Source organism: Notolabrus celidotus, chromosome 3, assembly GCF_009762535.1.
Source record: "Notolabrus celidotus isolate fNotCel1 chromosome 3, fNotCel1.pri, whole genome shotgun sequence".
Taxonomy (NCBI): Eukaryota; Metazoa; Chordata; class Actinopteri; order Labriformes; family Labridae; genus Notolabrus; species Notolabrus celidotus.
Window position 1 is genome coordinate 33454849 of NC_048274.1, and position 122857 is coordinate 33577705.

Sequence of the window (122857 nt, forward strand, 5' to 3'; positions counted from 1 at the left end):
ATATTTTACTGGCAGAAACCTGAAGCAGGACCGGACATATTGCTGAATAGCTATCTGCCACAACTGGATTAACCAATTGATAATTTTTAGGATTTTTTTAAGGTCAAAATCTCTAGCTTGGCAAATACACAGCTGCTAGAGATGTCCCTGGGAGGGAACCCTAATACTTTAATACCTTTCAGATCCTGTGTCGTTTTTTCTTATACTTCTGCTAAGATGTTAACTTAGTACTTCTCCTTTAACCAGTCTTTTTTACACAAAAGTTTCTGTGATTCTGCTGGAGAAAAGTATGTGAGTACTTGTTTCTGCCTCAGACAGCTAAAGGCCTTTCCCCCCCTGTTGCATAATAGAGGCGCTTTGAATATATTGTTCCTTGAGAGGTGCTTGTAAAGCGAAAGTGGTCTGAGAAAAAAAAAGGTAACCTACTAACACCGTTTTCCAGGTGATGGGTTATCCGCTAAATCCAGGTGAAACACATCACTTCTGGCCATGTACACGAAAATCAGATACCCTTATGGGGCCATATGTGTGTGTGTGTGTGGGTCTGTATGTGTGTAAGTTCCTGTAAGCTAGAGACAGAAAGACAAAGAGGGGGAGTTTAATGGAGTGTCCCAGGGCGAGGCTCCGTTGTTCCCCCTCATCAAGTACGCTGGCAGTGCTTTAGCCCCGTAATGGCTACCGTGTGCCCTGAGCCACTACACGCTCCACAGTTTCCTCTCACTCATTGCTCATTCTTATAGGCCAGGTGCAAACACATTGCATACTGGAGGTTGGAGGGTGAGAGGATGCAACATTCACAGACATGGTGCAAGTGGGTGCTGTGACAGGACACAAAAGACGCAGAGGCTAAAAGGTGAAGTGGAAGAGGGAGAGAGAGAGGAAGGGTTGATATGATGATCATGGAAGGATTATCTTAAAATACAGTGTAATTGCAGAAACAGATGGCTGCCAGTCTCTGTTTATTCTTATTAAAACACCCTTCTAGAATCACACACTCATTCTCTTTCTCGCACACACACATATTTACACTCAAGAACATGTCTGACAGCAACCGTTTAGAGCAGAGGAGTGATATTTGGCCCGGTGGAGAATAGTCCTGGGCAAGCTGAATCCCTCCCTCATTTATCACTGGCAGAAAGCATTACAGACAATCATAACAGTGTCATTCAATGCACACAAGGAGGACATAAACACAAAGCTGAACAGGCTGCCAACCTGCTCCCTCACACACAGACTGTCTGCCTCATTGTTTCTGTTTGTGGTCATTATGTTACTCCATTTTTGTTGCCTTTTAATCAGTTGATGTTCTGTGACTAAAGAGGAGAGCAGAGTTTTTTTAATGCAGGATGCTGTTACTATCTGTTTTGATGACATAATGGCTTCAGAGAAGTCTCAGGTAAAAGAAATTACAGTAACAGTGAAATGGTACTTCAAGGTATTTCCTGCTTTTACTTGGTCTCTACTGCCCCCTATTGACTGTAGGGAGACACATTCAGGATCACAGTGATTTTAGGTGAAACCACAATGGCATATTGTTACTACCACTTGCTATTTAGAACAGTAACATAGGCCAATTTTAATTCTAAGATTTGTATTTATCTTAAAAGAGGAACAATTTTTCGCACTAAGCAAAAAATCAAGTGTTTGCACAAAACAAAGATGTATAGAGAAGGTGAAGAACTGCTTCTAACTCCTTAAATGTGACACATCTGAGTCTGAACGACACCTCTGTGCTTGCTGAGCGCCTTCTTTCATGTCACCTGTACACCATCAGGGGAAATTATCTTGTGTTTTCAACTTATCAGCCTCACCAATCACAGAGCGTCATGAAGGAAATCATGAGAGATGATTGACACAGTGATGTTTTTAATAGATGACAGTGACATTCAAAGCTGTTAACCTTTATCCTCTTTTCTCTCCTATTATTATATCTCCATTAAACTGATCCTCTATAATGAAAATATTAATTGATCTATTTTGAGGGCATTAATTCTTGAATGCCAAAGCGTGTCACTTACAAATGACTCTCATCAGCACATCTTTCTCTACATTTCAGTGTTTTATTTGCACTGACACACACCTGTAATGAGATAGTGATGTAGTATCAAACAGTTTGACTGCATCCTTTCATATCATATGAGTTTAAATGAAGACATACTTCACCCTCTTAAGAATAGAGTGCTGGAAAAGATGCTTGAGTTGGAGGGTTTCTCTGTTGCCTGTACCTCAAATTAAACTAATTTACAATCACAATTTGACTCTTTGTCAATGCAATTACGTAAAATGAACATCTGGAGCTCTGTTCAGCTTTCTCAACTTACTGCCACTGTTTAATTGCTCTTGTTTGAACAGGTAAGGGTGGTGTTCTTCACCATTTCTCTACCTCATAGACCTTTATTTGCTCTTCTCTTTTCACAGGCTTCATTGTCTCCTCTGCTCAGATAAGAAGTCTATTATGAGCTTCCTCTAAAATTTACAAGGGCTGCTGTATGACCATCATCAAACTCAAGGTCTTTTAAAGTGCTACGACTTTACACGCTTCCTTTCTTTCTCTGACACACACACACAGACACAGACACACACACACACACACACACACACACAGACACACGCACAAACGTACACACACACACACACACACACACACACACACACACACACACACACACGCACACACACACACACACACACACACAGTATCATTCTAAGAGTGATCTTTCAGTTTCCTCTCCCTTTAGAACCATCTTATCAGTCCTGACGTTTCAGATTAATGATCAGCCAGAATACAAAGACACACACAGACAGAACCATTTATAAGAGTCCACTTTTCAATCAGGCACTATTCAAAAACACCATTTATTCTTGCAGCACTTTTCTCTAGCATATAATCTCATTGGACAAATTGCAGCTTTTTGAACCTCACTACAATTGAACTCCAAAGTAGTTTCTGTTAAATACCGTTGTCCACACAACATTGACTATTTCAAAACCATAGAATGGGTTTAAAAGGAACTCAATCTGTGCTATATTTTCTTCTTTTGTGGTGTAATTTTGGTTGCTGAGTTTCTCTTTTATTAAGCCAACTCTCTACTACAAGACTAACTTGGAAACTTCTTCTGCTTTAAAGAAAAGCAGCTTTGTTCACGCAGAGGTATTATGCTCTTCTTAATCTTAAACCAATGAGCAAACACTTTTCTGTTAGAGCTTACTTCCTAATCTTGGTATCTGTTTGTCTTTCTTTTTTTATTGACCACACTGGTACGTGTCCTGATATAATCCTGATAATCTCACAGTGGGTTATTGAGCCCACAGATCCGTATGTAAACTGGGTGGAGGGAGGGGCAGAGATGCCCAGCGGCAGCAGCAGTGGCACCCTATGGTACAACAATTTCCTCCTGCTCGATAGGCCTCTACATTCCTGGGGTTCACCCGTCTGCCTATAACGCACATGCATGCATACTGCATATGTGCATGCATGAAACTAATTCAAGCAGATGCACAAAGACTTACAGTACAAATACTTTAAACTCCACAATACAAACACACATGCGCGCACTTTATCTAGACTTGGAACATTGCAGTTAGAATATATTTCGCACACTTGTGCAAAAAGACATGCTACATTTTCTGTAACTGCCACTCCTAATATGTCACATGTGTCATTGTTTATGTAAAGAAGACAGAAAAATACACATTTTTGATTCAGGTCACGAAGGATAACACTCTAGTCTCCTGGTCCATAATGCTTGTATCACTCAGGGTCAGTGTTACAAATACTCTGGGGTATATATTGACTCAAACCTGTCCTGGAATGTTCATGTGAATGTTGTGTGCTGTAGGATCCAACAGTGATTTTACTTTTGGCAAAGACTCAGGGTGTTTTGAGTTGAACAGAGCTTTCATGCTGTGATAGAAAGCATACTAAGATTTGGAATTGCATGTTTGTTTGGGAGTTTGTCCGTTAAACGGAATGAACCAGACTTGTTCACACAGCTTTAGAAGTGATGTGGGTAAGGGAGCATCCAACGCTCCGACAGCTCTTTGAGGAGACAGTAGTCAGACAGCAAAGAGGATTACAGCTGACCCCTCACATGTCCTGTACTCTCAATATGAGCTGCTGCCGTCAGGGCGACGCCACAGGGTCCCAATTAAATATAAGAGGAGAAACTGAACAGATATAAAAACTCATACATCTCCATATCACTGAATCTCCTAATATTCATATTTAGGTTTCGTTTTTACTGTATCCTATGTGTTTTTATGAGGTTGCCTTTTGTCCAAAACAAATCTCCCTCAGGACAAATCAACACATCTTGTAAATGTTCTAATGTCAGCACCTAAGTTAGATAAAGAAATAACTGGAGTCCTTTGTGTTGGTTACTAACGCAAAAACCCAAACAAAGCAGGCTCTGTAACTACATCTGTGTCTCATTCACAGCTCACATTAGTGTGAGAATAGTCCCTCAGGTGAGTTTTCCCAGAAGTCAACAGTGCCATCTATTGGCTACTTGATCTCATTACACTAACACCAGAGCATTGTTAGAGCAAGCTGCAGCAACAAGCTAAAATATCCTCTATGAACATCACATTCCTCTTTGACCAAATCATTAGAGGAGAACGGTGAAACATCTTTGCTGAAATACAACTTCTGTTTGGAATATAATGAATATGATGGAACACTTTGAGCTGGTGATAAACTAAATATCTGAGTCTGTTTCTGTCATGTGAAAATAGAATAAATGCCATTAAAAACACAAGGTAACACATGACAGAAGCTGATGTATACAAAACAAAAAAACCCAGTAAACTCACTTAAAAAAGTCAAGTCATGTCACTTTATTTATATAACACATTTAGAAACAACCAATGTTGACGAAGGTCTTTTACAGGGTAAAAAGTACAACAAGAAAACAACAATAAACAACACAATATATTCATATCAAAATAGTAAAATCTGTGTGGATAATAACAACATATTCCTGATAAAAACAGACACAATAAAGCTACCTTGAAGGAGAGTAAGTCACAATATACAGTGCTGCATCCAGTATGAGATGGCAGGCTGTCATTACTTACTTAGATATTTCATCGCTGCTGGGATAAATACATTTTATTATTTTGTTATTTTCTTTACACAGTGGACTCTCTACCTTTGTCCTGCCAGCCAAAGCTGAAAGTGATGGTTCAATTGGTGGCTGTGGTCATCTTACGTTTCTAGGCAATGAGCTGCCGTTTCATGATGACAGGGCAAATTTGTTTGCTGCTCGTAACAGATTTCTGAATTAGATTTAGAGTTCTGTTGGCCCAGAATACACACTTCCTCTTGGCTCGATTAAAAAAGTCTAATGTAGCGGCATAGACCTGATTGAGACAACCTGCCACCACTGAACTTGAATTGTTTGTCCCTGTATTTTAAATCACCAGGTTGAGACCGTTCTGCCATAAACAAAGTCTAGACCTGATAGAACATAAAGCAATCCTCATAAGAAGCCAAATAGACAAGGATGTTTTAATCTTTATTGTATCTGATAAATACAGCACATAGGGTTTGAAGCCTGGTTCAAATTGTTTTGGTGCATGTGACTTACTGTTACAAGGAAATGAAGAAATAGCAGCAAAACATTATTTTATGAGTATGATATAATGAAATAATGAAAACCTAAAGAAATGCTGGAAAGATTCAGATGTCAGGTCATCAGGCTGAAGAGATATCATAGTAAGTGTAGCATTCACCTGACATTGATTTTTTACTAAACCAGTGGACTTTTCCTCAAAATATCAATACTTTGGCCGAAAATAGTTGTACAGGCCTCACTTCTGTCATGTTTCCTTGACTGGTCAGCTGTCATGGGAGAGTGGCAGAGAATGTGCAGAGGGATCTGTACAAAGGTCCCTGTCATAGTCACACTGGGACATTGCAACAGAAACATACCTTTGACCTCTTGGCTTTAACAAGAGGACTCATGTGAGACAGTTTTATTGACTCACACGAAAACAAGAAAAAGGTACAGTAAGCAGTTTGTATTATCGAGAAGGAAGTGGTTACAAGTGTTAGAGAGGGTTAGAAAAGATACTTCATGCTGTCTGTGTGACACTGCTTCTGCTTCCTTCTTCTGTTGAAGTGAGAATGATGATCCTCTGTTGGCCTCTAGTGGATGACTGTGGAAGGACTCCAGCTCAGTGTCATCAAGGTTAATCTTCCTTGCACAATTACAGTCAACATTTGTTTTTAGGAGAGGTTTGGGTGGCATCAGGGAATTCCTAATGATGTTTTCAAAGCTATTTCAAAACATTGTTTGGTTGGTTGGAGGGTAAATTGTGCATGCATGGTGCACTGTGTCTTTATAGTTCCATGACTGGATCCTTTATGTCAGAGAATGCTGGTGGTCAAATTTTTCTGCAACCTTTGACACTGCAATACAAATTTTCACCAAAACAACTCAATTATGACCTTTCCATCTCGTACACTACAGTACTGACGCAGAGCCATGACTGGTATTGTACATCAAGGAACGAAGGCAGGAATAACTATGCAATAAACTGCTGAAGCACCATGATTCAGATGTGTAAAATCGAAGCATTATGAACCTCTCTCTATGCAAATGATGGAAAATTTTGAGAAATAAATTGACATGCAAATTAGCAGATTTGTTTGCACCACTGAACGCCAAGGTAGAGTCAGCAGGTTGTGCATGAAACAGAATGACCACACAGCTGTAACGCTCTGCTTATTGTGTCCTCACCTATCTTCTCCTCCTCTCCTCCCTCTTAGCTCATTTCTGTCTGTCACAGTGATTCAGTAACCTGTTGCATCTCAGCTGGGATTATAAGCTTTACTGGTCTGTTTGTGTGTTTGCGTGTGTCTGTGCACGACTACTTGTGTGCCAAGCCCTTGATCTTCTCTTCACACTTCAGAGCTGCTGCAGAAATCTGCTCCCGCCCTTCCATCTGCTCCTCTATCATTCTCTGTAGTTTGCATAGGAGAACTCATATTTGGGTCTGACTAATTACACCGAACACTTGAGTATATCACTCATACACACAGGTACTTGGAAAAAAAAAAAGATACATGCACATACACACTGTGAACACAAGCACCTGCCAGGAACAGAGCAGCATGTGGTCCAAATATGAATGAGCCAGAGAAACGCAATAAAGCTTGATAATGTGGAGATGAAAAACAGATAATCCTGTTACAGCACAAAAGAGGAGAGGAAGGCAGAGGAAACTTAGAAGCACAATTGCACTCTAGTGAGAAAACCCACACACATTCACACAAAATTTAATTACATTACTGCACACAGGGACAGACCTGAATAGGTCTCAGAACCCCTGAATAGGAAAGGAAATAATTCACACACACGCATTCACACACATCAGCAGTGGCAGTAAATAATCCCTGGAACAACTGCCGGTGAGAGAGAGATTCATCAGTTAGCCCAAGGCTGGCTGGACAGGAAAGCCGGAGAGACAGATGGACTGGTTAAACCACAGTAAGCGAGGCTGACCTTCCTCAGAGCGGGGAGAGGAGGGGAAAGTGACAGGAGTGTGTAGAGAGGGAAGGGGCGGTGTCAAAGACAGAGACGACGCTCTGGAATAGCTGTCATCAATCTTTAGTATCTCTGCAGACAGAAATCTGTGAGAGTGCGAGCGAGATTGCAGCGTGTGTGAGACAGAGATAGAGGAGGAGGAGGGAGAAAGAAAGCGGGAGCAGATGAGACTGGCTGTATAAGAGCAGAGCAAGTTGTATGAAGAGAAAAAGCATCAACCTGAAGATCAAATACTGTAATGTGAAAGAATAAATAACAGGAGGATGAAGGGGAATGAGGAGAGGTAATAACAGTCTGGCACTGCGAGAAAGTGCCTGCTGATAAATGACCAAATAAACCTGTTATGAGAATCATAGATTGTTAGCGGTTGTAATTTTTCCTCAAGGAAAGAAACATTATTAACATCCATCCATTCAGAGGCCCTTCCTTCCATCTAATTACACAGTATTTCCTTATTAGCGGATACTGTTACCAAATACCAAGAGTAAAGAGGATGCAGGCAGGATCTTCAAGCTTTCATTAACTTAAAATTATTGCTGTGTACGCTTGCATTTTATATAATATTTCTTAATAAGTATAACACCACTGAGATACAAAAATGTATTTGCAAAGTTAGTTCTGGACGAAACAGCTGCATTAAAAGCTACACACAATAGAACAAACAAGAGAAAAACACAACAAGAAAACACACCAAACCATGAGTAAATGTGCATTTATTAGTCAAATATCCTCAAATATAAAACTTTATGACATGACAGCAGTTCAAACAGGATCATAAATTAGCATCAAGCTAATCAGACTGATTTCACTTTGCTGTAGTGGAACTATATCTGCTGTTTTCTCTCCATTGTTTGGTGAAGTTTTAATATTTTTAAAAACATGGCCTAGATATTTTTTTAACATTATCTTGTTAGGGCACCACGAGTGAAGTATGTACATTAAGCCTTTGGTATGCAGGTTTAACCTTTGGTCTGAAGGGTCTGCTCTGAACTTGTTGGTTTGAACTGTTAATGACAGAAAATACAAGAGCAGGAATGGAATGGAGACAACAACAGCACACGTGAAGACTTACTTTAGTCACAGTTTAGATCTTACTGAAGATAAGGGATGTTTTTGCCCTGAGACACATGCTTGCTCCTGCTGTGCTACAGATCTGATTGCTATTGTTGATAATGTAGCTTCTGAGGCTGTATGAGCTGTTTCGTTGCATTTAACTGTCAAACACTTAATATTCCATTAGGGATGCACTATATTGGAACATTAAAGGAAATGTTTCATAAGTGTCTTTGATTCACTGATCGACTAGCCTACTCATGTGCCTACTGACACAGTAGGTGGCTGTTTGTAATGCACCTTTACATTTACAAATAAATAACAAGAGCAGCTGCAGCAGGCTGACGAAGGAGTAAGACGATGTTAGAAAAAAAGAGCAAGGATAGAGTTTTTTATTTAAACTTAAAGACCATACATAAATATATTGATGGGTAACACAGTTAAATTCAGTAGATGCATCAAACAATACAGCCGATGAAGTAGGTGTACTGTAGTATTTAGAGTTCCAGAGTTTCATGTCAAGTATAGAATGAGGAGGGACAGTCAGTTCACACAGGGGAAATGATTACAATATGGCCATCAGGGGCAGGTTGTTATTGGTTATCATTATTAGCCAGATAAAATCCACATCATGTATCCATATATTACATGTACAGTATGATCTGTTGTATATAATATTTTAAGAACTTAAGAACTTCAACCATGTGTGACAGGTTTGAAATGCCCCAGTTCAAAATCTTCAGAAGCAAACAACCACTTTCTAATAATTTAAATACATACTATTACCATGACACTGCATGATCTGGAAGTATGGTTTGACATGTTATGCTAAAGGACTAATGTGTGTTAGACTATCAGCACTATGACTCAATCTGTACACCTCTAAGTATGCAGGAGTCTGCTGACCTCTTTCAGTGAGACTGCAGCTGTCATATTATGTTACAAAAACACATGCATATGGCTATCAAGGTTAAAAAATGTCCAACTTCTTCAGCCTCCTGAGAAGTATACCTTGCCCCTGACCGCAGCTCTCAGTCTGAAGCACACAAACTACTGTATAAACTGGTGAAGTGTCTTTACAGGCTGTAAAATGTCTTACTTGACATTAAAATTTAAGGGCCATCTCTTTACCTAAATAAAATATTTATACACGCTGTTATGAAAATTTTTTTTTACTTCCATGTAGCCTGCTCCAGTTCAACCAGGTTGAATTACAAAACACTGTTTTGAAGTGTACCTAAGATTGAACAAAGACACATATGTATTTATTACTCAACTGCTTTGTTGGAAAAAATACTTGACATTTTGAACCCAGTGATTATAGATTTAATCAGTGTAAGCTAACCTCTGCCTTTTAACAGCTTATATATCTTGATGTGAGCCAATATGATAGATGTAAATGTATCACAATGTATTTTTAAACAGGTCTTACAGTTTTCTTAGTGTCAACTGGCCCCTATCCTTTTTAAAAGGCTTGTTAAGTTACTAACCATAGACCTTTCTTGAGTCCCTGAGCTCCAACTCTTGTAGGTTCCTCTGAGTCGCTGTCATAGGCGGCCTGCTGCTGTGGACGTGCCAGACTCGAGTGACAACAGCTACTACTACTACTACTACTGTGACTACTACTACTACTGTCCATCTCTTCACTATCATCTCTCTCTCTCTCTCTCTCTCTCTCTCTCTCTCTCTCTCTCTCTCTCTCTCTCTCTCTCTCTCTCTCTCTCTATCTCTTAATCTCATCTATCCCACTTTTCCAACTCTAACTTGGTCTCAGCAGATGTATATCTAACATGAGTCTGGTCCTGCTTGTGGTTTCTACCTGTTATAGGAAGATTTTCCTTGGTGCTATAACTTGCTAAATACTGCACCGTGCAATCCTCATGATGGATTAAGATGGTATAAGACTGAGTCCTGTCTGTAAGAGGGGACTGGATCTTATCCTGTCTTGATGTTTGTTCTTCATTAATAATATTATACAGTACGGTCTAGACCTGCTTTGTTTGTAAAAGTGTCTTGAGGTAAGGTTTGTTGTAATTTGGCGCTCTCACTGATTGATTGATTAGTGCCTCTTTTTACATGTCTATAACACATTATTCACATGTTTCATGAATTGGTCAGGTGGCCCACATTTGTATCCAGTTGTTGCAGATTAACACAATAAGTATTGCAAATGTTAGTGACAGGAGATAAAGCTAGAGACAGAGAGACTGTATCCAGTGTGATCTGAAGCTGGAGGCACTGAGCACACATCTGTTCATGAATGGGGTTAATGGATGAACACTTGAGTGGCCTTTTCTAACCCAGCTTCCTCACATAAGTGGATGGATGAAAATTGAGCCCAATCCTACACAAGAGTCCCCTTCCTGGGAAAGCAGCTTTGGTTTTCTGCAGTAAGAGTGACACATTTCATCTCTTCTCTGTGCAGATAATTAAAAGAAAACTGAACATGCAATCCACGCACAGAGATTTGCAACCAGTTTGCAAATTACAGTGCATGTGTTCTGCAAAAGTGCTGCACTTCATGCATTTTTTATATTTGCATGCAGTTTTAGGGCACTTGACATGCTGCTTGTACCGTGCTTTCATTTCTGTGTGTAGAATTGTTGCATATACACATGTAACCTGATCAAAATTCATGAACAGACAACTGAAATGTTTTGATGTCTTTTTTCTAACCCATAGCTGACATCAGATTGTCTTTTTCTTGGGGCTAAGAGCTACAAACGTGATTTAATAGTCGATCTGAAAGCCATCTTGGATCCTCTCTTTCCCCCTGTTCTCTCTTCATATAACATTTCAAAGCAACAATAATCAACATAATGGATCTTGTGTGTTGCTCTCCTGGGCCCCATTAGCAGTGTGTGCAAACATTACAATGTGTGTATCTCGTCATTAACATAGCTCTTTTCAAGACTACCACATTTGGAGAGAACCAGTGATTAATAATCATTGCAAATATTTTCTCTTTTGAAACAGTGACAATGAAAATGAACATGCCAGTAATCACAAGTAGCCAAAAAACATAGAGTAGCATGCATGGTGGATGTATTACTCTCAAAATGAGATAAAACAATTCCTTAGAATTATTTATTCTCTCTTGCTTACTCTAAAGACACAATGTGCTCACGCTGTTGTTTATATCAGAACATATGTGCTGCTTTGACAGAAAACAAAGGCACTCACATCGTAAATTTAGCCACTCTGTGTCAGCGGCATCCAAACAGTGTGCATTGATTTAATTATTTAAGTTTGTAAAGAAGCTCTATTATATTTTTGTCCTGAGGCACACAATGTCTCGCGCCTCAGGGCCTGACCGGAGCTCCCTTCAGCCAGCAGCCATCCATGAAATGAGAAAATCTATAATGCATTTAATTCTGTTCTCTGTAGATCAGGGCTGTGTCTCCCAATGGCACCGCGGGGACCACAAACACTGCATCAACCTTCCTCCAACCCTGCTGCAAAATCCACATACAGTAACTACTACTCACAGTGTCCACCATCCCTGTGTCTTTCTCCCTCATGCACACACCTGCTGTACACACACTTGCAGGAGTCTCTAAGTACTCCCTTCCTTTAACAGCTTTTCTCTGGCACTGCATTCTTTTCTGTTGGCTGGGTTCTTGCTGCAATGATCTCACTCTGGGCCAACACAATACCCTGAGTACTTAGAAGATGAATCCCCTGTGTCTTAATAATCTAAAGTGGATGCAGTCCATCGTATCAATAACAATCAGTATGGCCAGGCACGTGTATAACATGCTGCAAATCTGATTTCACTTTTCTGTCATGTTTTGTCATTGTTGATGTAATAGTTGTGGAGAAGAAACTGCCATGAAAACACTGAAAAATGCCATCTTTCTTGAGGTGTGCTTCAAGGTAAAGTCAGTCGCTCTCAAAGAAGTCTACCCTTTAAAATCATTCAAACACAAAGAAGCTGAAAGAAGCAGATTTCTTGCAAGATGTATCTGACGTTTAATTTTCCGGATGGTTATCTGTGTCACATTATGCTACAGAGTCAGGCTGGGATTTTGCTGCTGATTTACATTGACTCAAACAGCAGTGTACACACAACAGTCACAGGACTTTTAGCTTTCTCTAAAAAGCATTTGCTATAAGAAAACTAGTCTGATGTGACTGGGTAAGTATTTTTCAATCTCACCCCTTAACTCTGCACTCTAAAATGGGAGTTTTTTTCTATTTTTTTCTTGAATTTTCTACTCTTCTTTTTTCAGCTGCATTTTATTTCTAATAGGTATTAATATAATAGGTAGTAATTATTTTTCGCACAAACCTCAACAGCATTTTTTTTCTTGTAAAACCTGGTAGTTTTGTGACCTTACTGTTTTATTTTTCTGCTTTTTTTGAAGCCCTTTGTAACTTGGATTTAATAAAGCTCTCTATAAATAAAAAGCATGTAAGCATCGATCATTGTGTCAAGACCATGGTCACAGAGCGGCTGTAAAGTCTGACACATGGTTTAAAAAAATTGGTCCACACCAAATGCTAAATGGACAGGCCCAGTATTACATAGGCTGCAAGATGAGTGTTCCCCGCCATTGTTGTTGACACTGCTTATGTGTATGTGTCACATTCTCTCTGGGCCTCTGCCTCACAGTTTTCTCCCCTGTTGTCCCGTGTGTCATGGTGGCTGAAGGCAGGCCGGCCCTGACTTATGATGTCACCCTGGCTGTAATAAGTAGGCCAGTACCATGATGGTTAGTTGTGTATCAGCACCATGGCTGTCAGGCCTCTCATCATTTATGTAGAGACAATGAAGGACAGAGTGCGAGAGAGGGAACAAAAGAGAAGGGGATAAACAGTATAATGGTGATTTGCTCCATTAAATCTCATCAGTGAGATGAATGAGGGTAGATAAGGAGCTGAGGGACAGTTGCAGCCGCAGTCGACCTTAGCTGGGTGTAGCTCACTCACTCGCTTTTCTCTGGAAAATGTCACACAGTAACACACATCAGTGTAACTGTATTTAATGCCTTATGTTGAACTTGTGACATTGAGGATGCAAGCCATGAATTTATTCATTATCAGTTAATTAGGGGGGTATTTTTTGACACTATTCTGACTTCCATGAAGACAGAGAAAAACAAGTTATCCTTTACCACACTCCAAGGTGACTTCTCCCAGCTTCTGGTTAGGTCTGGTATTCTTAACCTCAAAGTTATTTAAATTATCTTAATGTAAGACAATGAAAATAAGCAGAGGAACCCCTAAAATAACAGATTATATATGGATAATATCACATCATTTAATTATGTTTATGTTAGTGTACTCTAAATGTCTTGTTAGTGCCTTAAACCAGTGTGTAACAAACAGTTTCGGCTCTACATACCTTGGTAGACTTACTGAAGGTGCATGATCATTTCAGCTGTATAACACATGGACACAGATGTAGTTTTAGTTTTTATGCCAATTCAGTGAAGAGCATACTGTTTCCCAAAATGTCTCACAAAAAAATGTAGAAATTGACCTCATCAGACTTCAATAAAGAAGAAGAGGGGCAGCAATTAAAAATATAAAACAAAACAACATACGAAGAGTTAATTTGTAAAAACAGTTAACTCACTTTTGAAAAATTAAAAAAATGTTTCAAAAAACATGTTTTTTCCAACACTAGCTTTTGGTATGATCAATCAATTGAGGTTGGGTGGCTTTGTCTAAGTCAAAATGTCTTTACTAATCAGAGATATCTTGAAAATGCAATTTTATTAGGAATCTATATAAAAATGAAATTTGTTTTTTATATAAAAACGGAGTTATCTGTTTTAGCAAATGATTAGCTTGTATGCCAATTCAGGGAAGAGCAAACTGTTTCCCAAAATGTCTCACAAAAAATGTAGGAATTGGTCTCATCAGACTTCAATAAAGAAGAAGAGGGGCAGCAATTAAACATGTTAAACAAAACTACACACATTCTGCAAAAGTATGAGCGCTCCCTGCTGCAGACAACACTGTTTTATGACCACTGTTTTCTCCTTCCACTTTCAGTCACTGACAAAATTACTACCCCCTCAGTTTTGGCTGTAGTTTTACCCAGGACTCTACATTTATGATCAATGAAGTGAAATCGTCGACAGAGGGCTGCTGGCTTCACAAATTGGCGCGCCGTCAACATAGAAATGCGAAACTAGATCAGCTGCACGGTGCCCCAGAAAGAAACACAGGAAGATACATGCAACACACTTTCTGGTCGTTTTAAAGAATTGGGTAAGATAGTGAATACATTAATCATTTTCATTCATGCAGAGCACTGAGGTCTGCTGATCAGCTGCGTCTCGTCGTGCCAAAAAGCCGACAAAAGACGGAGGGGGCTTTTTCAGTGGTAGCTCCTAAACTAACCCTAACCCTAACCCTAAACTGTGGAATGAGCTACCCACCCAAGTCAAAATGCCCCCACCCTGGATACTTTTAAAACACGTCTTAAAACTCATGTTTACTCCTTGGCTTTTAATACAGCATGAGAGTTTGTGTCGGTCTCTGTTTGTCTTTTAATGTACAGCATTTTAAATTGTACTATTATTTATATGGTTTTATTTGTTGTGCAGCACTTTGGTAACCTTGTTGTTTTTAAAATGTGCCATATAAATAAAATGGCTTGGATTCAGGAATAAGCTGAAGTGAGCAGTAAGAGGGAGGGAGTGGATGTTACCCAGTCTAGATGTGACGTATCTATGGCCATTCGGTCGTGCCTTGAGAACGTCGGGAGCGCGCATGTCAGGCTCGCTGCAGAGATCCCACTGCCTCGGCTCTCTCACGATTAATCGCAGGGATGGTGCTGACAGTGAGAGGAGACGGACGGACAGTTTTATATGTTTAAATGGATGACCTGGCCAGGTGAAATCACATCTACGCGGGGCCGAACAACCCTACCGTTTTGAGGAGGAAGACGACGCTACAGGGCCGAGGACAACGTTAATGTTACTGATGGAATTCCCAGTCTTTGCTAGATGGAGAAACCGAAAGGGTGGACTCGTTATTAATAATTAAAGAAAACCCATCTGCTGCTGAAATATAAGGAAAATGCATCTGCACCAGGTGCTGACGGGAGCTGTGAACCCTGGAGACTGTTGCTACTCGGTGGGGAGCGTGAATGACATCCCTTTCACGGTGAGGTTTTATTTTGATATTATGAGCTCAGGATGACACCCAGTGAAGCTAAGCTAGCTGGATAGTTAGCTAGCTAGCCTTACATTGGCTGGCTTCAGAGCTAAAAGCCTGGCTAGCCGGGTAGCATGCTAGCCAAACTGCAGCAGCAGTGAGAGATCCACAAACAGTGAGACTACTCAGGGCAGCCTCAACACAAGCCCCTCTTCTATTCACCATAACAGCCAGTCAACACTGACATACTTATTATAACCCCACAGGTAATGTCTCCGTCCATTCTGCACCTTTTATTATTTATTCCTGCAAGACATTTAACGCTAGCCACTCAAATGACCTTTAGCTGCATCTTGTAACGATAGAATTACTGCAAGGGAATCCCTTTGCGCACCCAGAACACTGCTGCCAATGAATGGGACACGCTCAGGTGATATTCTGCAGAGCACGCTTCAGGTAACTATGCACGGAGCATGGTGAAAAAAACTGCGTCCCATTACAGGATGACAGAAGCTGTGTTTAGTCTGTGCAGTTGCAGAAGTAGCTAAGCTTGCTTCCATTTGGCGTTAAATCCTCCTCACGGATCATTAGCTCGCTGTCATCCTAGCATCAGCTGCGCCAGATATGACGTAGAGAGCCATATATGGACACGTGAGCTGGAGGCTGGATGAATGATTGTGTTTTGGGTTGAAAATAACATTGAAACATTCACATGGTGCCATCTGCCTTCTGTTTCAGACTACCCTCGCATGCATTTAAATGATTTTAGTCAGTTAACATTACCTGCCTATTTGGGGTTGAACATTGTATTGGTTTTTATCAGCTCAGAAAACAGAAATACTTTATTTATCCCAGGGGAAATTCGGTTGTTACAGAATGCTCTTATACATAGTGTGAAAAAGTCAAAATATTAATATAAAAAAGGAATAAAATAAGTTATAAATATGAATGAAATAATGTAATTTTGATTAATAATAAGTATACAGAAACGCAGAATAGTTACAGTTCGCTATGTACAAAAGCACTGGGAATGAAGGTATTGTATACAGGATGTTAAAGTGGCAGGGATATTGCAGTGTATTGCACGTTATTGCATAGAGTACATAATATAGCTCAGTCATCAGAAGGAGGAGTCGCATATGTTTAATATATCTAAAGTCAAGTCCTTAATGTCAGCTAAAGATCTTCAGAAACTATTCATGCTTTTATGTCCTCCCGTCTCGATTACTGTAATTCTCTGTACACATGTCTCAGTCAAAAATCAATCCACCGTCTTCAAACAGTTCAAAACGCAGCAGCTCATCTTTTAACAGAAACTTAAAGATGTGCCCACATCACCCCCATTGTAGCTCATCTACACATCCTGCCTGATGATTTTAGGATTGATTTTAAGATTATTTTATTGACTTTTAAAGCCCAACATGGTTTCTAAATACAGGGGTGCGTCCAGAACTTTTTGAACAGGGTGGCCGAGACTCTCACATAGGCAGGGGTGGCCAGTACATTTACAATTAAATAACATTTACGCTTTCTGTCTTCACAACCTACATTCATTAAAGTATTAAACAGTTGTTATATTCCTTTTGACTTATTGAAGTATTATTATTATTATTATTATTATTATTATTATTATTATTATTATTATTATTATATTGATCTCTATACTGGCTTCCTGTCTGTCAGAAAATAGACTTTAAAATCCTGCTGATGGTTTATTAAGCACTGAATGGTTTAGGCCCAAAATACATTGCTGATCTGCTGCTACTGTATGAACCATCTGGACCTCTGAGGTCATCAGGTACCGGTCTAGTTTCAGTCCTGAGAGTCAAAACAAAACAGGGTGTAGCAGCGTTTAGTCGTTATGCACCACTAACTGGAACACACTCCCTGAAAGCTTCAGGTCTGCTCCGACTCTCCCCTCTTTTAAATCAAAGACTTTTTTATTTGTCACTGCCTTCCTACCTTAGCTTAACTCGCTTTAAATGCAAATTTTAAATTTACTTTTAATATATTTCTAATTTTCCTTTTTATTTCTTTCATTTTATTTGTCATTTTAATTGTCCTTTTTTATGCTTGTCTGAATATTTCCAATGCGTTAAATGTTTTAATGCAAAGCACATTGAGTGCGCTCTACAAATAAAGCAAAATAAAACAGACAGGTCATATAATCAAAAGCAAAGGCAGATAATTAGTAAAAACAAGTATATAAAAACAAGTAATCTAAAATAACTTTTTCAAGGAATACAAAATCAGAAAAATAAATGAAATTCAAACAAAGTCAGCAAAAGAAAGTTTGTGTTTCGAAGGGATTCAAAGAGATCACAGTCTCAGGTGACCTGATCTCCTCAGGCTGATCGTGGGACATGAGTCAGTCAGAAAGACTTTAATGTTATTTGTATGCCTGCTGATCAAACGCCATACCCTGAACCAAAGCTAGTGTCTGTTATTTATTGACCCCTTTGGGCTATATATACATTCTTTGTCTGTCTGAGGTCTGGCAGAGCCCCAACATTTCTCTTTGTGACTCAAGTTGACAGGACCAAGAAGCCCAGTCAATATTCCATTTAGTGCAGTGAGGCATGGGAAGAGCCTATTATATTACAGCCTGCTGTGTGACGGCAAATTGAAAAATTGTGTACAATAGTTCATAATGCCAAAAATAATGCAAATCTTTTGCTTACAATGGATCAGTTGGAGGAGATAGCCGAATGAGCAGAGGGCGAAACTCTCTCTTCCTGAGTCAGCTCTCGTATTGAGGCTGAAGATGAATGATGATGACTATTGATAGCTGGACGAGCTTTCACAGAGTCCCATAAAATCAAACTCTTTAAAGCCACTGAGGTACTGTCAGTTGTCATCTTGAAACCTTTTGCTTTTCAGGATTTACATTTATTTTTCATAACCTGCTCACAGTAAAATACATTTTTCATGTCTGCAAACAATTCACACTTTCCTAAACGGACAGAGACGCTTTCTCTGGAACACCTCGAGCTTAGGGATTGTTTTCTACAAAGACGATAAATCTGCTGCTCCCGTGTCACCACATGATGAAAAGTGATGATCCTTAAGATTGATCCAAGATGGGTTATTATTTCATGATTTCCGCCTCAATGATGACTACATCGATTGACACTGTAACGCCTGCAACCAGATGCATGCCGCTTTCTTATCAAAAGCGATATGACTGCATTAGTCAAATTCTTCCAATGCAGAGCTGCTATGTTGCACGCCATCATTCCCTCCAGCTGAGAACATTGCCTAACTGTCATGGCTGCCAAATATGTGCTTGGTGTGTTCGTGCTGCCTGTTAGTGAGGTGGTGCTTTGTTGTTTATTTTTATATTTCTTATTGCACAGAGACAAAGACACCCTCTTCCTCCTCTTTGATGCCTCCTTGTATACGGCACAGCACTTCTTATCCTGCGCACTCTGTTAAAACCAAACGGAGGAGCCATTCCCCTTTCCCCTTTTGCTGACCCCGGTCCAAGGATGTTAAAATGTAAACAGGCAGGCTTCTTACCCAGGGTCATATCTGCTCAACAACATGGGACAGAGCTGGTTCTGGGGCGAGAGCCTTATACGTTGCCACTGGGCCTCAGTTTCTATGCCCGGTCCTCTCTCTCTCTGTGTCTGAGAGGATATTTGAAGAACACTAGACGTCACGTCCAATGCAGTCACACTCACCCTGACCCCTGAGGGCTCCTAGGCCAGACCCTGACACACACACACACTCACGTACAGACACACACAATCGCACTTCCAGACACACACTTGCCTAACCTACAACTACTATGAGTGCGACAGCTCAAATCAGCATGATGCTAGAGCTTCATTCTGCGGGAAGGCATGCTTAACAATGTGCTGCGACATAGTGACAGATACTGAAAGACGTGATGTTTATTCACATGAGTTTGAATGGTGGACAATGGATCTTCCTCGTGGTTTTCCAGCCCAGCAGCTCGTTGGGTGGTGGTTATAGTTTTCTGCTGAAAGCCCACTGTCAGAATGCTAAGAAGTATGAGTAGGAGTGTGAAAGAGCTCGACGGCAGGAACAGAGGAGATCTTTTCATTATTTAGGGAGGAGAAAATGGTGTTCCTTTCAGCATGAAAAAATAATGTTGGTGGATAATTTAGTCCTACAATTGTCATTACATAAACTGCTATCTTAAATAATTGAAGGTACAAATGGTAAGAGTCTGCTGTTAGGCTAAAAACAAATAAAACAAAACTACTGTTTATCCTTTTCTCAGCTTTGTAGTCTGATTTTCATTCTTGATTTCATTTTAAAAACTCATGATCGATGATAATCTTCTCCTGACAGTTTGCTAAAATCAGTTAGAAACGTTACTTCCCTTCTTTCCTGTGTGTGTGTGTGTGTGTGTGTGTGTGTGTGTGTGTGTGTGCGTGTGCGTGTGCGTGCGTGCGTGCGTGCGTGTGTTTGTGTGTGTGTGTTTTTTTTTACCTGTGGTTGATGTTTCATGGAGATACAAGGGGCCCGGTGGGTTTGATATGCAGAGCTGCAGATGTGTGATCCACTAAAAATAGAATACACGTGTAATCTACAAAGCACACAGAGAGAGTGCATACACCCACTACAGTTGCATGTTTCTCTCAATTTGTTGCTTTAATAACAGGAGATAAATATTCTGCAGCTGGATCTTGCTTGTGTTAGGATACAGAAACTGTCACATCATATAAGACGGGATTTTTTAAGGTTACTTAAATTTCAGTTGGGGAATAATGAAGTTTTTTGTATTGCGTAAGTATGAATTTAGCAAAAATTCAAATGTCTGAAACACATGACCGCAGCTCTTTAAAATGTAATTATTAAAATGCCTTTTGGCTGGATGTTGTCAAATGAGTGGACTTGCTGCGTTAGTCTTCTGAATTTGGTTGCAATTGAATAATGCACTCAAGTGGCAATCATGCAACTGAATGGGTCAAGTGGGCCACCTCTGCAAGGTTCTGCCTCAAATCAAGAGGAAACAAGCTTTTCTTTTAGTATAATTCTTTTAAATATTTTTGGGGGCTTTGACATCTTTTATTATAGAGGAGAGGACATTGGCTAGAGCTGGAAACTGGGAGAGAGAGTGGGGGAAAGACATGCAGGAAAAGGGCCGTGGGCTTGAGTCGAACACTACAAGAAAGTAGAACGTACAGAAAATCAAGGCATTCAGGGAAAAAGGTTCAAACATTCCACAGTTAACATGCATCCATAAGAATGAGGAGGTAGAGTTTCTGCTCCAGATCAGAGACAGGAATGGTTCACTTTGCCTCACTGAAACAATCCACTCACATTATTTTCATACACAGACTGAATGTAACCAGCTTGGGAATCTTGAAGCTTTCCCGTGTTTTAAAAAAATGATGATTGCATAAAAAGTAGCTTAATGAGATGAAAACTAAAGATGTTGTGGGATTGTTAAACAACAGAAAGCCAAACAGAGTAGTTGGAACTCGGTGTTGACATCATGTGACTATGGCGCGTGTGTTTCTGATTGCCCTTGCATTAGCTTTAATTAGATTCTAGCAGATTCCCCACTAAAATAGATTGTGAAAGAGGCGTTCATTTCTGAAAACGATCTTCCTGAACCATCTCTTTATCCTGAACTTTGTTCTCCCCAGAGCTTGGTCTAGCAGTAATTTAAAACCCATTGGAAGAATCCATTCCGTTCTTCCTCCAGGGATCCAGGCTGATGTTAGCTCTCCAAGCACCTCTTTACTGCAGCCAGATCAAGTTGTATACTTTGATCAAGTGTGTGTGTTATTTGATGTTATTGATCAGCAGGAGTGGAAATGGATTGAAGCTGGACTTTGTGTAATTTGGTGAATTCCTGATGCTAACACTGCTGTCATGCTGCATAGAATAACACGGTCCATGTGATATGAGTGCAGACAGTGGGTCTACAGGTCTGAGCTGTAAGTTTTGCCAGAGATGATATCCTTATGCTGAGCGACAGAGACACAGAGTTACTACAGGCCACAGTTGATCAATTCATGTTTTAAATATTTGCTGCTAAGGCCTCTGACTGTAGGTCAAAGCTGGCCAGCTTGTACAAACACAACCATGGCACACATCGTAGCAGCTGTGGCACATGCCCGCATGATTGCATTCAGCATGAGGAATGAGCAGCATTAGACGGAAAGGCAGAAGTGATCCCTCACTCTCTTCCTCTTATCTACTTTCATTACCGCAGCACATGACTGCTCTGCGTACTCTTTTCTTTTAAGATATATTGACCCTGAAAGCAGTTTACTACCGGCCTCACTGTGTTTATGCATGGTGCAGACTTACCTTGAGGTGGGCTGGACAAACCGGCAAAGGTCAGTGATTCAATAAGAGATGATTTTGATCCATCAGAAAGGAGAGAAGATGATATTATAATAATAATAATATCCTTTGTCATGCTCTGAATCTCTGAACTTTGTGTGTAAACACAAGAAGAGCTTATTTATGTAACGGGTCACATGACCAGACTAGACCATAGTGAGTTAGGTTCACTCTGCAAAACAATCCAATTGAATTGCTTCTCTTTCCACTGTAAACGTATTGGCCTTGTCGATGTTAATGTGTCACAAGGAGGTAAAATGTATCCACAGACAGTAACAGTCTCAATGTAAGCAGCTTTCATGACTGGCGGAGAGGACGTCGTGCCGCTGCAGGGTTGCACTCATTAAGTCAGCAGCTTTATAAGCTTCAGATACTTGGAAGTTGATCCAAGTACATTCATAGACAGAATCAGCCACTCCTTAATGCTGTATTTTGCTGAGTCAAATATATCCTCCTGAGTCCGAGCTCAACATCATAATGATTAGAATGAGCGCCCAGCAGACCTTCGTGTTTTCATTTCACTCGCTTTAGGCCTTTTTTTTAGCTGACCAATAGTCATTAGATTTTTATCTCTTGTTAAACCGTCTTTCAGAACTTCAGACTGAATTTCTAATATTGTTGCCCTTCAGCAGATCAAAGTAGTGATGCACGCACAACTCTCCAAATCTGGTGCTTTTTAAAGACCAAAGGGTGCTATTTTTGTGATCATTATTGAGATGCTGGCAATGAGAGATGTTATTTTTTTTGACTGTTGAGGACCCAATTCCTCCTTAAGAGACCCCCAAAAGCAAACATATAACATCCCATCCATAAACGTCCCAGTCAGCACAGAAACATAATGACATTTAAGTCCTGATTATGCTGCTAATTCTTCCGCCCTTGTTTATAAAGTTGCGTCAATATTTACCATAGTGCCATGTGTTAGTATTATGCTGCTACTGCTAATGAATCATCCCGTTTGCCGTCCCTCAGTTCTTCGTTGTTCTTTCTGCATGTGTGTGTGCGTGTGTGTGTGTGTGTGTGTGTGTGTGAGTGGATTTGTGGATAATGAAAGAAACACAGGACGCGAACACAAACCTAATCCACAAGACTGAAGCAGTGACGATGTTCATCCTGTTCAAGGCTGATATGCTCCTGCTTACCAGCTTGCAACAAGGTCCTACCAGGGTTCATATTATTAACTCGCTCACAAAGAGAGCCAAATGGACTTCACACTTCATCTTATGTGTGTGTGTGTGTGTGTGTGTGTGTGTGTGTGTGTGTGTGTGTGTGTGTGTGTGTGTGTGTGTGTGTGTGTGTGTGTGTGTGTGTGTGTGTGTGTGTGTGTGTGTGTGTGTGTGTGTGTGTGTGTGTGTGTGTGTGTGTGTGTGTGTGAGTGTGTGTGTATGTGAAGGAGAGAGAGGAAGGTGCAGAGCAGTCCTAGACAGTGCGTGACGGTGACCGCTTTTTAATTCCAGCTGTAATGTGCAGGAGGGAGCGAGTGCCGCAGTAATGCTAAAGCACAGGCAGCACCTCCTTTACTTCCCTTTCTCTCACATACAATGTTGCAGTACGTCGAGTATAATCTCATCACCATCTTCACTGTACCTGACTGTCACTTCATATCATACCACTGGCTATAATGTTGCTCTGTTGTGTGACCCAGTGGTTCCCAGCCTCTCCTCCTGTTCTCCTGAATAATAAAAGACACAAGCCGTCATCCTGACTGCACTGTTGCTTCGGGGCCAGCTTTTGCCTGTCTCCCAGGTGCTGTTCTGCACATGGCTCCAAACCACCACCAGCAACCACTGTATCAGTTTACCTCGCTGCCTATAATCCAAATCTTAACACAGTTCTGCTCGTTAAGCATTTTCACGTCTGCTCTGTACCGCTGCTCTGCATTCTGCACATGATCAGCTGATATTTTTTGAATTCGCTGGATCTGAAAAAAGGGCGTCTTGTGTTATTTTTTAATGTTGCGTTACAAGGTTTCTGCGCTCATCTTACCAGCACAGCCTGCCAGTGCCATGGTGGTTTACGATAACTGCCATGCTGTGCTAATCCTGTTGTAATATCTCACCCTGCTAATGCAATATTCATAAAAGTGCCTCTGAGTCCTGTGATGGTTGCCTATTAGTCATTTATATGACAGTATATTTTATTTAAATTGAGAACATGGAAATTCAGAGCAGTAAGAGCCCAGCTGGCAGAGCTGTAAAGCAGTCTACTGCATGAAATACCATTTAAATAAAGTTTGATAAGAATGTGGACTTTTACAGACAAAAGAGCTTGACTCCATTTGTGAGGAGGTGGACATCTGCAGGAATAATCCGTGCTGTAATGTTAACTCTGCTAAAGATAAGCTCTTGCTGAAATTAGAAGAGAAATGGTTTGAAAATGTTCTGTCCAAACCAAAACTAAGGACATATGTGCAGATCAAACATAACTTCATCTCTGAATTATATATGTAACATCTTGTTTATATCAAGCGGCAAACTCCGGTCTAAAAATATGAAGCCCATGCAGAAGTGTTATAAACTGCAATTCATGGAGATTCCACTTGAGGCTGGCTGCAGAAACACCGGAAACAACATACACACCAATTCAAAAAAGACGATCTTTGCAGCATTAATAAACATGTTTACAGCCTGGTTCAAAAAACGGCTTGGCTCTATGTACTGTAGCTAATTTCTCTATCGGCACACACTGTACTGGGGATGAATCTTCTATAATGTGCAAGTTCAGAAGATATTAAGATTACCAGTTTTGCCCGTTTAAGGACATGACTGACTTGACTCACAGGCGGGAACACTGTAGCTGTTGGCTAGGAGGCTCAAACTCCGCCCCTTTACGTCACACTATGCCTGGTTGAATTCAGCATTTCCAATATGGCTGCTGCTGTCGATTGGCTTCTAAACAGCGCTCAGGAACAGATGGGTGACGTCACAGATACTACGTCCATTAATTAAACAGTCTATGGTTTATATAGAAGCCAAAGATCCTTGGTTACACAGTTAAGACCTGGTATTCTTCCTTTGGCTGTTGTGGTCGGTCAAACAATCCCAGAAGAAAACAGACTTAGTGAGTTGTGGTATTTGAATGAAGTGGAAACTGACTCCCATTTTTCTTTTGTATAGTACAAACCATGATGACCTCAGAGAGTTATTGTTTCACGAAATTGCTTGTAAAAAGCCTGACATATTGAGGTGGACAGTAGGGATGGGACATGATTCTCCAATGCTTGAATATTTGTTTACTAATTAAACGGTCAATGTGAATATTATCTAATTTTGAAAGTACCATTTTCCTTTTTTTCACCGGCGCCTGGTTGTAAGGGTGGCTAGAGAGTGTCTTAAAGCTGTTTGCTAACTGCTACTAAAACAGAAGAAGAAGAATGCTGACTGCAATAAATAGCGAAAGAGGTCGGAAACATTAGCGACAGTCGCTGCAATTACGTGTGTAGTGGTGTGAGATTCAGACACGGAGAACAGAGACTGAGCATGGCTGTAAAACGTAAACATACACACTGCTGTGTCACAGAAACACCGACATGAAGGTTGAGACAGACGCTGCCAGTGCCCGCCTCTCGCTGCACCTCGTCCCCCTCAATTACAAATAACCACCGTATAGATCGCAGTGATTCTTGATTGACGTGTTCAAGCTCAATAATTTGGTCTCAAAGTTGTATACATTTTTATTCTATTTGTTATAATTTCTTCCTGTTTCTTGACAATGAATGAACATGCTGTGCGCTCTGACCCTGGACTGCATGAACTCATGGTGTCGTGTAAGCCCACGCAGGCTGGGCATATGATTATATGACACAATATTGAAATAAAAACTTCAAACTTCCTCTTATTTAAATGTACATATACAGCTGTATTCTGCTTTCATATTTATCATGATATGTTTCAGTGTTTTTTTGTCGCTCCATCTGATTCCCCCGTGTGTTCTTTTCAGGCCTACGGCTCGGGTTGTGACGTGGTGATCTTGGCGAGCGACTTTGACTGTGTGCAGATCATCCCTGGAGCTCAGAATGGGAACATACAGGTGGGCTGTGTGGAGTGCTCCCACCAGCTTGGCAGGGTAAGTGTTGACTGCACAGTCAGACACACTCCCACATGCAGTTTTCATATTTCCATCAAGCCAGAAGACATTATGAATTACCCTGAGCATTAAGACGTACATTTAGCTTTGCTTTTACTGCTGTATTACTGCCTATCCTATACCCCTCTTATTGCTATCCTGCTCGCCTGCACCACTCCCCTCCTACCCCTCTCCTTGGGGAGCGAGTGAAGCACTGATGGGGTGAGTAATGTTTTGATGAACACAGCTCTTTATTTTTAGATTGCTGCATCCTACGGAAACACAGTCTGCATCTTTGAACCTCTTTCTACCAACCCAAACAAACGCCACAAGGTGAGCATGATTGTCAGTCGTGTTTGGAGGTTTGAAGCAGTCTAATAGTGTGATCACACTTGTATTCCAATAACATTGCATGGTGTGTGTTGCTTTTCTGTCGCTAACAGCAGCTTAACTATCAGTGGCAAAAGACAGGACAATTCTTCCTTGATGCCATCACCTACAACCTGGCCTGGGACCCACAAGGTACACCACAGCTCTCTGTTTTTACCTGATTCCCTCTCAGTGCGATGAAATAACTGCACGGTACTCACATATCCTATTACAGCCCCCCACGGTTTGTCTGGAACCACGTGTATTATGTAAGAGTCACAGTGTGCATGTGGCTCTGTGTTCTGTAGTAGTCTACGTGGGACGCGAGGTGTGTAACATTGTGCTTTTTGTATCCTCAGGGAATCGTATCCTAGCAGCAACTGAGCGGCTCCAGCTGTGGGCTCCTCCGCTGACAGATGCCCTGATAGAGGAGGAGGATGGGCAGCTGAATGAGGACAAGCCCCACCCTGTCCTCAACGACTGGAACTGTGTCTGGCAGTGCAAGTACGATTTCGCTTTTTGTGCAAACTGTAAAAGCATCCGGCGTGATTGACGGGCAAAAAATCCTTGCTGTGTCAAGGTTACATACAAGTGATAGGCAGCAAGAACAAAATCCAAAGATGGTTTGGTAAAGAGCCAAGAGCGTTTATTCAGAGAAGCATTTGGCTTTGGAAGTGAATGTCTTCATAGAGCTGTCTGTTTGGAAAGCAAAGACAGAAATATCCTGACAGCAAGCGAGCCAGTAAATTGATTCGACCAAGTGTCAAGCAGACCTGTGTGTTTCACCTTGTTCTTTTCACTCTGGTCTTGTTCCCTTTTCTTGTAAATGTCAATTGATTGTGAGGAGAAAGAATACCCTCCTCATTCTTGTAAATACCAAAGTTTAAAGTCAGTTTTCCCTTTGGAACTTTAGGTTCAATATAACAGCTGTGTATAGTTTTTCTCTTTCTCAAGTGTCCTTTAGAAAGTCACACAGTAGCATTTGCCATTGCTTATATGCTTACATTTTTGTCACGCATAGAAGAGTGAGTCCCAAATTATTAACCTCACCTCTTCCCTTTGAAGGTTGTATGATTACACCCTCTCTGCTAATAAAAAAGGTATAGGCTGTAACTGATTATCCTAACCTTTCTGCACTCAGCCTCCACTGAAAGGCGTTTATGTACTGTTGTAAGCCTTTCCTTTGAGTCTGTGGCTGTGCTTAAAGCTGTGTAAACAGACACAGACATGTCATATCATATTAGTAATTGTCACCTGATGACACATGTATGCTGAGGAAATCCATTAAAAAGGGGAAGCGCCGTCTCTGGAATGACTGGCACTAGCTCATGCACAATGTAACCACATAAACACACTAACAGCTGACTTTCTGCTGAAGAGTTTCCAGTGAAGAAGTGAATGTAGCTGATATCATTGTTTTGTGTTGTGTCTCTCAGGACTGCTGCATCTGTTCACATTGCCAAGTGGTCTCCTGACGGGGAGTATTTTGCAACAGTTGGAAAGGTATCAGACGTTTGAGAAAGAAAAATGTTGAGCTCCTCTTTTTTTGTATGTTCAAGGTCACTGGTGATGCCTGTATATAATGTATTTTTTTGCACATGTTTGCATATACAGGATGACTGTTTACTTAAGGTGTGGTATCCCACCACGGGCTGGCGTTCTGCAGTGGTGGTTCAGGACCCCTCTGATAAAAAGACTCCTCTTGTCCACTTCTCCTTTGTTTACCTGGCCCACCCTCGCTCTGTCACTGGCATGTCCTGGAGGAAGACCAGCAAGTTCATGCCCAAGTAAGAGAGAATACACACAATGACACAGCTATGATTGACAGACTGATTGACAATATGTTTTTAAATATGTCCCCTCAAAATAGACTTTTAAGTCATGTGGTAGCAATCAGGGTTTATCTACTCAGTTGTATTGACATTTTTAGCCTTAATTTTGTTTTCAACTCTTATCTCTACCCCTTTTTTAATGTATTTATTTTAACTATTTATATTCTTCATATTAATTTGACGCTTTAACTTATTTTAATTACACATATTTTATAGCTGTTGGTGTGCATTAGTCTCTATTTTAAAATACATTTTTATTTTTTAATATGTCTTGCCATTATTTTACTTCTGCTTCTTCCTTGTTTTCAATCACTGTAAAGCACTTTGGGTTGCATTTGACTTGTATGAAAGGTGCTATATAAATAAAGCTTGATAGATAGATAGATAGATAGATAGATAGATAGATAGATAGATAGATAGATAGATAGATAGATAGATAGATAGATAGATAGATAGATAGATTGATTGATTGATTGATTGAGTTATTTTGGATGTCAGCAAATACTTTTGAGCTTATATTTGAAGTTATGATATTGAGAATAAAAATGCTTGACTCACAAGCATTTAAATACCTGCCATGCTATACTTCTATTAAAAAGATGTATCTTAGATAATGTACATTTTTCAGGATATGTTTTTTTTTTATTACCCTTAATTCTTACTTTAATGCAGCTCATCAGCCTTCTTTCTCAATTCTGCTACACACATCTTTTATTTTGAAGTATCTGAAGTTTTTGTAAAACAGGAGTCATGTAACAGCTCCTGCTAGTCATTCCATCCCCTTTCTGCACCTATCACTGACCTCAGGCATGGTCCATCCATTACACACACAGATACATGCCCAGCTATAATCAAAACGTTGAAAATAAATGAAGAGTGAACCTTGAAGAGAATGTGTTTGAGTTTGGAAGCCATTTGCCATCATTCACATTTCATGTTCTAACCAGACAACCTGTGATGATTGCAGTATCATAGAATCTGCAGCTAAGAGTCAGTTTCATTGAGGTCTCTATTGTGGCAGCAAGAAGTAAAACATCACCTCTTTTATAGTCTCCTATTCTTGGTTGTAACTTTTAATGCTGTTTTTGTCTTTGTGTAATTTTTGACTCTTCTCTCACCTCTGTGGACGTTTCTTGAAATATCAGCAAATGTTGGTTTTACAATTTATAAACTAAACTTTAACAGATGAGGTGGGCAGTCTGCTCTGTGCACTCTGCTCTATGCTCAGGCTGTTGCTGAGTCCTTGCACACTATCTGACCACCACCAGTACTTTCTGGGTCTGGTTACTTTGCACACATTGTGCTTTTTTCTAGACTTTTGAAACTGGTGGCAGCAGCCAGGGACTCTGAGTTCACCATTTGGCTGTTCCACTGACTGATTTCATTAATTTAACGCAGTCTCTCCTCATATTTCACTTTGCCTTCCCTTTCTCCTCCAGCAAAAGATCTCAGGCTGGGTGGAGCACAGAATACTAAGAAAGCCTCTGTTACACATTTTATTAGATCCATTCTCGTCACATTTTTTTGGCCTAAACAAGAGCCTTTAAATAATTTTCATTTCTGTTTATCAATATGTATTATTGTGAATTAAGGAACAAGGACCACACTGGTTGTTTCCTCTATCACAGTGAGAGTCTCGAGTTATCAAATTTTATTCCTCCCACTTGCACGCCTACTTTATTTTCTTTGTCTCTTTTTTTCATCAGCATAATGAATCGTGTCCAAAGTGGGTGTTGTTTGATGCGTTGGGTTTTTTAGAAAATCCACTGTGACTTCAGAGGTTATGAAGACACATACCCTGCTGTCCCCACAGTTCAACATTTCATGCATCTATGTGGAACAGTTGTGTTTTTAATTAGGCTTTTAAATATGCTATAATGTCTTCAGATTTAAAATTTACATTTTAGAATGAGATGAACTGATTAAAAGTGGAGTCATTACTGAATATGCATCACTGTTTCATTCTGCTGTTCTTAATAGGGGTTCAGTGTGCAATGTGCTGCTGACGTCCTGCGAGGATGGTGTGTGTAGGCTGTGGTCGGAGACCCTGCTACCAGAAGACAGCCTGCTCGGAGGACAGATATCTGAGAACACACACTCTTACAGCTCCAGCCTGCCAGGACTGGCAGGAAATAAGGACAAGATCCAGCATGCTTTGGAGGTACACTCACTTAAATCATCTGATCTTCCCACGAAGAATTCATTAGGGTTTTTTTAAGATACTGTTTTCGATAATGAATTAACACTACACTGTTCTACTCTATTTCTGCACTTTGCCTCTTTAGTCAATCCATCACCTGAAGCATCTTCGTCGCGGCCGTCGACGGTCCTCCGCTCTTGTGGCTCACAGTGAGCTGCTGCCCTCTCAACTCGGCACGCAGGATGCACACACTCACCGCCACATCGCACATCATGCCAATGCGCTGTGTCACTTCCATATCTCAGCCAGTATTAACCCCAACACAGGTATAGTGTTTTCATTGAAACGGCTCTCCAGCATTTTTTATATTTCTTCACAATTAAATGTGATTTCATGATAGAATTGTGTTTGTTGAAACTGTGTCTGCACAAACAACGTGCAGAGGCAGAGTCAGATCTTTTTAATTGCTTTAGTTCCTTTTTTATGAAACATAATGAATTATTAAAATGACTGAAAATGTAACAGTAAGCCATCCAACAGCAGAATTTGTTTTGAATGTGATGCAATTTGTGCAGCAGAGTGATACAGCAGAAATATCTAGTGACTGGAAAAAAATGAATCACATCAAAGAGCATGACATTTAATCCAGCTGTGAGTGTAGTCCAAGCTTTAGTAATATTTCATTTAACCTTTTCCTAGCTTCTGTCAGCCATAAATCCTTCCCTCTCTCTACACCCCTCTTCCTCTTTCAGACATCCCACCAGTTCTGGCTGAGTCTGCAGTGTTCAACCCAGACGATGGCAGCGGTGGTGGAGGCTTTGTGGTCCACTGGCTCAACAACAAAGACCTCAGTTTCACTGCCTCCATGGACCTCTTCATGCTGCAGCTCCGCAAGTTCTCTGAACAGCAACTGGAGCAAAACACAGAGGACCCTCTGGATCCTGAGGGATCCCCAATGAAGTTTGATTTTGGTACGACCCACAACATCCTCAGAACACTTCCGCCTAAAAGCAGCTTCATGTTCTAACAGCACATTGTATACTGCCTTTGCAGACCTGGATGAGATGTCTGACAAAGCTTCCTCAGAGCAAGGGGAGGAGGGGGAGCAGGGGGAGCAGGGAAGCACCAAGGCCTCCTCCCCGGGGTCCAGCTCCAGCATGCCTTTGCCCTCCATGCTGCTGGAGAGGAAGATGGAGACTCTGACTACAGAGTGGAACAAGAGCCCTGACATGCTGTTCACTATTCACCCTGCTGATGGATCCTTCCTGGTCTGGCATGTGAAGTACCTGGACGAATTCAACCAGGGCATCTTCAGACAGGTTCAGGTAAACCAGAAAAAAAAAAAAAAAGAAGAACATGAAGACATTTCTGCTCCCAATTTTCACTGGCCAACAAACATTTTCCAAACTGTTGGTGTTGGTATCACATTCTCACTCAGGCACTCACACACAATAGGAGCAGTGTGGCTGGAGTTAAACTTTTGAGTAAAGTGTATGGTGACTCAGCAGCACTCCTCCAGCGTTATGTAAGATTCCTCGTATTTTATTCTGCTGGAGGAGACACGCTCCTCTGTGCATGTGGGCTTTTCAAACTGTCTGTCGTGTCTTGGTTCATAAAACTACTTCAACCAAAATTTAAGTCTTAATATTGTAAAAGGAAGAGCAATGAGTTTTATCAACATCAAATTTCAATCACATTTAAACTTTATGTGAAAGTTATCACAGACACGTAATGATCCAGGTCTTATGAGAGAAGTACGTCAACTTTTTTGGCCCTTGTCCTTTTATAATGAGTCATTAGGGAAACAGATTCTGGTCTGATACTTGATTCAGGCTCTCATGTTTATGATTTAAAATGATTGATGAGATATGAGTTCAAGGGTGTTGTGACTACCGTGACATGACACAGTTATGTATTTGCAAATCCTTACAACTCGCGTCTTTACATTGACTTAACATGTAATTGACTTGTGCAAGTTATTTTATTTGCGTTTGGTGTAAACGCCCCATTCATTTTTTTTTTTAACCACAGTCCACCGCTCAGTCCACTCATGGTTGGAAGCAATGTTTAAGTTACAGTTGTTCAGCGTATCAGCCCGGCAAAATGAAAACAAGTCTTCGTCTGATATCAATTTGTTCACAGAATTCATTTTAATTACTCAAAGCTGACCTGACACTTTGTTGTTTGCTATCAAACAGTAAAAAGCAAGAATCTACATCCCAGAATATCGACATATTGTTCAAGAATACGGAAGGATAATAGTATCCTTTTGAGTCTGGATTTAGCGAATTTGTCTACTTTTCCATCCTCAGCCTGAAAGTAGTGTGCCCAAATTCTTCTTCCTCTCCTTCCTGTACTCAAATCTTCACTTATATATGCAGCGAGATGCTCACACTGGAGCGCTCAGCTGTGTTAGATGAGAGCAGCGCTGCAGCACAAGCAGGCTGAGGACAAAATGCTGCAGAGGACTTGCACTTGTAGCTGTTACAGATCCTTTAAAATATGCTCGGATTGGCCCAGATAAAATCTGCTGTGGGTATCTTTACAAAGACGTTCACACAGCATTTCTCTTGGCATGGACTGCAGTGACGCAGAACTATGCTCAATCTCATACCTGTAGAGATTAAATCAAGACAAGCTACACTTTGGTTTTGTGTCGTGAGAGCTTTGTAATGCTTTGTGCGCTTCTGAAGCACATATATACTGAAGGAAATATTCTAATTATGCAATACTTTAGTTTCAAGTGGAGTTGTTTTTGTTGCTGCTTATGAACTAAAGCTGACATCACATTGTAATAATTACTAATGAGGTCTCTATAGAGCTGAAGGAGCACAGAGGATAGAAACCTGTAGTTATGTTTTGATTCCCCTCCAACCCTCCCTCCAGGTGTCCTTCTCCTCTCGTATTCCTGTGGCTTTCCCTACTGGTGATGCCAACTCTCTGAGCAAAAATATCCTGATGTACGCCTGCACTCTGACTGACAATGAGAGTACGGGCTCAGGGGATCAGGGGAGGATGGTTGCCCGTGTGTCCCACTCTGCTTCAATCTCAGCAGGCCTGTGTTCACCCGCTCTGGCCTCCTCTCCCAGCCCTCGGCCTGGCATCAGCCCTGCTGTCATGATGGTCTCGAAGCATGTTGACGGATCGCTTAACCAGGTAAAAGATTGTGACAGAGAAAAATTCATAAAATTCCCCACACCTGAATATTTTGTCATAACTGAATACATTTGTGAGTGTTGTATCTGTCTCTCTGAGTGCATCCAGCCGTACTCTTTGGTAATTATTTCTTGGTCCTTCCGTCTGCAGTGGGCAGTAACATTCGCTGAACGTTCCGCCTTCTCCAACGTGCTGACTGTCTCTCACAAGTTCCGATACTGCGGCCACCGCTTCCATCTGAACGACCAAGCCTGTCACACAGTGCTGCCTCTGCTGCTAACATCCTCTCACCATAATGCCCTGCTCACCCCGCCCTCAGCTCCGGGCAGCCTGGAGGGAGAGCAGCCTCCAACCTTTCCCTTACCGAAGGGACTTCCTAGGTATAAAACACAGGAGGAGTAGAAAAGGAATAGAACACAGTAAATATATATATATATAATTATATAACACAAAGACAGACCAAGGATCAGATGGTTTGAAATGCCACAGATGCTGCTCATTGTAACACATTGTGACATGCTTTCAAAACTGATGGTCTTACTGTGCTCTGCATGAAACATGACTTCTGAGACAACATTACTTTTCCATTAGCAGGAAGCAGCTTCGCAACGCAGCAACAAGGACCTTCCACGATCCCAATGCGATCTACAGTGAGCTGATCTTGTGGAGGGTGGACCACATTGGACCCCTGTCCTGCACTGGAGGCGTCTCTGAACTGGCCCGCATCAACTCCCTGCACACCTCTGCCTTCAGCAATGTTGCTTGGCTGCCCACACTCATACCCAGCTCTGTACTCGGTAAACACAATATGTTTAATTATGTATGCACATGTAAACGTAGGCGATTAATGACAGTGCAGAATCCTTCTTGTCATGAGTGAATAGTTCTTCAGAACAGTATGGGAGAAGCGCATAATCTGACCATCTGCCATTGCTCAAAGAGCAGTATAATTTTTGGTTCACTTGTCAGGACAAAGCTCTGCTAAATTAATGCACATTATGTAATGTCATTCGGGCCACAAGAGTGCATCTCCAATGCTGTGCAGTCCAGTCCTACAAACTATCTGTCCCTCAGGAACTTACTGCAACAGTGCCAGCGCCTGCTTCGTGGCATCAGATGGCAAAAACCTGCGTCTCTATCAAGCTGTGGTGGACGCCAGGAAGCTACTGGATGAGCTATCGGATCCTGAAACGTCTGTGAGTGGACGCACACATGACTGCACACCAAAATACAAAGACTACTTTTGCTCAGTGGGATGTAGTAATCTCTCATTTGGGACTCTGTTAGCTGGGTCTTTATGTTTCACACTGTGGGTCTGTGGAGCTTTGGTCACAGAAGACCAGGCATGAAAAATAAAAAATCTGATATCTTATAACCACAATATTGCCTGATATTGCATTCATGTTACAACCCTGATAGTCATCATCTTATTTTTTTTTTTGGCAAAAACTTTTATTTCAAATTTGTATAATCACAAAACAACCACACACGGCCCTGTCAGTCTTACATCTTTGTTCTTTCACATTCACGTTCTTACATATCTTTCTTCCTGATAACAACCAGCTAAATCCCACTGTACTTTCTCAGCAAATCATTAATCCCAATATTTTCTCACCACACTTCTGGTTTCAAATGCAGTACACTAAGTGGATAGTTTACCATTCTCCATGTGTCTCTGTTTAGAAACTGGTGGGCGAAGTGTTCAACATCGTCAGCCAGCAGTCCACTGCCAGACCTGGATGTATCATAGAGTTGGACGTCATTACAAACCAGGTTAGGAGCTCCTCTGTGTTTTTCACGCCTACTATAAGACAGCTAAACTCTGTGCCTGAAATCCCGAAGCATTTGAATCGATCGACATAGTAACCTGTGTGAATGTGCCTCCATGTGCATCCAGTGTGGCGCCAACACCCAGCTGCTGCATGTCTTCCAAGAGGACTTCATTCTAGGTTACAAGCCTCACAATGAACCAGAGGCATATACGCCAGCTTTCCCGTGTGGTGAAGGTAAAGTACATTATTTGATCAAAATTCAAAGCTAACTGCAGAAGTCAACCTAGTAAAAGATAACATCATGATTTCACAATGTGTTGTTTCTTACCGTCACATATTGCACTCAGCCTCTGCAGCACCGTGCACATACATCCCTGTACGAATCATACATTTCTAAGATGACAGCTTGTAATATTTATCATGCTATTTTTCTATATTCATAGAATATGATTCTTATGAATCACAGTTCTGCAGTTCACTGTATTCTATATATTTTTTATACTTACATTAATGGCAATAATACCAAAACAGATTCCCTGTGTGTGTTAACCTACTTGGCAATAAACACGATTGTGATTCTATCCAGATTTTCAGCCGGCCCCATTCTCTGAGAAGTTCTTCCTGGTGGTGATAGAAAAGGATCTGAACAGGAACTCAGTCCTGCAGATGTGGCATCTGCACCTTAAATCAGTGCAGGCCTGTGTTGGTAAGAAGATTTCACACATCTGAGACACTTTTTTTGCATAAATGGAATTTTTCTGGATATTTATAAGCATGCAAGCATGAATTTTTAATGTGAAGCCTACCATTTTGTCTACATCAAAGTGCCTCTACTAAGCTAAAATATGCCTGTATCTCTGTCCCCAGATGAGCCCAGCCCAGATTTCAGCTCTCAGAGCCAGCTCATGGTTCCCAATCAGGCTTTGAATCCAGACTCATCTCCGGAGACGTCACCTGTCAGACCTCTTCCACGGTCTGCCTCCACAGCCAACCTACAATCAGCCAGCAAACTCATCCTCAGCTCCAAGCTGGTGTACAGCAAGCGGCTCGACCTGCCCCACGGGGTGGAGGTTACCAGGGCAACCCCCTCTGCAGGTTGGGATGGGCGAATAGTTCTCACACTTATGACTCATACAGTGGCATTGTTTCTGGTTTCAACAAAAATGCTTGCAATTCCTTTCTTTCCCTGCATGAGTATGCAAACAGTTGTTGTGAAATATTTTAAAGTTAACTGTAAGATGTGTCTCTGTTTGTTTGGTTTCCATCTTTAAGTCAAGTCAGAGAGATTCCAAAATTACTTGGAAATCTGTTTGTCACATGTTGTGTAAAAGTCAAAAAACTGCAGTGATTAATAGAACAAGAAAGAAGGCAACTCCATTAATGGCATGTGTGTGCTTTGCAGTAACCTGGCAGAAGTCTCCTCACTTTCCATGCTGCTTTTTGTTTCTTTTAGGTCACCTTAGTTCCTCCTCCATCTACCCCGTGTGCCTGGCTCCATACCTGATTGTTACTACCTGCTCTGACTCTCGCGTGCGATTCTGGCGCTGTGCTGTGGAGGGTGATGAAGGGTTTAGTGAGGATGACCGAGACAACCGAGCGTACCGCTGGGAGCCGTGGGTCCTGATGAATGAGGAGGAGGACAACAACAGTGCTGTTGGCGTGTCAGGCCGGCCTGTAGCTGTTTCCTGCTCCTACATCGGCAGGCTGGCTGTGGCCTTTAAAAAGCCACGACAAGGACAGGTAGGACATAAGAATTAGAGATGCTGTATACCAAAATCCTATAACCATTTGAGAATATGATTCATTATTATATTATATTTTATTGTGTATTATTACATTATATTTTATTTTATTATATTATATTATATTATATTATATTATATTATATTATATTATATTATATTATATTATATTATATTATATTATATTATATTATATTATATTATGTTATGTTATGTTATGTTATATTTTATTATATATTATATTATATTATATTATATTATATTATATTATATTATATTATATTATATTATTATTACAATCACTCATGTTATTATTACACAGTATGTTTTTTTTACTATTTTTTATATTTGTATACATGCATATCTTTAGATCCATATATATTTAATATATTTCATATTGCACCTCAACTGCCTCAGTGCACACATTGTTTTTTTGGCTTTTTTTTTATATTACCCTGGACTGACCCTATTGCCATCTGTCAATATCACACAATGTTACCATTCCCTTACTATCTGTATAATTACAACTATTTATACCATTTGTGAAATTTGTATATATACCTTCAAATTTATATTACATTTATTTATATATTTTTTATGTATTTATTATATTTAGTTTTCTCTATTTATGCTCTATTATTCTCGTACTACTACTGCTGTCCTTGACTGGCTTTAGATCTTCCATAAGTACACAACAATACCATACATCAGCATATTTATATTTAAGGTACGCACAGAACTGCAAGAAAGAAACTTGATAACATAAACATAATCATTGTGCATGTTGTGTTGAAAATCTGTAATTGCTATCAGTTCCTAATGGTTAAAAGTGAACTACAAAGCCTGACTCTCTTAAGATGTAAGTCTACTCTCTGTAGCTGCTCTGTATTTAAAGGAAGTAGAGCTGAATGCCATTGAACTGAAACTGTGTTGAAGTCTACAAATAGCAGTCTGACTTTCACTGTATTTAATGATGTGATGCAGGATCGACGGCACTAGCGAGGTATTTTTATGAGCCTAGATCATTCGCCTTGTGATTACAGCAGGCCTGCTTTAGTGGCTCCAGAGTTTCCACAAAATGAAAATGTATTTCTGGTGGGAGCTGAGCTGGGTAAGGAGCAGAGGGTAGAACTAGGCACTGTCATGCTCTTTAAGATCATTGTTATACCACATGAATATGATACAGATGCTCCTCTGGAAATATTTAAATTGCTAAGGAATCATGACCAACGAATAAATGAATGACGTAACTTTCAAGCCATCGTTACTAGCTGGGCTTCTTACAGGCTTGTTGATTACTATTTTAAAGCGGGCGTCTGAGATGGGCGGTGCTCTCATAAGACTGTAGATGAACCTTATCAAAGTCAACTTGAATGCATCAGTTAAGACCAATGTGTTCAGAGGTGTTCACGATACTAACCATTCATGAACTTTAGATAGATTCTATTCAGGACTTCGGCCAGCTGCCTCCTCTTTGGAGAGAAGCCAACAACGATCCTTCCTCATGCATATGATCGTGTTTTGACTCAGAGTGGGCACAGAGAGAGGGCTATTCACAGACTGGTCTGTTGCATTGTGTTTTGTGAGAGAGAGTGAGTGCAGGGCAAAGAGGGGCTGAGTTGATCAATGTGCCTTGTGCAGCTATACAATGAAACAAGATTTCGCCCTTTTTTAAATGGCAAAAAAGCACAAAATCAATATGTGGCGGTCAATGCTGTTATTGTGGCGGGCAGCCACAAACAGATCAATGTATGGGAAATACTGTGCTCCCAGTGTCTGCAGTATTTTTAGATTTGATAAGCTCTAAGAAAATACGACTTTTTAAAGAAGTGTTCCTCTCGTCCTCAGCTGCTGGGCTCTGCAGAAGACTTCTCCATGCATGTCTCCATTTATGAGTGCGAGTCCACTGGTGGATCAGAGTGGGTTCTAGAGCAAACTCTCCACCTGGATGACTTTACCAGACCCACCTCAACCCTGGATCCTAGAGTCAGTGTGGACTCCAACCTCTTTGTCTACAGCAGGTCAGGAGGGCTCTGCTCGTGTGTTCTTATCATATTCTGTCGATGTTCTTAAAGGTACAGTTGTTTCAGTTAATCCTTTTTATTATCCCTTTTAGGTCTGACCTCTACATGACCAGGGACCACAGCTCCCCTAACATTAAGCACTATGTCCACCTGGACTGGCTGTCTAAGGAGGACGGCTCTCACATCCTCACTGTGGGAGTGGGCTCCAACATTCTGATGTACGGTCGTATTTCCGGCATGGTCAATGAGCAGACGAGCAGCAAGGAGGGGGTGGCTGTCATTACCCTCCCTCTAGGGGGCAGCATCAAACAGGGCATCCGCTCTCGCTGGATCTTGCTGAGGTCTGTGGACCTGCTGTCCTCTGTGGACGGAACACCATCTCTGCCTGTCTCCCTGTCCTGGGTGAGAGACGGCATCCTGGTGGTGGGCATGGACTGTGAGATGCACGTGTACGCTCAATGGCATCAGGACAAGAAGCCTGGAGAGGGAGACGAGGGCAACCTGTCGTGTGTGGACATTGCTGGAGGTCAGACAGGATCCTCCTCCGTCTTTGAGGGCAGATCAAGGTCTAAGAGTGTGTTTGAAGGAAACACAGCTGTGGATGAGGCTCTTCGAGCTCCTGCAGGACTTCAAGAAGGAGGGCTGTTTGAAGCAGCTCATTCCCTGTCCCCGACTCTTCCTCAGTACCATCCTACTCAGTTGCTGGAGCTCATGGACCTGGGCAAGGTTCGACGGGCCAAGGTGAATTTCTGCCTCATTTAGCTTCTCCAAAACATGCAAAATGTTTACTTTGAGAGCTAGTCTGTCAAGCTCGAAAAAGTAAACCCTTTGAATATTGGGTTTTAGGTCAGGAAGCTGCTCTTTTCAGGTTTAGACCTCTGTTTAATCCATTGCTTCTCTATGTGTCAGGCCATCCTTGCTCACCTGGTGAAGTGCATCGCTGGTGAAGTTGCTGTGGTAAGGGATGTAGAGGCAGGTGAAGGGGGAGCCAGGAGACATCTGTCCCGGACCATCAGTGTTACTGGCAGCACAGCAAAGGACACCATAGTGGCCGGCCGTGACGGGGGCAGGGACTACACCGAGATCAACTCCATCCCTCCATTACCCCTCTACTCCCTCATGCTGGCTGATCTGGACACCTCGTACAAAGGAGCGGAAGAAGCTGCCAAGGGAGGGAAGGCGTCTGATGGTGATGGTGCCCACAAGTCCAAAGAGGATCAGTATACTGACCTTTTCCAGGTTGGTAAGGTTAAAGAGCTGTGGTTAGTTACAGACGATATAGCCCTCTAATACTATTAACTCATTTCCTCCTGTGGTTAAAGGTGCCAACGGTTACCACTGATGACTTTGTGAACTTTGCCACCGACAAACCAGAAAAGAAGTCGCGTGTTATCAACCTCTCTCAATATGGACCGACCTACTTTGGACCCGAGCATGCTCAGGTATTATTTAGAATCCAGGAGGGAATCCAGTGTTTTAAGAAAATGGGAAGATTGTGGTGTTGATATTGATAATTTATGATCAAATCCAAAACAAATGCATGTTTCATTTCCTGATTGCATTCTAAGTTGTTTACAAAGATGAATTGATTGGTAGTAGGTAGGGTTGTGACAAGATCTTGTGCCACAATGTCTTGCAATGTTGAAGCGAGGGCGTCCCTATGTAGAACTGTGGCCAAACATGTAAATGTAATAAGTTAGAATCCAAATACACGTTTAACCTGCTGAAGGATCATTCACATGACACAGCTGTCCCCGTATGTTTTCTGTTACAGAGACTTCAGACTGCAGTTAATTTCATACAACTACAGACATCATAGTTATACAGAGCAACACCAGATTCTACGATCAGATGTTTGTTTTCGTTTCACGTGGTACTAACAATCCAATAATAACCATGTGATATGTTACAAACAACTAGGGATTTAAATTTTAGGTGTTTTCCATGATCAATCTTTGGGAATGTTAACGATCAATTATTGATTAATCATTAAAAAAAATTAAGATGTTTTCCATGTCAAAAACAATGTGTTTGAGTAAGTTCTTTACAATCAATTAATCAATATTAGATTATTGTTGACATCCCTACAAACAACAATAAAAAACATTTTGCCTAGTTATGTATATATAAGTGTAGTGAGGGATAAATACTGTTATTACATGGTAATAATAGGCTGATCTGCACACATCATCTGTTTATATCAGATCATTATTATCTGGACAGGTCTTGAGCGCGGACGTTGACATTTAAAGGTCACATTGTAAAAATCAGAGCACGAGCACAATATCAGGATTTTCTACCTTTCAGTCTTCTGAGTCCCTTGATGCTGTTGTTCATACGTGTGTTGTCATCGTCTATTCAGGTGCTGTCCAGTCACCTCATGCACTCCAGCCTACCAGGACTGACCCGGCTCGAGCAGATGTTCTTGGTGGCTTTGGCTGATACTGTTGCAACCACCAGTGCTGAGGTTGCTAGCTCTACAGATCAGCAATACACAGGTCAGTTAATATGTGCATACTTTTAAATATATGTATTAATGTAGGGTAGTGTCAAATTTTCGATTGGGGTGTGAGATTGTTAGTATTTCAAGAATAACACTTTTATTTTTTTTGCTGTAAATAAATAGTTACACTCAAATATTTCAGTTCTTTTCAAATCTTCCCCTTTTTGATTTTTGTGCTCACGTCCATGCTGCAGACAGTGCAATCCAAGCTCTCCTGTTCAAAATAGCAACCCTGATTTAGTCAAGTTGTTTCAAGTGAAAGGCCCCTCCTGATTGAAGTGTCCTTGAGCAAAGGATGGACCAGCTCCATGCTTTTATTCTTTATTCTGTCCGTATACTCTGATCATTCAAAGCGGAAGACAAGTCACAACAGAATAAATAAAGCATGGCCTTATTTTATATGATGCACCTTGCATGTAACTTCCTGATGCACATACACCTGCAGAATAGACTTGTATTATGATTTGGTATTTCAGCGCGCCTCATCGTCTAGCAGTGGATTTACTGTTACCCTCGTTGAGAGATAATATTGTAATAAAGTCAGCTAAAGGTTGTAGACGAGAAAGCTAAGCATCATCTTCTTGATTGTGTGTTCCTGGATTCATATCTCCAGCCATCAAATCGCAGCATAAACAACAGAGCTGACATTGTCCTCTTGAGCTCTACATAAACAAACACTGCACTTATTCCATTATATTTATACTTTTTTACAATTTTCCATCATATGTATTTAGTCTTTTGCGATGAAGACATTAGCAGGTTGTTCCAGGGCAAAGTAAGCACAGAGAGGGTAAGACGGTTCAAGGACACAGATATGGTCTCTGACAGGATTGCATGAACTCGAGTGATACTTGAGTTTCAAAGGGCTTTGCTGTTTTGCCATCGGCCATGTTAAATAGAGTCGTCACTAGAGTAACTGTGAAAATGCTGATGGCTCCTTGCTGTTGTGTGTGTGTGTGTAGGTGCCGAGGCTCTTGATGAGTGTGGACTGAGGTACCTGCTGGCCATGCGTCTTCACACCTGCTTGCTCACCTCTCTGCCTCCCCTCTATCGTATGCAGCTGCTCCATCAGGGTAAAACACACTGCTCATATACATACATATACAGCTGCTGTGACATAAAAATGTTCTTCATGACGACAAAAACTCCACCATTTATCAGATTGTATCGTTATGAAACTTATATTTCTGCCTTAAATCTTGGGAATGAACTCCAGGTATCTTGCTCTCTCCTTCTCCTTCTTTCTCTCTCTTTCTCTCTCTCTCTCTCTATGGCAGGCCTGTCGACGTGCCACTTTGCATGGGCATTCCATTCAGAGGCAGAAGAGGAGATGCTAAACATGATCCCCGCCATGCAGAGGGGTGACCCGCAGTGGTCTGAGCTCAGAGCTGTGGGAGTGGGATGGTGGATACGTAACATCAACACTCTGCGCAAAATGGTGGAGAAGGTACCTGAACAAAGTCAGACTAGTGTAATAAAGACTGTGGCAGGTAACTAGGAAAGGAAATAAGGATCCTTCCACAGGGCAGCATAGCTAAATGGTATTTTAAAAACAGTTCTTGATTGGGCATGGGTTGGTCAATGAAAACAGGTTCATCAAAGCAGCCTGTCATTAAATACCAGCTTCAATAAAGTAGATACTGTAGTTCCTGTGTCAAAGGGAGGCTCATTCCAGCCTTCTATAGATACCACAGTTGAAGCATCATGTTGTACCAAAGCAGAGACATATGAGATTTAAAAATAAGCATTTGGGTCAAATATCCATGTAACCATCAGAGTTCAGGTCTTAAACCTGCTGTTACTGCAAACTTGAATGGCAGTGGGACATTGTTGTGTCTGCAAACATGCACTCTTTCTGTTCTAACCGGCTTTAAATAGCATTTTCTTCAGAATTACACAGTGGCAAACTCAGGCTGTTTGAGGGACAGGGCTGAAAACCCCAAAAAAGGACATCTCTTTCTAAACCACTGGTACTCAAAGTTTAGGGTTAATTTAAATGTATTGATGGAGTGGTAGCAAGAGGGGGGCCACAGAGTCCTCCCGAGAAAATGTTAAGCATCTAACACTTAAAGCTGGGGTTGGTAGTCAGATTTAAATACACTTGTTGTTATACTGATTAAAATGATCTTTATGTCTCGATGGTAATCAATACATAATATGTTCTTAAAAAAGAGTCCAAAAAATAAATAAAAAGCTGCTATCTACAGATGGAGTAAACCTGGGAAACCACCAACCAATCCCTGCCATCAGGAGCCAAATTATGAAACCAATCAAATCCCGTCCTGCCGTTCTGCCCGCCTCCTGCGCGTACATTACGTGTTTGTTTGTGTTTTTAACTTTCACTGTGATAATGTTTTGGTGTTTTCTTACTGCTGAGTGAGACATGAGTTGACGTGCGAAACACAAACGATGTGCTGAGGACCAGTTTTGAATCAGTCATGATCATATGGTCGTGAATCAGCGGCGCTCGTGCATGTGAGCGGGGGCATCGTTTTGGAGGAGCTCCGAGGGGAGGGAGGGGGTAGACGGAGTCCTGAGGAAATGCTACATTCAAATTCATGCTAGTTTTCCGTGACTACCAACCCTAGCTTTAATTCCTGCATCATGGGGAATATTGTTGTGACCAATTGTGGTGGAAATTGAATTTTGAGAAAGGAAAAACACAAAACTATTGAGATATTTCTTTATTATTGTTTATATTACATGATTAACGTAACATAATTAACTACATGGTCATCATGAGCACTTTTTCACATTAAGTTCATCCAAAAGACCCATTTTTGGTGAAATTTAATAAAAGGCATTAGAGGGCACTTTTAAGTTTTGTACATTGGAGGGGTGACCCTCATTACATGTTTTATAACCAGTGTGACAACAAGTGGTTAATGTTTTCATACTTTTCATCCTTCTGTTGTCCCTTTTATGTGCCCCTCACATCAGTCAATAAATGAAAAGTGTATTAAGGTTTGATAACTGTAACGTTTCTATGTTATCAGGTAGGCAAAGCTGCTTTCCAGAGACACAACGACCCTTTAGATGCTGCTCTGTTCTACTTGGCCATGAAGAAGAAAGCTGTCTTGTGGGGCCTGTTCAGGTAGGACACTGTGTCTCAATAAAAGTTCTTTGACTAATTGACTGAATGTTAAGCTTCAGTTTCACAAATGCTTTATGGGGCAATAAGCTGTTTTTTTATTCCCCTCCCAGGTCTCAGCATGATGAGAAGATGACTCAGTTCTTCAAGAACAACTTCAGCGAGGACCGCTGGAGAAAGGCAGCTCTGAAAAATGCTTTCTCCCTGCTGGGAAAGCAGCGCTTTGAACAGTCAGCCGCCTTTTTCCTGCTGGCAGGATCACTCAAAGACGCCATAGAGGTGTGAACATCACACACACAACAACACAGAGAATACACAGACGTGGCTTATTACTGTTGAGTCTGTTCCAACACTCTATTTTTATTTTCCTCATGGTGAAAACTTGCCGTTGCGTTGTTTTATGGAAATACAGCATAGAGTGTGAAGTTGTGTCTGTATGAGAGACACATCTTCATAAAAGACTACATCACTGACAGTTCAGATATCTGTTGTTGCTGACAGGGCCTTTAAATCACAGGAGAAAAGTCTAAATTACACTGATAAGATTCATAACACACGCCTGCTCAGCTTCCTTTGGCCTGTGTTTCAGTCATAATATACAGATAGCATTAAAAGGAAACAGAAACATGAGCCTTTATTACCTCAGCTCCTCATGCTGTAATGTTTGCACATTTTCAAAATCCTCACATCACATTCCTTTTGTCAGTTTTGACCCTGTCTCACCTTTCCTCTGCTGTTCCACAGGTGTTGATGGAGAAGATGGAGGATATCCAGCTCGCCATGATTGTAGCAAGGCTGTATGAGGCTGACTTTGAGAATTCATCCACCTGCCAAGGCCTGCTTTATGAGAAGGTCCTCGGCTGTAACAGGGATGGAAGTGGCTACCACTGCTCCAGACTGCACCCTGACCCCTTTCTCCGCAGCATAGCCTACTGGATCATGAAGGATTACACCCAAGCCCTGGACACGCTATTAGAGCGAATCCCCAAAGAGGATGATGAAAACCCTGGTCAGTTGTTTGCAGTGGTTTCCGACAGAATTACACAATATGATCCACTAAACCCTGTTTGCCCTGCTCATTATTTGCACTTTGTTCTATGCTTAAAAGCTTTTCTCTTTGTTCCTCTTCCTCTTCTTTGTCTCTCTGTGTTAGATATGATGGTGAAGTCTTGCAACCCTGTGGTGTTTAGTTTCTATAACTACCTGAGAACACACCCTCTGATCATCCGACGCCACTTTGCGAATCCAGAAGGCACAACTACCGTGGGCCTCACTTCAGAGAAGAGCAGCGCAGATGAGATTAATCTTATAGAGCGCAAACTGTTCTTCACAACTGCTAATGCACACTTCAAGGTGGGGAGTCCTTCTTATGAACCTCTCATATCTCAGCTGCTTTAACGTCTGATGTGTTTATTAAAAACGCAGACATGTAATATTCATACATAGTTTTAATCATGTCTAAATCTTCTGCAGGTGGGCTGTCCAGTTCTGGCTCTTGAAGTTCTCTCCAAAATTCCCAAAGTAACCAAAAAAATAAGCTCTTCACCTCTCAGCAAAGATTCATCAAAGGCCAACCTAAACTCCAGCCAACCCCTGGAGAACGGCACCCAGGGAGGAGTGGACTGGGGCTTCCCGGCCCCCACGGCACAAGCATGGGGAGGAAATGAGAGTGCAGGCGGGCTGGACTGGAGCCAGCCTTTGGTCAAGGTAGAGGACGAGGGGCTGAAGCTGGACTGGGAAGAAGACAAAAATGAGGATTCAGATGAGGACGATGACGGTCTGACCATGAAGAAGCCAGAGGCTGAGACCAAGGATGGAGGATCAGAGAGCAGTGGCAACAAACTCCAGAGAGAGAACTCGCAGGTAAGAAGAGATGGCTTTAACTACTTGACACATAAACTCCTCAAAATAAGACCATTGTTTAATCTCACTGCATTTCAATTTTGATGTGCGAAATGTTTAACGGTCACTCCATAAAAAAATTTGAAAACATAGACTCTTGTTCAGTGTCATGTAAAAACACAACCTAAATAAATCCTGCTGGGTCAACAGAAATAACGAGGCATTTTTTGATTTTGCACCAATATAAAGCTTGTTTGGATGCAATAAGTAGCTAACCCCAAATAGGTCCAGGCAGATGGCTCTTACATGAGTCTGGTTCTGCTCGAGGTTTCTGCCTGTTAAATGAAGTTTGTCCTTACCGCTGTAGCTTGCTAAATGCTGCAAAGTGCTCTGCTCATGGTGGATTAAGATGAGATCAGACTGAGTCCTGTCTGTAATATAGGACTGGGTCTTATCCTGTCTTGATGTTGGGTCTTTGTTAATAATTTAACAGAGATAACGGCCTACACCTGCTCTGTTTGTAAAACATCTTGACTTGAGCTAACATTTGTTGTGATTTGACGCTATATAAATGAAGATTGATTGGGATTGATGAAGTGACATGACTCTGGACTCTAAGAGATTAAAACATTTTAAGGAATGAGACCAAAAGGAAGACCTCAAACACAGATGTGACCAGCACGTAGTCTGCCTGAGACCATTTAAGAAATGCTGCATTAAGGGGAGTGAGACTGCGAGGCGTGGGCCTCTGTCTGTTAATTCATTCTTGTTTATCCCAGGGAGAGTCAGAGGTGGACGTGATAGCAGAGCAGCTGAAGTTCCGTGCCTGTCTGAAGATCCTGATGACAGAGCTGCGCACTCTGGCCACAGGCTTTGAAGTGGATGGAGGGAAGCTTCGCTTTCAACTCTACAGTTGGCTGGAGAAGGAGATTGCAGCCATGCATACTATCTGCAACTATAAGGTACACTTTAATACTTTTTAATGGAGTCTTTTGAGTTGGAACTTGTGTGATACTAAGTATAAGTAAAAGTGGTTGGTCATGGTTGTTCATCAATACTTTTCTTAACACAAAGGTGGAGGGAAAGGAGGAGGATTCAGAGGTGGAGCGTTGTTGGAGGGAGCGTACAGCATCGATTGAAATATGCGACGATGTCCTGGACCGCACAGACGCTGGGGCTTACGAGCGTCACCAGATGGAGCGACGCCGTCTTCAAGCCAAGCAGCAGCACTCAGAAAGGCGTAAGGCATGGCTGAGGAAGAACCAGGCCCTGCTGAGGGTGTTTCTGTCCTACTGCAGCCTTCATGGAGCCAAGGGAGGAGGAGTCACCTCTGTGCGCATGGAGCTTCTGTTCCTTCTGCAGGAGAGCCAGCAGGTACATCCACACACTGATGTGGGATTATGTATATCTACCAGATAAATGCAAAACATTTGTCTTCTGAGAACTCAAGCCTACATCTTTCTGTCGTGTTCTCCAGGAGACCACAGTGAAGCAGCTGCAGTCTCCACTGCCTCTGCCCACTACACTGCCTCTGCTATCAGCTTGCATTGCCCCCACCAAGACAGTCATAGCCAATCCTGTCCTCCACCTCAGCAACCACATTCACGACATCCTCCACACCGTCACGCTCATGGAGGTTCCTCCACATCCTGAACTCATGGATGATCAGGTCAGAATCAGCACTTTGCACAGACTAAGTATAGAATCAAGTCTGTCAGAAAGTCATCTGAATAATTGAGATGTTTCTTTTTTCCTCCTCAGGTGAATGCTCTGCACACACTGGCAGCATCTCTGTCTGCTTGTGTCTATCAAGCACTGTGTGACAGTCACAGCTACAGGTAACTGTGCCTCTGCAGTTTAGTGACAAAGGTCCAAATGTTCTTGTTTCATGTAATGGAGGGATAAACGTTGAGCATGCATGTTTTTTTTTTACGGTTGTGACTCACTGTCTTTTTTTCTTCTTTTGGCTCTGCAGCAGCCAGACAGAGGCCAACCAGTTTACAGGGATGGTGTATCAAGGCCTGCTGCTCAGTGAGAGGAAACGACTTCGCACAGAAAGCATTGAAGAACATATCACTCCAAACTCCGCTCCTGCACAGTGGCCAGGTAATGAAGGAACTGATGTTTCTTTGGTTAGCTTGAGTTTGACTCAATACTTTAATGTAATCACAGGCAACATCTCTATAAACATTTTTGTCATATTGCATTTAAAGTTTTAATGAGATCGAACCTAAGTTAGATCATCGTCCAGACTCCTAATATAATGCATAGAAAAGGAGAGTGGCATATGTGTGAGCATCAAAGACATGGTTGAGAGCAGAGGGAGAGGAAGAGCAGAGCAAAGCAGGCAGTCTGTGTTTATGCAGAGAGGCAGATGGTGTTCTATAATAGGAGCTTCATGGCCTCTGGGAAGGCAACGAAAAGACAGAGACTGATCACGCTATCATACCAATGTTTCACAAATGTGCTCTGCATTGTGCACGCTTAGTTTTTTGTTCTGTGGTGGAGGTCTGTTATTTTTGGAAATTAATGCTTAGCCTTCTGAGCTCATGTTGTGTTTATGTGTGTGTCCTCTCCCTGCAGGTGTGTCGTCCCTGATTTCTCTGTTGACGTCTGCGCGGGAGGAGGACCAGCCGAGGCTCAGCGTGCTGCTGTGCGAGGCGGTCGTGGCTGTTTATCTCGCACTGCTCATCCACGGCCTGGGCTCTCACAGCTGCAACGAACTCTTCCGCCTGGCAGCACATCCCCTCAACAACCGCATGTGGGCCGCAGTCTTTGGGGGAGGGGCCAAAGTCGTTATTAAGCCAAAGAGGCCCGAGGCCCCACCAGGTAGAAAACTACTTTGGAATCATTCTTATTGCCTGTATTTACATCATCATCATCATCATCATCATCATCATCATCATTGTCTGATGTCTTCCTCACCTGTCTTCCAAGTACATTCCTATTCCTGTGCTCTCTCCTCCTCCTCGTTCTTCTCCATCTGTTGACTTTTCTCACTCTGACTAATCTGTGATCTGAGGCAATTCATTCTACCTCTCTCAGCAGCCATTTTCACCTGACATCAAGCTCAGGGTAGGAAGCCTAGAACATGGTTAAACTAATCATCAGTTATCATTTCACTGCCTCCTCTGTGACAGGCAGCTCAAAAGACAGCAGACCATAAAAATTCAACCAAAGCTAACAGTGGTATACTGCCACTTTCCAGGCAACACTGCTGTTTGATGGTGCTTCATAGTACAACAGGACAGGTATAAATTACAATAAGTGAGAGGCCCTGTGAGGGGTTTGTGACTGGTGATGAAACTTTCTTTAAACTTGGAGCTCTCTGTGACCAACAGCAGCAAAACAAACAAACAAGAGAGATCATTTCTGTAAACCATTGTTATTGCCTATAACCTCCATCATAGATTAGGTGTCCGATAAAGTAAGTCACAAGTTTTTTAAACATTTTCTCATCCTGCAAATATTCTCATGAAAATTTTGGCTGCCAAAATCGCCAAAACTAAAAGTTTTTCACAAGAACTTGAACAGTACAGTTTAGATGCAGATACTTGTTCAAAAAGACTCTAAAGAAAAATTCTGATTTATCTTCTAGACTGAAGTAAAATTTGAAAAGTACAAGCTCTAAAACTGTACTGACAGAAAATTAAAGGAATGACTCTCAATCGCATTTCTTTTCTATTGATCTCCCATCCATTTAGGTTGTAATTAGTCTTGATGTTGGGAATGCAGTGCCAAAAACTATAAAATAGAAATCATGGACAGTTTTCCCTAAAAAGAATCAAAGCTACAGTAACACGCCTGTTTTATAAATGTCTATATGGCAGGTGTTTATCTTTAATTACAGGGTGTAATGATAAAAAGTTGTGCGAGTAAGATATAGATACTCAATAGTAAAGATGCCTGAAAGCTTCATTATCTGTTATCTGTTGACATGTGATGCGATTATTCCAGAAAGAGTGAAATGATCATGTTTTCTCAGATTCTTACCTTCAGCATGACTCCAGAGGGAAATATTTGCCTTGTGAATAAGGTTAATCTTCTCATTCCTCAGGCCCGTCTACATATCTACACACACACACTCACACACACACCTTTGCAAGTCCTTTTGATGCTCCTACGATGCTGCTGCTGCTGCTGTGTGGTGTCTTGTGTGAGTGTGCCCTCTGCCCTGTGTCTCAGTGCCAGCTGATTTTGAGGCAGCCAGGCCAGAGGAGTCTCAGGAGACAGGAAGACCTGAGCAGAGCAGCCTCACCCCAAACCCCACCCCCACCCCTACTGAAATCCAGCGCCCCAAACGACCCCCTCCTCCCATTTCAAGGGGAGAGGGGTCTGCCACTGTGGCACCAGCAACTAAGGCCAGCTGTGAGTAACTGGGCTGGTGGATTGCAGTGCTGGTTTGCAGGATTGCCGTGCATGGTAACTGTGCAGGTTTGCATTGTCGCAGATGCTTGACTTGACTTACTCCTCTTTCTCTACTCGTGCAGCTACTACTGAATGCCTGTAACAAACAACGAACAAGCTAACTGGTGCTGTCTGTGTACAGTGTTATGATAAACCAACAGCTGAGTGAGCGTGTATATGTGTGTGTGTGAACTGCATTGCATGTACGTGTTGTAAAGTCTTCTTTGCTCATCTCATTGTGTCATCCCTGTTGTGCTGCTGAAGCAACAGCTGGGCCTAGCAAGGAGTGTTCAGAGGCCAAGACTGAGACTATATCTGAAACTGAGACCAAACCAGGTACACTGTGACAGGTTATTAGGTGTGATAGAATAAGCCTGTAGACTTGTAGGTGTAAAACTAGTTCTGTGTTCATTTTAGTAGCATTAAAAATAGGGATGCACCAAAATGAAAATTCTTCGCCAAAACCGAAAACCGAAAATGAGGAAACCAAAAACCGAAACACCAAAATAAATTATTCTGCCAATTATTTGTACCTTTGCATTTCTTGCTATGACTGTGTACTAGGGATGCCAACAATTAATCCACTATCAATTAATTGATTGTTAAGAATTTTCTCAAACACATTTTTTAGTTTCGATTTTATATCTCGCGGAGCAAACACTTGTGGTCTCATATTTCATTCCTACCAGGGAGGTGTTTTAAGTTTTGCATGTTTTGATGTGAATCAGCTGACTAAAGGTGTTGACACTCAGCTGGGGGCTGCGGCTGAGTGACAGGTCTCCATGAGCGCTTTTTCCTTCGCCTGCGGAATGATTATGACCTGGTTGCACTCCCAGCTGCATCCCTACTGTGTACCAACCTCATCCATCTAGACCTGGATCATTTCTCATGCGCGCTGCTTTATTCCCACATCCAAGTAATGATCTTTATAACACGGATCAAGTACAGTTGCGATGAATCTCAGTGATCTCAGTGAAACGTGCTGACAGACACTAAGAGTGGACTTTTCATTGTTTTCACTCTGTGGTCTGTCTCAACCTTTTTACTTAGAAGACACTTTAGTGCTGCAATTAAAGGAAGAACGGATGCAGACATGTTGGCCCTTATCCAGACGAGCGCGTACTGGACGCGTTTTTTTGCTTGCGTCAACATTCTGTTTCGGACATGTTGTTTTGGTGATAAAAGTCTTTCGAGCACAAACCGAAAATGCACTTTTGGGCCATTTTTGGCTGAAAATTTTGGGTGGCCGAATTTTCGGTGCATCCCTAATTAAAAATAAAAACATGTGAACTGACCAGAGTTAGTTTTTGTGTTAGATGTAATAATAAATCCATCATAGACTGATATTAGCTCTTCTGTGACATGATTCACTTGTTTCTTTGGATCTGAATTTCAGATTTGTTGACATGTAGTCATTTCCTGAGTAGCTGTCCTGTATTAGTCTGTTGACTGAACTTGACACGGTTCATCCATAGTCATTAGGGCCAAAGTAATCTGTGCTCGCGTTGTATTTGTGGGGGAGGAAGATATGGGCTGACATTCAGGCTCCATATCACAGTAGAACTTGATAAAGCTCTCAGTCAGGGAGCTCTCAGGAGCCTTTTGAAGAGCTGGTTAGAAAGATCTTAAATGCCAGCCTGTTGATAGGAATCACTTTGTTAAATGTTACCACTCTGCCCTTTTGAGAGCTGCTACGAACTAACATGCATGTCACAAACACATTGCCATTCTAAAATGTTACACAGTGAATGATACCTCCCTGTTAAAATCTAATAAGCTCATTTTATAACCAAGTAACAGTCACAAATCTCATTGTTTGCCTCTCTCAACTGCTGTGGGAAAAAAAGGTTTAACACGTGATTGCTCAACAAACTCCCCATCCTTGTCTGATGTGTTTTCTGTGTTTGTCTTTGTCATGTACCCCGTCAAATATTTACTGATCTAATTGGCCTGTGTAGTATCTGTGTGTCTAACTGCACTGTCCACTCTGGTTTGTGTCTTGTCTTGTTTTGTCTGGTGCAATGCCAGAGATAGTCACCCAGGATAATGGGGCAGGTTTGTGCACAACCTAGTGTGTCTTTCCCTGTGCCTCCATCCTCAGTGTTTGTTTTTGTGTCTCCCTTTTATATCCATTTCCTGTTTGTGTGCTATGACTCATCAAAGTCAAAGAACTCAATTTATGCATATACAAGAGGCACATTTTTTTGGAAAACATTCTGGTTCCGAGGTTTGCCGTGCTCTGTGTAGGTGTGTGTATGCAGTTTGCTTCCTCCTGCTCTGTTTCCTGACCTTCTTCTGGCTTCAAAATGACGCTGAGTCCCCGCTCATCTTCATCATGTGAACAAAACGGCAGCATACTGCAGCCTGCTACAAACTGACCTTATCAGATTTCATTGTGTTTGAAAGATACCGTCTCTCCTCTTCCCCATACAGTTGCTCCTCCTCAGCCTGCAGCGGAGGATTCGGACCGATACAGACGCAGGTTCAACATGAGGATGCTGGTTCCCGGACGCCCGGTAAAGGAGACGCCAGCCGCCCCGCCTCCTGTGCCCATAGAGAGACCCACATACAGAGAGAAGTTCATCCCCCCTGAGCTGAGCATGTGGGACTACTTTGTGGCCAAAGTAAGGCTTTGAATTACACATGTAGGGAAACGACTAATGAGATCAGTGAATCATAATATTAACAGTTATCACTCCATCTCTCTTTCTCTCTCTCTCTCTCTCCCCATCGCCTCTATTTATTTGCTTCTTCTCCTCCATCATTATTTTCTCCCCTTCAGCCCTTCCTGCCGCTCTCAGACAGCAGCGCCCTGTATGACTCAGACGAAAGCGGTGCAGAGGATGATGAAGACGACGATGACGCCTTTCTCTCCGACACACAGATAACAGAGCACCTTGATCCCAACTCATATAGGTAGGTTTCACCCTCTGCTGTGCTGTGCAAGCTAATTGGGATCCTTTGTTTGAAGATGTCCTCCATGATGGTTTGTTTGTATCGTAGCTGGGCTCTGATCCGCCTGGTGATGGTGAAACTGGCTCATCACAATGTCAAGAACTTCATCCCTCTCACTGGCCTCGACTTTACCGGTACACACACTTCTTCACTGACACCAAACGGCTCCTCAAATCAAAATAACTTCTTAAGAATGAAATGATTTCAGTGAATACAAAAATAAACTCTTCCTGGGTGTGGCTGTGTTTGTGTTGGTGTCACAGATCTGCCAGTCGCCTCCCCTCTCAGCAACGCTGTGTTAAAGACTCTGGAGAACTGGGAGCAGCTTCTGTTGGAGCGAATGAACAAGTTTGATGGCCCGCCTCCCAACTACATCAACACTTACCCCACTGACCTCAGCGCGGGAGGCGGACCTGCCATACTCCGACACAAGGCCATGCTGGAGCCAGATAACACACCCTTCAAGTGAGGATGAAACCACTCAATACAGTTAACAAGCAGACACACTGTCAAACACTACAGGCATATATATTTATTTCAAAGCATGTATGCCAGTTTTTAGATTTATATGTCAGTACTATAGAAACACTTACACAAAACCACCCCTATTCAAAGATCGTAGCTCAGAAACTCACTGACAGGTATGTTTAAAAGTTACAGAAAGATCAACTGTCGATGATTCAGCTGAAACCAAGACAAAATACAAAACAACGAGGGGCATGTCCAGGACTGGGGGTGCCCCCGCCCAAACTGCATTGTTGAGTTGTTGGAAAAATTCAAAACACATGTCATTTTCTTTCAGGACAAAGAACCATCAGTCCTTCCCCGCCCGACGTCTCTGGCATTTCCTGGTCAAACAAGAAGTTCTTCAGGAAACTTTGATCCGTTACATCTTCACTAAGAAGAGGAAGCAGAGTGAGGTCAGCTGCTCACATGCACAGAAACATTTCTGCTGTTTTTCCCCTCCTCTAAGTGTCCATAAGCTAGGATGATTAACCCCCTGCCCCCTTGTTTTACTTTTACAAGTCACTCTGACTCATATTTAACACATTTACACGTGTTGTCATTTTACCCTTTTCAGTTCACTTCCCTTATTTCCCTATATTCATTCTGTCTGCCAAAATATGCACGTAAATACTTTACATTTTGAGAGGGTAGGCCGCACATCTATTTCCAGCTTAAAAGGGACGTGTTCAGAAAATGATCCCCTGACTGGCGTGAGTTTCTGGCACTGAAGTGAAGCGCCTGCACAGACAGATGAGGAGTCATTTTGGCTGAGTTTGGAAAAGTTGCTCAAAATAGACCACATGTCACCCATAATGATGGAGATTGATGGAATTAGTTATAGTCATCAAACAACTGTCAAGCAGCCAATAAATGCAGTGTCAAGATGTCATGCTAGGAGACTGCCGAAGCCTAAAATAGCAGTCTAAGAAAATCTTCCTACTTCTAAGAACTCGAAGAAGAGCGTAGCTGAAAAAAACAGAACAGTGTTATATTTACAAACAATGTTTTAAGTATTATTATTATTGTTGTTGTATTTATTGTGTAATGTTCTTTTTTATGCTTTACATTTAAATGTTTAAAAGGGTTTTTAAATGTGCATGTTTTGCGTTAAATTTGCATTACATATTTATAATTGATTACCCATAAAACTGAATGTATTTTCTATTTAACGAGTCTTTGCGTTGCTGCACATTTATACATGTCAGTGGAGATTTATGTAGAGCCCTCATAGGATCATAGCCATGAATCTAAAGCCATCACCTCCCTGTTATACACAGAGCTGCTCACTGAGCATTAATCTCTCGAGCTGATATTTTTATTGTCATCTTTATCATTGCTTTGACTCCTTGGACATCTTTAATCAAGTACATGACAGTTCGCTGCCTCCTGTGATGTCTTGAAGTCGTTATTATCATGGCGCTGTCATGACAGACCTCTAATATAGCTGCCAGTACAAAATTAGAAAATTTCACAGATTATGATTCCATATTCTTAGATTCTTAACATTACAACATTAATATCAGCTCTCTCTAACCGGAGCAACAAAGGCACTTTAAATGAAGTGATGTAGCTGTCGGACTCGTATTGTATGCTTCCATGATCCTGCTACGTGACTGTAGCTTCATGCTCATGTTATTTATAATATACAGAGATCCTGTCAACCTTTTACATTATTTTCATTCCATGTTTTATTTTTCTGTGTTTGTGCATGTGTTTTTTGTTGTGCCGTGTTGTTGTGTTGTGTGTCTATATTGCCTTTGTGTGTGTTGTGTAGTCTGTAGAGAACCATATGGACCATTTAAGCCCAAACTGCATAGCAGGAGCTAGCAGTCCTAATAAGGTAGTATTATCTTATGTACCAGCTCAGGCCCTGGTAATGTCTGTCTGTCTGTCTTAATGTTTGGGGGAGTCACTGCAGAGCCAGGCTAGACGGAGTAAGTGCATTAAGGTTAAAAGAAATAGTGTGTACTATTTGCACAGGGTGTAGGTTTGCAGCTTTTGCTCAGATGGGGCGCCAAATTCCGAAAGCTCTTGTATATTTCCTGTCCAGCTTGGCCTGACGGTGACTTCTCTGGCAAATTTTATCAGCATAACTTCTCCTCAAGACTCCTCAAGGCTAAGACCTAACGTCTAATCCTTCCTTTTCACTGGAACATCCACTCACATAACCTCACAGCCGATCCCTGCCAATAACACGTCTCCTTGTGTTTCTCACTCTGTTGTCCTCTCTATTCTGCCGGACCCAAAAGCAAATAAATCTCCCCTTAGGAAGGTTGGCACATTCAGTAGACATACTAACTGCATGCTCACTCTCAGGGCCGTGTGAGGCTTGCTAATCATGCAGGGTGTTGTGAGCGGGGAATCCCAAAGGGACGGTCAAAACTGTCTGTGTTAAATTGGGTAAATGCACATGTGATCATTTTTAGGATTATTCCCTTCTCTTGGTGAATGAGGCTGTAATTTGGGTTGATTTCACATCAAGTGGGAATATCTTTTGAAGCTGCCTGAGGGCACGAGGGATTTGGAAAGAAGTCAGCTCAGCATAAATGGCTTGTAAAGTTTTCAAATTTCACACAGTGCTCCTTGGAGACCTGTAGCTTTAATGTATCATGATCCCTGATGTATCACGTGTCTTTGCTTTTCCAGGTGGAGGCAGATCTGGGTTACCCAGGAGGAAAGGCTAAAATCATTCACAAGGAGTCTGATATCATCATGGCATTCTCCATCAATAAGGTAGGTGGAGTGTGTGTGAGAGAGAGAGAGTGCCGGAAGCACTTTGCTTTACGAGCGTATGATTCCATAATTATATGTTTCCTGGATGTGATTTGGTACTGCATAAGTACGGGATAAATGCATAAGCCTTTCCAGGAACCTTTTTCTGTGTTTACATAAATATCACGTCTTTCTAGGAAACAGGAGGAAACTGTTGCCAAGCTCACCTCACATCCTCTCATCACTCCTTGTTCCTCTCTCCTCTCTCAGGCTAACTCCAATGAGATCGTTCTGGCTTCCACTCACGATGTGCAGGAGGTGGATGTGTCCAATCTGGTGTCTGTCCAGCCCTTCACCTGGATAGGGGACGACTTTGATAAGGAGTCCCGCAGGTGAGATCTTCCCTATGATGGGCTGTGTCATTTTAAGGATTCAAATCTGACTGCTGAGCAGATGGTGGTTTCTTAAATGAGGTTTCATTTACACTTTATGCCAAATATTTAGTCCTTTACATTTAGTATTCATAATAATATCTTTCCACACTGTTGAAGAAACTTCACACCTATTTCAAAAATTCCTCTCTTCTTTCTGTAGCCTTCATCAGCTCCATCAAACACTATCACCTCTTTTAGCTAATTAACTCCTCAGATCATCATCTATTTTTAATAAAGTGTCAACTTGAGTCGACCTCAATCAACCTAATGTATTATCAATTGAATGGTTAATGAAATGTATGAAGTTTTAGCTCTTCAGCTTACATTACTTTAGCTTTTTATATTGTGACTAATGGTTTTAATATACTGTTAGAAGTAAAGAAAGAAATATGATGTAATGATGAATATTTCTAGCTCATATCTACCTCAGAGGTTTTTAATTGCGCTTTCATATTTGACTGATATTGTGAAAGTATCATATTGCATTGATATGCAATGTTATATCTTCAAAGGCTTTTATCTCACTCTGTGAACTCTGCATGAACCCTGGGATGAAGGGACTGGCTTGAGTGATTCTGTATTTATGTATGTATGTTTCAAAGATCTCAAATATTCAGGAAGAGGTTCTGTTTTTTCTTCAGCTCTGACGACATAGACTATCGCTCCTCTCAGACCAACATCGCCCAGGCCAGCTCTGTTCCCTTCGCACCACCTCAGATGCAGGTCTCTGCATCCATGCCGTGGCTGGGCACCGGGCAGACCAGCATGGGAGCCAGTGTGGTAAGAGCCTGTGTGTTATAGAAACACAGATCATCACAAACCCAGCAGAGACAAGCTGAAGTGGGTTTGCAGTTCTCATTGGTGGCCAGTAGGGGGAATCTGAGTTATGTTTTGGAACATGTAGATGGTATTGAACAAGATCTGTCACTTTGTATTCACTTTGTTTCGTAAGAACTTGAGCGGCTGAATAGATGCATCAGTTAAGTTTTTACTTTGCTGTCTGAAGTTGTAAACATTAGACGAACTTCTGCGAGTTAAAGTTGTTTAACTTTAATTCAATTATGCAACCAAAGTGTGTGTAAGCATCTTTTAAATCCCTCTTAAAGATATATATCACGTCAGCATATTTATAGACAAACCTTGTTGATGAACTATAAGGGAAAAAATAATAAATAAACAAAATCAAATCTTTAATTAATCATGATGGAGGTGAAATGTTAAATTAATCTTGATATTGATTTGAGGCCACATCACCAGGCACCACTGTGGCTCCTGCACATTTCTAGGATACATTTTACATTTATTTTTATCAATGTCAAGCCAAACTGAGTCCTGCCGACTAAACAGCTGATCTGCTGAGTCTATGGAGGCTGATACTAAGAGGGTGTGTGTGTTCACATGGCGGTAATGGACTCATGTAAACACAGATAGTAGCAGCTCTCACAGACAGCTAGCCAAGGGTACAGATTTGCGTCACACTTGCTCACAGCCAGGGTTCTCCATGTCCCAGCCGTGTTGATAAATTCTGAGTGTGGTACACTAAGCAAGACGAGACAGAGGGTTTTAGAACGGCTGTGGCTTTCTCAAGTCTACAAGGGACTGGTTAGCGAAGACCTTTGCCAGTCAATAATTATTGGATCCCTTAGGTCAGCAGCATTTCATATGACTCAGAGTGCACACAGCGACATTTTTATTTTCAGATTTTGTCTCTTGAGTCAAGTTTTGAGTGAGAGCAGCAAGTCTGGACAAGTCTGAAACCTTCAATTAGACTGCAGCTTTTTAAAAACAGCATATGAGTTAGCAGAGTGAGACACTACTTACCGGTCCTTGAGTAAATACAACTACCTCTCTCAGACCTGTCGACTATAGTAAATAAAGATGTGTTTTTAATGCAGGAATGCTGCAGATTAATAATAACAGAAAAACTTTTAAAATAGAGAAGACTCAATTTTCTCGAGATATTTCAAGTTAGCCGGTTCATGCTGAAATGTGTAGGCATAAACATTGTTAATGGGCCGTGATCAACTTGAAAGAACATGCAGAAAGAAATGATAAGCTGATGTGATCAGTCGAAGCTACATTCATGTGTAGAGTTGTAATTTTCACTATAAGAACATTATATTGAAACGTGTGTTGTGGTCTGCCTCAGTGATAGTGATGAAATGTTCAGTATGTAGAAACCTCAGACTAACTCGTTGACTAAGTTGATTTGATTGCATCATTTATTTACTTCAACAAAAGCTGTAACTTGTGTTTTCTCAGTTCCATGTATTCTTCATCTTTTTTTATAGATCATGAAGAGGAATCTAAACAATGTGAAGAGGATGACATCCCATCCCATATATCAGTATTGTAAGTGTACAATAAGTCATAGCTACAACATACAACAACATTTCTGTACTGAGCACTTTTCAATTTCAGTTTGTTTTCCTCCTCACTGTCCCCCTCCTTTACATCCCCCTCTCTCTCTCTGTGTGTGTGTGTGTGTGTGTGTGTGTGTGTGTGTGTGTGTGTGTGTGTGTGTGTGTGTGTGTGTGTGTGTGTGTGTGTGTGTGTGTGTGTGTGTGTGTGTGTGTGTGTGTGTGTGTGTGTGTGTGTGTTTTTGTTTAATTATCAGACATGACAGGCGCTCAGGATGGCAGTGTGAGAATGTTTGAATGGAACAGACCTCAGCAGCTCATTTGCTTCAGACAGGCAGGCAACGCCAGAGTCACCCGGCTCTATTTTAACTCCCAGGGCAATAAGGTACACACACACACACACACACACACACACACACACACACACACACACACACACACACACACACATGAACACACACATGCACAGACACACACCCATACTGATACACATTCCACACGTGCCCTTGTTTAGTCTATGTGGTGTGATTGTTCTGATCTCTGTGTGCTCTTCTTGTAGTGTGGAGTTGCTGATGGAGAGGGATTCCTCAGTCTCTGGCAGGTCAACCAAACATCTTCCAACCCCAAACCCTACCTGGTGAGCTCACCTGCCCCCTCCCTCCCTCCCTCCTCCTGAATTAGCACACAGATATTCATCTTCTTCTTTGAGTCACTCTGCACTTTGTTTTCATTAATGTTGTGATCCTGTCCTCAGAGCTGGCAGTGCCACACCAAGACCTGCGGTGATTTTGCCTTTGTCACGTCCTCCAGCCTCATCGCCACAGCAGGACAGTCCAACGATAACAGGTCAGCGACTTCCCAAGGGGACTGACTGACTGACTGACTGACTGACTGACTGACTGACTGACTGACTGACTGACTGACTGACTGACTGACTGTTTCTTCCTTTCTTCCTTCCTTCCTTCCTTCCTTTCTTCCTTCCTTCCTTCATTCCTTACTTTTTTCTTTCTTTCTTTCTTTCTTTCTTTCTTTCTTTCTTTCTTTCTTTCTTTCTTTCCTTCTTTCTTACTTTCTTTCTTTCATTCTTTCTTTCTTCCTTTCTTTCTTTCATTCTTTCTTTCTTTCTTTGTTCCTTACTTCATACCTTTCTTTCTTTCTTTCTTTCTTTCTTTCAATCCTTGCTTCCTTCCTTCTTTCCCTCCTTCCTTCCTTCCTTCCTTCCTTCCTTCCTTCCTTCTTTCCCTCCTTCCTTCCTTCCCTCCTTCCTTCCCTCAATCTTTCTGTCTTCAATCTTTCCTTCTTTCCTTACTTCCTTATTTCCTTCCTTCCTTCCTTCCATCTTTCCTTCTGCCAATCTTTCCTTCCATCTTTCCTTCTGCCAATCTTTCTTTCCTTCCTTCCTTCCTTCCTTCCTTCCTTCCTTCCTTCTTTCCTTCTTTTATCCCTTCCTTCCCTTCAATCTTCCTTCCTTCCTTCCTTTATTCAATGATCCCATACCAGGAAATTGTGGTTTTACACCAGAAGTGAAAAAAGCTCAAGCGCTAAAAGAGAGAAATATAACCATCAAGAAATTCTACTGAATAGAAGTAAAATAATGTTGTAAAATAAAATCAACAATGAATAACTCAGATGGATCTAGAATAAAACATGCTTTACAGTGAGATGTATTAACGTGCTCAAACATTGGGCCAAGGCCCTGGAGTGTAAGTAACACTATTTAGTGTTGATCTTTCTCTGTTGGTAAACCGCTCAACATTTCCATCTTTGTCCTCAGAAATGTTTGCCTGTGGGACACTCTGATTTCGCCCAGCAATACCATGGTCCACGGTGAGAAATCCAGAAATCAGTGGAGAAGCTTATTAATATGATTTGTCTTCATAAATTCAGTTGTTTGATCTGATATCACATTCCCTCTCACCCACTCCTCCAGCGTTCCCCTGCCACGAGAACGGGGCCACTGTGCTGCAGTATGCTCCTAAACAGCAGCTGCTGATCACTGGAGGCAGGAAGGGCTTTGTGTGCGTGTTTGACATCCGCCAGAGGCAGCTGCTGCACACTTTCCAGGCCCATGACTCAGCCATTAAAGCTCTCGCACTGGATGCCTTCGAGGACTTCTTCGTCACCGGCTCTGCAGAGGGCAACATGAAGGTGACTCATGCTCCATCACTCGCTCACTGACCTGACAAAACACACTCACTCTCACTGTCGCGCTGTGATTGTGTTCTGAGGATTAATGTCTTATTCTAGGTACAAAGGTAGTTGATAAAATCAGAAAATCCTCCTTCATACCTACAGATTATCTCCCAGTGACAGGCTCATCTCTGTGGAGTCACATTTCACTTCATCACAGTCCTGACAATGTGGACTAATCAAACCTCCTGCTTGACATTTATTGCTTCCTTTGTTATCAGACAAATACTGCATAGAAGAATTGGTGTGGAGAAAGCTGGACTTATCAGTAGAGACAGTCTAACAGTTTAAAATAACTCCTAACTCCAAAGTGTGAGCCTATTTCTCTAATGTCTCCTGTATCAGAAGCAGTTCTTTTTTGTTTTTGTCTCAAGTTCCAGAGCTATAAAACTATATGGGATGTAACATGACAATTCAAATGTCTTGTTTGTATAAGGAAACATGACCAGAAGTGCTTTGTACATTTACTTTAAACAGTACATTCATGTAACTGGGATTGTAACACACACACACACAGTTCAGAAGTATCAGCTATAGTAGTTTAATCCACTAATTTGATATACAGTGGGGCAAAAAAGTATTTAGTCAGCCACTGATTTTGCAAGTTCTCCTACTTAGAAAGATGAGAGAGGTCTGCAATTTTCATCAGAGGTACACTTCAACTATGAGAGACAAAATGAGAAAAAAAATCCAGGAAATCACATTATAGGATTTTTAAAGAATTTATTTGTAAATTATGGTGGAAAATAAGTATTTGGTCACCCACAAACAAGCAAGATTTCTGTCTCTCACAGACCTGTAACTTCTTCTTTAAGAAGCTCTTCTGTCCTCCACTCATTACCTGTATTAATGGCATCTGTTTGAACTGGTTATCTGTATAAAAGACACCTGTCCACAGCCTCAAACAGCCAGACTCCAAACTCAACCATGGCCAAGACCAAAGAGCTGTCAAAGGACACCAGGAAGGAAATTGTGGACCTGCACCAGGCTGGGAAGAGTTAATCTACAATAGGCAAGCAGGTTGGTGTGAATAAATCAACTGTGGGAGCAATTGTAAGAAAATGGAAGACATACAAGATCATTGATAATCTCCCTCGATCTGGGGCCCCACGCAAGATCTCATCCCATGGGGTCAAAATGATCATGAGAACGGTGAGCAAAAATCCCAGAACTACACGGAGGGACCTGATGAATGACCTGCAGAGAGCTAGGACCAAAGTAACAAAGGCTACCATCAGTAACACACTACGCCAAGAGGGACTCAAATCCTGCAGCGCCAGGCGTGTCCCCCTGCTTAAGCCAGTTCATGTCCAAGCCCGTCTGAAGTTTGCCAGAGAGCATATGGATGATCCTGAAGAGGACTGGGAGAATATCATGTGGTCAGATGAAACCAAAATAGAATTTTTTGGTAAAAACTCAACTTGTCGTGTTTGGAGGAAGAAGAATGCTGAGTTGCATCCCAAGAACACCATACCTACTGTGAAGCATGGGGGTGGAAACCTCATGCTTTGGGGCTGTTTTTCTGCAAAGGGGACAGGACGACTGATCCGTGTTAAGGGAAGAATGAACGGGGCCATGTATCGTGAGATTTTAAGCCAAAACCTCCTTCCATCAGTGAGAGCATTGAAGATGGAACGTGGCTGGGTCTTCCAGCATGACAATGAACCCAAACACACCGCTCGGGCAACGAAGGAGTGGCTCCATAAAAAGCATTTCAAGGTCCTGGAGTGGCCTAGCCAGTCTCCAGACCTCAACCCATAGAAAATTTCTGGAGGGAGTTGAAAGTCTGTGTAGCCCAGCGACAGCCCCAAAACATCACTGCTCTAGAGGAGATCTGCATGGAGGAATGGGCCAAAATACCAGCTACAGTGTGTGCAAACCTGGTGAAGACTTACAGGAAACGTTTGACCTCTGTCATTGCCAACAAAGGTTATGTTACAAAGTATTGAGTTGAACTTTTGTTCTTGACCAAATACTTATTTTCCACCATCATTTACAAACAAATTCTTTAAAAATCCTACAATGTGATTTCCTGGATTTTTTTTCTCATTTGGTCTCTCATAGTTGAAGTGTACCTCTGATGAAAATTACAGACCTCTCTCATCTTTCTAAGCGGGAGAACTTGCAAAATCAGTGGCTGACTAAAGACTTTTTTGCCCCACTGTATGTTATTTTGTCCTTCTGGCACACCGTAGTTGAGCCACCACACTGTCTTCCTGCTTCCTGCTGCAGCCGTGATATAAAATAATGAAACCACTTCACTTTTAAACGGCACATATTGTGCGAAAAACTTCCAGAGGCTTTAGTTGACAATTACTTTGTGTCTAATGTAACTAGAATATTACCTAAGTACTTTACATACATTTTGGCTTCCATGAATGAGCCAAGTAAACAGGTGCAGCTAATCAGGTTGATGTAAGCGCCCTCAATCCTATTGATATCACTATTGTTGATTTAAATGCAGAATTCTGTGCATTTGTTGCCAATTATTATTTTTCCCTTGTTGATAAAATGATCAGAGTGGTAGCAGATGGTTCTCCAACATCTTTTTTCAGTGCAATGTGTAATTTGTATTAGCCTTGCCTAACCTATTCTTAGCACTGCCTTTGGGTCCTGCTCATGGTACCATGCTGCTTATCATGAAACATTTGCCAACTTGATCAGCAGTTAATTGGATAAAGTGACTCAGAACGAGTGTTGCAGCACTCACATCTAAATTAGGACTTGACCATTGCAGTGGCATCCTCTGCTAAAAAAGAAGCAAAAGGAAAAGAAAGAGACTGAAAACCTCTCTCATCCTCTCTCCCTCTCTCTTTCCCCAGGTGTGGAAGTTAGCCGGCCATGGGCTCATGCACTCTTTTAGCACCGAGCACGCCAAGCAGTCCATCTTCCGCAACATTGGCGCAGGCGTCATGCAGGTGGAGACGCGACCCGGCAACCGCATATTTACCTGTGGAGCAGACGGCACCCTCAAGATGAGGGTCCTCCCTGACCGCTACAACATCCCAAGCAGCTTGGTCGACGTCCTGTAACGCCTACTCCCACTTCTGAGTGTCCAAAGAAGAAGACTGAGATTGAGGAAAAAAAACAAAATGCTTCTGTAACACTCGCTAGGCATTAATAGTTTAACTGATGGGGGAAGAGTTGGCAAAAGATCGCCATGCTTTGGGCGTCTTTCTGAGCGTGCAGTGTTCGCAGGTTTACTGTTGATGTAAATCATATCAAGATTGAAAAACGGAGCTGCAAATATTTTTTTTCCCAAAGGCTGAAAGCGAAGTTACAAGCAAAAGGTATCATACTTGATTTTAAAGCTAGATTTATTGTAATTTTATTGAGAATCTCTACTCTTAGAGTGTGTCCATAGGGAAGCTATGCATGTCCTGTTCTCGTTCCGCGGTGCAATCACAGGTCTATTGATAGTGCTCTGTAAAAGTGCTCAAGCAAAAATTTTTAAAAAGTGTGTAACTGTTGTCATTTTGTGCCCACAGCTGAAATCTCTTAGCATCTACTGTAACCAGCACTGTGGTTTGTTGAGTCAGTGGTTTCCGGTGTGAATCGAGTTGTTGGAATCTGCATTTTGTTTCAATGGTTTTGCCCCAACTCCCTTCCCCCTTTTGCCTTTTTGCCCGGCTTTCTCAGCCTTTATGGAAGAGTTGATGGTGCATTGCTCCTGTAGTGAACCCTCCCCCTCTAACCCCTTTCTCACTGGCTGCCCATCACTCACTCCGGCCTCTCCCGGTCCGGGCTCCACCCAGTCTGATTCTGGTCCCGGAGTGCGTGCTCACTCTGCTGTGTCTGCCATCCGTGCGCCTGCCCACCCACCTGCCCTCAAATGCCTGTTTGTGCGGCAGACTCACTGCTAGAACATTCCTGTTTGGAAGATGACGTGTTTTATTCCTGTGACTGTGATTTCAATGTTTCCATCTGTCTGGTCCGAACCCAACGCCCCCCCACCCACCCAGAGCAGAAACACAAAGGTTCACTTCTGGTTTTGCACAAGATATTCTTGAATTTGTGTTTTTAAACTTGATTTTATTATTTAAATTATTTATATGTTTGTGTTTGTTTGGTTGACCATTCCTTTGTAAAACTATTTAACTTATTGCCTTTTATTTTAGGAATGTAAGGGGTTTTACTGTATCTGACTGGGAGATGTGCTACACAGTCTACTGTATGTAAGTGTGTGTTACCTCTCTAGTTGTTTTTACTGTTTCATCCATAGGGAATAGATATTTGCACTCAAATCCTGGAGACACTAAAAGTTTATTTCAAATCAATAGGATAATGAAGAAGAAACTGTTATATACAAATGAATGTCTGGCTTTATTTGGCCTAGTAGTAAAACGTTTGAAATAGTTTTAATATATAAATGATATAAATATATATATATATATGAAATACCACAACAGCTTGTACAAACATGAAAGCAGTTCTTTATTTTTGGTTTGTATCATACCAGCTGGATTAGTTGTAACTTTTGTTAAGTGTATGTTTGGTATTTATTAAAGAGATTTGTGTTTCTCTCCCTCTTTCTGCCCACTATGTGTACTGTATGTAACTTAAGTGTTTTACCGATGGTCCTACTGGTGTCTGGTGCGCGTGTGTGTGTGTGTGTGCGTGTGTGTGTGTGCATGTAATAATGCAAAAGAAGCCAATATCATGGGTAGACGCTTACTGGGGCATTTGAGCCTGGAGGTGTGTGAGAGAACAGGTCATGGTCAGAGTTTTACCTTTGTAAAGTGAATAAATTCTTTTTATTTCATCAGGTGGATTTGGCACTGTTGTTTTTTTTTTTCTTTTCTGTCAGGTAGACTGAGCGACAGAGGGACCATGCTGCTTCATTACATTAACATGTTCATCCATATAAAAATACACTTCATGCAAAACATTTCAGAACGTACAACACTGACACTAAAATTGAGTTATAACTTCAATTTGGTTTCACTTAAAACTGATATAAAAGTGTAACAGATTTTCAATCTGTTAGTAACTTCAACACTTTACATGAACATTGCAAAAAAAAGATATGCATACAGCAGTAATTATTTTTGACCATAAATATCAAAAGAAGAAGTGACTAAAAACACTTCTTAGAGTGAGATTGTGACTTTAAAGTACAGATTACACTTTAATCTGACAGGAATAATACCCAGGGCATTAAATTGATATTATTACATGTTGATACTTCCAAAATATCTAAAAATGAATGATCACCAAAGATAAATCTAACTCTCATCATGTAACAGTCTGTTGTGAGACTAATGCCGCTCACTCATCAGAGATAAAGTGGACCACGTACAGCCTGACAGAGCCGTTGTCCCACACGTACAGGTGTCTGTCCTTCGAGCTGTAGGAAAGCATTGCCAGCACTCCAACAGGAGGCCTCAGGTCAAAGGTCATATTCACCGGCTTCCCCTTTAACAGGTCGAACGCGAAGGTGATTCTGGTGTCCTTTGTGTCTGTGACGTACAGGACACCACAGGCGATGAAGGCGTTGCCGGCTTTCGTGCGGGGGTAGGTGGTGTTAATGTACGACGTGACGGAGAAGGTCTTTTGGTCCAGCTGGGCCACCATGATGCTCTCGTCCACGCTGGAAGCAAAGATAAGCCACAGGCCGTTCTCGTCTGCTGCTAGTTTGAAATAAGTCTTGGAGTTGTGGAGCAGGTAGGCGAGGCTGTGGTACAGAGCGTTCTCTATACTCAGAGTGTGGAGCTTCTTGGTGTGAAAGTCAAACCTGAGACAAAACAAAAAAGGAAGTTTTAAACCAAGAAGAGAAAGAAAAGCAAAGGCACCAAACTGTCTGTTTCTCTGTACCTGCCAATACTGGAGGTACCAGCGATATGATAATAGAAGGAGCCATTGTGAACGGTGTGGCCACAGCCTTGGTAGAACTTTCTGACGTCCACTACATCACTGCTGTTGCTCTGAAAGGAGGCGATGCTCTTATACTCCTTCACCACACGACCTGGATGAGGACAGACAAATAGTTCACTCCTAACTGGTAGAAAAAGATATTCTTACAGTGACTTTTTGGGGCCATTTTGTCTTTATTGATAGGACAGCTAAAGACAGACAGCAAATATTGGGAGGAGCAAGGGGGGTAGACATGCAGCAAAAGGTCCAAGGGTCAGAGTCAAACCTATGGATGCTGCAGAGAGGACTGTAGCCTCCGCATCTTACTGTGTCTTCTCTACCAACTGAGCGAAACTGGTGCTCCTGATTTAGAGGTTATTAGAAATCCTGATGTCTAACTTTGACACCAAAGTCCTTGACACAAAGATGCATATTCATCACATCATTATCAGCCTACCAGAGAAGTGTTCTGCCACCCATATTCTCTCATCGTGCAGTCGTGCAGTGTCCCTCATCCATGTACCAAACGTGCTCTCCATCTTTGCCACGTTCCTGGGGTTGATCAGGGACTTGATCAGGCACTCTGAAGGGGAAAAAAAGAAACAAAGGAACAACAACCTTAGATGATAACATCTTTACCACAATAAACATAATGTATGAGGTAAACTTCTGAGTAAACTCACCGTTCTTCTTCACGGGCAGTTTCAGAGCCTCCTTTACAGATGAGGTATCGTCATTTGGAACTGCATGTAACAGCCCTGTTAGAAATAATTGTATCTTTTGACTTATAGTATCCATTCATACTTGAACAGAGCAACCATTACCAGACTTATTATGTTCCTATTCTGGAGCTTTAGATCACATCTGTCTGTGTCATCGAGGTCATGGAAAAGCTTGATCCGAAAAAGGCTTTTTCAGCTCTTTCCCAGTCTGGTCTGAACTGAAGAAGCCTTTTGGAGGAGAGGTGAAACGTCTTCAAGAATTTCTACAAAGTCCAGTGTCCTGGATCAAGCTTTGAATTTAGATCATACCACACTGTTGTCCTAAATATGTGGACTTTCGTTCAGAAAACTTCTCACCCAAGACTTAAAAATGCAGAACAGTTTAAATATGAACACGATCCCTTGACAACTAGCCACTCTAGCTCTGCTGAGTATGATCATGAGATATGACTGAAATCTCCAGAACAATCTCCATCTGATCTTTAGGCTGAGGGTTTTTATTTAGAGACAAAAGCCTCTTACCAATTGTCTGAGCTGCCTGAAGGTTGGCTCTGTGGTGCCTGGTTCTGGTGGGACCTTGAGGGCCAGGAGGTCCTTGAGGCCCAATGGGCCCAGGAGCTCCTGGAGGACCAGGAGGACCTGAAGAAGAAGAGAAAAAAATTACTTTCTGGATGAAAAAAATCATTTATAGCTTTTCATTCAACATTGCTCTAATTTGAAGTTATGGATGCAAAATGGTCCGATCGTCTCAGAGCCAGGTGTGCTGAGCTCTACTTGCCCTCTACGATGACATCATTGGATGGTTGTCCCTTCTCTCCCGGCGGACCAGGCTCTCCTGGCTCTCCTGTTCCGCCTGGCTCTCCCTTCTCACCTGGTGGCCCTGTCAGGAACATAATTCAACAATATCACCAAGTCTGCATTCACCGGCTCCATAAACTTTGCCCTGTTGTTACAGAAACATGAATTCTGTCATTGACTTGCTCTGATGATTCATGCTGACCACTGTGGAGGAGAATGGAGCGGAGTGGGAGAATAATTGAAGAGAGTTTTTTCATTTATCTGCAGCCCAAAACCACAAACTGGAATAATATTTGCTAAGAATGTGAGAGAAGGGCAGCTGCTGCAACCTCTTCAGTCATTTATGAATTACAGGAAAGTCTCATGAATAGAGTCTGATGTCATTGTTCAAAATGAATGCTGAGTGTGTTTTGAGTTTTTGTCTTTTTGTGTTAGTGAGCGTGAGCGTGCATTACTCAAAGTGACTGTGTGTGCTTCATATTTTGGTGTTTTACCCCGAGGTTACACTCAACCCTTTGACTGTTACATTGTACCAGAAGTCCTGCACTAAAATGGCAAACATGGCCTTGGGTAACAATAAGAAAAGATGGAGAGTAAAATAAGAAAAGGGTCTTTTTAATTCTTTACCTTTTTTTCCTCTTTTCCCATCAGCCCCGGGCACGCCATTCAGTCCAGGGATGCCATCAGTCCCATTGTAACCGGGCATACCGTCTGTACCGGGCAAACCTACAGTGACACAAAAAAACCTTCACTAAGGGCTGAATGTGAAACACTCTCACTAAGCATATGGGTCAGTGATGCACAAAGAGGATGTACAGTAGTGGCTGGATTTTAAATTTGGATCCAGAGTGAAGGCTTCACGTACCAGGCGGTCCTGGAGGTCCTGTGAAAAAAGATTTGAGGATGTTAGAAGACAAAAATGAACATTCTGGACATGAGTAGGAAGGTTGTGAAGCTGTGTTAAAGACATACCGGCTATGCAGACTCCCTTTGTGCTGTTGCAAATGTCAATCAATAGCTTGATCTGAAAAGAAAGAGAAATATCAGAGTGTGATTCACATACATGTATTTACATTCATTATCATTTTAACAACAGGGCTGGAACAGTTAAGTATGGGGGCAGAAATTAGTAATGGGCCCCCCGTGGACCCCTTCTCAACACCACTGAATGAAGTTTTTAGATGAATCTTTTATTTTATCATTATCTCTTTATCAAACCATCTAAAGGAGCTAAATTAGCTTGTCTACAAAGTAACCCCCTCAAGAGTTAAAGCTGTTTTTCAAAGGAGCTAGCTTAGATTGTACTCCAAAGTTACAAAAAATACAGAGCCATTACAACAAATAGTTTTAAGTATTACCAACAAAGCATCATTCTTACATGTCAAAATTGAAATGTTTCAGGATTAGTATTATTGATGCTAATAATTTACAGAACCCATTTTAGAAGCTGAACAAGCTAACTCAACTTCTTTAAGTGTTGCGTTGACATGCATCAAATATTCTAAAGCTGTATTGTTCTTTAAATCCAGCAAAAAAGTATATTTTACTGTCGTATAGATGTTAAGTATTAACAATATTTTCACGTACGTAACAGGCCTCTGTTATCTTGGTTTGTTGTGAGCTAATGATTCACACAGCATTACCAAACACACTTGGTTTTATAAATAATAATACATCATCTCAAATACTAACTGGACCTGAAAGCTTTGCCCCCTCCTGATCACAGACCCAAAGACCACAACCTACTTGAAGCAGGTGGTAATCCATCTTTGGACACACAACATACTTCAGACTGTGAATCTAATGACCACGCATTTCCACCTGCAGGTTATGTTTTCTCACCGGCACCATGGAGTAAGTCATCATCATCATCATGTCATTCTGAACATGTGCCTTGTGATAACTCTGGCTGCTGTGTCCGTGCTTGTGTTTCCCTTCATTCTTCATCTTCTTCTCTGTTTCCTCTCCCACTTCCTGGCTGACCTCCTGCTCCTGCACCACTTCCTCTAGTTCCTCTAGGTGAAGCTCCTGCTGTAGCTCCTTCTCCAGCTCCTCGCTCCTCTTGTTCCTGGAGAACTGGTACTGATACTTTGGCTGGTCCACGACGCTTGCCCTCAGCCCTGCTGCTCCTCTGGGCACCTCCTGGATGAACTCCACCACCGAGCTCTGCTGCACCTCCGTCAGCCTCCCCTCTGTCTGCTCCAGTAACACTCGCTGCTGGTTCTGCTGGATCAGTAGCACAAGGAGGCCCACAGAATTCATCAACGCCATCATGCATGTGCCGTACAGCACCACCCGCTGAGGGAGAGTCATACTTGGGGTTGGGATCCACATGGTTACCACTTCGCCTCCTTGTTTCTGAGGTTCACCCACCAGCCTCAGCATTCACAGGGGAGTGTGAGTCCAGATCAGCAGAAAATAAGAAAGAAAAAAAAAAGTTGAGGATGGAAAAAGATGCTGATTTAACAAAACTCAACCTAAAGAAAAAGTTATTTCCTCAATTTTCAGAGTCTAATCCAGATGATTTAAAACTCCACATAGCAAAGTCCTGAGAGCTTCAAAGTCAGTGCTCCAGCAGGGTGGTCTATCTGAAGGCAGACTGGTAAATACACTGCTTGTTGTGTGGGGCTGTGTGTATGTGTGTGTATGTGTGTGCACTTGCAAACCAGTAATGTAGGAGTGGGCATTACACAATCTACTGGGCTTGTCTGGGAAGAAACCCCCTCCTGTTCAGTCACCTGATTCATATTCAGCACGACCCATTCTACTGCACCGCCGTGGGCAGACTGACATCACACACACACACAAACACACATACACACACACACAAATGCACATGTATGATGCACGCACAAAAGCATTTGCATACATAACAAATAAAAGCATGCACAGGACCAGACATACTGACTGGTCAGTGATGTTTATGTACACATTTCATTATGAATCGTGTTATTATGATAGAACAGCAAAACTTGAATCAAAAGAAACCCAATGACGTCTGAGTGCATTAACATCAACACAGTTTCCACCGAGTTGCCTCATGTCCTCTCTTCCCCAGCTCCTCTACCAGCCCATCATTTCTTCTCCTACGTAAGTCTGTGCCACATCCTCGCAGTTTCCTTCAACCAACTGCAACAATGACCCATATCCACTTCTTTGATTTAGGCCACAGGAGAGGTATTTCACAGGAAAAATACAGATCAGCATTACAAAGAATCTGCTTTAAGCATGCAAGCATGCGTTATTGTGGAAAGGTCTTGCAGCTGCTTAATTTACCAATAAATATCCTTTTATCTGAATCATTAATTACCACTGTTGTAAAACTGTCATGTCTGTTTCTTTGTCTTTTTTACCTTCTAAATGTCTCAGGTGTGATTTTCATTCAAGTCTTTTACAAGTTCCTACGATACTCACACACTTCTGTTTATATAATCCTCTTTTCTTTCCTATAACACAGAACACTGTATAATCATTACAGTTAATTAGCCTCTCTAGTAACTTGCAGCAATGTTGTAACCCATATTACTTTTCCACACACACACACACACACACTCTGGGTGAGGTACCAGCTCTGTAGTGTATGTGTGCTCCTGCCTCAGGCTGTGGGTCACTGACAGACCGTTAGTTGTTGGACAGATGTTTACATGTGTACATGAATACAGTCTCAGGAGATCTGAGGTCGTTCCTTTGTTGTCTCTCGATCACTGTACTCTGGAGCGACTGACATGAAACATTTGGTGCAAATATGTCAACATTTCAAACTGCAGAGTCCATGGTATGTATTGACTTCCTCTGTTTCATCAGGTGCAGCTGCAGGGAAAGCAGACTTTGCATTCTTCTTAGCATGAGGCTGAGAGGTCCGTATCCATCCAGGCCAAGGACAGCCAGATGACCGACTGTGTTTGCAGCAAGCTTCATCCTCCCATGTTTCACATCTCTGTTCCAAAGGCCAGGGGGATCTTAGGAGAACTATCACAAGAAATTCTCTGTCAATTTTGGGTGCCACAACTGTGAGGTTTTCAAACATAAATTTAGCATGATAAATTACATCAATCAAAGCAATGCCACCAAAATGTAAAAGATGAAAATGTTACATCTCAGTTTAATTAAACTCAATGAAAAGCAGATCATTCGGAGGACAGTCTCATTACATTTATGGATTTAAAGTTGTCTACTTAAGAGAAGTGATGCTACAAATATCTATGCTTTCCACGGTGTATTATACAGATATTTTTTAAATGGAGTGGTTAGGAAGTGAGTTCATTTTCATGCTGTTATTATATCATGATGTCAGTTCTACAAAGCAACTTCAAATCTAAATTGTGAGATCATGCCTTATTGGTTATTCAGACAAATCACAAAATATAAAGTGTGCAGTCTGACGGTTCCACTTTGGCTGTCCATCATCAAATTCTAACCCTCCAATATGTCACTTATTTTTCTTTCAAAACATATTGTAAAATATACAAAACAATGATGAAAAAACATGAAGATGACATCAGGGAATCATGTTAAAATGAAATATAAAGAAGACTTCATGAACTCTGCTCAGACACGATGCATGTTTTGACATTTAAGATCTTCTTCTCCTCAGATTTCTTCTTCACAAGTGTCAAAGACAAAGATGTGGTAAACCACAACACAGAGCTCAGAGAGGAGGTTACATTAACTTCTGTGTGTCAGGAGAAACACTGGGGGTGGGGGTGGGGGTCTCTGCTTAATCACGCAGAACAATCTAGGTCCAAGCCATCATACAGGGCAGCGTTATCCGGGCAGGGCCTCAGCACACAGTCGATCATTTCAGCGACGCACATTCTTGGACTTGGGTGTGGGCGTTGGGTGAATTCACAGAGTCCTTTATACTGAACCAGAGCGAGTGGAACAAAGACAGAGATATGGACACAGCATTGGCTTTGTCATGAATTGCAAAATAACATGAAATACCAAGAAGAAAAAAAGCAGCATGGACTAAATAATCAGTAGAAAGTAGTCCAGTTCACTGAGTTTATAGTTCACATAAAACAAATGCAACAAATGATGGGCAGGCTTGAATTAATATTTATAATACTGTTACTGCTGTATGTTTCCCTTTCCTCCTCGCTCTCTCTAGTTGAGCTCAGGAGAACTCGTTGACTGACAGTTAGGAACCTGGTCCCAGGTGTTTAAAACCCAGAGCTGCCCTCAGAGGACAGAGGCACATGGAGTCGGGACTGCTGCCCTGCTGCCTCTCACTCTGGGATGTTTGTGCTTGTGTTGTTTTGTTGATTTCGTCGTTATTTAACTTTTGTTAAATCATGAAGTTATTTATGTGTCCCAGGGGTTTAGGGGTGTTTTCTGGGATTTGTATTGGGTCTGTTTATGTATAGATGTTCACCAAGAGTAAACACAAGACCATGAAATATGAGTATTTCTAAAAGTCTTTACGTAGTTGTTGAAGATCTAGTTTAAAAAAGAAAAAGTTTATAAATCTGTACCAAATACTGAAGCAGATATGTCAGTCACAAACAAGAAACACAGATATGGTTTGTTATGGATAGATATTTATGTCAATAGAAACAATAAGAGGCTAAGATGAATTGTCATTTCTGCAGACACCTGATAAAAAGTCTTTATACTTCATTTTAGTTACTTTAAATAGAAACAGTATGGTGAAAGCTTGGGGCCACATTCAGGAATTAAGAAAAAAATACAGATTTGGAGAAAGTCATACATTTAATAGAATACAGTTGTGATATTATGAGGATGAAGTCATAAGAGGAATTTATCTACATTTATATTTATTTACAAAATAAACTTGTACATTTTAGAGAATAAACTTGTAGATGCGAGATTAAAGTCCTAGATTCACGAGTCACAGGCTGCCTGGTAGCCTGCCCTCCTTCATAACAGACTCAGTGTCTGGCTCTATAGATTCAGGGCCTTGATTCTTATGAGAATGTGGTGCTGAGGTGCTAACAAAGAACTCTTTTAAGTTTTTATGAAACTTATATTGAAACATAACTTCACAAAGTGCGACACGCTCCTCAGTTTAGTTCTGACCTGTCTCTTAAAAAAACATAAAGGATAACCATCAGCTAAAAATTATGAACAATGAACAATGAACAACTTTAATTTCTTGATTTTATTGTTTTATTTATTATTGATTGTATTGATTTCCACTTCCTTCTTTTATCAACCGGAAATAATCACAGTTTGATTCTCGGGCACAAAGATGATAACTGCATTTAAAATCATTACTTGAATCTCACTTTTATCATATCCATTCCAGCTGCTCAAACTCCCCTCCATATTTACAAACTACCCAGCTTTAATGGTGGTTTGAACTCAAGATGGGCAAAATGGGTTTTAGTGTTCCCATAACAGTCAATAACATAACAGTGACATTAGATTTGACCTCACATCTCTGCTTCTCCATCTACTGGCCGTCTGATGAAGGAACATGTGTGACAACAAATGCTAAAAGTTTTAAATCATCTTTTAAAACAACCTGCCAAAAATGTATTTCCCGTATTCTGGTTATATTGTACTTGCAGCATTCAATTTGAGCTTCTCTTCTTTTAGAATCAGGTTTAATACCATGCAGTTTGAGGAATCCGTCTCTGTGTTTTGGTGCAAAAACAATGAACACAGAGGCAGAATTAAAAAGTAAAGCTAATAAAACATGAGCGCTCCTTCTGTCAGGGAACATAAAGAGAGTAAGACAACAATAAACACTTGTGAATAAAACATGATGACAATATTTGTACAAAATATGTACAACTGGTATAACAGAGGATTTGCAAAGCTGTACAGGAATGAGCAGGGTGGTGATTAGTGAACGTGTCTGAGGGCAAATTAAAAAGAAAAGTGGAGTTTGAATTCTTCTTGAAGAGGTGGAGAATTCAGTGAAGTTGTAGAGGCACAGCTGTGACAATAAAAACAATAACAACACTGGCTCTCCTTTATGCTCACAGGCTTTTTGTGCTCTCTTGATGGATTTCCAGACAAACTCTTTTGATGTTCAAAGATGCAGCCAAACTTGTCTCCTATCACCAAAATGTCAAATACAACTCAGGATCCTGTACACCCAAGGGCACACGCTGGCACAAGTCCAGCGCCTCAAGGCTTCATCTGTATTGTTTACCTTTCTCCACAGTGTTGTGACTTTGCATCACCCTGACCTAGCTCGTCACCAGTTCAGAGCATGTATAAAGACAGAGACACGTTTCATGAAGCAACTTTCATCTCTCAGTACAGTGGCCAATCTGTCTTCTCATGGATCTGATCTCTGCTTGCGAACGGACCATGAGTCCTGTAGGTTTGGATGCTGAGGTGAAAGACCTGGTCTACATGTCCCAGAATGCAACTGTGGTGGGATTGCAGGGAGTGTCAATGGCAACCAGGACCCTGGTTCTGCTTTTTTTTGTGCTGCTTGCTGCGTGGAACCACAAGGACAAGAGATCTGTACCAGGTAGGTTCCCTGGGTTCTCTCAATGTTCTTTCTCTATGTTGCCTATCTTCCTGGTTGTACCTCGTTACTGAATTTAATAGAAGCTTGTGTGTATATTTCCTCAACAGGCCCGTCTTTCTATCTGGGTTTGGGTCCACTTCTATCATATTTAAGATTTATCTGGACTGGCATTGGTACAGCATCTAACTACTACAGCACCAAGTATGGAGACATTGTCAGAGTCTGGATCAATGGAGAGGAGACGCTCATACTCAGCAGGTCAGTTTTCTTGGCTGAGGCGGTAAACTTAGTTTTAAAATAGCCGCTCAACACCTTAGTTGTAAATATTATTGTTTTCTTCTTGTCTTTTTTTCACCACAAGGTCATCAGCTGTGCACCACGTCCTGAAGAGTGGCCACTACACTTCACGTTTTGGAAGCAAGCGAGGCCTCAGCTGCATTGGCATGGATGAAAGAGGGATCATATTTAACAACAATGTGCCTTTGTGGAAAAAGATACGCACCTATTTCACTAAAGGTAACATTTCTATCTGCTTTAAGAGACCCTTCAAGTAACCTTTAACAATCTTAAATCAGCCTGGCAAACCTACTAATTGAAGTATTTTTGCACTGATTTCAGAAATGCAAAACATTTAACCTCATAAATGTTGATGTTCTGTATCAGCGCTGACAGGTCCAGGCCTGCAGCAGGCAGTAGAGGTTTGTGTCTCATCCACTCAGAGTCACCTAGATGATCTGGACAGTTTGGATGATGTGGACGTGATCAATTTGCTGCGTTGCACCGTGGTGGATATCTCCAACAGACTCTTCCTGGATGTTCCTGTGAATGGTGAGCAGGCAGCAGACATCTCCTAACTTTGTTTAAGTTAGCAAGTCGTAACTCAGGGCATTGCTTCAAGGATCAAACAAACCTTTAGACGTGTGTGTTATGTTTGCGTGCAGAAAAAGAGCTGATGCTGAAGATTGAGAAGTATTTTGACACGTGGCAGACTGTGCTCATCAAACCAGACATTTACTTCAAGTTAGACTGGATTCACCAGAGGCACAAGACAGCAGCGTGAGTCACTCCAGCACTCATTGTAAAATGTGTTTTAATGCATGAGCCAATTCAAGTCTTTTTGGTTGTGCAACATAGTGCATCATATATCCACTCCCTTACAGCCAGGATCTGCAAGATGCCATAGAGAGTCTTGTGGAGCAGAAGAGGAGAGAAGTGGAGCAGGCAGAGAAACTAGACAACATCAACTTCACAGCTGAGCTCATCTTTGCTCAGGTAAGACTCAGAGTGTGTATGTTTTGAAAGAACAGCACAAACTTTTTAGTCGTTTCTTCCTAATCACTGGTCAGAAATACATTTATGGTAAACCCAGCTCATAATGTTTGTATTTGTGTGTGTATTCAGAGCCATGGTGAGCTGTCTGCAGAGAATGTAAGGCAGTGTGTGTTGGAGATGGTGATCGCAGCACCTGACACTCTGTCCATCAGCCTCTTTTTCATGCTGCTGCTCCTCAAAGAACATCCTGATGTGGAGCTGCAGTTGCTGCAGGAGATGGACACTGTTGTTGGCAAGTAGAAAGGAGAATACTTATTTTTGAAACAGTCAGATTCACATATTGGCTGATTTCCTGCAGATGACAGATTGGTTTGAACAAACACAGACGGCCAAGTTTTGTGGAAAATGTCAACAGAGCACTTTGCATTCAATCAATATGAAGATTATAAGGTTTAGGTTTTCTTGAAGTTGTTCAGAAACATAACAGCTCTATTACCTCATCCTCTTACTGTAGGTGACGGACAGCTTCAGAACGGAAACCTTCAGAGGTTGCCATTGTTGGAGAGCTTCATCAACGAATGCTTACGCTTCCACCCTGTGGTGGACTTCACCATGCGTCGCGCCTTGTCGGATGACATCATAGAGGGCTATAGAGTACCTAAAGGAACAAACATCATACTGAACACCGGCCACATGCACAGGACAGAGTTTTTCCTCAAACCCAATGACTTCAGCCTGGAACATTTTGAAAAAAATGTAAGTGAAAGAATTTCATTTTACTTTTTTTGGTCTATCTCTGAGATACAGAGCCCTACCTCCGGTGACATCTGAGGAAGAAATAGTGGCCACGAAATAGTTCTTGTAATCTCCTTGCAGAGACTTCATCATTCCGTTAGCTGCATTCAAAACGTGAAAACTTTGGACTTTGGACTACCCCTACTTATGATATATGCAGATGTAGAGCACTGGTACATGATAGTGTTTACTACTGAAGTTCAAAGAGGTTAATAATACATCCTGCTGGGATGTAATTCCAGCATTTTCCCAACGTTACGCACGTCCCCACATAAACACAAGCTTTCAAACGCAAAAAAGGTAGATTAAGCATGATCCTCAAACATTACCGCAATTGCCATCGATCACTCATAGATGGTTCCATTACAAACACTCACAGTGTGTGGCTGTATGATCCAGCAGATTGAAGAGTGATGCGCTGTGCGCCCATGCGCCACATGCGGATGGCCACCTGCGCATCCGGCCACACACTGTTAGTGTATGTGTAATGGAACCATCTATATGTGATCGATGACCCTCGTGGTAATGCCTGAGAACTGTGACACATTTCGCTTTTAGTTGAGTGCTTGGGTTTATGTGAGCGCGTGCGCAACGGTGGAAAAAAAGCTGGAGTTGCATCACTGCAGGATGTATTATTAAATTACAGACTTCAATAGAAAACCGACAAAATAGTGTCACATATTTGTGTTCTGCGTATGCATATCTCTAAAATTTGACTTGTCTACGCCTACGTTCACACGTTTTGAAGGCAGCTAACGCAACAATGAAATGTCTCTGCATGGAGATGATTAACAATAACTATTTCGTAGACACCTTTTTTTCCTCAAATGTCACATGAAGAGTTCCGTAGTACTGAGACACACAAGTAAGAAAAATAGATTACTTCAAGTTAAACAAAAACACTGTTTTCTTACGACAAATGAGTCCCAAACAGTCTCAACAGTTCTAGATATTTCACATGCAATATTTCTGTGTTTCCTTATTCATCCTTCACCTTTTCACTGGGTTTTCATAGACAGAGCTTCTTAGTGAAGTTATGGTAGATAATTATTTGCAGCCATTAAGATATAGCAACATTTGATTTGGAATGAACCAGTCACACCACCACAGTCCCTATAAATAAAGCTTGTTTCACTGAATATAATATGTAGAGCTATATGAAGTTTTAAGTGTTTTTTATTTCCTTTATTTGTTAATATTTATGCCCTGGACACAGTTTTCAGTCTATATACCTCTCCCCTCTGTCTTCCTTCAGGCTCCTCGTCGTTACTTCCAGCCATTTGGCTCAGGTCCTCGTGCGTGTGTTGGAAAGCACATCGCCATGGTGATGATGAAATCCATCCTGGTGACGCTGCTGTCCCGGTACTCAGTCTGCCCTCACGAGGGTCTGACCCTGGACGGCCTCCCGCAGACCAACAACCTGTCCCAGCAGCCTGTGGAGCACCATGAGGAGAACGAGCCGCTCGGCATGAGGTTCTTACCGAGGCAGAGAGGAAGCTGGGAAACTCTGTGAGACCCTCTTCTGCATTGTGCTCTTTATTTGTACCTGTAAGTGTATTATATCGTTACTTCATGTTTCATGACTGTATAAAGCTGACTTTTATATTTTGTGACGTACTTCAGAATGCTGTGTCTATTTGAACTATTGTGTATTATATGAAATGTATGTAAAGACATTGACATTGAGACATTAAATTAAAACGTTGTGCCAATATTGTGTTGTTGTCTTTTTACGGTGTAGGCCTTCTTCCTGAATATCTATATCATTACATAAAAAATACTTGAGAGCCATTTTCAAGAAAATGACCTTCAGTGTAAAAATTGTATCATAAAAATATTTTTTATAATCTCCTAAACCAACAAACCACAAGTTATTTTCTTATTTTCTCGTTTTCTCGTTTACTGTTTATTCATTGTTGCAGTATTTGCTTTAATTAGCTTGGTTTATATTTTGTCCTTTAAATTAACAGGAGGTCTCTTCAAAAACAACTTGTTGCTGTTTGAGCTCTTTTAAAACATCTGTTTTTTTGCATTATTTTGATTTTATGCAGTTCAATGTGTCTGCACATAACTAAAAAAGAAGCAAATACTTTGTAAGTGTTTCTAAAATATTACTCTGAAAGTAAATTCCATCTTGGACAGCAACAGATAAATGAAGAGGAGAAATAAAGTGCTCTGTGCCGATTGGATGCAAAACTAGTTAAAAAAAATGTAATTTATTAAACTTTTGTACTTATAAATATTGGCCAGTAGAGGGCACTGCTGCTGCATATGATACCACAATGATGTGGTCTTCACCGCCAAATGAAACAGCCAGCTTTTTCATTATATTCAATTGCTCTGCCTTTAGGCAAGTTGGCATTACATTTCACCCTCCAATGTCTTGATTAGAGCTGCTTTCATTCTCTTAACACAAGGACACATCATGCTGAGAGACCAGAGGAGATTTACATAAAAAAATGTGTTTGAAAGGAAAGACAAGCAGGAGTTACTAAGCAGGGAGCAAAGAGAAAATAAATGCTGTTAAGATTTTCAGCTGTGTGATGCAGTTCTCCCTCAGCTGTCACCCGTCAGCTGTCTATCCCTAACGCAAGAGAGTGATACATCTAAAATCAGAGTCTGTCTCAGTTTCACTGACACACAACCACCTGGGAGCTGCTTGTGCTGATTACAGAGACAAAAAACACGCACGTTTAAGTGCTTGGTATGCTAATCAATATCTTCAACAGATGGAATCACCATTTGAGCAACACGATTTTGTGTGATTATTGAGTGTGTGTACGTGTCTGTGTATGTCTGTGTGTGCCCACACCTTGTGTTACAGCCTGCATTAAAGTGTGGTTGTATGCTTTAGATGTTGTTCTCTGTAGAGTTCTGTGTTTCTTTGTTGTTTGTGTATATTAGACGCTCTTTTTGCAGGTGTCCTGGGAAATAAGGAATGAATCACTGTATTCTCATTAACCTCAGTCCCATTCCTCTTTTTCAGAAAGAATGCTCCACATACACTGCGGTAGCTCTGACTGCACTATGCTAGATATATTTCATACATTTTACAAGGGAAGCATCTTTTTTTCACAACAGGCTCTGTAAAGGGCTGCACAGTGGTGCAGTGGTAAGCACTGCTACTGTACAGCTGAAAACTGGTTGAAATCCTGGCTGGGGTCTTTTCACATGAAGTTTGCATGTACTCCCTCTGCATGCACGGGTTCTCTTTGAATAATCTGTCTCCTTCCTACAATCCAAAGACATACTCATTATGTTAACTGGTCACTCTACATTGCCCATAAGAGTGATTCTGGGTGTGTTTGGAAGGCTATATGTTAGCCCTGTGATTGACTGGTGCCCTCTCCAGGGTGTGCACCACCTCTCGCCCCATGACAGCTGGGACAGGCTTTGACCCCACGTGACCCCTAATGGGATAAACTGTACATATACTGGATGGATGGATTTCTGTGAAGCCAACACAGAAAACTGCAGCCAAATTCTTAATCTGTTTCAGCAAAGTTTCTCACAAATGTCACATGTTGCTCTTTTACTAATTTGTTTTTCCACAACCCTCAAATGCATCAAGCAAATATTTGTCAGTCTATTGTTACAACAAATGTCAAACTAAATTGCTGCGCAACACATAAGAAGGCTGACACTGACGGAAAAAAACACCCTTTGCTTTCTGTATTTGTTCAAATTATGATTTGCCACTTCCAACAACATCTGTCATTTCTGTTGGCACTTACTACTGTGTTGCAAGAGTAGCTTCGGGGTAAACAGTAGCTTTAATTATCACTTCCACCAGTAAAGGCCTAATACTGTCATTTTGAATCACCATCACTTAATACACCCACCTTTCTTTCAATCTTTCCTTCTTTCTTTCGATCTTTCTTTCTTTCTTTGATCTTTCTTTCTTTCTTTTGATCTTTCTATCTATCTATCTATCTATCATCTATCTATCTATCTATCTATCTATCTATCTATCTATCTATCTATCTATCTATCTATCTATCTATCTATCTATCTATCTATCTATCTATCTATCTCCTCTTTAATTTCAATCTACTGTCTCTGATCCATTTCAGCTGAGCTGTATCTCGACACATTAATGAGTGAAGAGGCATGCTGACAATAACAACTCTAACATGCTAGTATTAAGCACAGTGTTAGTGTTAGTGTAACAATTCAATAGCAAAAAGAAACCAAACGCTCGACTCAGCAGTCAGATTCACGGTCTTTACTTCCATGATAGAAAGCAAACATAGATTCAGGAGGTCTGGCTGAGGCAAAAATCCAAACCAAGTAGGTTTAAATCTATTCAGAAGGATACAGAGCTATGTCTACACACAGGACAATCTGGCAGAGGACTGGCATGACTAAGTGAGCAGGAGAGCTCATCAGGTAATGGAGAGCAGGTGAGTGAAGGGGAAGGGCAAGTGAGGTGATACTACTGGCAGACATTCAGGAGTCTGAAATGAGAGTTGGATCTTTCTTTCAAGAACAAAATCTAACACACAAATGATAAAGAAATTAAACAACAATCAGAACTCTGACAGTTATCATCATCACCATCTTAGTTTAACCTGTTGAGAGTTACTGTCCAACAAAAGACAATTTGATGATAAATGTCATTTGTTTTGCAGTTAGCTGGTTGCTAAAGTGGCCAAGTCAGATGATACATTTTAGACAGTGTTGAAAATCAAGAGTGATGTTTGACCTGATTTCAAGTTAAAAGAATATAATTCATAAACTGTTGGACTAATCTCTTTGGATTCTACTTGAAAAATATAGAAACTGTTCTCGAGAATGTGATTTTTCCGTAAGGGGGGTGTTGTGGTTTCTGTTTGTCGTACATGTGTTGCCAGAGTAGTATTGACCAGTCATGTATCAGCAGGCTTTGGAATATCCAGGCAGTAATATTCCATATTATAGAGCAAGAGCAGCCAGAACACAATCTCCCATCGGTGCTTAATCTGACAAAAGACATTTATTCTCTTCCAACAAAAATCTGCATGCAAGTGAGGTTAACAATCCATTCCAGATCAAAAACTTCAACTTGAGTGACAACCCAGCTGGAAGCCAGTGTTAAACTTTTTACCACTTTTACCACTGAAGTAAGCCAGAGTGGAGCTTCTGTGTAACTTGTTATTTACAGTGAAACTGAGACCCTCGAGATATAGATTAACAGTCACAACTCCAGGGGATGTAGAAAGATCAAGAAAAGATAGGCTGGTTGCTAAATATGTGTCTGCCTGTCACAGCCTGAGGGACGCACCATCCCATAATATCTGGTTTTAGGTGATGGTTTTATGAGCATACCGCATCAAGTGAGGACATTGAGCTATGCTGTATGGGTGACACCATCGTTCATTAATGCGTATAAAATATGTAATATATATAATATGTAACGAATATATATGTAATGTATGTGTATGAATTTTATGTGCTTTGGCAACAACATGTCTTTGTCCATGCCAATAAAGCAAATTGAATTGAATAGTGTTTATCTTTTAGGCACATGTGTAGGAGAGCATTTCGCTTCTCTTTTATTCTGAACGCACGTGCCTCTCAAGTTACCAACTGGACTGTAAACAATGAAGAGCCATAGAAGGACATCTTGGCTGGAGGATGTTTACTGCTGACTGCTGGCTAAGACAAATGGATGTTTAGACTGTTTTCAACACAGTGATCACTTTTATATCCATTGCATTATGAACACTGAAAGTTTATGTGTCTTTGTTTTTTCTTTTGCCTTTCTAAATTCAGGCAGTTTGCAGAGGAGTGGAGGTCTACTGTGTTATAGGCTACAGGGTAAATACTGAGCTAATATATTTCCTCAGCTCCAAACTGTAGGAGATAGGGCATCTGCTAAATAGATCTGTGGTATATTCTCTTCATGTCTACTACTGTGGACTGTGGTGTGTGTGTGTGTGTGTGTGTGTGTGTGTGTGTGTGTGTGTGTGTGTGTGTGTGTGTGTGTGTGTGTGTGTGTGTGTGTGTGTGTGTGTGTGTGTGTGTGTGTGTGTGTGTGTGTGTGTGTGTGTGTAAGTCTAGGAAATATTCTCAAAGGGGAATTGAATTTTACTTGTGGTTTCAAACTGTGTCAGCCTTGTCTGCTCCTGGCAGAAAGGTTGCTCCAGTGTCTGTCACAGTGGTGCAGTTTTTTCTTGCCAGTATCTTTTAAAGTGAAAGTTTTCATACTTTGAAACACTTTACAAAGGTGGGGCACCTCAAAGAAAACATGCATATTTCAAGTCCTCCACATGGAGCTGCATTTCACTTGGACCAGCATGAAACATTACTGTAATACTTCAAGGAATTATAACAGCTTGCTTTGCAGAATCTGACGTATGTCTGTGAAGATGCCCAGTCTGTTTTTTCTCTTAAGGAAGTCCACAGTTCTTCATTTGTGGTTTCTGTTAGTCTCATGATATATATTTTCCTTTTCGTTCCATTTATTGCTATTGCGGCATGACAGATTTATAAAGGCAGGATGCCAGTCAGCTTTTAAAATAACTCAGACACAAGAGCCTCCAAGCACAAAAACTTGAGCTGGTCCTGCCTCGTGCTCTGATTTCTGATTGACAATCTGACTGACTACATGCTGTTCATCGCCCACAAACACACAAAAACACACATTATGTTGTGCTAAAATTCTCAAATGCCAGTGGCCATATTGTCTCTCTGTTTCAGTCCCCTGCTGGATTACTGCTTCATTAAAACAGAACCTAGGTTGCCATGGAAACATCTTGCAGAAAGGGTCAACATAGAAATATACACCTCTCTCCTTTGTTGGTATATTGTCAACATGAATGTCACCTCCTACAGTCTGCATTGACACTTCAGTTTGAATCTCTCTCAGCCTCTTGGATACTCTGTGTTTAAATGGACTGCACATTCTGTAGCTTTGGTTATCACAAGAAAACAGAATGAAACAGAAAAACAAAAACGGATCCTGGCTCCCCTTGAAGCAGGAGTAAATCTCCCCTTCATTATGCCTGTCAGTCTGTCTGTCTGAGGAGGCCCAGACTGTAAGGCTTTCTGCCAGCACCAGGCACTGGATCACAGGCAAGCTCTGACTACATGTCTTTCTCATGCAACACTTTGCAGAGTCAGCCCATGTGCATGTAAGGAAACTTCAGAGGAGACTTCTTCTTCCTTTTAAATCCCCTTTCTGAACATTTCCAAAAGAAGCCTGCCCTAAAGTTTGAGGCTCAAAGTCAGAGCTGTTGTTTTTCATTATTTCTGCTGATATATTTCTCTATCTACACCCTACTGTTGATTTTGCTTAAAATTGTTATAAGAAGCATTAGTATAATAAAAAGTGTCTGGAAATAATTAAAACATTGTCTCAGGAATTCTATCCTAGCACACTTTAAGAAAGTTATGCATAAACTGAACATTTGAATCACATCAAACAACTTTGTATTGAGTTTATACATTTTAAGAGGTTATAGAAGAAGTTATGTAGTGAGAGGTCAACACAGACACAACTGGTGGTAGTGGCACATCCTTCATCATAAAAGAACACAACTTATTAACTATGTAACTTTACTCTGCACGCAACAAACTGTGTGCTCTTCCCAGTTCAACAAATGAAAATACTCAAGTTTAGAGTTTCAGTTCCTTCTGCGGTAAAACCCCCACCATCGTACTCTTACTTCTACTTCACCACAATCCAGAGGGACATACTGGCCTCATACTCCACTTTATTAATCTAATTAAGTAGTTCCTAGAGAATAATTTAACATGACAATAGAGGATGCTATTAAGAATCCATTACAGTCAAAACTGCTAAATGGAGCTCTTTGCTGGTTATTAAACATAGTGCTTCATCATGACTGCCTGTGGTTTTGATTGTAAGTCTGAATGCTAGTCTGTTTATAGGTAGGTGACCTACTAAAAGTGTACTTTGCCTCCAGCCCAATGTGTCCATAAATCACAGTGCTTCTAGTGACCCTGCCAAGGACAGACATGATGAATTATTCTACTAAATAATAAATAGATTATGTACAACATAAATGAAAGCCTATCAAGATATCTTATATGTTTCCTTTTATTTTCTTTAATGTGGACCACAGGAAGAATACTTGTTACTGTAGTCATAACTAATAGAATCCTTTATATGAAGTTAGCAAGGAGGAAGGCACGCAAGGACACTACTAACCAAGTAAGTGAGTGAGTAAGTAAGTAAATAAGTGCTACTGAGTATGAAAGTTAGTAAGTAGGTTTGCAGGTAAGCAAGTAAGAAAATGTAAGTAAGCAAGTTAGTTAATAAGTAATTAAATAAGTAACTAAGTAAGGCAGTCAGTCTGTAAATACGTAAAGCAAGCAAGAAAGTAAGAACAAATATAAGCAAGTAGTCAAGTAAAAAAAGTAAGTGAGCAAGAAAGCCAATCTGTAAGTAAGTAGATCTAGTAATCAAGTATACCAGAAAGTAAGGAAGTAAAGAAGTAAGCAAGCAAGAAGGTGTAAGTAAGAAGCTTGTAAGCAACAGATAAGAAAGTAAGCTAGCAGGTACAAATCTGTGTAAGTAAGTAAGAAAATAAGTAAGTAAGAAGTTGGGCAAGTAAGTAAGTAATCAAGTAAGAATGTTATCAAGTAAGCAAAGTATGCTAGCAAGGAAGCATGTTAGTAAGAAAGAAGATAAGCAGTTAGCAACTAAGTAAGTACATAAATGAATGAATGTGGAATTGGATATTTTACTGATAACACTTTTGAGATCTACTGAGGTTTATCATTCTTCAGTAAGATTTTGAACACAGGACTTGAATTTGCTTTGGAGTATTTTTACATTGTGGCCCTGAATTAGAATTCCTCTTTCCTCAGTGGTCATTATCTGCCATTAGTGCATTGTGGTTGGAGCTTTTCCCATCAAGTAGAGTCACAGTAGGTTTAACAGTACCTTGTGGTAAGAAAGGAAAAAATTACTAACAAAATAAAAGCCTTCACACCATTGAGGGCATATTGACAGACACACTGGTGGTTATGTCAGAAACGGAATAAGTGTGGCCTAGTTGAAACTCAGGGGCTCATTATCAGACACAGAGGGGCTAAATCCTGCTTTTTTATTTCTGTGAAGTATCATTGATCATATTATTGTTGTGGTAATATCATGTTTTAAACTAGCAGATATATTCTTCCATAAAAACATGATACTGTAGATTCACTTTACTGCTTTCAATCCATCTCCAACATCATATTCATGCTCATACCACCTACACACTCAGGTTTAAGAGACCTGCAGATTTATTGTTTGGACCAAAGTGGCTCAGCTTGTTTGTGAACACTGACATATCTTTTTCACAGTGCAATATTGTAAAGGAGGGTACACACACAACACACTGATACACACAAATACACACACTGAGTGGATGATAAGTGAGCCTTGGGGCAGTGGGCAGGCAGGCTAATGCCATCTGGTGCCCAGTGCTCATGCTGAGCAACAGTCAGCTCCACACCTGGGAGATGTATCGCCTGCAACTGTTGTCGGACCACCAACCGCACGCCCACCTGCCCCCCACTCCTCCTGATTCTCAGCTCTCTGTTGCCACACAGAGGAAAGGTCATTTAAGTTGATTAAAAGAGAAACCCATCCTCAGATGATTTTTCATTTTTCTCACATCTCCAGTCTTTCATGTTTGATGCCTTGGAGATATTTTGTGGTTAATTGCTATTCATTAAGTGATTACATCAAACACTTCCCAGAATGCCCGTATTTTTTTTTTTGCTTACATCTGTGGGAGAGAGAGTAAGATGTTTTTATAGTTTGTTGGTACTCAAAACACAATATGTTTCTGCAGTGAGTGGGTGGGGAAACTCTGACAGTTTATCTTCCTTTGTATGATACATTTCTCTCTGTATGTTGTTACTGAAACTGTAAAAAAATGAGGATCAGCAAAGATTCTGTTGTTGCTTAGTTTACTGCCAAATCCAAGGAATAATGGCAATTAATCAACTGCATCTGTGCCCAACAAATCTAAGAGGCAGTGTCTGTGTCTCTGGCACTCATGAACAGGTGAAATGAAACCCATATGGCAAAAAAAATGTAGTTGCTTGATTTTTTTGGCCACCTGGGGGCAGTAGATCCTGTGTGTAAGGTTTTGAAGTGAATATGTCAGAAACCTTATGCTGTTTTACGCAGTTTAGCAGACACAGAGGTGCATTCGCTTCAAATCGGAGTCCTGTGTCTGGCCACTCCATGAGGTTACATCTCCTGAGGAAAGTATCTGACTCTTCAGCTGTGTTCAGACATTAACTTTCTGTCTGCCATGATGATAGCAGTTAGCGGCTTGAAAATGTAAAAGATTCAAAAGCACTATTGTTTTCTAGTTAAAAAAAAAAAAAAAAAAGTTAAAACTGTAAGTGAATTAATGATGGTGAAACTCTGTCAGCCCCCGCCAGTCATGTAGCAGAGAAACCACAAGTTAGCTATCCGCAGGTAGCGTGCATGCTATGTAAATACGTTCAGCTTTTTGTGCAGCTGTTGCCAAGGAGGAGACTGTGTAACACGCCTCAGGTGAGTATACAGATAGAAACCACAGCACTCAGAGTGTTGTTTTATTTCATCATGAGCTATTTCAGCAGCTAGCCCACAGTGTATTGTTCAGCAAGGTGCTGGTGTTGCTGCTCCAGCCAACCAATCATAACCTTGATCGGCAGGAACCGTCACAGAGACAGAGACGTCAGATTTTGGGACTGTTCTTTGTGCGATATTGCAAAAGTTACGCATGTTAATGTGATTACCTTACAAACGACTAACTTTTACAAACCAAATAACTAAACTGTTTTTCTTAAATGAAGTTATATTTCCTTTAGAGCTCTGACCTTTCAGGTTGCCATTTGTTTCCATTCTTTAGATTGAATGGTCCCAGAGATAGACTAATAACCTCTTACTGTCTCATAAAGAGTAAGTCTTCAAAGCATGTATGTGTGGAATGATGATATATTTTAAATAAAGGAGTTTTCTACATACTTTCTTTGGTTTGCTGCTCAAAGGCACACATCATTTCCTGGTTAACGTGATTACTTGTACTTTGAAGAGGCTGCTTCGTCAACGTGACTGAAATATCACATGCTAAGCCATCCTTGATAATCAATCAAAAACAAGTTACACAATAGTGTCTCATTGAACTGACATGACTTCTTGTTTTGAAAGACAGTAATTTTGATTATTAAGTTTGCTCTTGATGTGATCAGTGAGAACTCTACAATAAGTTCTGTGATTTATAAGCTGTGTTTTTGTTATAAATGTGACCTAAAAACTGCTTTGCATTCTCATTAAAAGGACCCAAAATCTTTCAGACCCATGTGTAAAACAGTGACTTCCTGTGACTACCACAGATAGTAAACGACAGATTTTATAACAGGCAGTAACAAGGGGTCATGGGATTTTTACTGCTGGAGATGAATTTCAAGTTGCCATGAATGAGACTCTCCCACTGCTCTGCCTAAACACAGGCAGCTCTCTTACCCAGAGACAGAGCGAGAGAGAGGAAGAGAGAGAGAGGAAGAGACGGCACTTACAGCATACAGAAAGAGGTAGAGAAAGAGTTTGAGTGGAGAGAGCGTGAAGAGGCTGAGTGTGACAGCACCGAATGAGAGAAGGAGGGGGAGGAGGAGGGACTGAGTGGAAGGGACAAGGGAGGGAGAAACTGAGAGAGGGGGACGGGCCGAAAAGTGAGCGAGGGAGGGAAAGTAGATGAGAGAGAGAAGGAAAGAGAGAAACTGAGGGAGTCAGGAGAAGAGAAGGGCGCTAAAGGAAAAAGGAGGACAGCTCAGCAGATCAGTTCAGTAGCATTCCTCTCACAGCTGCAGAGATTCAGGCTGGGAGGGGAAGTTTAGCTCACCCACCAGGAGGAAGAAAAAAACCCCACAAAACTGCATTCATATATTTTTTCTCTGGGTGAAGAAATCAGAAGAGTCCCTGTGGAGGGAAGAGAAGAAGAAGAAAGAGGAATCAGAGAGAGCGTCTGCAGCCTCCAAGTGTCCTGCAGGGGAAGATGGATTCAGACTCAGGAGAGCAGAGTGACGGAGACCTCTCTCCAGGTAAGACTCTAAAAGACCACGGATACAATTCAAATGTCTGTTTCTGATAGGTTGAAGAAATGTGAATACACTCTACAGTGATATTTCATGTGTCCCAAGAGGGTCAGCGAGTTCCTCCTTCCTCTTTTCTGCACATTTGCGGCACTTTCCTGACTCAACATAGACACATCTTCCATTAAACAATTTTTCCACACACTGCAGATTAAACTTCTACAGTGTAATCAAGACCAAGACGGTTCAACTGACTCCCAACTTCAAGAGTCAGTTCCTCTGGCATCTAACTGTAAAGTTGCTCATTCTTGAGATGCGTCAAAGACAAGCATGTGTGAGCTCTGATGCACGTACACTCAGATGCTGGTGACGGTCAGAGCCTCGCTGTGTGTGTGAATGAAAGCCGGCTCAGTCACCACCAGGAACAGACAAGCTCCAACACGTGCAGCCTGTTTGTTCATGAACACATCCAGCATCAACACACACAGAGACAGATCAGCCCCCACAAGTACTAAAATCTCCATCCTCTGGTATAGACTCAGTGTACTGGATGTGTGTGGTTGTATGTGTACTCGTTTCTTACATAAATTTTGCTGAGATGTTTTATGGTGTGAGAGTGGCAAAGATTTATTGCAATGACGAGGGTGAACAGTTGGACTCATGCAGAAACACTCACCCTTTAAAGTTCAGTCTCTCTCTCTCTCTCTTGAGTGTGTCAACAAGAAGTAAAACGTTCCTCTTTGCTTTGCTTTACTTGGATAAAGATTCAGATTTGTACTTTAAATGACATTGTCCCTCGTTATTCCCCATTTGGCACATGCATGGACCCTCCCTGGTTACTGTGCGCGTGCATAATGAATGGATATGCTTCCTGTTATAGGTGTCAAACGATGGAACAATATTTTCCTGGGCCTGTTGTTGCCCTAGTTGGAGATCGTCCAATGTTTGTGATGGTGGTGCTGTTTCCCTGTTCATTTGAAGTTGTATAGCCTAATATGTTAATGTTGCTCTGATGAACTCCAACCATCTGTCTGTCCATCTGGCCCATTGTCTGTCTGTCTATTGGTCCATTCGCAAAGGGAGAGGATCCTCGATGTAAGAGCCAGAAACCTTTAAACACATCCTCGGTGAAGGATGGGAGATCTGTATGATCTGATGATTTCAGGCAGACACTTTGGGAAGGTTGAGACATCAGATAGAGGTCTTGTTTCAATAATGCAATGGTAGTTCACCTCTTAACAAGGATTTACCACCATAATAACTTACACTGCACACAGTTGCTGCTGTGGAGCATGAATGACAGAGCAACCCATAAAAAAGCCTCGTCCTTACCAGTTGTGGGTGAAGGATGCAGAAGGAGAAGGGGGATAGGATTCAGAGAATGGCAAAAACACTTTGGCTCTCCTTCCTGATGTTTTATTTGAGAGACATTCTTTGCGCTGACTCCTAATTTAATCAAACAACAGAGACAGAAAACAACAGTATCCTTGTAGTTGTTGTACAAATAAGATATGATTGAAAGCCATATGCATTTACTTCTCATGAATTTTCAGTTTTGGTGCAGGAGGACTCAGTGGTACCTCTTATCTCTTTGCTGATCTTGTCCTGTACATGTATAAATTATGCTTTCTGTAGAAACATCTACTCCTGCTTTCTTTTAAAACGTATCATCCACCTTCAATCTAGTCTGTAAAAGAAGGCTGTTTTTGCAGCATGCTGTTAGTCCTGTTACCTTTTGTAAGTTATGTAGCAGCATTAGTGTTATTTCAGTCCTCGTCATAGCCAACAAAAACCTCTGAGGAGCTTTAACCAATAAGAATAAAGCTTCCTTATGCCTAAAGAATGCATCTAAGGAAGACGTTTATTCAAACACAGTGTAATTCTAATCAGATATATCTGCTCTAATGATGGAGAATAAGAATCACACTCACACAGAGGGTAATATATTGCCAGCTGTGCTTACTTCATCCTCCAGGTGCTGCTTTGGATTACGTGCCAAACTCTTCCTTATTTGTTTAATCTCATAGTTTGTTCTAAGTTTGAAGAATATGTTGCGTTTCTACTCCTTTGATTCGGACATGCTCATGGAAACAGTGAGTTGACTGGTTGATAACCAGCATCACATGACTGCTTAGTGCAATTGCTTTTGTTAGGGTTAGTGAAGCCAGACAACAAAAAGATATCCGGCGTATGCTAAACTGGCTTCCTCGTACAGGCCTCAGGTCTTACATGTGAAGACACGGTCAGTGCACCGCGCCAGTCTGCAGAGACAGAAGCTTTAGACTTTTCATTGAAGTATAAGTGACGCACAATGTTTTCCATACACTGGGCCTGAGGTGAAGATTTTTCATTTTACTGCAAATGTTCAGGCTCTCAGTAACGTACAGAGGGGATGGCCTTTGTATTATAATAGGGATTAACTCTGTCAAGCTTTTATTTTCGGCTTTAAAAGGATGTTACACATGTTGAAAAGAAAGGGTGATGTGAGCAGAACAGCAGAATGACATTTTACCAGAGTCTGACACATGCTAATAATGCACGGTGCTCAGTGTCTGTGCTGCAGTGTCGTCTCTCCTGTGAGGAAAAAAAAACAGGTATGGCTCCCTTTATAAGGTCAACTTTCTTAAAGAAACCTGTGCCAAAGTATTTTGAAAACACACGTATTTTCAGAGTGTTGCTGTACACAAACATGACCCTTATCTCTAGATGTGTGGATGGGGGATGTGTGATTGATCTGGGCTTTTAATTTGTTTAAAAAACTGAAAAACTTGAGCAGTGTAAATATTGCGGTATTTACTTTCTGGTGGCTTTGACCCCTCAGCCTTCTCCTCTGCCCTTGAGCTGTTTGTGGTTGTTGTTAGAGATAGACTGAGCGCAACGTTCCCTTAAATCCAGCCTCAGATACTCCCTTTATTATAAATTAATAACCTTTGGTTCATTCCTGAATATCTCCTGCTGCCGCACCAACTTTTCCTCGACCTATGTTGTTTTTATTCTTCAGATCTATTCTTCCCACATAGCCTCTAAAAAGCTCCAGGGATCCTCTCTGACCTCGGCCCATTTAGCCTCAGGCTATGCTGCCCTCAAGTCAAACTCATGAGGCTGAGTTTTCAAAAAGGAAAAAGCATGATGGATTGTACTGAAATTGTTTTAATCATGAGAATATTGTTGCTTAGTTACTGGAAGTACATTGACAGATGTATGACTTTGTTATTATCCTTAGAGGAAACTTTAATCTTTAATGTCTTATCATTAAATCTAGGGATGTTCTGAATCCACTTATTTGCTAGCTGTTTAAACAGAATCTGAAATCCTGACTAGCCGACTTATTTCAAGATTTAAAAAAATTAAAAATAAACAGTTAAAATTGTGAATGTCAACTTAGTTAGCAGAGGTAATGCCTTTGGTTCTCCTTGAAAAATAAAGTCCACGTGCCTTTGCTGGTTCGCTCGTTGCGGTTGAGGGGTTATGTGCCAGTTTCAACCTGACACAGCCTACCTGCAACTTTATCTCCATTTTGTAGATCACAATATTTACAAACCACGCCGCGAGATGCCATCTGTCACCTGTGCTTGTTTACATATGGTAGTATAGAATTATAGCATGATGGCAGTAGCCATTAACCATAGATACAACCCCAATTAGCGGTGGATAGCTGCATTACAGCTCAGGCATTACAATTAACAAAACATAAAGTAATTGTTTAACTGACCTGGTATTCTGGTGCATACTAGGGAGGTTGATCAAGGGTAATCATTTCATGGACTAACGAGCAGATTGATAATTACAAACAGGTGGGATTTTGCGTTTTGTTTTCACTCAAGGAACAAGAAGATCCACATGTCAGAAGTAGTATGTATTTGAGTGTGGATTTAGCCTAGTGGTTAAGTTGCCCGCCCTTATAGCGGGCGGCCTGGGCTCGATTCTAGCCTGAGGCCACCCTCCCGCATGTCATCCCCTGGCTGTCTCTACCAGTTTCCTGCTCTATCCATGTGTCCTCTTTAAATAAAGGTGTAGAAGCTAAAACATTTAACTTGCAGAGAAAAAGAGGAAGTATGTATTTATTCATGTGGCCAGATTGGGCTCCAATATCATTCGTCTGAACTATGAAAAATGTAAACTTTGAATACTTTATTGAATGGAGTTTCATAAAGCTACACACTTGATGTCTGTCCTGTAATGAAAGCTTTGCTACCTGAAACTTTTCACTGGTGCAGGAATGTTACATCACAGTTATCTGGTTACTTATTTCACAATAATAATGCAAGAAATTCACTCAAAAAAAAAACAAGCACTGCTTCAAGGTAATGTATGCATTGCAGTTGACTTTTTAGTGATAGTTCACTTGAGTCTTAAAGAGTGGAGTTGAGTAGGACAGAGAATCAATAGAACACCACAAAGTTGCCTTTCTTTGCTCCACTTTTCTGTTTACCTTTAGTTGTGTAAAAGCACAAAGTCGAGCCACAATACCCAGAGACATTTCTAAACTGAAGAAATACTGGGTAGAATTTACACAGGAAATTCATACACAAAGGCTCACATTTTTCCCATAATCACCCAGTCATGCTGTGAGCACACCACTAACCATAACAATACCTACAGACTGATTCATCCAGCAGCCCTGCCTTTCCTTACTGTGGTTGACAGAGACGGCTGAACTAAATTATGAGTGAAAGTCAGGCTGACTGTCAGCACACCTGCTCCGCTGCAGCACTGCAGGGTACATTTTACACATTGGGGCCCAACAAAGACGAGACATGTGCATTTGATTGTATTTTAAACAATCCTGGTTTGGATCATTCTGTGTAATATTAGTCTGATATTAGGTTTCAGTAATCAGCTCACTGTCTACTTTTGGCTGATTCTTCATGGCGATGCGACTCACTGCAACACCAAAACCCAATCTGCCATCTGCAGAGCTATTTCCATCTGATTGTGGCTCCTTCACATTCTCTATGGAAAGCAGACTTGTTGAAAAGAGAAGCTGTGTTGCTGTTGTAATAACAGCTGTGAGATCCATAAGGGTATGAGGCCCGTCGCTGTGGTTCAATTACAAACAAAAAACTGCAGATGTTTGATGACAAAACTGAAATTTAATCTCCCGCCAGATCATCATCTTCTGTATTCACACTAACAAACACTTCAGCTCTATTGGCCGTGTTAATCACCACTAATCCTCACTTCCACAAACACTTCAAAGATCTTTGATAAAAAAAAGGCTGCTGGATAAGGCCAGACCAGGAGCACCCGGTAATCAGAGGAGAGCCTCTGCCTCATGATTGCTATATGATTGCTATGTTGGCAGACCGACCACATGCTTTACACATGAGAGACAGGCAGAGTGTAACACTCCCATCCACGGATGTGCACACACGCTGAAAAAATGCCCGCACTCTTCTCGCTCATTCCCTTGGTCTTGTGCTCTTCTAACACATGAATCCCTGGATTTTTTTTTTTCCTCCTCCGCCTTTAATCTGGCCCACAGATGGAAAATGCACACCAGCCCTCTACACACACACACACACACACACACACACACACACACACACACACACACACACACACACACTCACACACACACACACACACACACACACACACACACACACACACACACACACACACACACATGAGACACCAGAAGCTGGTTCTGGAAAACTGTAACACGAACTTAAAAAAAAAAAAAAAGGTCAGGAGTGAAGCAGTAAGTGGAAAAGACGACTCAGGAGAAGCTTTTTTTCCCTCTAGCTGCAGCTTCAAACTAATGACTGCTGTGTGTGAGTGCGTTTCCCTTTGTATGCTCATGCATGTGCTAACACAATAATACTGTGGCATTTCATGGTGTTTGTGGGACATTTGGAGAGGGAATTGTTTCCCCACGGCTGAGCCATTACTGAAACATGGAATTAGACCACAGAGGCATTTTGACGAGGCCTCGTAGACACACGCAGGAGGAGGAGGAGGCTGCGGTTTCTCTGGAGGGCCAGTAGGAGCAAAGCAAACAGTCACTCGTGGCGCCTAGAGTGAGAGGAGAGGGCTGTCTGAGGGAGGGCAGTGTGTGTTAAGAGAAGGCTGGAGTGGCGTCAGTGGAGCACTGAGTGTGTGTACAGGTATTTAGATCTGTGAAACTGTCACGTAGGAGCAGTGACGCAGGTGGTTCTACGTTTTATTTCTTCACCTGTGTGGACGTTTTTAGGAAAGTTATCAAGTTATCAGCTTTCTATCTGTCTGGTTTCCTGTTTCAACTCGGTCCAAGTCTGATGTATTTGTGGAGGCCGCTGCTTGTCTTGCCAACTTTCTACAAATATAACATTGAATGCAGATTATATAAATTTAAAAGAGACTTTTCCTCTCCAACTTGGTTATTATAGCAGCAAAAAGTCAAAAGCAAACGAGGTTGAGTGGGAGGAAATTACACACAAAGAACTTCACACTTAACTCTGGCACATCTCAACTGAACAGAGCTGATTATAGAGTTATCAGGGTTGAGGTAGGAAAATGCACAATACCCACCTTCAGCATAACATATCACAACAACTAATGTAGCAGTAAAACTCCAATTAAGGTGCTGTTCAGAAGCGCTTAAAGCTGTTTGCTTCTGGGAGGTAGGACACAGCAGAACAGAGGTAGAAAGAGCTGCAGTTACGTTTGTGGATTTAAACGTTTCATTGGTAATAATGGCAGCACAGAGAAATTAAAATCTCTGCACACACTGTTATCCTTAAAGGCTGGGATTTAAATTAACTCGGCAGGGATTATCTTGAGAGGGTTAGGTTAAGAGAAGGAATGTAGACCCTAAGAGTCAGAAACAAATCTACAAATGTGTGTGTGTGTTTATGTGAGTGAACCACAGTTATTTCCTGGTCATTAGTTAGTGGTGGGTTGGCAGCCAAGAGAGCAGCAGCACTCAGGCTTACACTGGAGCGTGTCATGCACAGTAAGGGCCTTCAAGCCCAAAAGCTCAGCGTTGATCCAATTTTATCACTTCAATCAAAGCAAGGCAACTTGTAATTGAGACAGCTAAGGCTGTTTAAGCCCCTCCCCTATTCCTGGCTAACCATTGCTCCCCAAATATTTGGAGCTCCCTGTTATTTAATCACTGTGGGCTTCTTAAAAAGCTGTAACATCTGCTACTGCAAATTTAAACACCTCTTCATGTGTAATTAAAACAACCACATATGATACTTACCATCAGGACACCGTGTTTGCCTGTGGGAATTGTAGTAGTTTTAAGTTAGTTTTAAATGTTAAGTGTTGTATTTTCACAAGTTAAGCCAGCTCCTGTTCTCAGTCAAGTTACCTTTCTCCATCTTTTTCATCAGTATTTCATTTTAAAGTGAAATATTTTGTTCCAGATTCAAATGCATTTCATGTCCACACCAATTTAGATGTAGTACATTCATTATCTTAGCAGATATGTTGTTCGCTGGTTGGAAACAGTTTTTAAAAAAACAGACTCCTCCTCCCTGAATTCTGAACACCAGGAGCACAATTAATCTGAAAAGGGTGTGCATTGTTTGGCTCCAGTTCCTGGGTTGAACTGCAGGTCTCCCTGAAACAGAGTGAAATGGTTTGGAGTGAACTTTAATGTTTGTCTGTCAGGTTTTCTTTCAGTATTTATACGCAATGAGGAGCGACATGTAAAAGCTGACATACTGTATTAGAGAGCACTACATGTTTGTAGCACAAAATACACATCTGGGTGTTCAGTGCACTACCATTTCCCTTAGACTTTCAAATTCCAAAGGTTTTGTCTGGCCTACATGTGTCCAGATAAAGCTGTATCCTCTGGCTCCAGAAGCCTAGAAAGTCCCATTAACACCCAGTTTAAATGACATGTTTTTATGGTGGAATGAAACATGTTTACAGCCTGGTACCAACAGTCGTGTTAGTCTGATAAGCTAATTCCTTTATTCATACAGACTACACTGGGGGTGAACCTTTTTTTCAACTCACCTGCTTTGACATAAATGTACATAATGGTGTGGTCGATCACTCTGACAGTTAGGAACATTGTTTGCTGTTTGCCAGGAGGCTTAAGGCCTGCCTCAACTCCATCTCTTGGCCCTTTTCTATGTTTAAAACATTAGGTTGAGTCACCATTTTCAATATGGCATTCGCCTAGTTGGGCTTCAAAATGCCTCTCAAGGACCCAATGAGTGACTCCACAGAGACTATGTTCATGTTTTATACCATCCATGGGCCCAATGCCTACCCCTGGATGGATGTTGACAATCTGTCAGGGGTCCATACTTAATAATAGAGCCACTCCGTGCTTTATAGTAGAGGACTACACACACATTATATACACCTACCTCACCAGTAGGTCACTCAGGTCTTCTGACCAGGGCTTGCTGGTTGTCCCTCGAGCTCTTCTAAGGACAAAAGGTGACCGTGATTTTGAAGTGGTGGGACCAACATTGTGGAACGCTCTTCCTGTAAATATTCGCTCAGCCGTCTCTGTTGTCACTTTTAAAAACTCTTAAAGACACATTTATTTAAACAGGCCTTCGACTCACCTTGTACAGACTAATGTTTTAATTATGCTATTGTCTGCTTCTTTTAATGTTTTATGATTTCTTTTTTTTTTATGATTTAATTTTAAATTGAATATTTTTTCTGTGAAGCACTTTGTGATTTTATTCTATGAAATGTGCTAAACTAAATAAAATTTACTTACTTAATTTGCCTCTAGGTTGTAAGCCAAGAAAGGTCCCGAACACAGAAAAAGGTCTCTTATTGCTTCTCTATCCCTGTTTTTCACTTAACAAAAGTCTCTTTAATCCTGTTATCATACTGTTAGTGGCGGTTCTAAAGACTCACGGGAACTGTAGGTAATACTAACAATATCACTGTTTTATTATTGTTTAATTTCTCAAACATCATCATCATAAGAGAAGTTAACCCCCATGTCTAAAAGGATTATGAGATTAATGAAGGAATAAGTTTCATTTTTCATGACCCTTTATGAGAAGACCGACTGACTTATAGTAGTATACTGGAGGAGATCTTGGGCAGGGGGTCTGCTCCATTAAAAATATAACAGACTGTGCTTCTGGTGATTTGAAGCTTCATGGTGCTTCGCTTCTACGTAAACCCAGAGCGGATGAACTTGTAAACAAACCAGGAGGCCAAAGTTATGGGGAAAGCTGGCAAGGCCTGGGTGGTTGTGCACGTGAGCGTATGTGTACTTTGTGTGTGTGTGCGTGCGTGTTTGAGCCTCTTTGTAAACGATGCCACGGCATGCTGAGACTTGGCGGAGGTCTATGAGAGGAGCGACTCACCCCGGGCCGGAAAACACTCACTTCCTTGCCACTCTCTCTCAGCTCGTAGATCTGCTGAGAAATGGACAGGAGAGAAGCAGATAGACATTAAGAGACATGAGATCCATGTTAGACGGTAAAACTGCAGCAGGTTCTGGATAGCACTGCAGATGATGTAAAAGGGTATGATGGTGGGAAGATGTTTTTCATGTTGTGTGGGTCTGTGTCTGATGTAAAGAGACTTTGACAGGAGCGTCACAGTGTATGGACCCATGATTTCACCTCTCATTCTTTCACACCTCCACTTCTCTCCATCCTTCTTTCCATCTTTCATCCACGGTTCTTTTTTTGAATGGGGTGACACATCTAAAGATTTTGAGAGTGGCATGATATCTATTTTTACATATTTTGTAGATTTTCAAATTTCAGGCATTTTTCAAGCTGATATCCTCTTTTTTCTCCTCTAATGTTCCTGCTCTCTTCTATCAATCTTGACTGAATGGTGTGAAATGAAAATGTACACCCTGCCAGCCTTCTCCCCTCCCCCTCTTTCTTATACCGTCTTTACTTCTTTGTTAATAGCCTAGTTTAAAGTTTAGAGCTTTCTTTTGAATGGAAGAAGTAAGGGCGACTTTTATTCTTGGTTTGAAGCTTGATAAAGTGAAGAAAAGAAACCCCCAATATGTCAGCTAACTCTGTTTTCTATTAGGCCTCACTCTCATAGTCTGTCATTACAGTCCACACAAACACATGCACCCACACATTTGTACCCAACTGTTTTATAAATAGTCAGGTTATATAAAGTTTTTTTTTCTTTGCTCAGCTACATCTCCCACTAATCACATCATTCAAACTGCATTTTTGGTACTATCTCTCATATTTCAGTCAGTTTGTGAAGTTTCACCGTAGCTGTGTTAGATATACTTTATTTTCAGTATATTACAGAAAAGCAGCTAATGTTACTGTTAAAAAACTACAATGAAATTGGCAGAAATGATAACTAGTAGGGTAACACTTCATTATCTACATTTAAAGTGCAGTTTATTTCTTTAAACACATAACAATGAAGACGTCCACACATGGACAGGATGGCAAAGAGTCCCTCTTCCCTCTTTCAAAGCAAAACTAGCTCACGCTCACTTTAACTCTCAGTAAGCATGACATATTTAAGTTTGACATTTATTTTAGACATGAAGATTTCCCTCACAATGCTCATAGTTTGCTTTATACCCTCTGTTCACGCATTGTGTCTATGTCAGACTTTCAATGTCCTTTCAAAACAAAAGCGCATTTCAACATAACAGGAAATACGACGACTGAGGCTCAGGATAGTAAGAAATGTAGAATAAAAGCATCACAAATTAAAGTTGTATAAGGCTAAGTCTTCACTAAAGGTTCTTACTGTTATCTGAGTTCCTTACATAAACAACTTACTTGAAAAAGTTATGTTTATCACATGTCTAAATACCACTTCTTTATAACATGTTCTGAATTTGTTAGTCAGTGACATGAACTGACTTTGCTGTATACCTTGGTACAGTGCCCAAGCTTTAAATGTGTCATATAGAGACAGTTTAGAGGGTTAGGGTTATGTAAACTTGATATGATTTGAAACCTTATTGTGATGCAGAAATTTAAATTTACGTAATGTGAATTATTTCTGTTGAGTAACAGTCATTCCTCCCATTCACAACGCCCACCTGACAGGACTTGTGAGCTCATGGTCATGGCAGAGTACTTTTTTCCAGAGAAGTTCCCAAAGGAGTGAGGAAGAGAGGGGAGACAGCCTGCAGCGAGTTCCCATGCCCGCTTAACCAGCTAACAGTGGCCTGGCTCTTCACCAGCTAAACAACAGCAGACATGAGCGAACCACAGCTGGTGAAGACATTAGCTTTACAGCAGTGGAGAGGTCAAAGGGCAGGGATCTCACAGGGCCTTACAGTCCACGCTGCGTCTTAACAGGATGTCCTGGATACCACTTGTTATCCTCACAGGACCAACACTGTCTCTGGTCATCATAACGTAAAGCAAATGTGAGGAAAGTTAAGGGCAATGCTAGAGGTGGAGGTCAAGACACTGACATCCCTCCTCTCCCTCTCTCTCCCCTACTTTTCCACCCTCTTACTAGTACTTGTGACAGGCGATCAAGCCAGTAAAGCGTAAATCAATCAGACATTTCCTGCCACTGCTTCAATTTGCCTCGTCTCGGTGGTTCAGTTCTGCAAGGACACGTCCATTAAAACTAAGAGACATAGAGACAAAGACAGAGATGAGGCATGGAGCATTAAATAAAGCTGTGCAGCGGCCAAACTCAATCTGTTCCTGTGTCCCTCCTGACTCAGAGAGCCCCTTAAGTGCCTCTCTGTGGACTGTTAGTCACAGCAGAGACGCTTAGACCGGTCCCAGGATAAACACACTTAAAGGTTCAAACAAACTGTAACTCTTTATTACACTAATGTTAATATTCACCAATCTGTTAATGAGACACACTTCAAACAGCTTCATTTGCGTGATTTTTATTCATCATGCATTTGCCAGTAATGCTGATTACAAGCTTTGTTTTGCTGCATTTTGCCATAAATTCCTTCCAAGCAGAAAATATCCTTGAGTGCAGTTGAGGTAGAGTTACCGTTTTTGAACTGCTTGTTGTGTCTTTGTTTGGATTATTCTTTGCCATCCTTTCTACTCTGCAATCAACCAAGCAGGAAGATGTTAGAAGGTTTTTTTGCTGATCAAAAATTCTAATCAGTTGTGTCTAATCCACAATCAAAGTTATTAAAATGACAGTTTTTGTTTTGTATTCTGTATTACACATCACATGTTTGAAAAAAGCAGAACATCTCTTAAGCTTTCAGTACGCTTTTAGATGAGTTGTATGGTGTTTAGGAACTCCAACCATATCAGGTCATGGTGAGGTCTGAGACATGATAACCGTTGTGCATATCATGATAACATCATGTGCACAACAGGAATGAAGGTGCACATCGTTGCACATAGTCCTGCCTCCCATTCCTCACATAAGCACTGCTTGAAGTATTTTCTTAAAGAAGTAGACAGGGTGATTCAAATCCCACTTAAGTGAATCCTGGAACTGTTTCAGATGTTGTTCAACCATCCAGCAAGCACTTTGTTGGGTTTATACATGCACACATGCACTAAACAGTTTAACTGCATGTCAGGTGACCAGACTGTGAAGATAAAAATGTTAAGTTTGTGGACCTGACCTTGTTATGTTGAACATTACAGTCTTGTTTTTAAAAAAGAAAACCGATACCATACTATTTCAAATCCACCAATCAAACACATGAAGCTGTATCGTGTAATGCAGGCTTTGCACAGTTAACTTAACTTAATTAAACATAGTTTCAATGCAAAGCATGAAACTCATGGACTGCACGGAGAGTTAAAGCTTTTCCTCATTTTCAACTCTTGTTTCCGAGTGAGCTTTACATACACAATATAATCAGAATAGATATTGATATACAATAACAGCATACATCATAAGATACAATACACAAATTCTATACACTGACATAAATAACAACAAGCTGAAAACCTGCACAGCTCTGGTTTGCTTTTAGCCAGCACATAACCTTAGCTGGGAATGGATTTTATACCTGGGATTAGATTTTGTATCAAAATGTGTATTGTATTTGGTCCAGTTTTAGATCTCCAACATCGTATGTTACAGTTTCCATCCGTCATGCTCCTAGTACCTCTGTTACTCTCCTGCCTTTCTGCATATCTGCAAAGTATCAGGGCCAAGATTGTTATGTTCAATCCCATGTAGACATGTATACACATGCATGTGTCTTTCACATAAACAGTTAACATGTGTATAATTTGTTATGAGTAGAGCAGAACACAGATTCTTAAGGCTATTGATCAACCAGTATTTAACTTGTAATACAAACAAAACATTTATGACTTGGTGAAAAATAAAAACCAATTGTTGTAAAATAACTCCTCTGCTGAGCAGAACGTCTAACAGATGGAACAAACTTGTCTTATAGAGTGAAAAATCTGAAGGCATCACTGTTCCTAACCTACGTTAAACATATCTGTGGCATTTTCTGCAACATCTTCCACTTATTGGCCAAAATACACACTGATACCAATCTATCTGCCAGTCAGCAAATATTGGCAGATTAATCAGACCAACAGATTTATCATGTCAAGCACAAATCTGTTGAGTCTACTCTGGTGGCCAAACCTCAGAAGAAGGCGTTTGGATAAATTTCGCACTATCCTCTAACAAAATGATACTTCAAATGCAACTCATAGGATTACACTTTAATCTGACCGTTTAACAGCAGAGTTATTGAGCAACTTCAACAACTTTATTGTTATTTGAACATCCATATTTTCTTGCTGTCTGATGATGTTCCCTCAGTGAATTAGTGTCTGTTATCAAATGAAACCTAAGGATCAACCAGAGATAGGTGACACCTCCACAAACTGTTAACAGCACACAAAAGTACTGACAGTAAAAACCAAAAAATATTGTTTTATTGAAGTGCACCAGGAGATGCAGTGCAGAAAGAACACTCCTGTTGACACAATAAAAAGGTATCAGTATGCCCTTTACAAGTAGCGGTGGTTTGAGAGGAAGAAGTATTATCTCTCCTTTCTTTTAATACAGCAGGAGTTAGCTGTAACCTGCACATTCAAGTTTCAGCCATAGTCATTAAATGATCTTCATTTACAAAAGGGGATGAACTTAATGCTCTTTAACCCCACTTCACATGAATAAGAGTAATGAGGATATTAAAACGGAGTTATTTATTAACCCTAAAGGTCTGGATGCTGCTCCACATCTTGAGAAGCTGTTAATGGCACAGTGAATGACCCCTCTTAGCGTTGCATTGCCCTTTGGAAACTGGCTCAGTCAGATTTTATATGCCATGAATAATGCACATCAATGCACTACACTGAACTCTGTCTCTTTCCCCAAATAGAAACTATATCTCTCTCAATCTTTATTACTTTCGACTAGATACAAAAATACACAGACATGCTTTGGAACATAGCGTGAGCAGGGGAGGTGTGTTTGAGTCATTCTCCAATTAAGAGCTGTGGGAGTCAAAAATCTGCTGCACGGAGCCTCTGCAGATCCAGAGCCTCAGTGTTTTGTGTGCCTGTTTACTACTTCAGCTGATTCCTTGTGTTGGCTGGCGTCGTGAGGATTCTTAGTACACTCTGTTTACTACATGTCTGCGTGCATGTGTGGAGGTCAACAGATGAACATAAAACCTAGATATGCCTCTCCTCCAGCTCCACTACTCGAGCCCTGGTACCAGCTGGCACAAGACACTTTTCCCTGCTCCCCACTCCAGTCCACTGGCCTCTCAGGCTTGCTTAACACAAACTCTGCAGGCTATTAAAAACCCCTTTACTGTCGCTGAATGACCCACTCCATTGTTTTCCTCAAGCCCTGTAAAAGCAGCCAGAGAGGGTCTGCAGCGTTTCCTTATTGGAAACCAAAAGCACACGAAAAGGCCAAAGAAAAAAGAAGAGGAAGTCAAGCTGTCACTTCTGTTTACTTGTCCTGCACAGAGAGCATTTTCCCTGACATTTTATTAGTACTGATACATCCTTAATGCTGTGTTTGTACTTGATAAAATGGCAGCTCTGATTGGTAAAAGACTTAAAAACTCAGGACTTTTCCTGGACCTATTAAGCAGCAAAGTTGCGCACAAGCAGCAATATTCAAAGCCTGTATCTTACATATGTGTAGTAGACCTGATAATGAACAGAACTACTGTAGAAGTCAAACTTTCCAATGCACACGAGGCAAAAGGGGATTTGCACTGTTACTGCTGTTTCCCTTGTAAAAGGTAACGTCTGAAAAGGAACACGTCTGGAATATTGCAGTTTTAGCATTTACAGGGTGCAAAGAACAGTGTGGCAGTAGCTCGACTCAGAGAGGCATGTATTGGGTATTTATAAAATGGAAATAGCTTGCACATGGAAATTAAATTGTACAGCAGGGAAATTTCACAACTTGGCTACAAGGAAGCTTTTCCGAGCTCAATACACTTTTGTTTGTCACACACCACAAACACCTCTCCTCTTTCCTATCTTTCTGCATCTCTGGGTTTAGTTGTCTGTCAGCAACTTTCACTGTTTGGCTGTTTGAAGTAATAATGTCCAGAGGAAGGAGTGGCAAAAGAAAAGCAGTGGAGAGTGTAGTAAATAGATCTTTTCTCTTCTTTTCTCTTATTACCATCACACCTTCCTCCCATGCTGCCCTGGTAGAATCACTTTGTGTGAACACCTGTGTCTGTTGTGAGAGCGTTTGTGGTTAACATGTAATATGACTCTCTCAGGACCAGAATAACAAAAGGATGACCCATGCACCTGTGCAGGGAGTCTGACCGGGTTTGTCCCATGCTTAACATGTAAGCGTGTTGTCATTAGCAACCTCGGACAGGAGTACACTGGTCGAGCCTTGTGTTTCCTGTGTGTGTGTGTGTGTGTGTGTGTGTGTGTGTGTGTGTGTGTGTGTGTGTGTGTGTGTGTGTGTGTAGGTGTGTGTGTGTGTGTGTGTGTGTGTGCAGCAGTGTGGATTTTAAGCCTTCACAAGCCCTGAATGGTTCAAGCGAAAAACATCATGTAATCAGTGGCTGAACCAGAAAATGAGTCACAGCTCTCTAGGAAAGAAAAACTGTACGTTACATGGTGACAGACAGCCTTTTATTCAGTATTATTTTGGTTTCAATAACATGGCTAAACCATCACTTGTGCCTTGTGCTATGTTTTGCAATGTCAAAGCCACTGTAAAACAACCGATAAACAATTGATCACAACTTTTTTGTAGAGCTTTCTGCAGTTCTAGATTTTTTTGGACATGTTTTTGATTTTACACAGTATCAATTTGACTTTAAACCATATATATGTCAGATGTATTAGATGCAGGTTTTGGAGATTTTGTTCTGAGTGTATATGTGCAGGAGAACATCACAGTTTATCTCATTTTTTACCAAAGTGGCAGTCATCTTAATAGCGTGAACTGTTGGTGGTTATGCCCAGATCAATTCAGTCATCGCTACATAATTGATCATCACTGAAACTAAACCATTTTCTCTCTAAGTTGTGATAACAGTCTTCTGCATTCTGTTTATCTCAAAGTTGTTTATTCTACTAAAGACTCAAAGCCAAAAAAACACCACAGGCAGTCTCACACACAGTAGCGTCAGTCATGCGTGTGTTCTGCAGCGTTCCGGTTGATAATCCCTCGATTGCCTTCAGCGTTGACTCAGTAAAGGCCAGTCCAGCCTCGTCAGTGTTCGCTGCTGGTCCTGCTAATGGCCCATTCCTCTAGTTACTCTGGGACGAGACCAAAACAAATCTTTGGACTCAGTCTCACAGTCCAGCTGCTCTGCACACTGCAGAAATGTTCCTCAGATTAGGAGGTCGTTTAGACTAGTGAAGAATTTACACAAATAGCATATGTGCTGATAGGTCAGTAAACCTACATGGATTATTTTTAACAAGGCACTGAAGAGACAAGATGAACCACACGTTGAAACTAGTTAGTTTGTAACTTGTGCTGTTTCCATGATCGGTTACACAATATGGACTTCAGGTTCATCTTAAGTAGTAGAGGGTAACATCCAGACCAACAGAAATGTCGCCGCAGAAATGACGGCCCCTCTTCTGCCCCTCTTCATAACAGATTCAGTTTCTTGCACAATTCAGAATCCTGATTGTTATGACAGTATGGTACTGCTGTGCTAAAGATTGGGCATTTCTGAAATCTATAATATAGTATAGCTTCACAAGATGCTCCAGAAGGCTGCTTCTGACTACTCTTCAAATCAGTCCCTTCAAAATAACACAGAGCATTACCATAACTTTAAATTTTGACTTTTCTTTTAAAAATGTACAAATTAGTTATTTTAGAATTGTGTCTTTGTTCTCATAAATGTACAACTTAAACTTGAATTTTTTTTTCCGATAAGTGGCCCTGATACTCTGACGGAAACATCAGAGAAGCTTGCGTCAAACCTGACTTAACTGAGCTTAAAATGCACCCTGGCTCCAAACAACACTCTGTGGACATGTGTGCAGAGCTGTCAGAACACATAGCATACTCACTGATGACAAGGAAGATAAAATAGGTGTTTCATCAATGCAAATGTTAATATGCCATAATTCCTCACCCAAATGTCACTTCTGTGATATAAGTGTCTGTGACTAAAATAAATCAGTCCAGATGTACAGTTTTTGTGGCGCACCACCTTTAGCAGGGCAGGTTTGGCTGCTCTCCATGTTCCACACTGTATGTTCTGATGCAGTGCTGCAGAAACTGTTGACTCAGCACTCTAAAAACATCAGCCGGAACAAAGAGAGACTGTCTGGTCAACATCCACGACCAGAGAGCAGCGAGCACCTTACTAATCCTGATGTTAAAAGTAAACTCTACCAACTTATGTAACCGATTTGACGGGCCGATTGCTGCGGCCATGTGGGAATACAGTTTTGGTAACCTCTTCCCACTTGCTGTGCACAATATCCACTTTATTTTGTGACAACTTCACACTTGAGGAAAAGTGAGGCAGAGAAAATAATGAGTAGCCAGAAGAGAAAGTGTGAAAATAAGAGAGATATGTAACAGTTTTCTGCCCTTCTCTTTCTCCTGACAGCTTGGACTCTTTGCTAACTCAATCCAACACTATGGTTCATACATGTCACTCATCTAAGCCTTGGGGTGACAGGCCGTATGTAACAGTGCTCAGACTTTTTAAGAGTCCCAATGTGCGCACTTAAACCACCTACCCTCACTTACTGTATGTGCTAAAATCTCCTGCCAGACTCTGAATCACGCTCCTCCTCCCCCAGCACTCTGACTCACACCTACAGCAGCCTCGTGTCCATTCTTCGCAGTATTTTTTCCCCCACACACACTGACATTTTTTTGCTTACATTCTTCTCTAGTCTGAAATGTGCAAACAGACTTGAGACAGGGGTCAAGGCAAGTGAGCCGATAGCCACCTGCTGGTCCTCAGAAACAGGCTCCAGGCGGCGTGGAGGGGGGTGGCGGAAGGATAATTAGTCCACTTTTAGCTCTGACTAAAAGCAGAAAAAGATCAAATCAGTTGCTTTCATGCAGCACTCTTTACTTCCGAGTTAAACTCTTCTTTAAACACAGATGTTGGTTTATTTGCACATAGGATGAATCCTGACTGGTCACACATACACACGGTAGGATCCAAATCCTAACAGCCAGCCCAACCACTGGTCTGACAAGGCCGGCTTTATGGAGCAAGCTGTCACCTTTATCAGTGTGCCAGGGTTTCAGAAATCCATCCAGTCGGGTGTCTGAATATCAGAGGCTCCCTGCAACAAAGAGCTGCTTCAGAGAAACAGGAAATAACAGTGACAAAGAGAGCCTGTTGATGAGAGACACTATCTGCCTAAAAGAGGGCCTTGGTTATATGTCCCGGTGATGCTATTAAAAAATCATGGAAAGCACCACATTACTTTTATGAAGCCTAAGTTTGTGTTGTCACCACTGCACATGTACTTTACATTCAATGTCCTCAAGGGCAGTTTCTGAACAGCAGCCTGGGGAGGAGGGACTAGCTTGTTTTTCCTGATCTTGACTGTAAACAGTGATGGAGTAAATGCAGGCTAGTTTTCGCAGGCTTCTGTACGCTGCATGTTTGTAGTCTATTGTAGGTGACAGATTAATCTAAAGAGTCCATCCTACACGAAAGAACATATAACACTATTGTATACTTTTTTATGTACTTTTTGATACCTTCAGACTCCAGTTTATGATAAATTTATACCAATAATTATTTTAAGTTACCAGTGACTTAAATAGTTAGCTTAATTCAATCATGTTGCTGATCACTCGGAAAATAATCGTTATCACGAGTTGATTCAACACAACATAGTTTTTTTGCTGATTTTACTGAACAGAAAATCTGAATTTAAAAGTTAAACTGTGCGAGTCCACTCAGCTGTACCCTGTTACACTTCGTGGTGGGTGTTAAAGTTACAAAAGCGAAAGTTATGGAGACGGAACGATGGGATGATGTTATTTCACTGAGTTTGGGTGTATAAAAAAGTTCATAAGGAAACAGATATATTCATATTTTTTACCCAAAGCTACCACCAGCATAATAGAGAGAGAGCACTGATGTTTGAATTACATACAGAGGAAGTGAAGAGAGTGCAGCTAATGAAAACAAAACAGTGAAATGGAAAATAAGATTGTTTCAAAGTATACTTTGAAGTATTCCAGTATACTGCCAACTTCTCTCATTCACAGGTTGCATACGTTTTGTTAAGTCCTTCTAGCATCTCATAAAGATGGACATCTCTAGAGGCTAGCACAACTTGTGTATGCCTAGCTTTTTCCTGTCATGATGCATTGTGCTGTGCAAAATGACACAGAAGGATAACAATATTATGGTGCATATTATGGTGCTGTTTGTAAGAAGTTGTACTTTCTTCCACCATTGTTCCTGAACCTCAGCTCATAGTTTCGGTTTATGGATTGTAATATAAAAGCTTGTATTCTAAGTTTGTCTTCAATATGTGTATTGGCAAATGTTAGCTAATATGTTGGCCATTTTTTAGGCGCACAGCACTTCAATTCTAAAGTTAGTAGGAAATCACTGGAGCCAAAGATATTTGCCTTCATAGCTGTGAATGCCATGGTTGACTAATTACATGAAATGTCATTCAGCTTTAGAGCAACACATGAAATGTCCCTTCTGTACACACACATGAAATGCCAGATATAAGATTTTTCACACTTGTGTGCAGCTTACACCCTCTTGTGTAACAGTGTTTTAAATAACACACACACACGCACACACACACACACAAACACAGATGCACATAGCTAGACACACACAGATGATGTGATGATGGTGTGAAGTCCGCGTGGTTACATAGCTGTCTGTTTTAATAGAATTATAATGAAAACATGGCAGGTGTTCCTCCATGAATTTGGGCTGCATCTGCTGTTCTTTTGCTGGGCAATGACGCCCCCATCCTCCTCCATCTCTCTCTCTCTCTCTCTCTCTCTCTCTCTCTCTCTCTCTCTCTCTCTCTCTCTCTCTCTCTCTCTCTCTCTCTCTCTCTCTCTCTCTCTCTCTCTCTGTCTCTCTCTCAGTATGCCCAGGGACCAGGAGGAGACATCTTTCCTGAGCTTTAATCATCATAGGAGATATCTGGTGTGTAATTTGTACTCTGAGTGGCTCCTAGATAAAACCCCCTTCGGTCCTCCCACCTCCTCATATTCAGACATACAAATGTTAATCTGCTGTCGTGGCTGTAAGAGGAGGCAGGCAGCCTTTGATATTCTCCTCTATGATAGACTGTGACACCTGTGGTGGACCACTTAAAACTCAGATCAATCTGGACCACTTATATTTACAGTGCACAGAGAGACAGAGTGCACAGAGGTTCTTCTTATCGTTGAACAGCTGTTTGATGTTATCCACAGTAGATAGTCATTCCTCCCATAGCCAGCCAACCACAGCACAGGCAGCTCCAGGAAGGACACCGCCCTGCTTTGAATGTGGCTGCACCGCGTTTCATCTACTCCTCAGCTAAAGCTTGTTCAGACCATGTCCTCCATTGAGCTGCTCTTGCAACTTTTTAAGATTGTTCAACCCCCTTAAAGTACAGCCTTTTTTATAGAAACTTTTAGTCAGCAGCAATTCTGTTAATCCAAGTTTGGATTTAGCCTTTGTTCGTGCCAAAAATGAATCACGCAAAAGCAGTATTTATTAGTGCTGCTCCTTCATGTTTACTCAGATCACATTAAATACTGCTACAAATTACCTTGTTACACAACAGCTAGTTGTGTAACAAAGGCAAAAGAGTCAGTGTCTCCCTCTGAAAAACTGAGAAATCTTAACTTCAGATCTAACTCATTTTTAGCTCTCACAGTTTCTTATGCAAGGACCAAGTATTGTCAGTGAAAACTGGAGAAAGGAAGGACCCATATTTATATTAGAATGGGTCAACAAAGTTGGAAAAGCCTGTAAGTCCTGATGCAAGCCAGCTGTTACATGTAAACATACTGAAATGTAAGGGCAGTGGAAAAAGACCAAAGTAACAACCTGAACAGAGATGAACTTAAAAGTGTTCCATCTTTTTCCAATAATCCTTCCTCAGTATTTATGAAAAATACCAGAGGAAATCCATTCAATGTTTTTCAAAGGCAAAGCACTCTGCTGCCCTTCTTTTATTTACCTCATTCACCGGACTCAGACCCAATTCAACATCAAGTGAAAAAAGACTTACAGACAAGCTTCATATCATCTTTAGGACTTGTTTACCACATCATTGCAATGTACTCTTAACCTAGATTCATTTAAATGGAGATCCCTGGTTTTTGAATAGAACATTCTTCTCATTGTGCAGCTGTTTTGAGCAACAATAAAAACAGTGTACATGAACCGCCCAGCAAACATCAGACAAACTTTATGATTGGCTCTCAGACAAGGTGGAGAATTTTGCTTCAAAAGAGTAAAATATTTCCTGCAGGAATTGGTGGAGACCAAAACAAAGCCTCAAAGAAAACTAACATTTGACTTGCATTCATCAGAAAGACATAGAAAAGAGGATTGCTGACTTTTAAGAGTAACACCAAACCTTTCTCTCTCTGTCTTTCTTCCTCCAGGACAGGAGAGCTTTAACTCTCGCTCCCTGGCGCTGCAGGCCCAGAAGAAGATCCTGAGCAAGATGGCGACCATGGTGGTAGCGAACATGCTAACGGACGACACCAGCAGTGAGATCTTGGACGAGCTCTACAAGACAAGCAGGGAATTCACCAAAAGCAAGAAGGAGGCCCACAAGATCATCAAAGACGTCATCAAAATCGCCCTGAAGATCGGCATCCTGTACCGAAACCACCAGTTCAGCCCAGACGAGCTGGACACTGTTGAGCGCTTCAAGAAGAAGATGAACCAAGCGGCCATGACAGCGGTGTCGTTCTATGAGGTGGAGTACACCTTCGACAGGAATATTCTGTCAGAGCTCCTGCTGGAGTGCAGGGACCTGCTTCATGCCCTGGTCGAGCAGCACCTGACCGCACGCTCGCATGCACGCATTGATCATGTTTTCAACCATTTTGCCCACGGGGATTTCCTGGCCGATCTGTACGGGGACGGAGAGGACTACAGACTTTCTCTGAGGAAGATCTGCAACGGCATCAACAAACTGCTGGACGAAGGAACGCTTTAACCTCCCACACCTGACCTCTGTCACCTCTCGCTCTGTCTCCTCTTGCCAGTCTCTCCTGCTGCCTCCTTCTATTGCCTTTCCACTCGCTCACCCATGACTGTTCACATCCTCTACCTTCTTTGCTCTTGTCTTCCTGTTTCTTTTTCATCCAAGAAGCTAGATGTAATATCCTGCTGCTGTGGTTCAATGAGGGAATCTTTTGGACTGTCTTTCTCCTCAGTGGATCAGTGCAGCACACTGGGACAGCCTGTATCATATTGTATGCATGAAAGCATTCCAAGTCATCCTCTCTCTGTGCAAAAATGTACTGTACCAATGGCCAAAAAGCATTCGTTCGGTATATTTGGTTATGAAGATAGTAAGTGGTAGTAATCAGTCTCTCACTTGGTTTGTATGTTTGTGTGCACATTTGTTTGTATGGGATTCGCTTGAAAATGTGCAAGTTTGTATATAAGAACAGCTATGACCTGGTGTGTATTATGTATCTGTGTCAATCTTCTCTACAAGGATGTAACACTTGTCTTTTATTAAAGGTTTCTTGAAAACATTACGTTGCCTTTCTTCTAAAAACAATGCGTCTTTGGAAACAGGGATAAGTTTTATGAAGGTTGGGTTCATTCCTTCTTTTTTTAGTCATACTGTTAGATTTCAGGATTATTCCTCAAATGAACTGAAACTGAAACAAGCTAGGATTTCCTTTTTTTATGGGGTAACAGACACCATGATAGATAATATATGGATGGACGCGATGGGGAAAATTGGTCACAAATGGTGCATGAGGCTGCTACTTTCCTGTCCATTTGACCCGCATGCATGCCAGGCATACATTTGCAAACAATACATTTGAAATGAGCAGTTAAAACATTTGTCATTTCTGGTTCATTATACCCTCTGGTCTGTTCTCCAGTCCAGGAAAACTTAGAACCAGTGGCTTGGTCAGACTCCAGCTGGATTATTTTGGCAGCAAAGGGAGAAGTGGTCCAGTTTTATAGCTCTGTCTCCTCGCAGACAGACCACCCAGCCCATGAGCCTCGGTCTGTACTAACATATTTTCTGCCAAGGAAACACACTTGAATCAAGTTCTGTGGTTTAATTTAATGTAAGTGTTCAATAAGAGAATTAATCACTTGAGTTTCCTTCTTTTCATTTCTCATCTCTGGCTGCATCCAGCTGCTTGACTCAGACATTGTAAACATAGGAGAGGCATAATTTCAAATTTAGATTCCTTTCGGCAACAAGTATGCTCAGAAATTGTAAACCTTTTGATTTTGTAACTGGATTGACTGCCATTGAATATAAGGAGACAAGTGGATGTAAGTAAAGAATAATGTATAGTGAGTGGGTGGTTATGCAAAGAATCCTGACAGACGAGACAAGACCCTGACATTAGTTTGGGGAGGGGCTTGTCCATGGTGAAGGTTGACACTGAGTATTGATTTAAAGCTGACTTTATTTATTTAAAAATCATGTACATAGGTATGTTGCAAAAAACTAGCCAATCCGATTTGACTGTTGGTAGTGCTTTCATAGCATGGTATTGTTATCAGCCTACTTGCAGGGGAAGTTAACATCAAAAACGTAACATTTCATTAATGTTAAGTCTAGCAAACATTACCCTGCTTAACTGTTATAAATTACATTAAAGTTTACATTTTCATTCATGGTGAGTGGTAGTATTAGTGTTTTTCAATTTGGCATTTTTTCTCTCAACCATTACTTTTCTGAAACCATTCTCTTCTCACCCAACTGTACTGTACCTCTGCCAAAGCCCACACCGTGTTGTGGTTTGTGGTTGCTTTGTGTCTGTTTTCTTCAATTAGGTGGACGTGCCTTCGCTCAGATCTCTGTGTGCTCAAAATCCTCTGCTGGCTTCTCAGGTTTCTTCCCTCCTCTTCTTTCCTCTGCTGGTGACTGGCCAGCCATTCACCATCAATCTAAAGTTATGTGCTCTCCAAATAAATTGAGGATAACATTAAATATATCCTCCATGTAGTTCACCAGTGCTATCGGACACTGATGTTTTTGCCACATTGGAGTGGAGATCATAAACTTTATAAATGTGCCAGACTAATTTCTGTAGATCTTATTTGATGTATTTGATCTAGTGGTCTCTGGTGTTGCTCTTCTTTTTAGGATGAATAACTATTATTATTGGGTTTTGACCACATGGAATCAAGTATTTAACACAGACAGGTGATTAGTAAGAAAGCCAGGGACCAATGTGACCTAACCGCCACAGCTCGGCGTAACATATACGATTAACACAGGTAAATGGAGAAGTCGTACACAGTCAGTTTTGTTTGTGGGTTTGGTGTAATAGTGTGTTCTTTTAAGGCCGGGCTAAAAGCCAACCTCTTTTCATACAAGGTCAAATATCAAATTGAATAATAAACTAATAAATATTAAACATACAGGTTCATTTAACATTTATGTGGTATGCTTTCACATTTGTGAAGTCATTTTTTAAAATGATCTCACTCATAATGTTCTAAAGCAACTAATTTCTAAGTGAATAAAACATACGTTTTTAATTAAGACTTACCGACGGATCTGAAGGTCAGAAAAAATGAGCACAATTTATTTGGCAGAGCTTATCACAGGACAGCAGAGTATGCTTATAAAAAATGCCAAATTGTTTTTCTTAGTATGACTTACATTAGCAGAGCTAGCACCACCAGGTTAACATCCACATGCCTGCGCTGGTAACACATCGCTTCAGTTCAACGTCGCTGCACTACAAGATGCCAGCTGTCACCTGTGCTTGTTTACTTTGGAATCCTAAAGCATTATAGCATTGTGGCAGTCCTCATTAAACGGAACTACAGCCCCGGCTAGTGGTGGGTGGATGCGCTGACACAACACATGGCCAGCATTTAATGCCCACAATTATAAAAATATTAATCATTTGTTTAACCAACTAGCACATCTGGTACCGACTAGTGAGGGTTATGACTTTTAATCGTTTTGTCATCTAAACACACATTTTTCCCATTATTGAAACAAAAAGATGAAGAGAGACAAGAAATGTGGCAAAGAGAAACAATAGCCAAATGTCAGTACATTCAAATAAATCAGGTAAACCAGGGGGCTCTTTGCTTTTATTTTCTTGTTGAACGTTGAATTGGAAGATTTATTCAACCCTCATTTATATACTCTAAATATCAATGTAGAGCTAACAGCAGGCATAGTTTACCACCCAGGTTGGAAACAATTTAACAGTATGTTTAACTCTGTGTGAAGAAAAGTTGTCTGCAGCAACCCAAGAATCTCTTTCATGAACATGTCATGTGTTGTTTGCTGCAGTGAGTATTTTATCAATCACAAGCAAGTTAAACCCAAATTTACACTTAATCCCACCTGACTAACTGAATTTACTACTTCCTACTGAAAATCACCACAGAAGTGACATGCTGGATACTAAAATCAGAAAAATGCTACCAATTTAGTCATATTTTGGTGAAGCAGGTTTTGACTGAGGATATAAAGCACTCTGCTTTGGGGTTTCAGTAAATAAACAGCTCCATATTTAAAACTCCTTCCCCTAAGTTAAAACAGTTTCTGAGCCAGAGAAAAAAAAGTTCCTCATCAAACATCATCAGGGTCATTTTCTGAGACTTTCCAGAGTTCCTCTGAGGCCACAGATGACTTTATACAACAGTTTTCAGATGTGCTGCTGAGCAAGACCACCCACTCATCACAAACAAAAATATTTTATATAATACAGTAATTTCTCAATGTCCAGGGGGGCTGGCGGAATAAAATGTCCTGTGTCTTTATGAACTTTGGATGTTGCAGCCCAAAGCAGGGTGAGGAATAAATAAGCAGCATCATGAGCTGATGAAAGAGATTAACATAACATTGAGAGGGGTCTGTCTTGATAACATTACCTGGAGCTCACATGTCTGATCCCTGCAGGAGGACCTCCTACTCTTAAAAGAATGTCCCCGAGGAACACAGATAAGTGTTGGCTCCCTGCGTCGGCCTGAAAGAGTCAAAGTGGATAAAAGGGCAGTAGGTTACACTGATCAAGTGAAAGTAGCAACATAAATCAAGATTGGCAATGCTTTTTCATCAACAATTAGGTTTTACTGACTGATATAGCCAGAAAACACATCATGAGGGTTTTATGTATTTTGTGCAATCTGCTGTTATTTTTCTTCTGTGGGTTTTTGAGGAGAGCATTGACCTCTAGTGGTGAAAAAAATCCTAACACAGATGAAAGGTTTACTGAGAGAGATGTCCTTGACATGACATGTTTCTACGCACAAACAAGTGCAACTAATTACAATAAGTTGCTTGTATAAAGCTTTATAAAAGAGACTTCATTTTTTGGCAATATGTCATAACTGCTGTCCAAACAGAACAAAGGCACCACTTCAAATGTGATGTATTTACACAGGCCTGGGACACACAGATTACAATCTGAACCAAAGAATGGATCAGCATGTCCTCACAAGGGTTGTTTGTCATAAAAATTAAAGGATTTTTGAAAAACACTGAACAAATAAAGTGTCCCCTTGTAGAATTTGAAGGCTACTAATAGATGAACCATCAAAAGCACCCTCTTCCCCTCATTTTGCTCTTGTATAAATCCTTCAGTCATTGCTCCCCTCTTTGAAGTACTACAAACAGCTTGCCTTTGGGCCTGATATAAACAGAAAACTCAAGTCCTTCCATCTCTGCATTGTTCCCTGGAGACAGTTTCTGTTTAGAACTTCCCAAAAGGGAGACAGACAACTACTGAAAAACACAAACAAATACCATTTCAACAGCACAACGCACCGCAGTGCTCCCCAGACACACACAATGACTCTCATATCTTTGTGTTCGGTTCACGTCAGGCCAGGTGCATATCACAAACTTTGAAAAACTTCAATTGTCGACCTTCAAGGAGCATTGTTTCAAATAATACGCTAAAAGTATTCAAAAGTAAACTACAAGACTTTTGCAAGTTCGTTAACAGTCTATGGTGCTGAACCCGTCGTTTACTGATTAGTATTGTTAAGGGGGGAACTACAGTGCAGAGAGAGACATGTATTGCCTTCTGGTTCTGTACCAGAGAGTTTGTAGCACGCTTCACTCTGTAAACTGAAATGTCAGCTTGTTAAAAGCATGTAAGTTGACGTCCTTGGGTTTCTGAATTTCCCAAACTGGACTAAAAGTTTATTTAAATCCATACCCACCTGCATGTAAAAATCTTGCATTTACATTTGTTTAAAGTTCAAATTTAGTCCACCAAAAGTCCACCACAGAGTAATGCACATTATGGAATTACATTGGTTGAGGGTGCACGAACCCAGAAAACAAATGTGTCATGTTTCAAAAGCAAAACAAAAGAAGAGGACCCAAATAAAGGGCTTTAATTAATAAAAACCAAATAAAGAATTACTTTTAACAAAATCTTAAGTCCAACTGAAAATCCAACAAAATCTACAGGAAACACTAGAGAGCATTAGGAACACTGGAAGATGCAAACAAGGCTCAATGAACTGACAAATGGAGAGGGTATATGAATACACAGGGTAATTAACACAGTTCAGTCAGACATCTCACGTTTGAATTGTTTATTGTAACAGCAAATACATATTACATGTTTGGCACCCAGGCTCCGGCCTCATAACTCCCTGCAGATAAGTTTACATGGAGACATTGAGGAGTGATGAGCAAAACATACTGAACACCCCCCGGAGCCTGCTGGGGGATGCTGGGGATGATGGAATATGCAGCAATAGGAATGCAGGGCAGCAGAGGTGTTGACAGGCAGAGGGAGAGATAGGAGATTTCCCCGGTTTAAATAGACTGCCAAATTGAGAGGCAGAGGGCGTGATTGGATGATGGTTATGAGAGTGGGACATGTGACATGTGTATAGCAGACACAGGTGAAACGGATTAGTGTAATCAAACAGGAGGGAAGCACACGAGGGCAGTGTTGTATCTTAACAGCCCGTGATGTGCAGATGTAGAAGGAACCTCTTGACACTGGCTTGCTTGTATAGTAATAGGTTTATTACAATCAAAACAGCACCAGTATCAAACAAGCACTGCAGATGCTCGGAGGATGACTTGGTCAGATGAAGTCTCCTCCTGAAGGTCTCTTTGTTCGGTCTTATATAGGGTGAAGGTGTCCTCACAATACACACATATATGGACTCTTTAACACCAGTCTAACATTAGTTATTATTGGACTCCAGCTCTGAAGACCTTGAAGTGACCATGGTCAAGGATGTCAACTGTCACAGTCAATGACATTTATTGGCAAAGGGCTCTTCTCCTACAAATAACTGAAGCCTCCTGGAGTCCTTTTTAAACAACACAGACTTGTGTCTTATATAGTTACATGTGAGATACTTCAGCAGAAAGTGAAACTAAACTAGACAAACAAAGAACAAATTATCCAAAATAAAACAAGAAGCACTTGAGACTGAACCAAGAAACCCAAGTGAAAATGCAAACACAAGGAAAAAAGGAAGACAAGACATGAAACACAGGGAATGGCAACTAACACACAACATGCAAAACCAGAGTGATGATGAACAAGAAAACAAAAGGCATAATCAACAAAATACAACAGGAAATTAAATTATTTCCAAACAGTCACTATGTTAAATTGGGAAATTACAACACTTAATGCATTGGAAAATGAGTGAGTCTCCATTTGGTGGAAGATAAGACACCAAGTATTTGTTCCAATGGGGCTTTGACAGCTTATGTGGCTCTGGATATAAAATAAGTAATGCTAGAAGTTTTATTTATGATTTCTACATTTTAAAACAAGACCAGTGCAGCAGCTAACATGCATTTATTTTAGTTTTTGAATAAAAGTTCTGTCATTTTTCAAGTTTCTTTTATTTATCTATTTATTCATTAAAAATTATAGTAGAGAGACAGAAATTGTTAAACACATTACAGAACTGTTAAGAGGAGAGAGATCTGGTGCAATGTCACCATGTGAATAAGGCATGCATGCAATTAGAGCCTCACCAGCTGTTTGTAGTTAAGTTTTTATTTGGTACCAAAGGTCAGGAAGTTCATGTGAATCTTCTTTCTCTCAGGAGTGGGCGCTGATGGATTAACTCTTTTCTCCATGGAGTTGAAAGTAGGGGCTTTTGATTACATGTTGGCATTTTGTCAAAGGTGCAGACAGAAGGGTGTAATTACAGCCATTAAACAGCAGATGTCAGTAGCACAAAGCTTTTCGCATATAGCTATAGACTTACCAAGGACTTAGGAGGATCATTAATAAAAATCTAATACCAGGGATTGGCCGTAAATATGGCTGAATAAATCAAAGTAAAGCTGAAACCTTTGACGCACATCCTCAGACTCTCCTGTCTGCCGATCCATTTAGTGATTAGCTCTGCTGCAGATGACTCCATGATATTTCTTAGAGGTGCCCTTCGGTGTTCTTACCACACTGAGTATCTGATCGTCCAGCTCTTGGCAGCTCTCCTGTTCTTAGAGTGCTGAGAAGGCAAGCAGAAATCAGGAAGTAAAGCCATCCCACAGACATCCCAGCCTGCACTACACAGTGATGGAGCAGATTTATGCAAAGGTGTTAAAGCATCTTCCTGTGTGCTGACAAAATGACACATTTTTAAGTGTGAAAAATGTTTATAGATAAAGGTTACGACATTAAAGAGAGCCTTTATGTGTTAGTAAACATCATATTTTTGAGTTTTTTAACGACATATCTTTAACAAATAGCTTGATTTATGTTAATATCTGTAGCTTACAACTATTTTCAATATAATCAGCATTACTGCATTAATGCTTCCAAAGAAAAAAAAAACACTTTCCATCAATCATCATCATCAGCACATTTGTGCAACGTTTTCAGCTTGTATTGTTCTAGTCCTGAGCTTGTCCTGAGCAAAAGGTGTTTGATTTCTATCATGATTTTTTTAAGGCCAGATGTGATATAACATGATATAACAGGATATATGAGATGATTTTATGGAAACACAGCACACAAGGCCTCAAAATCAAAATCACTAGCTCGTTGGCCAATTCATTCCCTAAATGGTGGAATGAATTACTTTGTAACACTGTTCATCATATCTGCTTTTGTACCATAAATGTTTCATTTCATGTAGTAAACATTTGATGAACACCTAATTTACTTACTCTTTCTGTCTCCACCAATAGATCAATATGTTTGGCTACCAACATTGACGTACAGATATTGTATGCCTTGCTGTTTTTGAATTTGAAGTAGTAACACAGCAGAGTGAAAATGCAGAACTTCTTTTAACATAAGTTCCACCTATGACATGGTAAATTGTCAATCATAGGATGGGTTTTGGGGTGGCACCTGGGGTGGCCAATCAGGTTTCAAGTGGGTCCGTGCCACCCCTCAGTCCTTACTCTCTTATTGTGGATATACGTCAGTGACACCTTTGTTAGGCAAGTGCAGGAGAGAGGGAGGGAGACAGATAGCACTGGATCAAAGTGCTGAAGAAACAAAATGACCCATCTACAGTTTACTGATGTTAAAGTGACTCATTCCTCCTCAGACATCTAGTCCAGGCGGTTATGTGGCCTTTAAACATAACTGAACAGTGGCTAAACCAATTTGTTACATTGATTATGCAATTCCATCAGCTTCTTCTTCAGCTTTATTTCTTGCAGTGTGAACTGAGAAGGTAGCCCTTACAAACATGTTGTAACATAGGCCTTAGTGAGCATATGGTATGACCAGTGGGAACATAGAAATGACCCGCTGGCACTACTTACCCTAGAACATCATGGTATCATAACTCATCCTGAATTGACTTCATGCTTCTCTACAACTCTAAATCATGCTACATACCAAAAGCAAATGTGATTGTCATGCTGAAGTACCTTGAGTATATCAGAGTCATATGTTAATTAAAAAAGTCCAGTCAGAGCTTTGAGGAAATGCTGTTAAATTCAAAAGAGGCACAACAATGATAAGTTAAATCTTGTCTCCTTAACTGAGTGACTGACACTTCAGACTGGATGCTTTTTGTAAACAGAAATCTGAGGAAAAAAGTCCCAGTCTAAGTATTCTAAGGAGAATATGTACAGATGGGTCTGGACTGATAGCCAAGGTAAATGTCCATGTCAGGCCCACAGCCTGAACTAAAATGAAAACCGAGCACATGTGCAAAAAAAGTAGTAGTGTTAAGAAGCCATTTTCATGGCAGGGAAATAAGTTGTAAAAAAGAAAGAAATATGTCGGAATTCCAGTGAGCTACTTTGGTTTCAGATTTTTATCAACACGTGCTTCTTCCCATACATTTTTCCTTTTGTATCCCTGCTGTGAAAATGTTGTTGCATCATGTCACATTGTGT

At 41.1% G+C, this 122857-nt stretch overlaps 4 protein-coding genes across 7 annotated transcripts; 3 read left to right on the forward strand and 1 right to left on the reverse strand.

The window, feature by feature from the left end:
- The first annotated feature begins 15334 nt into the window (after positions 1 to 15334).
- On the forward strand, positions 15335 to 66912 carry dmxl2 (Dmx-like 2). Of its 4 annotated transcripts, none has more exons than XM_034680164.1 (56): positions 15335 to 15725; positions 25986 to 26111; positions 26373 to 26444; positions 26555 to 26633; positions 26840 to 26984; positions 27917 to 27983; positions 28095 to 28267; positions 30293 to 30473; positions 30598 to 30778; positions 31205 to 31423; positions 31506 to 31777; positions 33339 to 33608; positions 33759 to 33988; positions 34203 to 34405; positions 34683 to 34804; positions 35292 to 35381; positions 35506 to 35614; positions 35967 to 36086; positions 36248 to 36475; positions 36834 to 37120; positions 38971 to 39143; positions 39239 to 39887; positions 40056 to 40385; positions 40469 to 40588; positions 41509 to 41644; positions 42612 to 42722; positions 42927 to 43096; positions 44646 to 44743; positions 44854 to 45019; positions 45485 to 45749; positions 45894 to 46093; positions 46214 to 46603; positions 47362 to 47544; positions 47657 to 47956; positions 48060 to 48251; positions 48344 to 48420; positions 48558 to 48688; positions 49166 to 49411; positions 50768 to 50950; positions 51254 to 51325; positions 53423 to 53613; positions 53772 to 53905; positions 53993 to 54078; positions 54208 to 54409; positions 54747 to 54864; positions 56226 to 56291; positions 57098 to 57184; positions 57434 to 57555; positions 58239 to 58377; positions 59889 to 59949; positions 60215 to 60342; positions 60517 to 60594; positions 60712 to 60803; positions 61732 to 61784; positions 61888 to 62105; positions 64970 to 66912. In XM_034680164.1, exons 1-56 carry the CDS (start codon positions 15639 to 15641, stop codon positions 65177 to 65179), a joined length of 9438 nt encoding a protein of 3145 aa, XP_034536055.1. In that variant the 5' UTR covers positions 15335 to 15638; the 3' UTR covers positions 65180 to 66912. The 4 variants fall into 4 exon arrangements, with proteins under 4 accessions (XP_034536055.1, XP_034536057.1, XP_034536054.1 ...); XM_034680163.1 differs by having other exon boundaries at positions 15351 to 15725; positions 34200 to 34405; XM_034680166.1 differs by lacking the exons at positions 50768 to 50950; positions 51254 to 51325.
- Positions 66592 to 72181, reverse strand: gldn (gliomedin). The gene is made up of 10 exons (XM_034680167.1): positions 71363 to 72181; positions 70493 to 70544; positions 70386 to 70403; positions 70148 to 70246; positions 69501 to 69602; positions 69245 to 69361; positions 68684 to 68758; positions 68458 to 68583; positions 67962 to 68112; positions 66592 to 67881 (listed from the first exon to the last, which is right to left on the reverse strand). Exons 1-10 carry the CDS (start codon positions 71903 to 71905, stop codon positions 67416 to 67418), a joined length of 1749 nt encoding a protein of 582 aa, XP_034536058.1. The 5' UTR covers positions 71906 to 72181; the 3' UTR covers positions 66592 to 67415.
- Positions 72182 to 76727: 4546 nt separating this feature from the next.
- Positions 76728 to 80751, forward strand: LOC117810791 (aromatase). The gene is made up of 9 exons (XM_034680753.1): positions 76728 to 76970; positions 77078 to 77228; positions 77332 to 77486; positions 77634 to 77798; positions 77912 to 78026; positions 78131 to 78242; positions 78372 to 78534; positions 78757 to 78998; positions 80293 to 80751. The coding sequence occupies exons 1-9, from the start codon at positions 76775 to 76777 to the stop codon at positions 80548 to 80550; spliced, it is 1557 nt and encodes a 518-aa protein (XP_034536644.1). The 5' UTR covers positions 76728 to 76774; the 3' UTR covers positions 80551 to 80751.
- Positions 80752 to 90554: 9803 nt separating this feature from the next.
- Positions 90555 to 114089, forward strand: tnfaip8l3 (tumor necrosis factor, alpha-induced protein 8-like 3). The gene is made up of 2 exons (XM_034680380.1): positions 90555 to 91073; positions 112980 to 114089. Exons 1-2 carry the CDS (start codon positions 91028 to 91030, stop codon positions 113540 to 113542), a joined length of 609 nt encoding a protein of 202 aa, XP_034536271.1. The 5' UTR covers positions 90555 to 91027; the 3' UTR covers positions 113543 to 114089.
- The last annotated feature ends 8768 nt before the right edge of the window (positions 114090 to 122857 follow it).

Coding starts and splice junctions, on each gene's coding strand:
- dmxl2 (XM_034680163.1), top strand. CDS start 15,639: ATGCATCTGCACCAGGTGCTGACGGGAGCTGTGAACCCTGGAGACTGT. Junction 53,906..53,992: donor CTTGATCCCAACTCATATAG/GTAGGTTTCACC, acceptor TTTGTATCGTAG/CTGGGCTCTGATCCGCCTGG. Junction 60,595..60,711: donor CCAACCCCAAACCCTACCTG/GTGAGCTCACCT, acceptor TCCTGTCCTCAG/AGCTGGCAGTGCCACACCAA.
- gldn (XM_034680167.1), bottom strand. CDS start 71,905: ATGCTGAGGCTGGTGGGTGAACCTCAGAAACAAGGAGGCGAAGTGGTA. Junction 68,113..68,457: donor GGTGGCAGAACACTTCTCTG/GTAGGCTGATAA, acceptor GTCCTCATCCAG/GTCGTGTGGTGAAGGAGTAT. Junction 67,882..67,961: donor GGTACCTCCAGTATTGGCAG/GTACAGAGAAAC, acceptor GTTTTGTCTCAG/GTTTGACTTTCACACCAAGA.
- LOC117810791 (XM_034680753.1), top strand. CDS start 76,775: ATGGATCTGATCTCTGCTTGCGAACGGACCATGAGTCCTGTAGGTTTG. Junction 77,799..77,911: donor CCTGGATGTTCCTGTGAATG/GTGAGCAGGCAG, acceptor GTTTGCGTGCAG/AAAAAGAGCTGATGCTGAAG. Junction 78,243..78,371: donor CTGAGCTCATCTTTGCTCAG/GTAAGACTCAGA, acceptor GTGTGTATTCAG/AGCCATGGTGAGCTGTCTGC.
- tnfaip8l3 (XM_034680380.1), top strand. CDS start 91,028: ATGGATTCAGACTCAGGAGAGCAGAGTGACGGAGACCTCTCTCCAG. Junction 91,074..112,979: donor TGACGGAGACCTCTCTCCAG/GTAAGACTCTAA, acceptor TTCTTCCTCCAG/GACAGGAGAGCTTTAACTCT.